Source organism: Sprattus sprattus, assembly GCF_963457725.1.
Source record: "Sprattus sprattus genome assembly, chromosome: 16".
NCBI classification, from domain to species: Eukaryota; Metazoa; Chordata; class Actinopteri; order Clupeiformes; family Clupeidae; genus Sprattus; species Sprattus sprattus.
In genome coordinates, this window is record NC_137914.1 from 12,947,951 (window position 1) to 13,090,275 (window position 142,325).

The following is a 142,325-nucleotide window of genomic DNA, read 5'->3' on the forward strand; positions in this document are numbered from 1 at the left end:
TACCCTAAATGACTAGAGTACCTAAATGTCCACTACCCTAAATTACTACATACATGTCCACTACCCTTCATGACTACATACATGTCCACTACCCTAAATGGCTACATAAAATGACTGCATTTTGAGTTCCAGCTTAAGGCAGATACAAAATTATTCACAAGTGGTATAGAGGTGCCAGTTATTTGACCATGACTGATCATAATAAGGTATAACATTTGAGAAGTTATTAAGAGATCTCCTTCTAAATTTAACAGAGAGGAACTGAAGGGACTGAAGAGACATTGACGACTAAAGAGACAAGTGACGACTGAAGTGCTTAAGTGAGGACAAGTCTCCCAAGTAAAAAGTGCTTTGATGTTTGATTGAGCACAACTTGACCCACAAGAAGAAAGTGGAAGTTGCATCATGCCACCCAAACCAAGCAACCAAGGCGGATATTAACTGGTGTGGGACTGAGGTCACCATAGTCCAGCCATCACCCTGAAAATTATTGTTTCAGAAGACACACATTAAAGCATGTATGGAGGTAACTTGGGAATTGAAGGGAGAATGAGCAGAAAAATTCTACACAATATCACAAGAAAACCTGTTGCAGTCTGTTGTAGAACTAAGGTCTTGGAGAGGAATCACCTTCCAGTAGGACAATTGCCCAAGGCACAAGGCTAAAACAACACTGGAGTGGCTCAAAATCAGGAAAGTGAATATTCTAGACTGGCTCAAAAACACTGAAAAATAATAAAAAATGGTTGGGAAAATATGCATCGTCTGTAAATCAGAAAATGGTAATGAAATTCAGGGGGGTTGAAAACTTTTGTAAGACACTGTACCTTGACGAGTGGTTTGGCATCAGATATCAAGGACTCAAAAGGTTAAAGGATTAAAAAGATACAAAATAAACAGCGTGTTGGGCCTTAGGGACTGTTCTTATGAAATTAGCATTTCTTCTAACACACATTCACTGCAGTGACGTCATTCACTGTATATTATTCAGAGCAGTCGAAGCTAGAGACGGGCAAGAACAATGTTTGCTCCCACTGCTGCATTTGCTAAGGCAATATTGGCATGTTGCATGATGTTTGCTACCACTATAGTGTTTGCAAACGCTATGACAGTTAGCGCTACAGTGTTTGCCAAGATGACCTTTACTAGCACCATTATCAGCATATCTTTCTCACACCCGTGCTGGCTTGAGCACAAAGGGTAAGGCCTTGTTCAGCTGGAAACTATAATTTAACATAATAGGTAAGATGATGTCATGCATAAGGAATGCTCAGTATTGTGCCCCATTTCTTTTGAGGCTCGGTGGTTGCCCCTGGCATGCTGTTGAGCTCCAAGGTTCATGTGCAGATTTGACACATCTCAAGGGCTAATGGTCACACAAGTATGAACAACCTTCAGAATCATGGGAGAAAAGGCTAGCAGCTTGACATTGTTTTATGTTGTTCATTAAAACTGCGGGAAAGGCTATATATTATGTAGCAAGCTTTTACCCTAAGAGTGTGAGGATTTGAAAGAGGTTCCCACACATAAATTCAAGCTATGGTATGTGCCTTTTTTTAGTGTTGGTTTTTGTTTGAATATCACAAATACCCTTGGTAGTATTAAGGATAGATTCCTGCTGCTTGCTTGTTTGAAATTCAGGGTAAAATTACGAGAGTTGTTGTTAGTAACAAATAAACTACAACGGCAGAGACCAGAAGGTTCATCAGCTAGAATCAGTTAAGGACATTTTTGTTAGCATTATACAGTTTGCTAAACTGATGATGTTTACCAGCACCATACAGTTTGTTTGACACTGCATAAATCAGGATTATGGTCTTAATTACCACGATGTTTCTAAAAGTACGCCAACTCTATGAATCAGCAGCTACAGGAGATGAAGAGGATTCAAGGAGAATAAAAAAAAAGAGGGCCTGTTACCTTACGCACATCGTCCTCCTCCTCCTGCCTCTTCTCATAGTGTGTGAAGTCATCAAAGATGGAAGTGGTGTGTTTGTACGTGGTGATGATCTTCAGCACCTGCTTGGCCTTCTCCAGGGGCACCTCCTGGGTGTCACGTGAGTTGGTGACGGGCTTGTTGTCGTTGTTCTCCAGCCGGATGTGGCGCAACTGGCTGTTGGGCACGTCCTTCACAAAGAGCCAGGCAACATCGAACTTGCCCTTCCACTTGTCCTGCGCCCAGACGCCTGCACTGGTGCTGTAGTCTACGGGTGAGCGCATCTCGGCCACGCCACAGAAGTGCCCGCTGCCGTTGACGCTGTAGAGCAGGTAGATGGGGCCCTTGCCGCCGACTGAGCGGAAGGCGCCGTCCAGTCGCTTGTTGCCGTGCTCCGTGCTGCACCATATGGAGTACTTGATGGAGCGGTGGATGTCGTCCTCGGAGTAGCTCTTGATGATGAACACGCGCCCATTGCGCAGGTTCCAATCAAAGTCCTTGGGGTTGTAGCTATGGGTGGAGCGTAGCTTCTCCAGCACAGGGTGAGGGTCTGGCCCGGCCATCCCAAAGGCGCCCGGCCCGCCGAGAACACCCAGCGGGAGAGTGCCGCCCTCCAACCCGGCCGCTCCACCCCCACAGCTCTGGCCGTAGCCTGGGTTACGGTTGCGCGGGGCAATCCAGCGTGTCTGGGGGGGAGGGGGCTGGGTGTGGTTCTGGTAAGGCTGAGGAGGGGGTTGCATGGAGGGCTGGTGTGCAGGTAGGGGCATGGCCAGGGGCATCTGGGGCTGGACCAGAGACTGGGGGTGCTGGAGGGGAGGCTGCTGGATAGGTGGCTGCAGGGGGAGGGAGTGGGAGGTGGGCAGTGGCTGCTGCTCTGGATGATGGTGTTGATGTTGATGCTGATGGTGTTGGTGTTGATGCTGAAGTTGGTTTTGGTGTTGATGTTGCAGTTGGTGTTGATGTTGAAGTTGGTGTTGATGTTGTTGGTGGTGTTGATGTTGTTGATGGTGTTGTTGTTGATGTTGGTGTTGATGCTGCTGATGTTGTTGGTGGTGTTGATGTTGTTGGTGATGTTGATGTTGTTGGTGGTGTTGATGCTGATGCTGATGCTGAAGCTGAAGCTGAAGATGGAGCTCCTGAGGAGGGGATGCCAGTTTGGTCACAGGCCCCTTGTTGTCCCAGGTGCCAATGTCCATGTTGTGTTTGATTGGTGGAGGGGGCAGTGAGCCCCCCAAGGTCGCAATACCCCCCTTACTCTTGGACTTGAGCTGCGGAGGCTTGGCTGGCTTGCTGGCAATGGCGGCCCAGGACGTAGGCTTGGCGAGGGACATGCTGAGGGGTGTGCCATTGTTACCTGTGGCAACTGAGGGCCCCCCACCAATCACAGAGCCCACAGCCTTGACTCCTGAACCTGAAGCATCACCTGTGCCAATCTTCAGCCCTACCATGCCTTGCTCCAGGCTGTTCATGCCTGGTGCTTTGCTAAGAGTGTCGCTGTGGAACCCGCTCTGCCCGTCAGGCACCAGGGTCCCCCCCAGGGAGCTGGGTGGGTAACTGTAACTGCCCCCGTAAGCAGAGCTCTGGGTCTGACCGCCCTGGGAGCCACTGGTGCCCCAGGCAGAGAAGGCTGGATTCTCTGGGAAGAAGTTGAAGCGATGGGGGTAAATGCTGCTTCCCAGCCCCCCTGGCTGTCCAAAGACTGTGTCGTGCATGAAATGGTGGTCGCCATTGCTCAAAGCTCCATAGGGGGTCATATAAGGGATTGGGGGGTCTCCGCCTGTGGACCAAGGGGCCTCGCTGAGGGGGTATGGGAACCCGATGGATGGGGCATAATAGCTGGGGAGGTATGGGTCGGTCATGGACTGGTAGCTGTTGTTCTGCAGAAGACAACCAGACACACACAAACAAATAAAATTACCACAAGCAGTGGCGGCAGCAGCAGCAGCATGTGTTTGTCCCAGTAGAACACACACAGCATTTTGCCATAGCTACTCACATGACACTGGCATGGCTTGATGAGGAGGAGGAGCAGCGGGGAGAAAAACGCCTCACAGAGGAAAACAGAACAGACAACTAAGATCTGTTACACAATTCACTAATGCCCCTCTGTTCCAAGTCAGTTTCTAAGCTTTGATATCTGTGCACGCTTTATGTAAATTCACAGTGGAATGATTTTGTGCACAGGTTCTCTAAACTCAAAAATCTCACATTTTTAACACCACCACAGAGAAAGCCACTGCATTCAAGGCTATGCTTGGAGTGGTTGGTATCAAAAGACAAAGGGTCACATGGGAGGAACCTCTGTGTGCCAATACCCCTAGTGTGAACTGTGAATGGTGTAAAACTACACTTACACTACACATCTGAAGGAGATGAGAGTTCACAACCTAGACACCTAGCTTATGCAGACAACCAACAGGCTAATATAACGCAGGATTTATGCTGGCTTAATGATGAACCCCCACTAGAAAATTGCAAAGAACAAGATCAATACATTTAGAGACTAAGCATCCAACCACCATGTGACAGAGGGGAAAAAAACAGATAGCATCAATCACATCACACAGAGACATCTACCCAAGCTATACCCAGACATTGTGATTCTGCTCTCCTAAATTGGAAATGGCCTTTGCCAAGACCCTGAATTTTCTTCTATTTTCCACACAATCACAGGCAGTCCTTCTAGCCAAAGAGGTCAAACGGTTTAAGGATAAAGTTCCCATCAACAAAGTGAGGTCAGGGGAGTGCTTTTTCCATTGAAATTAAATACAACATCCCACTTTGGCAGACTGTCAGGACAGGAAAAGCTGAGTTTATGATCATGTATGATGTTCATAACAAATAATCAGTACATTTTGTTAGGCAGCCTTTGTTTTAGGTACCCTTCCAAACAAACAGATTTACTTTACAAATTAACCTATTCTGGTACTAACCAGATATTGACAGATTTTCACACGCTAGCAAAAAACATCATAACTTGTCATTTTCTGATAGTTGGGCAGCTGATAGTTGGGAGGGATTTTCAAAATGACTTTATTATAATGTAGCAATAATGGTCATGTTCACCACTATCATAACATCCTCATTATCGTACCTGATCTAGGGTACTCACCTGATTGGACTGGCCGGGGAGGTAAGGTTCAAAGTCATTGTCATGAACAGTATCCTTCTGATGGAGAGAACCATTTTGTACTGCAACGACAAAGTACAGCAAAATTTCACCAAAAATGTCTGCCCAACCGCCCACGCATATAGATACACAAAACTCAAAGATAAATGCCAGGTTTCAGTAGTGTCTCAAAATGCATGTACTACCAATGCCAATCAAAGTGTATGCCACAACGCCATGTTTTATCACACTCAACTACCTTGGGTTTTAACATACAACACCATTTTATACATTTCTATAGGCTAATATGATAAACAACACTGGATAAAAAGCAGCTTTCAAAGTACACAGTAATTCATGGTAGCCCAGAGTCTGGTGCCAATCTGCAAAATGTTTATGGTGGTCAACGATACCATTACTGATGGGCACATTACTGACTGGTTATAGCCTAATGTAAGCATGGGTGGCAGAATACCTGACCTGGCGATCAGAAATACATCTCCAGTAATTTCCCCCCAAAACACAAAAAACTGTTCTGAACACTCCAGTAAGTTGAATATCTTCCCTCTGAAGTCCTGAAAGAAGAGATATTAATACACATATCGCCTGATTAAGGTCTTACCTTTAGATGCTTGTCCCTTTGGTCTCTGAATTTTGGGTGAAAACATAAAATACAGAAGCCCATTAGCAAACAATTGGAAATATGCATGTTTAGCTCCTCCTTGATTGATACTGACAATGCAACAAAACTATCAAAATGTTATTGCTATGTGTTATGCATCTGACTACATGTTCATGTACCCTCTAGCCAACACGCATAGCATGCAAGCTTGTTAGCAAAATATTGGCTAAGTTGCCAGCTAGCGGTTAATGGCTGCTACTGATGACAACCATTAGCCACATCCCCGTCAATCCATGATCGTACAGATAAACTCGAGAAACAAACATTAGAATCATGCACATGCGATTTTCTGGGCAATGTGTAATAGCAATCATAATGTTCATGCGGATCAGACGATTTGTCATCTGATCTGCTAACATTGACTAGCTAGCTAGCTAACTTTCACCGGTAGTGTCAAACAGGCTAGCCGGCTAACACACTAGCTCTCTATTACATGCACAAGATGGACAGCCTTATTTTCTCAAATAATTAAACTGTTGTTGTCATTACTTAGAATTACTTTGCACTCATATCGGTTGTCATATAGCTTGAATGACACCACTCGTCCCGCTTAGGACTGTTAGGTGTATCGCTAGCTAACGTTAGCAAAACGTCCATCAACTCTATCACGAACACCGGGGCTTCATGTGAATCAAGTTAATGTTCCTGTTGGAAGGAAGAAATTATATTTGCACACCAAACAACCTCCCTGCCTACCTGAGGGTCAATGCTTGTGGCAGACATTACGTTAATTCATAAGCAAGCCCCTTGACACGAACGGAGCCAGTAAAAGTCTTCCCAGCTCCGGGTTGCGTTCACTGTTTAGCGGCGAGCAAAGTGGGGTTTTTTTCACAGCTGCACGTAGCTTGTTGTAGCTAGCTGTAAGTTAAAGCACATCAACTTTCACAGTTCAAAAAGGCTACTGTTACTTCTCCGGACAGCAACTCAAATTCCAAAACAACACAACCGCAAACAAATTTCCAAATGTCCACAGTCCAGTGTTCCCGAAATGTTTGCAGAATCTTTTATCTGCAAAAGACCACTTTAGTTCTTTTTTCCTCTCTGTAACCCTCCTTAGTAATTGTACAGCCCAAATCACTACTTCCCCCAATGGCTGTTCCATCCGGGATCTGGGCAAGGAGAAACACGTCACAACCTCGGTTTCCCAAAGGCAAGCTCATGGGAAGAAGACAACTTACTTTGCAGGTTTAGCTTTCACCACGAGAGGGCAGCACTGCACCGCAAGGGCAGAAATAACCGTGTTGTATTTTAAAGCAACTATTTCCAAGCACTCATACATATCAACTACTCCAAAGGCCTTACCTTCAAGCCTAGCACAGAGAACATAAGTGGTTTGGCACTGACATGGGGGCAGTGGTCACACACTCACAGGCCCTCCTGGTAAACTGATTCTTAAAAGTCTTGCTTCTAAGTGTTTCATTGTCTTATGATGGCAAACATTAATTTTCCCAAATCTTAATGTTCAGTGTAAAACAGCATAGGCATAGATATGGTCTTGATGCTCTATTAGGCTGTTGCTGCTTGAATGCTTAAATACATGTTCTTTTACAAGTGTCACAAGTGAAATAGCCCACACAGTACACGCTAGACCTACTACCATTTAGTTACCGTAAATAAAGATCCTCTCAGTAATTTAAAGATCGGACAAAGATCCCCTTATGTAACTGTTCAAATGGTCTTATATTTGTCAGCGCTGTTAGTCTGCAACAATAGTTGTCACATTAGTATGTTTTTTGTCCAAGCACAGTCAAGCATTTACAGAGAATCTTTTGTGGTATAGCTTAGGGAAGGAAGTGATTGTATCTCCAGTGACCCTGCTCCTTGCTTCTGCAGGCCTTGGGCTGAAGCCAGAGGGCCATTCTCAGCTTGTTTTGCTGGAGTTGAACAGACTGTACAATTTAAAATTATGCATTTTGTCAAAGTAGAGTGATCTTTTTGTGCCACCTGTAGGCCTACAGTAGTTTCCTAGCCAGTAATACAAACACACACACCATCCCTTCATCGCTCTCTCTCTCTCTCTCTCTCTCTCTCTCTCTCTCTCTCTCTCTCTCTCTCTCTCTCTCTCTCTCTCTCTCTCTCTCTCTCGCACACACACACACACAAATACACACACACACACACAGAAAGAGAAAGAGAGAGATACGTTTAATTCCATGTACTATTTCACACCCTTTTTATCTTTTAAATGTATAAGTCCTTTTACTGTAATTTATAGAATACTGCAGAATTAGCTGAGCCATTTCCTGCGACTGTGGTATAAAATATAGAGGTTGCAAAAACACGCTCCTTTGTAAATCATTTTAATTTCAAACTTCCTGCATGCCAGTTTTGCTGACTGTGAAAGGAAATGGCAGAACCACTTCAGGTATCTGTGCTGTCCTGAGCTCTGCTTTGTGCACAGCTCAGGTCTGGCTCTGAATCAGCATCATGGTCATTGTGTATAGTGTATTTAGGCTACAACCTTCTTTTTCAATCAGAATTTTCTTATTCACTCAGTCAGGAAAAACGTCTTGTTTTTTGTGTGGAAAAAGAACAAGTACTCAGTGGATAAAGCATGATTCAAAAGGCAAAAGCACAGTGTATATGAAACATTGAGAAAAAACGTCTTCACAGCAGCCTTGGCTTACTTAGACAGCTCTACACTTATATCATGGTGATGCTTTGAAACATGAATCCTGATCCAATACAAATGCATGATTAATGCTACAGTTGTAAAACACTCAAATCATGCAAAAGATAAGTTTATCAGTCATTTTACGTGTGCAGTTTTATTAACACTGAATGTGTAACCAAGCTGATTAAAAGCTGAACATTCTCCCTTTGATTGCAAGTGGTCTATCATTTAATCAAACTTAATTTACATAATATAGCCTTCCTGCATGTTCTGGTTCAGTCATTATAATTTCAGCGCAGCATGGTATCAGCTTGTGTGTGAGAATGAGAGATTGAGTATGGCTGTGCATTTTGTGCTTTTGTTGTGCTTTTAATGTTCGGAGTGGTCTTCAGCTTTTTATTCAGGATAATTGTATCAGTTCTATTTCCCTGTAAGGCATGAAGATCCTGTTAAATGCTGGTGTAAATACATATTTAATTAAATGCTTTCTTCTTTTGTCTAGCTGATGGCTGTGAGTTTGTTACGTGTAAAGTATTGTATATAGAATAGAATAGAAAAGCCTTTATTGTCTTATATGATATGTTAGTGTTTTGTCCACTCTTTTACACTGAGAAATTAGAGCTTTCTCATGGTGTTTAACTCAAAAGGGCCATACTAGTGCTGGGCGCAGTGAATTGTTCTCTCTGAGGCGCTGGTTATCATTTCTAGTCAACCTTTCTTTCCTTATATTGACTAATGGTCAAGAGCACTAGTTATACACCTCAAATACATACCACATACAGCCTTTTGGTGAATCAGCTTAATTTGACACTGAAAGAAATTTGAAAAATCCAACCAATTGAAGCAAATTTGTTCTGAGGAACAAAAACTCAAGCACTCATTAACAAGTTTTGTTATTATTTGACATTATTTTTAACAAGATCACCACAATTATTGGAAGCCCCATGAATTCTTACAAACATAATGTAACTGAAGCATTACTTTCACTTATATTTTACTTTTTAAAGTTGATCAGTGTGTTTAAGAACTTTCAGGCAGTAATCCATGACTTTCTGTTTCACTGTGGTGACACATATGGCGAATTCCCTTTTTCATTCTTCAACATGGGGAAAACACACACAATAAGGGTCAGAGAATAGCTATAAAAAAACAGCTACCCACCTGAAAATGCCCATATCTACAAATAGGACAACAATGAGAAGGTTCAAATCAGCTGAAACCGTTACAAACCTGCTTGGAAGGGGACCTAAGTTTATAGGATGGTAAGAGAGGCAAACACAAAATTCCAAAGGTTTTCCATTGACCTGTTACAAAAGTCTCGAAACCTACCATCAGATGCCACCTCCATGTCAACAGATGATTTGGAAGACATGCCAGAAAAAAACCTTTTTGTCATGTCAACACAAATGTAAACGCCTGGAGATTACTAAACACTAAAAAGGACTTTGACTGTAGGTGTGTTCTATGATCAGATGAAAAGACAATTAACCTTTTTGGCAACAAACACTCAAGGCGGGTTTGGTGTAAAAGGTAGGATGACTATACTGCAAAGATCCTGATCCCCACTGTTAAGTATATTGTGGCAGGTCTGTGATGTTGTTGTTTTTTCCCTCCGAAGGCCATGGGAACCTCATTAGGGTACATGGCATCATGGCCTCCATCAAATCTGAATCTGGCTGCCTCTGCCAAGAAACTAAAACTGGGTCGTCATTGAGTCTCCCAGTATGACAATGATCCAAAACACATGTCCAGATCAACACAAAAATGTTTTGGTGAACACAGTATCAGGCTTCTGCCATGGCCATCTCAGTCCACTGACCATAAAAAGCCTTTGAGCTGACCTAAGGAGGAGAGTGCACAAGAGTCCAACCTTATTGTCACAACTGCCTGGCTCAAGGCAGCCCTGACATTAAATGGGTAGACCACACCACAGTGAATCAGTTATAAATAAAGGTTTATTTACATAAATAGAAACAATCAGTATCAATCAAAAGTGTAAAACGCAAGGAGGACGGAGGGAGCAGCCGGCTTGGAGTTTAGGCAGTTGGAAGGCTTTCCCCAGGCTCTCATCACTGGAGCAAACCACAGACTGTACGAAACGGAAACGCTAGAGTCAAGCGCAGAGAGAGGCCGTCCATGGCAAACCCCAGCTTTTTATAGTCCGGCCCATTATCCCCTAGGCACAGACAGGTAACAGACATAGCACAGAGTGGCGGAGCCCCAGGCCAGATCAGTAGAGTCGTAACATCATAAAGATGCTATTGAAGACTAAGTATTTTTGCTTAGTCTCACACCAATACATGTGGTACGTGCTTTTTGTAAAAAAAAAAAAAAAAATCAGAATTAATATACTTGATTTAAAGGGTGGCTCAGTGTGAGCCTAAACTAATTTACTTAGTCATGAATTCATGAATGAACATGAACACTCTTTACTCATCTTTACCAGGGGGGCCAACAATTGTGGAGGGGATTATTTAAGTATGCATAGAGTATGTGTGCGTGTTGACAAGAACATCGCTCCTCCTCACAAATTTGCATCCAACAGCTTCTGTATCACATGAGCTCTAGGCTGTGAGCACAGCTTCTGTGGTTGTGGTGCAAATGTGTGAACATGGGGTGTTGGGCAGGTTATGAGCTGTCAGTGTTAATGGCACATGGGGTGTTGGGCTGGCTATGAGCGGTCTGTGTTAATGGCACATGGGGTGTTGGGCAGGCTATGAGCAGTCTATGTTAATGGCACATGGGGTGTTGGGCTGGCTATGAGTGGTCTGTGTTAATGGCACATGGGGTGTTGGGCAGGTTATGAGCGGTCTGTGTTAATGGCACATGGGGTGTTGGGCTGGCTATGAGTGGTCTGTGTTCATGGCACATGGGGTGTTGGGCAGGCTATGAGCAGTCTATGTTAATGGCACATGGGGTGTTGGGCTGGTCAGTGATGTAGGCTAGAGGAAAGGGGAGAGAGGGTGATGATGGTGACGTCTTTCCAGCAGATTTTTCCACCCACTGGTGTTGCATAATCTATCACCGGGGTCGGATGGCAGCTGGTGGCCAGAGAAGCAGGCAGGGCCAGTGCGCCACAGGAGCCCTTCAGCCACTGAGGCGAGAGCAACAGGGCTGTCAGAGAGGCCAGGGCAGCAGTGTGGCCACAGCACATGCGTCACATCAGATCCATATCAATAATTCAAAGAATTGGTCAATTTTCCGTGGTGCTGTGTCTGTTACGGGAGCAGTTTTACCTGGGAAAAGAGCACCATGCACCGTATGGCAGACTGACTGAGCAGGTTTCGTGGAACAGTGACGTGTGGTGTGAATATATCTCATAGTTGTGGGTAGTAAAGATGTGGCTCCTCAGTTGTAATACATCTGAAAAGCTGTCTGTGGCAATAAGATTGCCTCGCTAAGCCTGTAATCCCTTTGCCAGTGTGAATACAAAAATGAGAAAGGCTTTTATTTTTGAAAATGATTAATAAAGCGCTCCCAAGGGGAAGGACTGGAATGAACGTGCCCACACGCTTGAAAGAGGGGCGGTTATGCAACACATTATTACGGAACAAACAGACTGCTATGTCCTAGCCTGGAGAGGAAAGGCATGTGGAAGAGGAGAGAGGCAATAGAGAGAAAGACAAAGACACATAAATAATAAGATGTAAGCATGTGATGAGAAAATCTTGGCTGACTAAATCAGCGTAAGGCATCAGTACCGAATGGACTTAAGACCTACATTACATTACATTTCTTTGGTTCATATTGTAGTGGGGCATTAAGGGGTTAATATTATGACCTTCTGACAAAAATGACCTTCTGAAAAAATGTATTGTGACACCAAGTGAGAACAGAAAATGTGGCAAGAGCAGGTTGGTCAGTCCATCCCAGAGGGTTAACACTTTCTCGCAACAAAAAACAAAACAATGTGAGGTGGAGAGGTATTCCCAGAATAATCTATTCGCTGTGAAGTTTGGCTAGCGGAGTTGCCACTATGTGGAACAGCTCGGCAGGAGAGGGTTGGACTGGCTGGTTAGCGACATGCTGTCCCTCTAATCCTGGGCATGCCACTTGAATGTGTCTGTGTTTCTGAATGAGACCTGACTGTTAGAGTTTCCTGTGTTACTCCAGGAGGACGCCACCATCTGCCATCAGTTTGGAGCTGGCAGTGAGTACCCAGTGGCCTCTCAAATGAAAGTGCTCACACATCTCACCTACACAGAGCTAACTCAGACCCCAGTGACATACCCTGTGCCAATAGACTAAGCCATCTCAGTTCACTACAATTTCTACAGCCTGATTTTATACGCATAGTTGTGTGCTCTTACTGCAGTGATGTTTGATCCTGCATACTTTGGAACGGCATTTTACACAAAACAACAATAGACAATGATCAGTTGTAACTTAATAGCTGAAGGATTAATACAACAAATGCCAAATCAGGGAAATCAATGTATTATTTAGGACAACTTCAAAGTTCAGTCTGAAGATCTGTTGACTAGCTTCTGTGTGAATGAATGCCACTTAATACAATCTGTAGTATCTCCCAATATTTGAGTGATCACAACTTGTACTATTCTCCTTGTACTTTTTTGTATTGGAAAAATGTTTAGAGCATTGTTGGATTTTGCACATCATGTGACGTTTGTTGGTTTATCCAATCAGATAAGTGTTTTGAAAGTCCAGTTGATACGGAAGTTAACATCGAACCTTCATATCATTTCAAGATATGCATGTCAATCCTAGAATGAATTCCCCCACATCGGATGCTTTCTCAAATCTTTGACTTTGACTTAGGAATTTCCTCACTGGAATTCTCTTCTATTCATAGGATAACTGTAGGAGAAACATTGTTCTGCCAGACTGAGACACATGTCCAGATACTGTAACCCACTCCAGGAATGAGAAAAGAAACCCTGGGACTGCCCTTTAAATATCTGTGTGATGGCTGGATCCTTCCACTCTCTAACCCCTATTGTGTAGTCCCTTATCACAATGATAACCCTATCTTTAGAGCAGGAAGTTTGGGGTGATTTTGACAAGGAGTCTGACTGAGGAATTTCCGCAACGACTGTAAAAACAAACTTTTTTAAAGTCATTGAATTTCCCTTACACATGAAGGAATCTCTGACAAACTTTTTTTTTTCTTCACTTTTACAGAACAATACTAATCCAAAATGCACCAGGTAAAGAATTTGAATGGTTCTGTGTAATTTAGAGCACATAACAAATTACCTTCACAAATTACCTTAACATTTGATTTTTTGCATTGTTTTTACATTGTCAAAACATCAACATTATCCTTCCTAATGCCAAATACGAGATTATTCACAATTGGTTGTGGCTACAAGTTGCATTTCACTATCTTTTGCATTTCTTTCTCAAGCACATCAAAAGACCACAGTGCGTCTGTAGAAGATATTGGTGAGTGCTCTTATCTTATGTGACGTCTCACTCTTCCAAAAATTAGAAGTAGGCCTAATATCATCAACTGTACCTTTTGATTTGTATGCAAATAGGGGAGGTCGTTTATCTGTTTATGTAAGAAACCTAAGCCGGTGGTGAAATCTGTTGCTTCACTGATTATGGGCTTGTATTACAGAGATAAGTGACTAACACAAAAAGTGAACGGTGGAGAGAACGAAGTGGGGAAACGGAGTAAGACAGTTAAATCATCGATGGATTTACAAAGGCTTTATGGAACAAAATAAAAAGAACATAGGCTACATCTGTTTTGAAATGCGCTGGCAGCAAACAAACCTGAAGAAACCTACGCCTGAACGTCGCCACCTGTCCCCTAGTTTTGTATGAGCTAATCTGTAGCCTATCAAAGCTTCATCGATATCTGTTCTTTTCTGCCCGATGGGTCGGAACCACGTGGAGCTACAGCAAGTGGAAATTCGGTTATACAACTCTGTGGCATTGATAAACCCAGTGTCGATTCCCTATTTTATAAAGCCCTAAATCCATCAGCCTATAGGCTGATCCACAGAGACAGGGGTGATGACTATTGGATGAACTACATAATTGTCCGTGTATTGTTAAGTTTACATTCCTGTTCTTGCCTTGATTCTCCTAGTTAGGCGGGCCATAGCGCTGGTGTTGGACCTGTTTGCGTTGACCCTGGAATTTTTACAGGCAGTGCGCGACTATCGCCACTACGCTCATTGGACAGCGCCGCTATATAAAATGCCGCAGTGCCGTATTTCACTGTAGACCACTGTCGGCTGGACAAGAGGGAACTCTGTTGCTGCCAAACAACGGATACCAAATGGTTTGAGCGCTCCAGCAGGATTGCTAAAGTGAATGTTCACGTTATCTGAGTTATTTGAATCGTATCTCAAATTGGACAGCATAATTCACAATGAAGGAGAGAAGAATCCCACAGCCTTTGGTGGTGAGGTGTAAGCTTGTTTTAGTGGGAGATGTTCAATGCGGAAAAACAGCAATGCTTCAAGTCCTTGCAAAGGATTGTTATCCAGAGGTATGCGCAGTTCTTATCATCACAATGTGGAGTTCAATGATTGAATGTAACTTTTAGTGCAACTAGTTATTTATTTTAACTAAGCTGAATTTTTAACCTGCATGCGATGCAATCTCATGAACTGTGTCAGTCTTTGCAGAACAAATGTTTTTCATTAAGTTCATGAATTGACGAAGGGTGAACATTTCTGTCAGTTGCCATCCATCAAATAATTGATTAAAAATATGAATGTTGTTTCCTTGTGAGATGGGCAGAGAAATACAGACTGGCGATGCACGTGTGCCTAGCTGAGGGCATGTACATTCCATGTTACCATGGGATTGTTAGATGCGTCCTGGCATGCGAATTTGCTTTGCTAAAACCAAGGACCAGCCTGTTGTTTTGGAGCTTAGTATCCCCAACATTCAGCGGAGTTTCACATTAGCAAGACAAAAGATGTTTTCCCAGCGCATGAGCTGGGTTCATTTTGGTCCTTTTTGTCAATGTTTACTATCTAAACATATAAGAATGCTGAACAGGGGGAAGGTGGGCTGGGAGTCCGTATTAGGCTAGGTAAGGAATGTTGGCTCAGTGATGCGCTCATATAATAAATGTGATATCTTTTGTCCAAACTAATTTCCACAGACATACGTCCCGACAGTATTTGAGAACTACACTGCTGGCTTGGAGCTGGAGGATCAGCGCGTTGAGCTCAGTCTTTGGGACACGTCGGGTGAGACATTTACAACCATGCTTCAGTAGACGAAAAATAGCGTAATTGTTTACACTCCATTACTAAATGTAATCGGATGACGCGTCAGTGCTTTTGGCATTCGCTCTGACTGGAGTAAACACAAACTATGATTAGACCTTCCCTCTTAGCGTAGGCTACCTTTAAGTAAATACATTACTTCCACCTTTTTAAGATCAAGAGATTGCCTACACACTATGTTTTATTTAGGTTCAGGTTCGGGTTACTTTGTTTTATACCCGTAGGTGGATTTGGTTTGCAGTAGACGAGTCATCATGGATTTTGACAAACATTTTACAAACAACACAGAGAATTGACACACATAATAATATATAATAAATACACACACACACACACCACACACAGACACACACACACACACACACACACACACACACACACACACACACACACACACACACACACACACACACACACACACACACACACACACACACACACACACACACACATAATGTATGCCAATTGTAGAATGTATCACCTGTATACATGGTAACTGTTGCTACTATTGGTAAGCCTCTAAGGATTGGTATATCAGCGATGTTTGGGGTAATTTGGATGACTGTATTCCACTGTTATACTAAAGGAATGTTGTCATGTTAGAGGTCAACATTCAAGAAATGCAAAACACTTAGACACCATCTAAGCTCTCAAAGCTTTGCAAGTGTTTGAAACACCCAAGGCAGAAGTGAATCACTAAATAAACATCTCATGGTTGTATTGGTTTCTTCTCTTAATGAATACTCTTTGTATGGGCTGTTTTTTGCATCTGTCTGCCATGTTGTTGTTTCTCCACCCATCTCAGGTGAAACACTATAGGCCCAGTATGTGGTCTGATATGATCTCCCATAGCTTCTCTGACCATCCACTCCACCATCACTACCACATTCTCTCGTGCCCCCCCCAGAGTATCAGAGTATGTAGAGTTTGACCCTTCTGGGTGGCCTCTGGCTCCCCTGCCAATGAGTCAAATCCTTTCATCTACCCAGGTGGGGAAAATATTGAAAACCCATGTCTTATTTTAAGCTGGGTAAAATGAATTAAACTGTTAAAAGTAATTTTATATTGTCGTATGTTTGTGTATCTGTGTAGTGCATACGGTCAAATGTGAATGACAGCGATACAGGGAGAGATAAAGTTGAAAGTGGGAGAGAGAAGAAGGGTTTAGAAGAGAGAGCTGGTTGTGTGATGACTGTGAGGGTCCTGGCATTCACCAGTTTGAGTGAAGGCCAAAAGAGCTTTTACATTCTTATGTCATTTTAGGCAGCTAAGGATTTAGGTGGCTTTTTTGCAGCTTGTGTGTTTTTGAGCGATTGTGTGAGTGAAAAAGAAAAGGTTAGGCTCTGCGCTGGACTTGATATTTGCCAATAATTTCAGACCTTTGTGTGGATCGTGGGCATTCTTGGGGTCAAGCTGTAGCCCTAGCTCTGCACAACCCATTGTGTAATGCCTTAGTTGGCTGCACCTGATGAAGCTGAATCTATGCTAATTGCCATGCTTGACTGCCACCGCCTGCTGCCGTGCTTGGAGTGGGCGGCATGAGAGTTTTCGGTAAGCCCCCCCCCCCCTCCCCTCATTGCTGAGATATGCTTGATCATCAATCGATGTGCTGGGGCCAGCTTGGTCACTGAGCCCCGTCCAGGAGCCAGCAGAGTGAGGAACCCAAATCGATGCGCCTCTGAAATTAAGATGCGGACTGGTGAGAGAAGGGTGTAGGAAGACTGATGAGGGAAGGTTGTAAGGAGACTGAGGGAAGGGTGTAAGAACACTGGTGAGAGAAGGGTGTAAGAACACTGGTGAGAGAAGGGTGTAAGAACACTGGTGAGAGAAGGGTGTAAGGAGACTGGTGAGAGAAGGGTGTAAGAACACTGGTGAGAGAAGGGTGTAAGAACACTGGTGAGGGAAGGGTGTAAGAACACTGGTGAGAGAAGGGTGTAAGAACACTGGTGAGAGAAGGGTGTAAGAACACTGGTGAGAGAAGGGTGTAAGGAGACTGGTGAGAGAAGGGTGTAAGGAGACTGAGGGAAGGGTGTAAGAAGAATGGTGAGGGAAGGGTGTAAGAAGAATGGTAAGGGAAGGGTGTAGGAGGGACAGGGGATGCCTCAGTGGAGGGCGGTCGCATTGAACTCCCATGTTCTGTTGCGTCACAGAGATGTTCCTTCAGATGCCAGCTAATGGTGTACAATTTGATTTATTGGAAAGAAGGATGAAATAATGAATAGTACACAGTATTTGTGAAGCAATTTGGCTTATAATTAATTTATCTTCCAAGTTTTATTGACCTGTAGTCTTTTTATTTGAATGTATAGATAGCTTTGATCCAGAAATGTATTTAAAGTAGAGAGGCAGAACTCCTTTATGAATTTTTTAACAGCATTTTTGTCTTTATTCCAATAATGGCCAATTACTCGGTGTGTATCAATATAGAATATACAGTATATACTACTATATACTATATAATACTATTACAACAGTAAAAAAACATATATGCTTCTCAATCCCTTCCTGCGACTCCATACTGTAGCTGTTCTGTTAGACCAAAAGACGGCTGAACTTCTGAAGTCAGTTAACCGCCCTGAAGTCTGATGCTCTGAATGAAGTGACTGTTCCTGATTCTCCTTGATTCTATTAGTAGTTTTTTTCAATCAAACCCTTGGCTGACTGTTACACGCTCAGCAGTGACCATTAATGTCTTTTAGAGGTCATTTTATGGTGCCGTTCAGATGTATTGCTTTTGTTTCTCGGCTCTTTGGCTGCTAATATTAGTAAAACATCAATTATCTTAAGATGCCAGCACAATACAGCAGCCCCAGAATAAGCAGACTGCTTTGGCCCCTTGTTAACACATTATGTTGTAGTTCCGACTGTGTCATAAATAATCATACCAAAGTATTGGTCAGTTTAAAGTAAGCAAACCTGTTCCTCCATGTGAAGACCAACGATTTGGCCTCAGAAGAAACTGTAGTGTGGCTACATAGGAGCTGCCTCAGAGTACAGTGTCACTTTGCTGAGCACTCAGGGATAGATATTAAGTAAGAACTAGAAAATCTGCACAACAATGCTTTTCATTTATTAAAGATGTCTCTTGCATTCATGTCCAGCAATATTTTTGCCACTGTCTCTCTCTCTTGCTCTCTCTCACTCTTTCTCTTTCTGACTTGCACTCCTCGTTTGTCAGCAAGAAGAAAAAGATAAAACATTCTGAAAGGTTGACTGTGCTGTTTGAGGCCTAAACAGCTCATGATTTGATGTGTTTTAAAGCTCTATCTGTTCTTGCAGCTCTAGTTTCCACCAGATGCATGCAATGGACTCTTTCGTCTTACAGTGTTGAATGAAAGTCATAGGCTTAACACCATAGAAACCACATTTAAGAATAGAAGCAGAGAGAGGCAGAGCAAACCAGGGAGACGATTCAGCTCACAGCAGACATCTACCCTCTCATCTAACCCCTTATTAAGTCAATTAGGCATACTTAATTACATGCTGTCTCATTAAGATGTGAGCGGGCAGAAGGAGTATGGGCAGGCTGGCAAAACCGCCACTCTCTGTTTGCACTCCCACCACCACCGCCACAGCATCTTCTAATCAAGACTGATTGAATCAGATGTTAATAGAATTTGGGAATCAATTGACTGCAAAAGCATCTCTCTCCCATCAGTCCTGCAACCTTCAAGTTATCCTTATTGACCTAAAGCTCACCTTGGGACAGAGGATGCATTAGACAAGTTTACTTAGGAATTTGTGCCAACTTGGATAATTTTTGTGGCCACTGTCCAACTAGTTTCAGACAGGTTAAATATCGAATATTGGTATCCATTATTATCCTGAAGAATAAAACAGATAATGTAAATCATTTTCTGTATATCTGTGTATTTGTGTTTGAGCTGTGAAACAACTTACACTTAGATTAAGTATCAGTTTGCTCTTTCCCCACTACAATACGTTATATGGATGTTTGTGGTGAAGGCATTTGTGGACACGCTGTTCCTTTATGAAGACACTGCCTTCCCTGGCTTGGGTGTCAGAGCTCCGTCTAGATGTAGGTGGGAGGCTTAAGGAAAGCCTGCGCCGCAGCGTGCATGTCTCGAGTGTGTGCCTTCCGAGGCCGTTGTCATAGTTACCGTGGGAAATGAGGTGTGGCGCGTGCTGGGGACAGGGTCTCTGCACCAGCACTTGCAGCCGTGCCGGAGAGAGATGGGGGGGGGGGGGAGCCAGAGCGCGTACCCCTTGCAAGACGCACCCCTACACCCAAACCTGACCACGTGCTCCGCCATGTTCCATCCCCTATGCGCTCATCCAGAAGGCCGCATTCTGAGGCAGCGCTGCTAGTGTGCTCTTCCAGTATCTGTCTGGCGCTGGCACCCCTGCCTGCCTGCCTGCCTGCCCAGTGTGTTTCGGGGGGGTGGCAGAGCCTTGGTTCTCAGTACAGTGGTGGTCACCATTAAAGCACTCTCTGAATTGCACTGAATTGAATTCTGTCTTCCACACCATGTCCTTGTGAGTCACCCTTTAACAATAAGTAGAAGTAGGAACTCTCTCATCACACCTTTCTTGTGTGGCAGCATGGCGATGATTTACAAGTTAGTATGTTAGAACATTGTGGCAGCATAGCGATGTTTTACTAGTTAGTACGTTAAAACATTGGTTCACAAAATGCGCTTCCTATGTATGTCTTGTTCAGGAAATGAAGTAGAACTACTATGAACTACTGATCCATACAGAGTTCATCTTCTAAGCATAGGACTTGTCTTTCTCTAGGGTCTCCATACTATGACAACGTCAGGCCTCTCTGCTACAGCGACTCTGACGCTGTCCTCCTGTGTTTTGATATCAGTCGCCCAGACACAGTGGACAGCGCACTAAAAAAGGTAACATGCTAATATTTCAGCATAATTTGTCAATTGTGTCAGGTGTTTATGACAACCTCAAAACAACTCCTGGATGTTCTCTTATAGTGGAAGACAGAGATCCTTGATTTCTGCCCCAACACGCGCATCCTCCTGGTAGGCTGCAAGACAGACCTCCGCACAGATGTGTGCACTCTAATGGAGCTGTCCAATCAGAAGCAGACACCCATCTCACATGAGCAAGTAAGCCAACTCACTTTTTGGTTGTCGTCTTTAAAATACTATCTTAGTTTTTATACTTTATAACTTATTTAACTGAGATCAATTACCTTAAATGTGTGACTGATTATTCTTGAAATGCCAAAGAAATTTGAGTTGTTTTTTTTTGTGTGAAAAAATATGCTAATCACTTCATCCGCATGGATCTATCTTCTACAACAAGATGCAAATGGAGAATGCAAACTGAATTTAGGATGAATATATATACGCAATTGTCTCATAGCTTTTCTTTGTCTTCTTTTCCCTCTTTCTTTTTCTCTCTCTCCTAGGGTTCGGCCCTGGCAAAACAGCTGGGTGCTGAGGCCTACCTGGAGTGCTCGGCCTTCACCTCGGAGAAGAGCATCCACAGCGTGTTCCGCACGGCGGCACTGGCCTGCCTCAACAAGCTGCAGCCTCCGGCCAAGCCCAGCCCCGCCCGCCGCCTGTCCAAGCGCCTGCTGCACCTGCCCAGCAGGTCGGAGCTGCTCACCTCCACCTTCGGCAAGGAGAAGGCCCGGAGCTGCTCCATCATGTGAACCCTCCTCCCTTCTCAATCCAAGCCCCCTCATCGAGCCAAAGAACAGCTCCCACGCGTTCATTTCAGAAGCACCCCTGGGAAAGGGGTGGGGTGGGGTGGGGTTCATCACAAGCCCCTCTTGCCTCACCGGGTCACACTCCGTTTTAGCTTTGCCCTCATCTCTCAAAAGAAAAACCAAACGAGCAGCTGCCATCTTGGATTTTAGGGTTTTATCAGTGCACATCAGTCTAGCTGTTGCTCTGTCTCTACACTGAGAGAGAAGTCAGGGCCATTTCTCCCTCACACCAGCGTAGCATCCTGCTGTTTCCATTTTATTGTAGACAAAGAAAACAAAACAAACAAAAAAAAATGGACAATGTGTTGTGGGTGCGGACTATGCTCATTTGTATATTGGGCGTATTTAACAATCATGCATTTACAGTTTTTGTGTATATGTTATACGGGAGGATGAGATGAAATCGTCCCTGTGCATTTAAAACAAAGCTCATTTCTCATGATGAACATGCACTTTAAGGTGTTTAAGGGGTCACTGGTTAGTGGCCAATGGGGCACCTGTAGCCTCCGCTCCTAGTAGCATCTGATTGGTCGGTAGTAAGGTTTGTTTGCTTGGGTGTTCGTGTAATTTTGGGGTCTCTGCCAATGAGATGAAAGAGGTAATGGTTTACAGAAAGAGAGTGAGAAAAGTATGTGTGTTTGGTCTGTGTCCAAGAGCACAGAAATGTATTTGTGTATGTACTGTATATATGTGAGTTACTGTGGGTCTGTCACGACCCTATCGCATGCAAATGGTTCAGTGAGGGCTTATCTCAGCTTCTTACAGTCATCAGCCTCTGATTCCAGATCAGTTTCTTGACAATTGTCCAGTTCGCCTGACCAGTGCCCACTGTTCAGGAATCAGTAAAGTGTGAAACAACCCCAAGCTGAGAGAGGACAGGGAAGGACAGGGAAAGGGGGGGATACAAGAGAAATCATTTCCCCCTTTAAGGAAATGGCTATAAATCTTAGAACAGACAAGGTATCCAATTACATTTGCTGGGTTGGAAGGCATGGAAAATGCTGACACACACACACTCTAGTCTATCTATCTCTCTCTCCTGCTCTCTCCTCTCGAGCAACTCTTTTATTCTTTCATCCATCTCCTGTCATTCAGGGACGACGGACTATAAATCCCAAAGCAACGAGGGAAGGACTGGCGTCTCTCAAAGACGAAGGGGGAACAGGTGTGGTGACCTCCTCCAGCTGTTGGGGAGGTTTTTAGGGAATTACATTTGAGAAAGAAGTTATGCGGGGTTAAAGATGGCCGTCGACATGGCTTCACAAAAGTACAGAGCAGATGGGCAAAAGTCTCTGTTTTTTTTCGTCCATCACTGATTAGGGTGTTCCGTGAGAGCAAGGGCCTGTAACGAATGTGCCTGATTTTCTTTTTCGGGTTTCGTTATTTATCCAAATCCATGTCCATCTCAGCTGTGTTGTCAACCCCGTTTTGGTCCCTGTTCGTTTTAATGTGGAGTTCCATGGATTTGCCTTGGATAATAGTACCACTATTGCACTGGCTTAGTGTTTTTTCCCCTACTGCTAAAATACCATCCTCTCTCACCCGGTTCTCCTCTCCCCTGATGTCTCCCTCTCCCGTCTGCCGTGCTCCAGAGGACTGCCATCTCTAAGCCTCATTTTGAGTAATCTCTGTTTTAAATCCCAGGTCCCTTGTGATTGCATAACACGCAAACAGAGAAAACAAATCTGTGACTTTTGAGTTTAGCCTCGCAGCCATGACTCGTGACGTCTGACTGTCTCTCTCTCTAAGCCTTTTAGGACCCGCATTTTAATTTGTGTTATTTTTTTTACTTTGGAAACTAAATCCCCAGGATGATTCTGATTTTGAATGTACATTAAAGTGTAGATAACAAAGAAAAAAGATCAATGAGTATTAATGTAGGGACTGGTGATTAGTTAGAAAATTTATTTTATTTTAGCACACAGAAGTGACAACAGCTGCATAATGGAATCCTACTTGGAGTCCTAATGAAGTGCTGCCAGTGACTCACTGATTTAGTTTAAAGCAAATTAAAAGAATCTGACCCTGGGAATCTGAACAAATTGTACTACAATTTACTGTGGCTTACACAGATTAATTGCACCAGCATTTTGGTGGCCTTGTGATAGACCGATGAAGTTCTCACTCTAACAATATGGTGAGAATGCAGCGGCACAAAGGGAGTTGTGGGTAGACATATGTGGCCCTTGAGGAAAAAACAGGGGCAAGGGCAAGGGACTATGAAGAGTCAAAAAGAACAGGCAGGTCCTGTCCAAAGAATCATATCTCGTCACTGTTTTTGTTTTCTTTAATCTTCTGAATCATTTGGTTCTCCTTTAGTATAAACAACTCATGAGCGTTTGGATAGCCACAGAAATATCAATACTTTGGATTTGGTTTGATGAGTGCTCCTTTTATTCCATAGACAGACAGAAGCTTCGAGATCCTTGGACATGTATGCAGAGCACTGGAATTCCGCTGTGTTGCCTAGCAACGGGCGGAAGAAGGGTGGGCTGGGCTGAGAGCCTCAAGGCCGCTAATATACCAGGCTGGTTTAACCGCCAGACAGAAGGAATGGGGTGCTTCTCTAAAGCATGCCTCACCTTTCTCTGTAGCATTGGACAGTTCCACTGCCAAAAAAAAAGGGGGGGGGGGGGGGCATATGAAAGATGGTCTGTGCCTGTGGACACTGAGATGTTCGTCTCATGAGTTGGGGTTGCTATGTAAAGATGGACGCTCTGATTGTCGCTCCTCTTTTTCTTTCAGTGCAGCCATCGTGTTTGAAGTAGTTGGTACTTCTCAGACTTCGTATGTGTCCCTAGATGAGATCCAGCAGAGTCTGATTGTACATATCTGTTTTATATGTTCTCTTTGTACAGCCTCATGAGCAAGTCGGAAGATGACAAATGAGCAAAACAAACAAAGCAAGCAAGGAACTGACAAACTTGTTAAGTGTGATGTAATATAGCTTAATCTTAATTTATTAATTGAAGAGGAATTCTCACTCTTTTTGGTTCCTTTTTTTTCATTTGCATTTGTACCTTTGGTTCAAATTCTATTTTTGATGGTTTTGAATCAATATGTTTTTTTTTTTTTTGTCTTTCTGTTGTTTTTCAATGTCACTTAATTTAAATAAATCATGCCTTTGTTCAACAAATTCAGTCTGCTCTTAAGTCTCCTTATTACTCAGTGGTGAGAGTTGTTGGAATGTATCGAGTATTTGTCAAGTTTGCAACATTAGAGTGATTTTGTCTGTCAGTCTGAGGTATATTTAGCCTTGAACTTTAACTCAACATTGCATATCTCATCTAGATGCCAGTGTGTGGTCCATCATCACCAGGGACTCTGGGACATGTCATGAGGAATGATTAAAAACCTTCACATATCAGCCGTGACCCACGTGCTGGATTGCACAGTTACGGTCCTGTCTCAAGGCTGTCTGGGAGAATGCTGGGTCAGCAGTGATGTTACTGCCTCAGTGTTTTGACCCTGCAGCTTGCAATCAACAAGAGTCAACAGTCTGTATCACCCTGAGTTCCTGTTTGTTTGAGGCTTGCGTGGGTTGATAGCATGTTCACCTCACCTCACCTCATACTAAGGCTTGACGATTCATGCTCTTGCTGCACTGATTTGAACTTTTCATCTTTGGCTGACAGAGATTTCAAAATGATTTTAAAGGCATGGTGACTACCTCTTTCACTTTATGAGTATTTGTTTCTTTTTGGATATTGTTGCTTGGTACTAGCAACAACAACGTTAAAACATATTTGAAAGTGCCTATTGTGTGGGTGTTTTTATCACCTCACTGTGTGTAGAATTTCAATGTTTCTGCCCAGGACTGCATTTCCCAAAAGCGTTGTTCAGAGACCGTGGAGAGAGTGTTCAAAATAATAATTTCTCTATCATTTAACTATGGTAGTTGATTAGCAAAGGCTTTTGGGAAATGCACCCCAGCAGACTCCAAAGTGCAGTTGAGAGTTATCTGTTCTCCGTGGCTTTAGCACCTAACATGTCTAAAAGAATTCCCCTGAAACATCAATATTCGGTGAAGCATGAGGTCAAACCCAGTTTGACCCCTCCACCCCACAGGCCTGACTGGAAGCTCCTAGCCTAAAGAAGAAACCTTTACAACTCAGCCCTTCTGGCTCGTCTGCCCTCACTACCAGCCAGTGGCACAGAGCTGCTAGGGGTTGTGCCAAAAAAAGGAGCCCTACTTTTCAATTGTTACAACTTCCAAGTATGAAGCTCTGAACCTTATTACCCTTTTTCCAAGCTGTTTCATAAGCAGTTCAATTAATGTTTTGTGATCTATGTTGCACATTGAATGGTCTATCTTTCGCTTTCCTCTTTTCTCTTGTGACATTTTATCCTGTGCTCAAAAGAAATATTGCCTTTTGTCATCTCTTGACGTATACCTGAGGATCATTTTAATATCCCCCCCCCCCCCCCCTCTTAACGCAAAGGTTACATCGCCATCTAATCTCCTGTACTCTCAGTACTGCTTGAAATCGCTTTTTGATATGTGCTGCTGTACATGGTAATGTATCCTCCGTATTATGCACACTCTCACACCCTCTCTCTCTCTCTCTTTCTCTCTCTCGCTTTCTCTATCTCTCTCCATCTCTCTCACACACACACAAACAAAAAGCTGCAAGAGTAAGAGCACATCTGTCTTGCGATACAGGCTGGCTGATTAGAATGCCCCAGGCAGTGCCGGGGAGAGACAAAGTGACAGTGGGAGACGCACAGAGGCAGGAAAAGACTCCTCTCCCTCTGATCTCCACAGCATCTCCTGCCTGCTCCTGACACCACTGACACACTTCCTCAAGTGCAGGACAGCTGTGTATGTGTGTGTCTGGATGTGTGTCTGTGTGTGTGTGTTTATGTGATGGGTGAAGTGTTTTTGTGGGTGAGTGAGTGTATGTGTGTGTGTGTGTGTATGCGTGCCGTGCCCATGTTGGGGTGACAAAAGACGCTCAGACATCCTGTTGCTTTGAAGTGTTTCATGTCATCTGTTCACCAAGGCAAAAGAAGGCAATCGTGTTTGGTTGCATACCAGGCTTGTAAAGGCATAGTCCTTATTCCGTTTAGACGTATAGGAATACACCAGTTAAGCCTGCCAGCATTAATACAATTACATGAACTGTTCATTCCTCTCAAATATAAAATACACTCATTACACTTGGGGTTAAACCAGTGGTCAGCATATGCAATTCGTCGGCACATCGGGCAAACATCTGGGCAGATGGCAGGAGTAATTTGAGCCACTCAGCCATGGCTTTGGCTGTGGGGCATAGCACTGATGTTGTGGCAGCCTGGCAAAAGCCCACTGGGGGAGCTGGCTACTACCCTGGCACAGCTGCAATTATCTGGGTGTAAAACATATTATTTGCTACTCTATTATTTCTTTGCACCATTGACATTTTTTATAAGATAGTGATTAGTAGGCATGTGTGTAATGCATGTAAAGTACGGTAAAGGTGGGCTTGGCTCTGTTCAGCTCAATTCTGCCTGATTGAAATATAGAATGTGTTGCTCTGACAGAAAGGAAACAGGTTGGGAATATACCAGAATTAGACCTAATGCTAAAAGAGGCCACAGATCCAGCTACTGTCAGTTGCACTCCTTGTCATTCTCAACACAGACATATCAAAAAGTAGAGATTGTGAGAGAGAGGAGGTTGGGGAGATATTTCCTTTTATGTGTAAATCATCTGACAGCGGCTTTTTGAACTGGCACTCTTAGGCAGTGAATGATGTGGGTTCAAAGCCATCCGAAAATCTGGCCTCTGTGACTAACACAAAGAATCGAGAAAATGAGAAAGACATGAAAAAAATTCAACATAAAGCGATAATTCTACAATGCCGCAAGTGCTATATGTTGATTCGTTTTTCCAAAACCCAACCCCTCAAAGGGGGTCTGTGCAGACTTGAGCAAAAAGATGAAACAGGAAGCTTACTGTAAGATTGCAAATAAATAATAAATATGGATACCCGCCATGTTGTTTTTTAATGTCTAGACAAAGGGTAATTCCCCATTTTGGGACCTTCACAAAAAGAGATGGGGTGGGAGGTGTGGTAACATGTAGGAGCTGCTGTCTACTGAAGAAGAGCGTTTTATTTCCTTTCTATCTCTATTTTGCTTTCATACTCTTACCAAGCTATGGGATGAATCTAAACCCACAGCAACGGCATCACAGAAAGCCAGGCTCATTACCAAATAAGCACATCCATCAGATGGAGGGAGAAGGAGAGAGGGAGAGAGGATAGGGAGGGGGTATGAGAGAAAGAGAGAGAGAGGGGTGAGGGATGGCTACAATGAAAGATGATTGGAAGAGAGAGTTATGCTCCCTGATTACTGATGAGTTACCTGCAGTCTCCCTTTGAGATTCGTTGAGAGACACACAGAGAATGAAAGTGAGTGTGATGCAGTGTGTGTGTGTGTGTGTGTGTGTGTGTGTGTGTGTATCATGTGAATGTGTGAAAGAGAAAGAGAGAAAGAAAGGGCAGCCATATCCTTCATCTAACCACTCTGAGTGTAGCCATAACAATGCCATAAATTTTGTCTCCCAGAAAAGAAATGCGAGGCCCTGACACACACTTGGCAAAGGGGAGGGGGGAACTGATGTGCGTAGGATATCAAAGTGTGTGTAATTTTATCAGTGTGTATTGTGCCGCTATCTTTATGTCTGTCTGCGTGTGTGCACGAGTTTGTGTGTATGTGGCTTTGTGTGTTTGAGAGATTAAAAGCATACGTGCCTGAGCAGAAACACGCCAATACATTAACAGCAACATCCTTGTAAAACAACATTTACATCTAATAAACCCCCAGCAATTTAATACAGCAGTCCATTTCCGTTGATGAGATGAAGTCAGGCAGCCCCATCGGCCTCAGTCTGAATCTTCCTGTCTGAGCGCTTAGGGCAGTTCAATGAAGCACAAACCCTTTCCCAGAATACTGTACAACATGATGTCAGCTCTGTATCCCCAGGAAAAGTGCATACACTATACCAAAGCTGTTTTGATAGTTAAATGCATTACTAATATGCTTCCAGTCAACCTAAAGCTATTCACCAAAGTGAAATCTTTTTTTTTAGGTAAATAAGCTAGCATTTAAGATAAAAAGGATAACCTATTCACTGGAATGTACTCATCTGCATAATTCTATAACTTTTGCAATAACTACCTGCCATCATGGTATATATCAGCTATCAGGCTTGAAACAAGACCTTCTTCACTGGTTCTGTCATAATCTTCTGATTCTGCACTCGGACAGATCTTTCCTTCTTGTACTGAGCTGTTATATCTCAGCTCTATCAACTCCCCAAGTTTCTCTGGAGACGCCTTAAACTCTAAAAAAACAAACGCAATGTGTAAAAACACATGTGCCAACTGTGGGTGACTGGAACCGCTGAGGTGTTATGTTAGTGAGGTGAGTGAACTTTTACTTACGCATGCCTGCATATGGCATCTGCTGGCAGCTTTGCCCTCCTTTGTGCCCGGGGTAGGTCCCCCATGGCATGGCCCCCTTCCCCCCGCTGCAGGCATCACCCCTCCATCCAGACCCCTCAATTTATCCTCAGCAAACCCCACTACCCAATCCCTCCCTCGTCACAAAACATACACCATCCCCCAATAACACAGAGAAAAACAGCCAACCCCCTCCCATATACCCCATCCCAACACACACACACACACCGTCGCTTGCCTGTCTTTGGTGAGCCCTGGGGGCATTTCTGTGATGGATGCCCCTATTTTGCGGTTTAATTAGCCAGCCATGGTTACATGCCATGAGGGTCCCCAGACATGGAGGCATTGGGAGTGGCACTGCGGGATGAGGATGGGGATGGGGATGGGGGTGGGGAGCGGGGTCAGGACCCTTTGGAGGCTCGGTGTGCTTCATTATGCGCTGATGTTAAGATTGATGAGGTTGTTTGGTGATTGTGTGTCAATGCTGTGGTGGTGCTTTGGTTGTGGCTGTGGAGTTATGAATGCCATGGTCCATGGTTGAGTAGGGATCCCATCAGGAAAAACATGTGGAGAAACGGTCTGTTCCTTTGTCAGGGAAAACATTACAATTCATACAAGCTTCCTGAACTGCCACACAAGAATCCCTGCATTAGACTATGTAATGGATGATGCAGTCAGTTCTGTTGTGTTACTGTATCACTTTAATGTAAAAATACTTAATTAATAGCCCTGAGCTTTTGAACACTGAACAAATGTGTTGAGATGCCATTATATTTTGGATCTTTTCAAATACAGAAGCATCAAATCCATCAATTCTCCCACAGCTACATAAAGAAACATTAGCAAACATGTCATGCATGCAATGCTCCATTTATTCACTCTTAAAAAAAAGCTTTTATTTATTTCCCTCTGACTGATTAAAGTGTCCTCCACAACACGCATACGGTTAATTTGCGCCAGACATGTACATGTCTGCGTATTTGCAAACAACAGTGTTTTGGGTTTCCCTAATGAGGCTTTTTAATCTACAAGCATTCAAACATAAGGAAGGCCAGCTGACCATGCAACAGCCATGATCCACACAGGATGGTACATGGCTAATTGGGTCAGGGTGTGGGGCCAACTCACTTGAAGTACTTCAGGGGTAAGGAACGAGGTGGCCCTTTATGCCATGAAAGAAATTCTGTACATTCTGTGTCTAGCAAATTGCAAAGTTCCTTTCTTTCTAAGAAACATTAACTGATGTATATGTATGGATTTATCATTTGACCATACGACTCTTTTTAATATTAATATGCTGCTCAGGTTGTTCTTTTGCAACACAACTCATGTTGTGCCTGTATGATGGAAAACGATTCAGACAAAGATAAGCACATTACACGTTAAAAACCTAGGTGTTTTCTCTCGCCCTCTTTGGTAGGACAATACTTTTTTGCAAGAGAAATGTAGTCATAGCAACAGCAGCCATATGTGTGTGTGTGTGTGTGTGTGTGTGTGTGTGTGTGTGTTCGTGTGTGTGTGAGCGTGTGTGTTTTTGTGCATGCATGTATGTGTGTGTGTGTGTGTGTGTGTGTGTGTTATGTTTTACAAACTTACAATATATATTGACATAACTGACCACTCAGTTTATGTGCTTTTGTAGCCTTGAAAAGGACATCAGTATGGTACCTTATTCTCCTCAAATGAAAAGAAAAAGCACTGATAATCCAACCATCACATCTCGCACATCACACGTCTCCAACTACCCAACAAAAACCCCTAGCACAGAAAGAGATGAGAGACATAATGCCCCATACCCTCATTTACCTTTATAACAACCAGTTTCTGTAGACCCCACAACACATTTGAGTTTTTTGGTGTATTCATCCCTTCGGCTTCCTTGCATGGTCCACTCTGATGACCCACTAAAACACATTTTCCTTTCATGGTTATTTTAACCTAACAAGAAAGTGCTGATAATCAAGGGGCTTTCTTTTCAACTAATGGAAAAACATCCTCTAAAAATGAACTCTGTTTATGTGGAAGCACTAGTTGAGCACAGGATATCAACACCAGTTCAACCCAATAGCACTGCCAGCTATACATCCTGTTTGAGGTCATACCCTCTCAAAATCCCCAAAGAAGTTTCTAAAAGGTGAAACTGAGTTTAGATCCTCTATCCCTTTTGCTAACTTGAGAAAAAAACACACCAAGGAAGGCTCAAGTATATTAGGGGCATGTTGCAACACCTGTTTTTCACGGAAAGGCTTTTTAAACATGGAAGAGCTCATAAAGAAAGGAATCGCTTTGAGATTTTCCAAAAAGGAAGGACATTTTTTCTTCCTTTCCACCCACATGAGGGGACGCCTCTGGAGGAGCAGGAAATTGGCTGAACAATGGGGACGCACAGCTCAGCGGAGTTACAGACTCAAGCTAGCGCCTTGTGCAAGGGGAGGAAAAGCCTGTCGCAATGCTCCAGTTATCTCAATAACTCCCAAAGGTCTTGCAAAACACCCTCTCTCCATCCTGCCTTTCGAGCCACAACTATTGGTATTAGCAAATATAGAGCTGGGTTATTTTTGGAGGGTCCATTTGGGTAAACAGGCTAGTGTGATGGTGCACCCTATAACCTCATCTTCCATTCATCAGCTCAGGGGATCATTAGAGAGTGTCAAGGGTATTTAACGAGGCCTCGTCGAAAACATCATCTTTGTTCCAAATGGGATGAACCTGTGTCACAGCATGAAACTAAAAATAACCTGTGATAACGAAAAAACTAAGTTTTCTCCTATATGTGTCAACTGGATGTGAGTATGCTGAGTGTTTACATGAACTACAAGCGCACATGTTTGTAGGCTACATGATATCAAGGACATGCTTCATTACACAAATGCTTCATGCTTGATATTTTTTTAGCCTTTACTGTTACCAGACAGAGAGAGCTAGCTCTCAAGCTGAGCGAATGAATGAAGCTGTGAATCGGCACACCAAGGTCAATCAAAGCTGATGAAAGTAGTGAGCCTATAATATGACTGTCTCCAAACATTATTCATAGAATGGCTGCTCTATCCACAGGTGCGCCTTAGATCCCTCATACAGCCCACTGCTTCCCATTCTGCCCGACTGCACACTAGGATGGAAGTTTTGGGAGTGAAAGGGCGGCGTAGATGTGCAAAGGGAAAGAGGAATGTGGGAAAACAGGAGGGTGCTGAGGCCAGAAGGGCTGGGATGCCTTGAGGAAGCAGCAGATGTCATGGGGTCCACCAGCATCGCACCCCATGTTCTCTCTGCTCATTCTCAAGCAGACAGTTTGATGAAGGGAACTTCGCTTCTGGCTCTCTTAGCTCTCTCTAAGGCCTGCTGCTCTGTCTATGCTCTTCCATTTCAGGGGGTGGCAACAGACACCTGAATCCCTTTGAACAAAAGCGAGTTACTCTTACACACCAGGTCCACCATATCGATTGTAATATGTATGTTTGTATCGTAATTGTAATATAATATCTAATGGAGGTTTAAAGTGGTCAAATTAAAATGTGTAAAATCACTATTGGATTTCACTGGTGAGTAAGAGTGGACAGTGGTGCAGAAGAGGTCTCTTTGATGAGGAGTGGACACGTGTACAATCTCTTTCAGAAGAGCCCCTTCAGTGAAGGAGAGCTCTCTGCTGGGTGAGGAGCTGATGGAGAGGGAGCAGCCATCTAGAACACTCAGCACTGCCCCAAACACTAAACCAACTCGGATGCCCCTCGTGCACTGCTAATGTACGGATTTAGGGAAGCTTAACTGACTTGGCGTAATACGTCTGCCTGTACAATCTTATTTCAATGCGCTGAGCTCTACAATGAGCTTTCGACAAGATATCCTTAGGAAGAAAGAACTCATTTAATACATGCTGAAGTCGTGACTCAACAAAAACAAATTGAGCTCAACATGTATTTGCTTCCCAAGGAAGACCTAGCACTACATGCATTTTCAAAATCTAAGTAATGTAGGCTGGAAACGAGGGCTTCTTGGCATGAATATGAGATGCAGATGCCGTTGGCACAGTTTCCGTATCCCTTTGGAGGCTCATGAGTCATGACTCATCCATAGTGCTGTGTGATAATACATCTCTCTTCTGACTGACTGCAGTGCAGGTGGGCATGGGCCGGGGGTGGCGGCAGAGGAGGGGGCTACACGCATGTGCTCAATGGTTTCATAAGGAATGGATGAAGATGCTGAGGTGGATCACATGCATTTGGTTTGAGAGAGGGTGACATCTGGTGGCAGTGAGAAACAGTGATGTAAAATAACTGAGAATTGACTACATTTCCCGTCTACCCATTCACCTGGAAATGTACGTCGTTTCCTATTGACATTCAGTTTCCCGCGCGCTTTTACTGAATGGCGATCTTCTTGACGTTGACAACTTAACGCATATAATCATCGTATTTATATACCGTTGCACATTTTTGTTCTGTTCTGCCGAAGACATGCCGGACGCAAATTATGATCCTGCCAGTTTACCAGACTTGTTACCTCTATATTATCGCCGACTATTCCCCTTTTCACAGTACTATCGGTGGCTAAATTATGGAGGGGGTGAGTAAGTTAGCAGTTTATCTTTCTCTTATATGAAACCCAGCTGTCTTGTCTGTTAACTTATGACAGATTAATATGGTAGGTTAACTTAAATTAAATGTCTCGGTGTTCATTCATTAACTGTTATTTTGTATGGCTAGCCGGCTAGCTATGGTAACGTAAGCTGGTTACGTTTTGCAAGTAATCTAATGTAACTAACAGCTGGATCTGTTAAGATCACCTTTGCAGGCTAGTCAGATAAAAGGTCTGGCTAAACTGCCAAGCAACCTCACTCAGTTGTTTGAAACTTTAGCCAGCAATTTGTCTTAGAAGTTTTTTGAAGAAACTAATATCACTGTCCTAACATTACGCACTTGCAAATTGGAACCATGATCTAATCATAGTAAATTGAATTGCGTTTGATGGATTGGCAACTGTTAGTGAAATATGTATTTGTCTGTTGCTTCTATGATGGTGATCTGTTTGAACTATGCTCACCTGACAGTGACAAAGGGCTACTTCCAGAACCGTGAGTTCTCTTTCACCCTCAAAGATGACATCTACGTCCGATACCAGTCTTTTAGCACGCAGAGTGAACTGGAGAAAGAGATGCAGAAGATGAACCCATATAAAATTGACGTTGGAGCTGTCTACAGCCACAGGGTAAAATTTGAACTTGCACTTACAATAACTGTCCACTAATTCTATTGTACTGCCTTCCTAATGAAGTTCACTTCCGAGGCAGTAGTTCTTACTTTTCTGATATGTTTGTGTATACTGCTCTGTCACTTCCTCAGCCCAATCAACACAACACGGTGAAGTCTGGAGCGTTCCAAGCCCTGGAGAAAGAGCTGGTCTTTGACATTGATATGACTGACTATGATGACGTCAGAACGTGCTGCAGGTATTGTGTGCTCCCTAAGATAAACTTGACTCCCCAACCCCACCGTCTAGCCCCCCTTTCATATACACATAATTTACTTTCCCATGATTTGATACCATATTGTGTTTTGCAGTGCTGCTGACATTTGCATGAAGTGCTGGACCTTGATGACCATTGCTATCAGAATTCTTGACCGGGCGCTGAGAGGTTAGCATCAGCCACATCAGGGTTGCTTTCAGAAGTCTAATACTCTGAAGAAAGCCTATGCCTCTTGAGGCTATTCTATTAATTTGGCAAACCTTTGATGTCCTTCACAAAGCTAGGGTTCTACCTGGATCATGCAGGCAGTAGTAACCTAATTATCCTTACTCATACATACCGTGTCTTTCCCCTCTATTCGACTGTGATTTCAGAGGACTTTGGCTTCCGGCACCTTCTTTGGGTGTACTCTGGCAGAAGAGGGGTTCATTGTTGGGTGTGTGATGAGGCAGCAAGGAAGCTGTCTGTGGCAGCACGTTCTGCGGTGGCAGAGTACCTCAGCCTAGTAAAGGTTTGAGCTGCACTTTACCACTTCGACATACTCATGATGTTTATCACTGTATGTAGTGCAAACCACCTAATTCAAATTCTCATTCCTCCCAGTGGCTGTCCAGGTGGGTTGGTTATAAATCTATATTCTTTGAAGTCAATTATTTAAATGTTTCTGGTTTACTAGGGAGGCGAGGACACGGTGAAAAAAGTTCAGCTGTCAGAACCTCTACATCCTTTTATTAGGTAGGGTGTTTTTGGCTGTGCCTGTTTTATTGGTCTCCAGATATCACTTAGAAAGGCCAAGTTTTAATATCAATATGGCGAAAACGCATTACTGAAGATTTGTACGATGTGCAAATAAAAATGTCTATAAAAGTGTTTAAAAGCATTTACAATTCTGCAATGTTATCCTTGCAGAGAATCTCTTGTTGTGGTGGAGAAATACTTCCCTCAGTATGCCATTTCTGGACAGGACATACTGGGCAACAGCAAGACTGTGGAGAAAGTGCTGGCTCTTGTGCCTGATGATATCCTTCACAAATTATATAAAATATATTTTTTCAAAAAATAAAGTGGTTGGTATACACTGATGTACGTGTGTCTACTGTACCCATGTTTAAGGAAGTGTGGTGTAGGGAATATCATAGCCTTGCCATTAGTTGGGATTAGTCGTGGAGGAGCAGTGCAAAGTGGTTTAGGTGGTGACAGAGGATGCACTTTCATTTGCAATGTGAGCAGGACAATATGTGACCACTCTTAAGGGGATGGAAAAGATGATGAATTGGAGTGTTTAGGATTGATTGAAAATTGAGCAGAGTTTACATAGGCTTTTTTTGAGCCAAAGAATGTTATTATTCCTCATCCCACTTTGTTTGAATTACCAACTAAAGATTAGCTAGCTTTTTTGTTATGATTTTGTGTTGGTAATTTGGAATGTATTTGCTTGGCCCCTGGCTTAATTTAAGTTCATTGGAAGAGTCTCAGACAACCAGAAAGGCAGGGGCTGTGTGTTTGGCAGAGCCAGGTAAGGGTACAGGTGGCATAGTTGGCTTTCCAGTTTTGTTGTGTTCAAATACAAAGTGTATTTAGAGTTTGATTTATTTGACAGGGCCATCTCTCTTAGGTTGTTTTGAGGCTTCGGGATTTCCAGTGAATGGACGTGTCTTAAGACAGGATCCTTGTATTCCCTAACATTGTTGATGACCTTCAAAGATGACCACATACCATACTGCCATTTCTAGACACTAGCTCAGAAAGAGGAGTGTACGTACTCAGCCAACACTGAGCTTTGAAGTTTTTGGTCCTTAACTTCGTGGCCTCACAGGTAAGAGAGGACCTTCAAACCTTCTTCCAGAGTGAGAAGAACCCCATGAAGCGGTGGAAGAGGCTTTGCGGCCTGGTGCAGCAGCAGCGGGTAAGTGAGCAACTGCTTCTGAAATGATTCCATTCAGAATTAGATGTATTCTGTGAAATGTATTCCTCGCTGTGGGCAAAACTCTCTAACAGCCCCTATAAATACAAGATTTGTTTTGTTTTGTTTCTGTCAAACTGAATCTAGTATTTGACTCATTTTAGTTGTCTACCTTTCGCACTCTTGTCCTCTGATGTACTTTTTCTTCCCGGTGATTGGGGTGCAGGTGAGTTCAAAGAAAGGATGCCAGAATATTGACAAAGAGATCATGCTCCAGTACTGCTATCCCAGACTGGATGTGAATGTCAGCAAAGGAGTGAACCATTTATTGAAGAGCCCTTTCAGTGTTCATCCCAAAACTGGTGAGCAATGATGTTGCTCATGGATTTGCTGTAGTGGTCGTTCAACTGAGATTATAGCGCTGGTTTTACTAATATTTTGTATTTATTTTTTTTAAACAGATTTTAACATCTGTAATAGATAATGTACTGGTGTTTTTATTTGCCATTTTTTGAATGTGACTGGATGGATTTTTAAAACCCAAAATGTGCTTACTCAAATCACATCATCCATTCTTTGAATTGCTTTGTAATGAAAAAAGACTACTAATACTACTACTACTACTAATAATAATAATACTAATATTTGGTCTGTTGCTGGTCATCTATACAGGGCGAATCTCTGTGCCAATTGACCTTGAAGAACTTGACTCATTTGATCCCTTTGAAGTTCCAACAATCAGGTGAGCCACCAAAATGAAAATACTCTTTTAAAGTATTCCACATTCTGTCCCGGAACAACCAGATTGATCAGGTCTTGAGTTGTATTTAATTAAAACATGGCATTATAAACATTGTCTTTTACTGTCATTAGCTTGACCTGTGAGGAACTGGACAAGCCCAGGGATGCGGATGAGGAAGACGAGGTGGAGAAGGAGAATGAAAATGAGATGGACGCAGCTGAGCGGCGTAAAATCAGAGGTGAGGGGTGTGCAAGATTAAAAAAAAAATTCTTCCACTAGCTGTGTACCACAAGGACCTAAATACACATTATTGACTTCAAGTTACCTATAAGTGTATTTTTGTTTTGTTTCCCTATCCAGACTACAAGAGAACAAGCCTGGCAAAGTATGTGAAGCTGTTTGACAGATTCCTGGATGGGATGGCTCGTTCCCGCAAAGGGGAGATGCTGAGGAAAAGTGGTAAGATCACTGTCAAAACAGCCGTCATACCAGCCTATAATCATCAATTTTGTGGAAATGGTGTAATCACTGCCTCTCTACTCAAGCTATTTCTCTGCCATTTTGTATTTGCCAGACCTTCAGAAGGACTTCTAAGCCAGAGCTGAGCACTTCAGCTGTTGAACCTCAACCAAAAGCTGACCAACTAACTTCCACTGGAGAATCACTCAGAAAAGCAAATGCAAACGTGACTTAACTTGATGTACATAGACATTTACTCAGCAGTGTAATGGTTTCATTAGAAACTCATTTTAACCGAATTGTAAACAAGATATGATAATTGTGCAGATAGTCTGAACTCTGTTTGTTTTTCTTTGTTTCCACTTTTGTAAAGAGACCTCTGGTGACCTTTTCACTTTCTAAATAAATACATTTAAAATTTAAATTTGCAATTTATTAGAAATCATAATTCTGGTTCTGTTACATTTAAGACAAACTGTGTAAAGATGGTACAAACTACATTGTGTTCTACCTCATTGTAAAGGAAACTAACAAACACAAAGCCTTATGGCACCGATGCAGTCCTGGGGGTTACTTGGCCATGTCAATGAGGCTCTGGAGGGAGGTAGGCACCCAGGTCCTCTCCCCCTGCACAAACACCACGCCCCGGTCTATGTACACTGTGATGCGGCCAAATGTGTACAGCTGCTTGCCCTCGTGCCGCCTGCCCACCAAGGGCATGAAGACTATGCCGTTCTCCACAGCCTTGGCCTGGACCAGGTCCTTGAAATTGGTGGGGGCGGCCATGACCCCGATGCCTCGCTGGGCTACACTCTCCGCCTCTTGCCTCTCCTGCGGGGCTCTGTACTGGAAGTCCCTCCTGCGCTCCGTGTGTGTGAGATAGGCAATGTTCTCCCGCGCCCCCGGCTGCATGTAGTCACCTGTGGGAGGAGGAGAGAGGAGACCATATAGATAAAGCAAAACTATAAAATCAGTTGATTTGTGTATGGTCGATAAAGGCAACCACTGAACCCAGGCGGGTAAGACTGGAGATGCTGACTGCACATACGCAAGACTGAATGCTAGAGTGCTAAGTGCTGTGCTAGATGACTGACCTATGCCAGACGAGACGGCTCGGTTCATGATGTCCAGAGCCTCGTTGAACTTCTCCTTCACCAGTGGCATTGCAAGCAGAGTGTCTGAGAACATGGACTTCCAGCCCAGATACCACTTAGTGATCTCCTCATAGTTAGGACTGTTACTGAGCCAGGAACACAGCACCTGCAACACACACACACAAGAACATGCCGTTGGCTAATATTAGAGTCCATCTCACACTAATGGAACTACAGAGTACTTTAAAAGATATTACTACTTGTGCCAGGAAAACCTAGGGTGCAGTAGAGAACATTTGAGACTTCTGTCTACATTGGTATTTTTAGCCACACAAACCTGGAGCCATTTGCGGAAGAAGTTCTTGTCCAGCAGGCCAACCATGCTGGAGGGAGAGAGCATACCCTCCCAGTCCATCACCCAGTGGAAGGGATCCATGTGCTGCTGGTGGGGGTTGACTACTAACTCTGACAGGCACAACTCTGAAGTAAAACAGTAAATATACACTCACATCAGACATATACTCCATGATGGTGAATAATGAATGATATATAGATCATCAATACATCTATATATTTATAAAAACAGATTAGACTGTTGTGAAAACAGCCTCTGTGATCATGAATCATTAACAAGTCAAGAAAATGAATACAGGTTGGTGAGCTTCCCCACAACAGAGCTTCAGTTTCACTGGCCTGACCTAGCTTGGGCACGATGTTCTTGACCATAAAGGCTTCCCATGCTCCTGGGGTGAACACGTCCTTCCAGGGCTGTAGGATTAGGCGGGCCGAGCCGTCACTTGGGTGCCAGCGCTGCAGAGCACTGGCCAGCTTGCTGCGGATAAGAGGGTACAGGGGCTCTAGCCTGTTCTGCAGGAGAGGCAACCAAGGGTGCAGCCAAGCATGGATTGGCACCGTGTCTACCAGCGGGTTCCAGTTCTCCACCTGGACAAACACAAGCCAGAAAGGTCTCAGAGAGCATAGAGAGGCAGTGCACCCATTTACATCTGTAGGCCTCCTTGACATTTCAAACTAGATATAATAAACCTTTGCCATGGTAATAAGGGTTTTACACAATAGTTCAGTACACTTGACTTCACTCACAGCTAATTGCTGAATTGCAGCAATTAAATGTATCAATTTGAGAATTGTGCAGATGTTATTGAATATGCACCTTCCTTCTGTGATATTTCCTTGACCCCATGATCCCCCCCCAAAAAATTAACTTTTAGCATTCGGCTACAACAATTGTAAGTGTGTTTGTGTTTGCATGTTACCTCTCTCTGTAATCTGGGGAAGATGAGCTGCTCCAAAAGATGATCTACGATCCAGAGTGGCAATATAGGAGCCCAGCACTCCATGCAGTCCACCATAGGGCCTACATTCCTTGGCTGCCACTGAGTGACAGAGGTCCTCATCACAGGGACCCACACCTCCCACAGTATTCTGCCATACACAAACATGCTTGTCACACACAATATACATTACTATGCAATGTCACACAGTTGAGCTGAGAATTTCCTATTTAGTAAATTACTACAATAGTTTCTGTTTAGAGAGGCTACTATCTCCCCTACTACACAATACTCCAGAGTGTAGTATATTTTTTTTATAGTATTTTGTTAAGATTATGAGGGGAATCATTCCCTGCATATTGCTCTCCTCTCGAAATGGTAACTTTCGGTGTCAGTCTCCATGCTTTGTTTCTGTGTAGACCTGATGAATAGGTTGCATTACCTGTGGTAGGGGTCCATATTCGAGGCGTCTGGCGTGCCGTGATGCATTTGCCCTGACTCAAGAATGGCCCTCCATTGACCCACATCCTCCAGCCCATAAGAGCAGTCCTGCAGGAGAGAGTGCAAACGACTTAAGTAACGGTTTACAAACAAAAGTGCCATTAAAAGGTCCACGGTTCAAATCCCATTCAGTGACTTACTCCTCACTGTCCTGTAGCTGATTTACTGACATTGAATATTATAATTAGGATATACTAATGTTTTGATGCCAGTACATCTTTAGAAACAATGATAGACAAAGGCAACAGTGCCATATGAAGCTCATCAGAAGTCACCTACAGGTGCTCAATTAGCCAATGCCAATGCTTTGCCATTAATCATGTGGATAGGGCAAACATTCCACAAGAAGTCAACCTCAGAGGGAAATAACATATAAAACAATCTATACAATTAGATTTTTTTTTTTATCTTTCTAGGACTGATGTATGCATGGATGTCATACCTTACAAAGGTAAATCTTTGATAGGGTTAGATCCGGGTATCTTATTTGAACTTACAATAAAGGCATTTTCCGTGCATGTGCTCCAGTGACTTTGCCAGTTTTGATGTAAAAGATGTCAAATAACATCTGTTCTTCTCCTCAGCACTCACTCACCTTCAGAGGGTTCCAAGTGTTAAGTTTACCCTTTAGCAAGGGATGGACCACAGACACAGCCAGGTCTGCCAACCCCAGGGTCTTGTACTCCTGGTAAAAGCCAGTCTGCAGCTTCTCAAAGACCTCTGCGCACTCCTGCAACGTGATAGTCGGGTCACCCTGGCCTTCGCCAGCCTCGAATCGCTCCACCATCTCCAGGACCTGCTCAAGCCGCTTCAGAGCCTCATCCTCCTCACTCAGCCGCGCCTGCAGGGTTGTACTCTCATGTGTGAGAGTCACCACAGTGTCACGCTCGTACTGCAGCTGCCGGGAACTCTGGAGGCAGGGAAGAAGAGACAGCGAAAGAAAGGAGAGAGAGATATGGTCGAGGAGAGGGGGAGAGACAGAGAGTGATAAGTTGACAGACATACAAGATAAAAGCTTAAGGATTTGTATTTGTTACAGACGTGTACATTTGCAGATCAAAATGTATGGCAATTATTTAAGGACATGTTCGAATCAATAGGATTCTACCTGTAGAATGTCCTGTTCTGTTAACTCGATAAGCAGCTTGAGGTTGTGTTCGAGTTCTGGCAGGGCGAAGCCTGAGGGCTTCTGCTCCCTCACAGCCTCACTCAGCGTGGGCTCCTCGGGCACACTGTGCTTCTGGGTCATCTGGCTGTAACTGTAGTAGACCCTCTGTTCTTTTCCCGTCATGTCGATCACCTGTGGACAGGGGAAAGGTAAAAGAGGGGGGGGAAAGTTGTTTTTGTTTTAGCAGTTACTTTGCACATTCCTTTTGGGTCTGGTATTAATGTGTGTGACTGTTTATCATTTTGTCTGTGTGTTATGCCATTTAATGGCGCTGTTGATGGTGCCTCCTGTTTCCCCCATTCGGTGTGTGTGAGTGAGTTCTCCTGTGTGTATGAGAAAGTATACGTGTGTTAGCAGTTGCTAATAAATGGTACTCCTGGGGCTGTGTGGTGTATTGGAGCACAGGAGCTAGCATGAAACCTGTTGTCTCTGTCTTGATGTGCCTCTTCCCATGCTACCTTACTACAATATAGTGGAGAGGTATGCTGTAACTACCTTATGTAAAAACAACCAAGGCCCCTTAACAATGCACTTCTCCAACTGTTTCAGAAGGTTTCAGAAGGGAGACAGCAAGGCAAATAATTCTTACTTTGACTTTAGCCAGCTCTCCAGCTGGGGTGACTGTGCCCCTGTCCGACAGTTTCCCATGAACTTTCAGCTCCTCCACGGTTCTGTATGAATACTTTGGCTTTTTCTTCCCAGTGCCTGGCTCTCTGCGCCACTGGCCCAGCTCTTTCTGGAACTCCTGAACACCAGAGGACGTGAAGATAGTTGAGACCAAAACTGAGGATAATGGAAGCAACTAATAGAGAACAAAAGTTGGTGGGTCATATTGTCTAACTGAAAAACTTGGTTACCTTTTCCTCCTCTCCTCAGAATCCACCACAGGGAAGTCCTGCAGGGACTGCTTGGTCCTCTCGTTACCATAGGCCCCCACAGCTCCTTTGCCTTTCCTGAGCTTTGCCTCAATTGGGTTAAGAATACCTACATATAAGGGGTTGCAGAACAGTTAACCACAGGCAGAAAACAACACTTCAGTTCATGAAAATCTTCCAAAACATAAAAAAAAAATGTTTACCCTGGGCATTCTTCCCCAGGCCTTTGCCTGGCACGTAACCCATCTTTTGCAGGAGCTTCTGGCCAATACCACGAGTGTGTTTCTCCCAGGTACCCAGGTCCTTTCCTTCCCTGATACCTGCAGCAAATGCCCTCTGGGAACTCTTGAAGTTGCCACCCTGGAGGTTTCAAACCCTTACATTTATATGCATATAGATGAGCACACCTGCACCACTTCGAATGCAGTTTAACTTGAAAGTTGATGGAAAATAAGACAGGTGCCCTATTTAAAAAATTAAAACAATATTTATCTTTTAACTCAATACAAACAATCACAGTAACTTGTGTACACCTAGTGTGTAAATGTGTATTACCAGAGTGTTGCTTTGTACCACTCAGATTATAAGAATAAATCAGAGTATGGAAAACGACCCTCACAGTTTGTAATTGTGCTTTCTTAGGTGCGGCAGCACGAGGAGGTGGAGGAGGTTGAGGAGGCTCTCCATCTGCATCCGAGTCATCTGAGCCCTGCTCCTGCTTCTCTTCTGCTGCGGTCTTCCGGAGCCCAGCACTCACAAAGTTGACAGGTGCCGTGTAATCCTTGGTTCTGTTTAAAAAAAGCAAAGCACCAAAAGGATAATATTCATGTTGGGTCTTGTCAAAAAAGAGTTTATGACATTGACAGCTGACAGCTTGATTCAACTACATCTGTGTGCCGTCAGGGTCAAACATATTTTGTTATTATCCTCATCACTACTTTGAATGCATGTCTGAGAAATCCTCCAAATACCTTTTACCCCCAAAACTTGGCCGCTCCTCGTCAGAGTCATGCTCTGCCCAGATGCCGTAAACAGCCTCATCTTTGGTCTGCCTGTGCCGGCGTCGTTCAGGGTTGAATTCATTGGCCAGGTCCCACTCAGTCACCTCGAACTTCTCAATTTCCACCCCATCCTCTTCCTCATCTCTACGCCCATATAGGTGGGACATAGACATGTTTCTGTGGGAAAGTCACTGATATCATCAGATTTTCAAGCACTGTCTATTTTTTTTTTAACTGTGCAGCTGCAAGGCTGTAGCAGGGTTTGACCAGCAACACATTTCTGAAATCCCTAAAATAAAAAAAGAGAGCAATAGGCGGGCAAAGCCAGGCTATCAGTACTATTCCCTCAGTTCATTTTGGTAATGCACGGAAGAAATGTCAAAGTCACTTCAAATGACTTACAAGATGATCAATAACAATAGCCTAAAAAGGCTGTCATTAACAAGAGCTTAAAAAGAATTACATTCAGCAACAGAGTTTTGTCTTCCTGACTTCCTCAACCACACCTCTTTTTCAAGCTTTTCCAAGTATCGTTACATTATATTTACTTTTCAAAACCAAGCTCAGTCCGTAGTGATAAGTGTCCGTCACAACCTCAACAAAGGCATATTTAGTCCAGTGTGTATCTTATGTTTGCGATCACTGTTCACAACCGTTTCCGTGTTATCCAAAAATGCATGTCAATGTATGTAATTGAAAATAAGTAATGAATTCATGTTTATTCTATTTAAAGCGCCAAATCCAGCGGGTATCTAAAGTTACTTGAAAAGGTGATGAAGTTGCATAGAAGTTAGCATACACTCTGTAGCATACACTCTGTAAACCAATACGCCACTTCAACAGGGAAGAATCATTACATTAACTTACTCCACAACGCTAGCTAGACGTCATGCGTGGCTTGCTTGTAATTGTTATAACTAGTTACCCAAAAGTCTTTATAGCACTAAATTATCTTATGCAATTAGCTTGGTAGCTTACGTTACCTGGAATATGGTTAGGTAGCAGACTAACTACAGCGGATAATGAGGCTCAATGAGGCGTATTAAACATGTTCAGCTCCCTATGGTATTGCCAGTAGATCTAGAAAACGACAAAAAAAATAAAAATTAAGTCGCAGCCTAAGAAAAATAACCAAACGGTAATATATCAATATACCTGGCTTGTTAGTTGGATGCTCCCAGGACGCTTCCTACCGCAGTCTCGACCCGGAACAAGAAATACCCATAGCTGTGATATCACTGCAAGCCTAGGGTCAGATTCTCTCTCTCACAGCCATCTTGGATCCCGAGTCCTGACCTAGTGAGTTGGTGCTGTCAATCTATTTGCATCTAACATTTAAATCGCATATAAAATGATCTAGTTTTCGACTCAGTTATAGCTAACTTATTAGTCAGTCGTTTGACATAAGTATTAATTTGGACAACGTTTTGAATGAAAAGATATCCAAACTGAACTGTTCGACTGACTGGACAAAATGGGGGAGAGGCACACATATTAGCTGGCTATCCTGTTCTGAGTTGGTGCAAACATGTTTCCTTTATGTTTTTTGTGTAACAGTTAATTTTATCGTTGTTGACGTTGTTTTTGTTTAACATGTGTAACCTGAATACAATATGTAAGCCAATAACTTGGTATTGTTGTGTTGTCGCTTTGTAGGTAGTTCGCTAACTAGCTAGCTAATCTTAAATGTCCCAGCGTCTCTCGAGTCTGAAAGAGGCAGATAGCTAGCCATGCTATCCGGTACGGGCAATTTGTCAGTGTTATGATAAGCCAAGTCTTTGTTTGCCGTATTGCCACATTTAGGTTGATATTGCCTAGGCCTATGCTACATTGTGGTGCGATTTGTTTACATCGCAAGACACCTGTGTTGTCATCCAGTACACCTTTTGGATAAGTCGTGAATTGGCTAGCTAACCTTTTTGGATTGTCTGAACCGACCCCAAACACACGTGAGAACGTGTAATACGGTTAAACGGGTATTCATTAGCCGAATTTGACCTACAACCTGGTATTTTTTGGCACACATCGTTGTTCGGCGTATCTTAAGCAGGCTGGCCGTTTGGTTGAAAGCTTACATTACCTCTAAAACGTTAGCATTATTAATAATGAACGCTATATTTGAACTGAAGTTACTTGCTAGCTAATACATGAAACGGGCATGTGCTACTAACTCCTTGTATAGACGTTCAGATTGATACAAGTTTTTAAAAGCAAGTGTTAGGAAATGCATTTGGATAATAACGCTAACTTTGGCTGGTGGATATGCTGTACATTTTATTGAGGGACATGACTAACCTTTTGGAAATGCCCATTGATTATGGAAGCTTATACCATGTTTCTACAACGTGTTTTACAGGCAAAAATGCCCGGTGAAGCCACAGAAACTGTCCCAGTGACAGAGCAGGAGATGCAGCAGCCCCAAGTGGAGACGGGTTCGTAATTCTCTTAAACATGCATGTATATACTAAACTTTGTGGCAGGTAATGGGGTCCTGGAACTCAGAATCTATTCAGTGCAGTTAGGCTACTGCTGATCTTTAAGCTGAAACACAAACCTGTCAGGGCAGGCATGGCCCGTTTTAAATTGCGCAACACCTGTCTTTGACACATTTTTTTTTTTACGCTTCTCTCTGTTGGCTGGTGCGACAGCTGAGTAGACAAACTAAGGTAGTGGTTGTAATTCGGGACAAGTAAGGGCTTATTCTTTGAGTAAAACTCCTTATATACAATGATAAGATGTGTGATCCAGGACCACCTTTCCCCTTTAAACACATTGCCTGCACTGAATGAAATTACACTTGCAAATGGGGTGGTAAGAACTACAGTATTTCTCTGTGCATGAGACATGATGCATATTGCTGCATGACTAGTGATGGAATGAAAGTTACTTAACATTTACTTTCACAAGACATTAATATTCTATCAGTCATTCTTTTAAACCACCATCTCCTTATGGATTTTTCCTTTAATTCATTACTCATGGGTCATCATATTTCATAAAAATAAAACGAGGTGAATAGTTGGACATTTTTATTTTGTTTTTGAGAAAGAACTTATTAAACTTTTGTGTTTTTACATTTGATAACATTATCATGAATAAATATATTTCTTCAAGCTAAATTCAAAGTTAAAACATTGTGTAAACATAAGGTTAATACATTTTGTGTTACTGGGTAAATTTCCATTTCCATCCAACCTTGGCCGTGCAAAACTTTTCAAGTGCAAGTAAAGCATCACATGAGCTTCCAAATGTTACATATAGACAGTGCTGAAGGGAAGATGCTTCTGCGGTAACCTTTGCTGGAGAATTTGCTTTCATACGGTGAAGATTCTTATTGAAGACTGCTGGAAGAATGGACTCTTGCAAGTCAACACGCAAACTAGGGATGTTCTGATTGTAGACACAACCGTACACATACTGTTAAGTCCGATGTTCTGGAACTTTGTTTAATGAGACAATGAAGAGTTCAACAACGAAGAATCAAGACGGCAAATAACCCATGGAAACCTTCATAATGACTGTTAAAGCTGGAAGAATTTGTCCACGTTATGGTTTACACAATACTTATTTGGAAGCTCATGGTATGATGTCGATAAGCCATTTTGATGGCATCTTGCAGTATTGCTTGTACTTAGGCTGGATGGAATTTCAGATTTAAAAATTGTAGGTTTAACCTTGACATCAACACGTCTTGTCCACTCGTTATCCTGACTCCGCCTCCACTCTCTATATTTCCCACTTCATTAGAGTAAGACTACTGGAGTCTTTAAACCACTTTACACTCTGCTAGGTGTCCATCTCAAACTGTTTGGGTATACTACTGGGGGTGTGAAGATTCTCACACACATATTCTGAATGTGAGCACTGCATGGAAATAATGGGAAAAGGGCACACACTGAAAGTTTTCGGTTGTCGAACACATAACACAATCTCAAAGCACTGTTATCCACAAGATCGTTCATATTCTTGAAATATTTCTGTTCAGTTGGTTTCCAAGCTGGTTGCTATTTTGTATCAAAGTGAGAAGGCGTTACAGTCCTTTAAATTCGTACACATGGGCGTATTGGTCTTCTATCTACATCCTGAGGGAACATTTCTCTAACACTTTCTGATCACATGGCACGAAATCTCCCCTTACAAATGTGTCAGCTGTTGCTGATGCTCTCGCTGTGACTACCCTTCCCCCTACTATTCCTGCTGTTCCTGCTCTTCCTCCTCTCCTTCCTCTCAGCTTCGGGGGTGTTGAGCTCCACCACCTCCCCTGAGGCAACTGTGCCTGAAATTACCAAGCCTGTGTCGATGGAAACCTCTGTTGTGGCTTCGGAAGCCACAGTGGTAGCAGACGAACCTGTGGTATGCGCCGAAGCTTCAGCTAAGGTTGAACAAGGTCAGGAAAATGGCGACGTTCTGGCTGAAGCGCAAGAAGAGGCTGAACAAGTGCCTGAAGCTTCCGTGACTGCTGAGGAACAGCCTGTGATGTCCTCCGATGTGAACATTGAAAAAACCACAGAAGAAACCACTGCTGTACCAGCTGCCATCACAGAAGAAGGTTCTGTTCCCAATGAAGTGCCTGCTGATCAAGATTCTGAAGCGGTCACCAAGGAAGAAGTGTCAGTCACAGAAGAGTTGATGGAGGCAGCAGTAGAACCCGCCACCCAAGTGCCTAAGGAACCTGCCCAAGACCAAGAATCTCTCAATGATCTCTCTGCCACTGAACCTGACACTGCACCCGTTGCTGAAGAACTTGCTGAAGTGGATGCACCTGCTGCCGCTGAAGTTGATGCACCTGCTGCCGCTGAAGTTGATGCACCGGCTGCCGCTGAAGTTGATGCACCGGCTGCCGCTGAAGTTGATGCACCGGCTGCCGCTGAAGTTGATGCACCGGCTGCCGCTGAAGTTGACGCACCTGCTGCCGCTGAAGTGGACGCACCTGCTGCCGCTGAAGTGGATGCACCTGCTGCCGCTGAAGTTGATGGACCTGCTCCCGCTGAAGTTGATGGACCTGCTCCCGAACCTGTGGACTGTGAAAGTTTGTCTGAGAACCTTAAAGCTGTGAGTCTAAATCCTGCTGCTGAAGTAGACCTGACAACAAAATTGGAACAGCCCCCAACGGTTACCATCGACATAGCAACTCAAAATGGAACTCCTTTGGAGAAGGCAGAACCGGTTGCCATCTTCCCTAAGGCTGTCCCGGCAAAGGTGGAGCCTAATTGCGCTGGCCCCTCCCTCACTTCGCGGCACCTGTCAGGTGGGTGATTTTGTGTGAAGTCTGAAGCTGCTGCTTAATTTCAAAAGCAGCTGCCTCTGTTTCTTTTGCGTGACCCCTCCAACATCCGTTAAACATTTTTACGACACCTCAAGTTTTCGTACACGTCACAGGAAGCGATACAGCTTTTGATTTATAACTGATGGAAATGGGTTACCAGCATTTAGATGCATAATTGTTTTTAAACAGATTGTCAGCTGCATCTTCAGGTCAAACCTCAAACATGACGAAGCAGGCCCGTTAGAAAGGCCCTACTATAACTTTAATGATCCTGTAGTGTATGTTGCTGTCTGTTACTCTTTATTCACCAGGCTTTGCAGTGTTGTAGTTTTGAATACTAGGCACTGTTATTGTACTAATTAATGGGTGTCTAACCGTGTGTGTTGGTGGACATAACCAAAGCTTGGCAGTTGAAGGTCCTAAATGCTTCTGACAAAGATGGTAATATAAAGTGTAGTACTCTGTGGTAAAAATATCAAGCTTGCTTAAGGGAAGTAGTCAGCTTCACGCACTTTTATTTTTAAATGTCACTTAACATTCACTCGTAGAATAACTTGGTGAAGTGGGTTTATTTGTTGCTTTATTTTAACTTACAACTAAGCAAAACAGGATATCAGCTTGGTTGTTCGCATGTGTTGTGTGTGTGTGTGTGTGTGTGTGTGTGTGTGTTCACTGATGGTTGAATTGGCTCCGCCCAAGCTATAGTCTGGTGCAAATGTAGTGCTTCTAACCGTTTTGGTGTTACCTCCCTATAATAACAAGATTCTATGAATGTTGTGAGGCATGGGTGCTACTTTGCATCTGATGCTTTTGAGCAAGCAGGTTTGTGACAAACAACATTTTGCACTTTTAACACGGTTGGATACGGTCACCCCATGACCCGGCCTAAACATGCATGGTTTGGGTTTAAATACCATGCAATTAAGAAAATATCCAAATATGTCCAACTTGAGTTTATTTATTTTCTTCAGCCACACCCTCTGCTCCTGCCGCAGCTGCTGCAGCTCCTGCAAAGCCCAAAAAGGGCAAGGATGGACATAAGCAGTCCTCCTCTCCAAGCACCACTGCCCCTAAAACTGTCCCTTCTGGCAGAAGAAAACGTTCCTCACTGTCTGCTTCCTCCTCTTCACCTACCTCTCCCAAATCTTCCTCTGGCCTCCGTGGTACCCCTACCCGTTCCCCCTTGGTTTCCCCTCCTGTGGGCTCTCCTGTTTCTGTTCAGGGAGAGATGGCTGCACCCAAAGTGGTCAAGGCTAAACAAGTCAAGCACAAGAAATATGAGGCCTTTATGTCAGAAGCCCCAGCTGTTGTGCCAGCTGTTTGTTTAGCTGCACCTCAGGACCCTCAGGTTTTGCCTGCTCCAGCTGAGTGCAAAGTAACTGAAGCTAAACTAGTTGAGGCAAAACCAGAAGAAGCTAAACCTTTAGTGTTTGTGGCTGATCCAGTTGAGGCTAAGCCAGTTGAAGTTAAACCTGTTCTGCCTGTGGCTGAGCCAACTGAGGTTAAACCCAAAGTGATTGAGGCTAAGCCAGTAGAAGCTAAACCTATAGTGTTTGTGCCTAAGCCAACTGTTGTTAAACCTGAAGTGGTTGAGGCTAAGCCAGTAGAAGCCAAACCTATAGTGTTTGTGGCTGAGCCAACTGTGGTTAAACCTGAAGTGGTTGAGGCTAAGCCAGTAGAAGCTAAACCTATAGTGTTTGTGGCTGAGCCAACTGAGGTTAAACCCAAAGTGCTTGAGGCTAAGCCAGTAGAACCTAAACCTGTCCTGCCTTTGGCTGAGCCAACTGAGGTTAAGCCCAAAGTGGCTGAGGCCAAGCCAGTCGAGGTTAAGGCAGTAGAAGTTAAACCTAAAGTGGATGAGGCCAAGCCAGTCGAGGTTAAGGCAGTAGAAGTTAAACCTAAAGTGGATGAGGCCAAGCCAGTCGAGGTTAAGGCAGTAGAAGTTAAACCTAAAGTGGATGAGGCCAAGCCAGTCGAGGTTAAGGCAGTAGAAGTTAAACCTAAAGTGGAGGAGGTTATGCCATTAGAAGTTAAACCTAAAGTGGATGAGTCCAAGCTAGTCGAGGTTAAGGCAGTAGAAGTTACACCTGAAGTGGAGGAGGCCAAGCCAGTCGAGGCTAAGGCAGTAGAAGTTAAACCTAAAGTGGAGGAGGTTATGCCATTAGAAGTTAAACCTAAAGTGGATGAGGCCAAGCTAGTCGAGGTTAAGGCAGTAGAAGTTACACCTGAAGTGGAGGAGGCCAAGCCAGTCGAGGTTAAGGCAGTAGAAGTTAAACCTAAAGTGGAGGAGGCCAAGCCAGTCGAGGCTAAGGCAGTAGAAGTTAAACCTAAAGTGGAGGAGGCCAAGCCAGTCGAGGCTAAGGCAGTAGAAGTTAAACCTAAAGTGGAGGAGGCCAAGCCAGTCGAGGTTAAGGTAGTAGAAGTTAAACCTAAAGTGGATGAGGCCAAGCCAGTCGAGGTTAAACCCATAGTGGATGAGGTTAAACCATTAATTCAAGAAGCTAAAGAAAAGCCATTGTTTCCTCTCCCTGATCAGCCATCCTCCCCCAAAATGGCAACTCCTGTGTCATTCACAATTACCTCTCAACCTGCTGCACCAGCTCCCAAGTCTTTTGCTGAAGCGGTAGCTTGTAGTCCACCTAAAATTCAGCCTGTGCCTGTTGTGGTTGCTCTGCCAACTGAGGCAAAGCCTAGTGAGAAGCCCTCAGTTGTTTCTCAAGCACTAGAGGAAGATGATGATCTTCCCCCACTCATTCCCCCAGAGAAGCCAGTCACTATGCCAGTTTTCCAGCCCCCTACAGCTGTGCAGGCTCCACCAAAGGCCACTCCTGTCATCGCCACGGTTGCGCCTCCAGCAGCCCCAGAGGCTGCCATTGCAGCTGCCCAGAAGCCTATAGCAGCACCTGCCCAAAAACCTGCCCTTACTCCAGAACCTGCACAAAAGCCTGCCCCTACACCTTTCGCTGCACAAAAAGCTGTCCCCGCCCCTGTCCCTACACCCACTAAATCCCCATCAAAACCTGCGCCTGTGATCAAGAACGACAAGGGTATTGCTCTTCTCTTTCTTTCTCTCTCGCGCTCTTTGTGTACTGTCTGACCACACTGCTCAGTAGCACGCCACAGTCATGTGCTTAGAATATAGATTGACAAGACTAAAATAGTTTTTTTGTCGGCTGTTTATATATATATATGTTATAGATTTTTCAATTGTGTATCTGTGTAGGTTTTTGTTTTATTTTTTCAAACTGGCCTGTTTCAGAAAGGGAAATCGGGGGGTGGTTAAGAGTGAAATTATTATTATTTTGATATAATTTTTTTATTAGAATTAGTTCATCTGAAGCCTATAGTGACACCTATTCCATCCACAATCCACATACATTACTTGCTTTGCACATCAGTCTCTGTCCCCAATATTGCAGAATTCCACATTTATTCTTATGTTCATGTAAAGTTTAGGCTATGGTCATGTTCTACTCAGTGGAATGCTTGAGTGCTACATGGTTGCTGCTGTTTGCCTGTACTAAAACTGTGTTCTCTGGGTGCTCAACAGGGTCTGGTACTGAATCAGACAGCGATGAGTCTGTGCCTGATCTGGAGGAACAGGATACACAGACACAGACACAGCAGGCACAGGTAAGAGCATCATAACTTCATTTCGTGTTTCAATTTCATGTTTTTACTCGTGCTGATGGTCAGTGTTTGCGGGCCTTTCTGGTTGGTCTATAAATGTTGCTGTTGTGACAAAACAAAAAAACTAATCTGAAGTGTTCATCTTTTGTGAATGGTCATATGAAAACATTATCTACCAATAGGTGTTTGAAGAAAACTTACATTGCGCTTTCTTCCCCTCCATAGCTTGCAGCTGCTGCTGAAATTGATGAGGAGCCAGTCAGCAAAGCTAAACAGAGCAGAAGTGAAAAGAAGGCCAGAAAGGTACTTGGTCTGTTTGTTGCAGTAGGCTAGTCATGCTATTAATGTGCAGCATTGTGTCTGTCTCTTGTCTGTCTGACTTATTTTACATCTCTGCACTGTGTGTTTTGTGATTGTGGAAAATTCATAGAACCTTTGGTGTCAGTCGTTATAGTCTTATTTTGAATCTTTAAGATTTGGACTGGATATCGGGGCACTGTTCAAACAAGACTAGTTTTTAGTGCCAAGGCAGGGTGAACTAGAAAAGTCGAAGCAAAATGCAGTCTCCAGTTTGTGGTGATGTGTAGCACAGGACTGTAAATGTTTTAGAGGTTGCTGCATTTTCCCATAATTTCTACCCTCCATTATGCTTAGGCTATGTCCAAGTTGGGTCTCCGCCAGGTGACTGGTGTTACCAGGGTAACCATCCGCAAATCCAAGAACATCTTGTTCGTCATCACCAAACCAGACGTGTACAAAAGTCCTGCTTCAGATACCTACATTGTATTTGGTGAGGCTAAGGTAAGACGAGTAATCCCAGTTACGACATGTTTGAGAAGTCGTGGAAGTTGTGTTATATTATTCCGTTCTGGTATTGCAGCTGCCCTCACTCGCAATATTGTTAGAATAAAACAAAGCATGAATAGATGTTTTGCCCTCTGTGATGATTGAACAGCATGACTTTCGTTCTTCTGAGTCTGATGAAGTCAAATTGATCTGTGCTGAGAGGGACTCCTGAGATTGAATGTGTTTTTGGAAGTGATCCCACCAACCAAAAGTGTGTCATGTAAGCATTTTGCTGCCCTTCTCTCATCTCCATCAGATTGAGGATCTATCACAGCAAGCCCAGTTGGCCGCTGCAGAGAAGTTCAAGGTCCAGGGAGAGGCCGTTTCAAACATCCAGGAGAACACACAGACGCCCACCGTACAGGAGGAGAGCGAAGAGGAAGAGGTTAGTCTCTGGTTGACTTGGGTTAGGGGAATAACATGTATGGACCTAAGCTGCACCTTACTTCCACTGTGTCTGGTTATCAAAATGCAAATTTTCTAAACTGCTAAGTCTAAACGTGTTCCTGCCTTTTTCAGTTGTACAGCAGATGAACCACGACCAACCTAACTAATTTCTGATTTTTAGGTTGACGAGACAGGGGTCGAGGTGAAGGACATTGAACTCGTTATGTCCCAAGCCAACGTATCGCGGGCAAAGGCCGTACGGGCCTTAAAGAACAACAACAACGACATCGTCAATGCCATCATGGTAAGCTTGTTCTCCAACTTTATTCATGCTATGGTCATTGAAAATTACTTTTAGATTACCTTTTCCATCAATGGAGGTATACTAGAAGATCCTACATGAGATATGAGTATCTGCATTTTTCCCAGTAATGTACAATTTGAGAGCTCTTCGGTGATGACTTAACAGTGACTTTCGTTCTTCTGAGTCTGCTGAAGCCATTCTTTCTGTCCTGAGAAGAGCTTTCTTTCTTTTTTACCAACTTGTCAGTTAGTCAAATAACCCCTGCCTTATTCATTTACATCTGTGTGTTTCTTTGCAGGAACTGACGATGTAGGAGGACGAAAGAATCGGGATTGAAATGAGATGTTGCTGATTTAATCTACTATTATTTGTACACTTTATACCCAAGCGAAATAAAGGTGTGGCTTGACAAAAAGTGAACACCCCCTCCACATGATTTATTTTGGCTGGTCCTCACAGAAAGTAATGTTTTTAAATTGATGGACTTGCGCATGCTTGACACAATACTTGATCCAAATTCATCTAATTTTTGCTCCTAAAGAACCACTGTTCTCTTCATGCAATAATGTGTGAGTGACCTGCTGAATGAATACTAGCTGTAATAGTGGTTATATTCGTGACAATGATTTCAAAGGGCTTTCCTTAAAATGTCAGTAAAATTGTCCTGTGCAAAGGCGTTAGGAGTGGTCAATACTTAATCATATGTCATGACATGACAAAATACGGAGGATGACGCTGTGTGCTTTGTTAGATGCAGTATGCAAATGGTGTGATCATATCAGTAGACAGTCTCATGTAGACCAAACATGATCCCCTGGCATCAGTTTTGAGTTTGGCATTTCTGCTGTTCTTAAAGGTGTGGCCAGTGGTCATTGTTTTTGTTTTTTTTATTATTAAAGCTATTTACTCCACCTTTTTAAGTCCTTCAATGGTAGTAAATTGTATAAATATAACAAGGGTTGTGAATTCTAGCCCTTGGGTAAATGCCATAAATTACTTTATGATTAAATCCATTACTTACGGTTTGATCACTAACATTTCAAAGGACTGAGGTGGTTTGGTGCTCATTTATACCAGGCATTGTCTTAAGCAGACTTAGGAGAAAATTGCATGCGGAAGAAAGCCTTTTAATCGGTAGGCCACAACCTCCCTACTAATTTATGTGGTAGGACTGCGTCTATTAATTGTATGTTATTTATAGATTATTATTAATTTACTTTACACTCATTTAGAGTCTCAGAGTATCTTGCAGTTCAACACCAGAGCAGCTGGACACAAGGAACTATTTACCGGAAAACCCTGTGATTTCTGAACGATTTGGGTAGCTTTTGTAAGTCAATAATGTGTCCAATATTTTCTTGCATCCGCCAACAAATGTTAGATTTGTCTACCTTGTCATTATGTTGTGTTGGTTATCACAATCTAAATCAATATAAAAGAAAATGTCAAATATACAGAAAGTTCATAAATATCAGGCTACATAAGGTTGAGGCTCAGGTTTAGGTTGTCAGGTAAATCAACTACTAAGCATGTCAAGGCACTTTCCATGCGTTTTCACCCATCCTTGTTTGTATGAGGAGACCAATATCTGACCAATCAAATCGGTTGATACATGTCCAGAAGCGTTGTGACAACAGTTTAAAGAAATGGGCAGTGGTTGGCTCTTGAATCTTAGCTACAGTGCCTCCCATAAGTATTCACCCCCTTGGATGTTTTACTCTTTTATTGCTTTTATAAATCAATCAGGGTCAATATAAGTGGGCTTTAATGTCAAAGTGAAATGAGATTTCTTCACAGTTATGTCAATTAAATGCAAATATGTAATGAAAAATAAGTGATTCCATAAGTATTCACCCCCTTTAAAGTGACTGACCAAATTCAACAGAGGTCCGGCCAATTGGTGCTAGAAGTCTCACAATTACTGAAATGGGGATCAGTGTGCATTAAATGTGTGTCAAGTGATTGTAGTATCACGACACCTGTGTCTGGAAGATCCATTCACTGGTCAGTATTCAGTAATCAGTATTCCTGGCTGCTGTTACACCATGAAGACCAAAGATCACTCCAAGCAACTCAGAGAAGGGGTTATTGAAAAGTATAAGTCAGGGGAAGGATACAAAAAAATGTCCAAGGCACTAAACATCCCCTGTAAGATCCATCAAGAAATGGAAGGAATATGGCACATGTATAAATCTGGCTAGAGCAGGCCGTCCTCACAAACTGAGTGACCGTGCAAGAAGGAGACTAGTGAGAGAGGCCACCAAGACACCTATGACTACTCTGAAGGAGTTAAAAGCTTCAGCAGCTGAGAAGGGAGAGACTGCATATAACAACTTTTGCCTGGGTTCTTCACCAATCAAAGCTTTATGGAAGAGCCACTGTTGAAAAAAACTCATATCAAATACAGACTAGAGTTCGCCAATAGGCATGTGGGAGACTCCATGGTCAAGTGGAAGAAGATTCTGTGGTCTGATGAGACCAAAGTGGAGCTTTTTTTCTCACTCTTCCTAGCTTTATATTGCCCAATTTGCCCACTAAACCTACTTATTTTGGAATCCTCAAATTTAATTAAGCAGCCTAAGGGACTCTGGTTTTTGTTCGAATGTAATATAAAATCTAAGTGCCAATAAATCAATATTCACAATGGTGCTTGATGTACGCCTATGCAGAGTGAAAAAACAATGTGCTATTTGCATTTGTCTTTTTGTAAGAAGGGAAACCAGCCTACAGTTATGGCTGCCCTTGTTCTCTAACATAATAGACCCGCATAGCATTTAACTCTTCGAAGATGACATAAGCCTACATGATTAAAGATAAACTATACATAGCCTACAAGCATGCCATTTGGGTAATGGATGTAATATTTTTCTAATGCTGGGGGGAAATTTGCTCTAATCTCTCTTTAAACCGTAATTGCACCAGGTTTGAGATAAAACGCACAAAAAGTAACCTGTTGTGGTGAGTTTTGACCTAAATAAATAAACCTAAATCTGAACTATAGGTTAAACTTCAGGTGCTTAAGACACAGTAACAGGACTTAAGAAGCCATGTGACTCCTTGAAACGCAACTAAGCAAAGTGACTGGATTAGCCTTTAACTGATCAGAATGGAATCATGCCACCACCCGGCACACTTGCACAGGATGGAATCATGCAGCTGGGGAACAGCAGGGACAAACCAAGCAGACTAAGGAGGAAACATGAAGTGGGTAGAAACCAAAGGTTAGATGGCCAGGGTCCTTTGAAGTCAAGGAATTGTATCAGTGTTGATTTAAAAGGAATTTTGAAAGGATTGATTGGGACAGCAGAGTATAAATTATATCGAAAAATTGTATATCTATTATGTTATAGCTACCTGGTTGCTTATTATTGTGTTGTAGCGACCGTCACATACAATTACATACAATTACAATTTACTTAGGTTACTGGGGGAGAAGTGCCTAAGTTGGTTGGTTATTTAGGAGGGGGTGGGGCAGGGTACAGAGGGAGGGAACAAGAGGAGAGGACTGACTGGTTCAGATAGACAGAGCTTTCCCCCCTTAGGTTGTTCATTTTGTTTTAGGCAAGTGCACTGCTGTCCATCAGTAAAAAAAAAACAGAGTGATAAGAATTGGACTACATCGTCACAGTATAGTATAGCATTATTAAAAAGAGATGTCAAAGGAAACAATTAATTCATAAAATAAACAAAACTATTTGTGTTCTCCAGACCAGTTAAGACAAAATCGACATTGTTGAAGAAACTTGAAGCTGAAATTTTAAATAATTTACACTTGATTAGCATAACAGGTACTCTTTAACCCTTAAAAGTCTAGATCCTACCACGGTCAACCTGATATCGTAAGGTAGCCTATTTGTTGTTCTGAACGCAACAAATTTAAAATGGACCCAAGACAAAGAATGGCATTATCCAATCAGCTTCAACAACCCCTTTTGTGTAATTTTAAGGTGATCAACATATTCCAAAAGACGGGAGGAATAACTGCCTACCTCACAGAACTCTATAGTCCTCACATACTTTCAAATAGTTATTTACCCAGCAAGCAGGCTTATCAGTACAAAAGTTAACATAACAACAGAGATGCCACCTCAGAGAATATCAGAATCACAATCAGAAGTTTGTTTTAATTGCTAAGTAAGTTTAAAATATATATACAAAACTAAAAAGTACAAAATATTAGAAGGGGGTGGGTCCTAGGCCTTATTGATGAGGCCAACTGCAGCCGGGAAGAAGCTGGTCTTGTGGTGTGAGCAGTGGTGTAGTCCAGGGTATACGCAGGTATACAGAGTATACCCACTTATTTTTCAGTCAGCATTGAGTATACCACTTCTCAAAACAGGGTGTTTAGCCTGTGCTGTTAGGGCTGCTAAAAAAAAAGTAAGAGTATACCCACTTCTCCAGGGACCACTACACCACTGGGTGTGAGGTTTTGGTCCTGATGGACCGCAGTCTCCTGCCCGAGGGAAGTACCTCAAAGGCACACTAGTTTCCCCATACTAGGATAGACACCCAGGCACAAATATTACGCCTACTAGTCAGCCACGGAAGTATACAGTTTTTATTAAAGATACAAGTGCATAAACATACAATTTATACAAATTTAAAAATAAGTTACAATTCTTGGGAATTAACATCTTTGCTTGAGTCATCCCTCATGGTCTTCTTGGGTAGCAGCTGAGCGTGAATGTTTGGAAGGACACCGCCCTCCGAGATAGTCACCCCACCAAGAAGGGTGTTGAGCTCCTCGTCGTTCCTAACAGCAAGCTGGATGTGACGTGGGCCGATACGCTTTTTTCGGTTATCCTTGCAGGCGTTTCCAGCCAACTCCAATATTTCCGCACACAGGTACTCGATGACAGCGGCCAGGTAGATTGACGCCCCACTTCCAATACGCGGTGCATAGTTGCCTTTACGCAGCAAGCGAGCGATTCGACCAACAGGGAATTGTAGACCAGCTCTGGAGGAGCGGGATATGGACGTCTTGGCCGTAACAGCAGCTACTTTCTTCCCACGACCGGACATTTCTGGGAAAGATGGTTGGTGGAAAGGTATACGTCACAAGTCATAACACATCAGAAAGACATTCAAACACTAAATTAGCCTACCTAAACTAGGCTATAGGCCTCGCTTTGATGCTCAGCGTTGAACAAAATATCTAGTTAGAGCATAACCCAAGTTGAGTGTGCCTTTGCCGTTCAAAACCAGATGATAGTTAATGGCAATGAAATTGGACCAGATTACTAGCCTACAGCCTTGTTTACAATCCAATTAAACTCAGGCAGAATAACTAGGCCCTACACAGAAGAAGACGTTGAATAGTAGACAACACTGATCAAATTTTGGCGCAAATTTTCACACATTAAAAAGTGCAAAGCATACTTACTTTCTCAACTCGGTTACTACGATAAGGACATTAGACAGGATGCATTATGCCTGGAACTTGCAAGCGTGTTTTGTAGCGTGCGCCCTACTGCTTGATTGAAGGTAATTGCCAGCACCTGGTTTTTAATCACTAGACGCCATTGCTCAACAGATTGACACGTTGATTCGGCTACAAACTGGGCTACCGACAGCGCATGTTTTACCGTGAAGGAGCGCTCTTTATGGTTCCCGGGTACAGCATATGGGGCATGTTGCAGGGGTCACCAGCCAGTTGGGCACTTGTGTATCCTGTCACCCTTGCTTTCCTAACTAAAATTTTGAAGGGACATTGCCCTGACCCGATAAAACACTCTAATACAGCAATTCAGCACTCAATCCCCTTACTAAGAACTGGTGTTTGTCTTATGATCTATAGACTTATATGAAAACAAGAGATTAGCCTGCCTTTTAATGATAGCAGAGAAAAACATGAGTTGAAGAGCATTCATTCTCCAACTCCCCACCTTCCCCCCCAGCTGCCTGAAAACGAATTGTTATTTTATGCGGTTATCCACAAAGGTTGAAGAGTGAATGGAGGCAATGTATTCAGTCGCAGCTTACATAGTATGGTAGGTCTTATCAGAAGTAATGTGGAATCAGGCAACTATGGCCAATCTCCAGGCAAAAAGAAATAAGATCTGATAGGCTTGTGCCATAACTGTGAATTCTCATTGGCCTGAAGATCAAGCTCTGACCTCAGAGTTCAGGGCTCACTGTATGATTTCAGATAGCTATATAAATTAGTTTAGTTTCAGAGTGCACTCACCAACTTATCAGCCTGGTCAGCAGTGCAGAGAAAGATTCTCTCATTTAGGCCCAGAAAGAAGGAGGTGGCCCTGGCATCCATCTTGAGCTGCTCCCTCACTGGGATGAGACATTTAAAGACTCAGTGACTAACAAAGCATTACAAGAGATCGGTCTGTTCAACACTACTACCAAATCGGTCTGTTCAACACTACTACCAAATACTTCCCATCCACTTAGGTTCAGTGTGTTGAATCGGTTTTACCGTTTTACCGCCATCATGACTATTGTCAATTTTACACATAAATATGGTCAATGAAGGTCTGTAAGAACCTTTTTCAAAAGGTGTCTTATAACTACATCAGATGGGATGTTGGGGCAGCCAAACTCATCCCACTAAAGATAAGTGTCAGGTCATACTTCATACCTCCAGAGGACTTCACTTTCACCAGGATGTGGTCTCCAGCTTGAATTTTCATGGCCGCCATCTCATACTCAACAGAGGCATTAAGGGGCATCTTTAGAAACACAAAGCTGTGGTCATGTCGGAAGACCTTTTGCAACACTACAAAGAAGAAGGTCTGAGATGGTTATCTGAGTCCATTTCATTCATTAACTGTATCATGTGATTAGAGCAACAGACTTCCATTGTGCAGTACAACTCATCTCTGATCACGTCTGTATACACGGTGGGTAGGTTCAGTATTTATGACTGTGCTTCATAATACTATCAAATAAATGCTAGGGCCACACCTTTGTCCTTCACCCTGATTGGCTGGCTCATTCGGACCCGGGACTGATCAAGTTGATGGCATACCTGGAAGAGATGATCAAATATGTATGTGGATGTCACTAAATATTTTATATAAAACTTTGCTCATAGAGTGAAAATGAAAACAGTTGCTGCAACATGAAAGTGTAATTGAAGACTCCATTCATGTGTTATCTCAAAAGTAGTTTGACAAACCAGAATATGGTGAATATTTCACTTACCCTAATTGAGGGCTGATGTCCATTGTCCAGCCTGGAAAACCATTGAAAACATGAATACTATTATGAGAATGTTACAGAACAAAATTACACCTCTGTCAGGAGCTAAGGTATCCAAGTGTGTGTGTGTGTGTGTGTCTGTGTATTACTCACAATATGTGACTCCTAGCTCCAATGTATCCCCTCAGCATGCGGAGATGTGCATGGCCCTTCACCTGTTTTGCCAGCTTCTGTTTTAAGAATGCACAGAAACACATGATACAAATGACAAGCATAGAAGTTGCAACTGTATATGCAACTTGTAGGGTATGTCATTTCTTGATTGTCAAACATCACCTCCAGGAAGCATACCACTGCAGGGTTATCCATCAGGAGCAGGCCATATAGCGCCACCCACTGGATAACGAGGTGTATTATTTTATCCTTGGTCTTCAGGGCGGAGGCTGATGGCTCAGCATGGAAAGTGAAATTATCGTTAAGGAAATGTGACCTCAGGTTAAACCTGACAGTGAAGGCAACAACATAGCATTTCTAAAAAAAAAAAACCATTGCCTAAATGTCACTATAAAAGATCCTCTATCAGTGGCAGTTGTCGTGGAAGGATATTGATTCAGCAGGGCAGAGCACAGCTCCTCAGATGGCATGAAGAGATGATGCGTGAGCAAGAAATTGTACACAAAAGGATCTGCGGGCAAAGATGACATAAAACTCTAACAATCACTCTAGAAGCACTGGCCTGTTTCACTTTCTCTTTACCACATGATAAACATCAGAGCCATTTTAGTAATTTACAGTGTAACTGGTATTTTTCCAAGTTTCAAACAAAAATCCATAAAAAAATGACTAGCTTCAGGAAGTGCCTTACCCATTCGATCATCAGTTGTGTTCAGATTGATTGAGCCAAGCAAGAACTGCAGAGTCTTGTCTGGTGTTCCCAACCTCACCAACAAGCTAGAGACATCAAGGCTCATGAGACACACACTCAATTAGCAGGAGTGGAGTCCACGAAATATGCACAAATCTCGCTGTAAGTTATGTTGGGCCCACGTCGTCATGTTATCCTCCCAGTCCTGCCTGACCCCCGCCCATCACAAGGCATACTGTGTCAGGGGGAGTGCCGTCATTACGGTTGAGTATGTGCTCTGTCTGCCATATCAACGAGCATGGCCTCTTTGCGGTCAGGGGGCAGGTTTGGTACCATGTAAACCCTCTAGGACCCCTTCCTCCCGTGCTCCTGAGGTAATATGTTGATTGGCTGGCATTGTTTGTGGCTCGGTCCGAGGCGCTGATTGTTTCCCACACCAGAGTTCATTTGAGGACACACACTGAACAGACAGCCAGAGGACCGTAAGAAGCAAGTTGCTGAATCTGCCAAAGGTGTACCTGTACCTTAAAGTTTATATATTCGTACGTGCAGTACCAGTCAAAAGTTTGTACACACCTTCTCATTCAATGGGTTTTCTTTATTTTTATTATTTTCTACATTGTAGATTAATACTGAAGACATCAAGACTATGAAAGAACATATATGGAATTATGTAGTAAACAAAAGGGTGTTAAACAAACCAGAATATGTTTTATATTTTAGAAATAGGTTGTGGCAAAATCCTTTACGTTTATGAAATTATGACACTGATGCCCCCTGTGGAAGACATTGAATATAACCTTAATTCTCTGCGCACTGTACCACATATTCAGTCTGAGCTGCTACAGATCCTCTGTTTACACCTTCTTTTGCACTTCTTTGGCTTCCTGATGGTTCCTGTGGCTCTCTTTCAACCGTGACCTCATCACATCGGTCCTTTTTCCCCTCCAATTTCTCTTTTGTTTTTCCCAAAGAGCTTAAAAAAAAAGTCGGTAATGACCCATCCATATTGTTTTCAATAATTTATTTAGAAAAAAATAAACCTTTGATACATTTGATATGAAATATTTTGCTCATACATTTAACTGTAAAAACTACAAAACTGATTGTGCTGTCTTCATAATTTCCATCCTATCCAAAATGACCACAAGTCCTTCGGTCTCAGACTGCGACCCTCAGACTGTATATATCGCCCACAGTGTTTTCCATGGCACCAGGGATCTTCATGGCTGAATGGTCCCAAAGCTAACCATAATATCCTGTTTTGCCATAACTTGCATTTTTCAGCCATGTACACAGGTTGCTGCTGTACTGTGCATCCTCTCATGTGCCTCTATCAAGGCACTAGGGGGCACTGTAGGCCAGGAAGAAATGTTCTCTGGCCGACTCAATTGTTACCAGCTAAACCAGTTCTGAGAAGGCTCATACACCTGTAGGTTATCCAGATAGTTCACACAAATGTGAAAACACTGCTATTGTTTGCCATTTGTACACACAATTATGTCAGTGAAACCCCACATCAACTTAGACAGCCAGCCAACAAACTGACAGATTCACTCTTTCCGTTATACAATGAAAGTGAATCTTTGCCAATGTGTTCTAAACTAACATGTCCATTCAATCAGATATCACATTTTGAACTGGACTGATTCTGGGTATAGCGGCAGAATTTTAGTTTTTGGGTGAACAATCCCTTTAAGTTCAAAGGCTGTATATACTGTAAAATATAGCTTGATGATTCAGTAATATAAGACACAGTGCAATGCTTGGCCTCTACATGATAATGATGGCACAGTCTGCCCTGTGCTTTTGATGCATGGAATGTCAGCGTTCGATGTCCCTGGACATCTGTGTTAGCTTCCTCTGGTTGTCGATGACTTTGAGGTTCTGGACGTAGTGACGGATGTTGCTGGTGCTGCGCAGAGTGAGCGAAAGGTCGGAATCTGGACAGGACAGAGGCAGTTACACAAGGGGAACAGGAGGTGAAACAGTTGTTTTGTGTATCATTCAGGTCTATCCATTGACATAAACTTACACGTGGATAGACGTATGGCAGGAGTCTCCAGGAACATTCGCTCCGTCATGCCCTTCTGTGGTGAGGAGGGCACTGCTGTAGGAAAGACCATCAGATAGGTTGTTTATGCAGTTCTCCAGCCAGTCTCGACTGTAGATTGTACGTTTTTAAATGCAGAATGCATCACTGTGTAATGTGCAGTTGATACTTACAGTAAGATTGATTCCTGCAACCCGTCACTATTTTCAATGTCCTGGCGATCATGCGCTGCAGAGATGAAGAAGGATATCGAAGAGTATAAGTGTGTGATACGACAGCTTTGTTTAAAGATGCTCACGATGACATATCTAATATGACCGACATTCACAACTTTGAAAGAAAAGTGAAAACTTAAGTCCATGTTATATCATTATTAAATAATGTTGTTAAGTGCTTTATTATTCTAGCACACTCACCATTTTCTCAAAGTTCACCAAAGTGTTGGTGTAGTTCTTATTTCCCTCATGGATGAATGTCATGTCTGTTGTTGAACACAAGCAAACACATACAAGTAAGGGTATTGACAAGGCAGCAGTCAATATTGCTTACCAAACGGACATCTGGCATATCTGTTAAACTACACTAGCTAAGCATAAGCTGTGTCAGTGTTACCTTTCAATATGAGAGGCATAAAGGGGATATAAGGAGGGCTGAGTTTGACCACCGCCAGCCGATATGCCCTGTGGTTCCTGGCAGGATCCTGAACATTACAAATATACATTTACATTACATTTGTCATTTTAAAACACCAAACAATAAACAATACACAAACCACAATTACATCTGAATTAAACCACACTGTCAATGGATATTTGTAATGAAAAAAATCCAGAGACACTGGACTAAGCTTACCAGTATTCTCTCATAGGTTGTGAAGATCCTCCGTGTCTTGTTAGGTACTCTCTAATAGTGCAAATTCAGAGACAACCACCAGTTTGAATTTTGTGGTTATTTGTAAATAAACCATCCCAAATGAAACCAAATAAACTTCTGCTATCCTTCTTACCTCCCAGGTTTTGTAGAGCCGGGTGACCGCACTGTTGGTCAGGCCAAACATCACAGCATAAAAGGAGTTGAGATTCTTCTGCTCCTTCAGCCTGAAATAAGAACAAATCGAGGTTACTCACCTAATGCAAAAAATGATCTACCCCATAGAAAAGATCAAAAGGAAGAAAAAGGTTAAGACTGATATATTTACCTTTCTCCGAAACTAGGCCAGACTATGACCACACTCTTACTACCCAGCTGAATATTACTCTAAGTATGTCTTCTCAATGTTTGCGATGGGATTTTATGAAAGGCTTGGTAAGTGTGTCTGTAACTATGCCTGAGTCACTGTGACGCATTCACACACACACACACACACACACACACACACACACACACACCCACATGTGTATTCACACACACCAGGGCAATCTGAATTAATTTGAGTAAGCTAATTTACCAGCTATGTGACTATTGACTCTGAATCTGATGACATTTATACCGGAAAACATGGCATTCCCCCCACAGCTTTAACAGGCTTGCATCTATGATGTGACGCTTGGATTCATCACAAAAGTGGAACAGAACTGTATTTTACATTTTTGGCAATTCTGCAGCCTTACACAAGCCATCATCAGTTTGAGAGCAATGTAGCCATGAGATTGTTGGGACAATAACGTTTTTTTTTCATACTCACACAATGGCCATCTTGATAAACTTCTTGAGCAGAGCTGCCCGCTTGGCCAGGTCTACACACAGACACAGCTCCGTCACCACCCAGTACTGCACCTCGTTGAAGCGGCGCATGAAGCGCTCCAGGTTGGCAGTCGTGGTGTTTGGGAATTTCTCCCTCCCGAAAACATAGTAGAGCAGCTCAGTCTGTGGAAGCATGGATGAGGTAGTTGGGGAAAAAAGAGAGGGAGAAGAGAAGAGAGGAGAGGAAAAATAAAGTTGAAACGACAGGCCTTAAACTGACAGGCCCAGTTCCATGATTATGCAAGACGCATGCTTTATCAGATTCTGCATGCCACACATGGATTGAGTCATTGACATACCACAGTGACATCTACGTGCCACTGCTCCTCTCCATACAATCCTCATATGCCACGCTTACCAACCTGCAGCCACTGTGAATACCTGTGTTAGGTCATACCTCAGATAGCACCTGTATAACCAATTTGCAGACAACAAGGGTGTCTTGTTCTGAAAACTAGTTACATACAGATAGTGAGATGTTCAAAAAGTACCAAGCCTGCTTTTATTCTTTCTAAATATTCTCTGTTATCATTTGTCATCAATGAGCTTGTCTTCCAATCTCATTCTTTTATTGTTATACCTGTTGTGGGTAATGCAGTTAGAACACATTACATTTAAGGCTAGATAAAATGTTAAATATTCTGACTGAAATGGAATATTTATTGTTTGCAAGGATGTCAGTTCTTTTGCCCTTTTTGAGAACATTAAGTGTCAAACATTAAGTGTTAAAAGTGATATAGGTACTGATATACATGGGGTTCTTTTGGTCAGCATGTACAGGCCAAAGGGGTCACACTGTTAGTCTGCTCATTGCAGATTGATGTGAAATTGGGAGTCATCTTACTGTTTCTGTTCTAAGCCAACAAGGATGTGCCTCAGCCTTCTCCAAAATGATGAAGTCATTCAGATGTTTCACATCCCCCAAAGCTGTAATCTTATTGATAGTTAAAGTTTGGCTAATAAATGTAATGAAATTTAATGTATATGCGATCCTCCACTTTCTGTAAGTCACGGTTGTGACCTGGTCAGAATCAAACAGAAAATTCAGGAAAAAGGCTGGTAGTGGAAAGTAAAAAGCCTTTTTTAGTTGTTTGTTTATTTTGTATTTCGATAGGACAAAGAAGAGAAACAGGAAATGAATGGGCGAGAGATGGTGAGTGGGATTTGGAAATGACTGTGGGTTGGGCAATTTGATCACACCTCATAAACAGATGGCAAATGTGTGCGTGCAAAATAGGACCCTTATCAAATCTGTCTTTTTATGCCAAGTGAAACCATCAAGTATTAGCCCTTCCAAAGTGGTACAGACAAACATCAGTAACATGAAAAACAAAACCAGCCCCATTTGTTTCCTCTCACATTGGATATTCTTCTTTCCCTTCAATTGACACATAAACCTACATATCCTTCCATGTTCCTACCTCATGCATGGCGGTGAACAGCTCCCAGTCATAGTTGGTGAGTTGGCTAGCAATGTCCTTGGAGCCCATCTGCTCAAGTGTGTCCATGGTGTTTACCTCAGGGCCCAGTTGCTCCTTTAGGGGTGCCTTGGAGGACCACACACGCACACGCACACGCACACACACGCACACACGCACACACGCACACACACACACACACACACACTCACAAACACACACACACACACACAAACACACACACACACATACCATGTCAGTTCTTTGACTGTAAGACTCCTGCTTAAGAAAAGTCTCAGTGCTTCATAATAATGACATAGGCTTAAAATGAATATGGAGGAAGTGTGTCACATTTGCCCTACAGATGGTCTTGTCTAAATCATCCATAGCTGGTTATAAAATCGAACCAAATCATACTCCCAAAACCAAGAGGGCACCAGTGAATCACCACATTCATGTCTTGGTAAGTGTCTCGGCTATGACTGTTCCGTTCCGTGAATAGCACTGCAGAGATAAACAGGACCCTTTTCTCTGAATACAGGCGATGTGTAGACGCACAAAAAAAAATCACTTTCAGAGTGTACTCACCAGTTTATCCACTTGGTTGGCTGAGCAGAGGAACAGTCTCTCATTCAGACCCAGAGACGTGGAGACAGCCCTGGATTCCAGCTTGAGCTCCTCCCTATCTGAGACAGGAGAGAGCACAGGCACTTCAACACCGGTATCTCACACAACATTAAAAGGGTAAAGTTTACTCAGCACTATTGACACCAATTACCCAATATTTCCTATAGGCTTAAGTACTCTGTAATGAATTTGACGTCATTGTGTGCTTGCACAGTTCAAACAGATGACACAACTGAAATACCCCTTAACTCTTTCCTGCTGAGGTTGAGCAACATCTCTTACCTCCTGAAGAGTTCATTTTGACAAGAACGTGATCTCTGCTTGTATTTGCCATGGCTTCCATGATGTCCTGCACAGATGAGTTCACTGGCAGCATCAGGCACACAAATGTGTGGTCAGGCCTGAAGATCTCATGCAGGACTGAAGAAAGACAAGATGTCAGACAATGGATAGGACATATACATTTTCAGGGTTTACAGTTGACCACTGTGTGCATTACAATTAATTTCTTGATTATTATTGATAAAATAACAAAACCACAATGAATAAGTTACTAATTTTTACAACAGTAGATCCTTTGATGCTATCACAGACTTCCTTAAGTACAACACAGATAGAGGTAATCGAATGTGGTGGTACTGACCTTTGTCATTAACCTTGATGGCCTGACACTTTCCAACTGGGATATCATAGCCCAGGAACCAATCAAGTTGATTATGTTGCTAAAATAAAAAATCAAACAAATGAATGTCAGTGCATATTTCCAGTAAATTCAATCAAATATTCAAAAAGTTGCCCAGCAAATTGTGATAACGACAGCCTCAGCAGTATAGCACTTAGCATTTTCCCAAGGAAACTTGGAGAAAGTACTGTTTACTTTTCCATTGTGTTTATCAGACCGTGTCATAAAAGGCTGAGTGAGACTGAAGCCTGTGCATGTTATCTCAGCAGTGCTCCCACAAGAGAGAGCACGATGCAGAAAGCACTCACCCTAATCCAGGGCTGGTGTCCATTGTCTAGCCTGCGAAAGTGTTTGGGAAAGAAGCAAATTATAAGGACATTTTTTATAGAACTCAGGTGCAGGTGCATTTGTTGCTCTTAAACTCACATTTTCTTCCTCCTCTCCTTGAGCTGTTCTCGAAGCATTGCAGAGAGGCGAGAGTCGACTGTCACCTCTTTATTCAGGCTCTGTTTCCAAAGAGCACAAAAAGCAAATTATGCTGATACCTGTTTAAGGCAAACCTCCAAAAGAACATTAATTGCCTCTCCAAATGCTTACGTTAAGCAGAAACATATTAAAAGACGACCATTATATGAAGAAATGGAGTTGCCTTTCCAAACTCACCCTTTTCCCAGTCTGTATCTTAAATTGGCCATTGTTATCATCATGACAAAAATTACCTCCAGGAAGTCAACCGCTGGAGGGTTCTCCTTCAGAAAAAGTCCATACAGCGAGACCCACTGGAGAACCAACTTCACAATCTTCTGCTTGGTGTTCAGGGCGTAGGCCGCCTTCTCCAGCTCAGAGCCCTCTGAGGGCTCAGCATGGTAAGTGATGCTGTCATTAAGGAAATGCGACTTCTGAATGAGTCAAGACCGACTGAGAAAATGAATAACACATCATCAGACCTTGTATTAATGAGGCTAGCCCGAACTGAAAAGAAAGATTGAATGATCATGATGTTAATCCCAGTTAAGAGTCTCCCCTCTAAAACCTCATAGCCTTGATATTACTGTAAGCACATATAGTCCCCAGGGAGTGGTGATTCTGGTGGAAGGATATTGATTCAGTAGGGCGGTGCACAGCTGTCCAGAGGGCATAAAGACCTGGTGGGTGAGCAGGAAGTCACTCACAGAAGGATCTGTGGGGAAAATGGCACAGTTTTTACAAAATACACTTAGAGCTGACCTAATTTTCCCAGGTCACATTGAGGGTGCATGGCATTCTTTAAATAACAGGCTTGTCCCCCTCTAGATGTTATGTCTCTTATTTGTGTGCCCACAGTGTTGTTCCCACAGGTGAACAATTTGAGAATAGATGACCAACTTCAGTATGAATAAACCTTTTCTCCCTTCATGAGTGACTATTATCATGCCTCAATGACCCCGTTCCACTAAGCCGAGAGCATTACAAAATAGCATTATTGCTCTGATTATTGAAATGGAGTACCGGTAAGTAGAGAACAGCTGCACTACCTATTTGGTCGCTCGCATTTGTGTCCAGCTTAATTGTGTCAAGTAAATGTTCCAGTATCTTCTCTGGTGTTCCTGACATCACAGTGTACCTGAGAGAGAGAGTTATGGTATGTTACTGAACTCTGTGGTTATTACCCTGTTCAGAAAGTTAAACATGCCAGGTGATTCCCAAAGCTCCTTTCACGCCATGACTTTGTTTGCTCTCTATTGTTTGTGCATCTTTATTGGGTTAGCAACCTGCTCAACTTCACAGTGCATTAGGCCAAACTTCGATAGGCTGCGTACTTGCTGCTGCCTCCTGCTCCGCCCTGATTGGTCAACTCCTGTCCGGAGCTCTTTTCAAGAACCAGGACAGCTTTCCCATGTTCTTCCAGACGCATAGTGTTGGCCTCTACATCCTACAACACACGGTGTCAAGACATGCCCAAGGCTAAGTGCACATATACCAAAAAACACGCACAAATGTTCTATAGAAGAATGTTGATCTACCTATACACTTGTTTAAATGTATAAGCACAAAACAACAAAAACTTTTTTTTTTTTTTAGATTTAACATACTGCACATTTGTGCTGCTCAATTTCTTCAAAGGAGGCCAAACAGACTGATTGAGATCATACTTCAAAGATGTTATGCCTGTACTATGTTCACATACAGTCTGTTCAGCAATAAGTCCTGGCCCTTAAAAAGTCCATCTTTGTCTGCTGAGGAATCTATAGCCTGTCCACTGCTCACTTTCAGGATCCGTATGAAGTCTTGTTTGTCCACTCTGAGAAAGTGGCAGTTGTCTTCACGCATGATGATCGTGGCAGATCGGGGAGCATCATTGACCAAGGCCAACTGCCCAAAGTCCTCCCCCTCATGCAGCGTAGTCACCAGACCCTGCAGGAGGCGAACATAAAAGAACACTTACACGCCACATTGTTTACTCCTTACTCCCAGCGAGTGCATTGTCAAAGGACCTATTTGTCATCCCTTTTCCAGGGCTATTTAAAACACTTGGCCTCAGGGGTCATCCTGCAAGTGGAAAATAGCTTTACCTTGCCGTGTGTGATGACATTAACAGACCCCTTCCAGATGATGTACCAGGAAGTCCCTTTGTCACCCTGACTGAACACTGAAAAACAAGGAGACAATTGGTTATCTCGTTCTCCTTGCCATCTCACCGACAATTTCCGTTTCACCTGATGGTATGTCTTAGCATAGCAAAGTTTATGATTACAATTAGACCACACTCCCTCTTAGAAGGTTATTAACATTCTAACCCAGTAAGATACTAGATTAATAGTAAGAATCCTTTTGCCATAGAAAGCACAAAATTATTCATTTTTATTGTGACATCATACAATCACTACATGGTCCATTTATGGAGCTGCATGCAAATGTATCACCTACTCAGGCTGTTTGACATGCAGGCAGCAAAAGCAGCCACTCTCGGTGTCATTAAAGGATGCTCCACCTGTGCACCGTTAACCTGGTTCTCTCACAGGCTGATATGTTGTGCTGCAAGCACCTCTCTCTCATCATCTATGTGGAGAGTTTTCTGAGTGTTTATGAATGTAATATGCTTTTGGCTACTTCCATATGCTTGTGTATGTGTGTGTGTGTGTGTGTTAGGCTGCCTGCCTACAGACGCTAAAACGTCAGTGCAATGTTCACACTCACAGACTGTGCCCCCTTTGGTGTGAGACTCGAACGCCAGCACAGCCGCCAACTCCTTCCGTACCTATGACGACAGACAGAACAGATCACACACATTTTTGGCAGTGCTAAAAAAGACCTGTGTTATTACATCACAACACATTCTTTCCCTCCCCACATGTTCGGCTACTTGTGAAGCGCACTCCACCAGCAGGCCTTGCCAAAGATTTTTCATGAGCTTATTCTTGTAGTTGCTTGTGGCCGCTGCTTTTGGATCACTCCTCAACCTTGATCCCTATGTGCGCTCTAACTGTCCATTTAGCTGGTGTTGCCACCACATCCCCTGTAAAAGCCTTGCTTTATCCAGAATACCAACATTTATTCATCATTGTCTTCCACCTCATCCTTGATGGCCCCCCAAGGCAGCACAAGTCCTCTGTGTAGAGATCTCTTAAAGTGTGGCATTGCTTTCACCTTGCCAAGAACCTTGCGGATCTGTCAAGAGTCTGTGAAATAATACTCTACGTGTTCCCATTTAATCAATTCCTTGACCTTATTACTTGTTACCTGACACTTACCACAGCAATAAATGGCTAAGGATTGCCTGTGCCTGACCTTAATAGCAGTTTTTGAATGAGCTGGATTTGAGCTGACCCAACACTTCAGTCCAGTCTCTCTGAACCTCATCCAAGAAATCCTCTTTACATCCAATGAATAGATTAAATGCTCTGACAACAAAAAGAAAATCTGCCTTTCAAATCATTTCATTCGTCCCGTCCCGCTTTTTCACCATCCATACACAAATAAGCGTTGATCCACACAAATGCCCTCTTCCCATCCAATCGATGCAATGGAGCAACCACTGGATGACAGGGTTGTTTCATTCAGGCCGTAGTGTAATGCTACAGCGAGCGTCAATAAACTCACCATGCGGCTGAAAAGGGTCATCTTGACAGAAGTCAACAAACTGAATATTTATCTACGGTTTGTAAAACTATGCAGATAATAGTGCCGCGCTTATTTTACTGTCTGACTCAAATATCTGTCTAACAGCTGGCTGCAGTAGGCCTAGGCGCTCACACTACTTCAGCTAGCAAGCTGTTAGATAGCTGAGCTAGACGGCTAAATAAGTCCAGAAGCCGAGCTTGACAGTTCAGTAAAAACACCCACCACAGAGACAGGAAGCAGGCATTTAGCATAACCATCTTTAACCCAGCAATTCAACCCAACACAGCCCCAGGAGACGAGGAGATAATGATTGTTGCAACCAAGTGAGTTGAAGGAACTGAAATGTGACACCATGGTGAGATAATAATCTGGTTTGTTTTTGGGGGAATTTGTTATTTTCCTGAACTGTCGCCAACGTAGTTTACACGTATCTTGTATGTAATCTATCTGTGTATATGTTTGCAGGTGTTTGCATTGTATTTTTGAGCAAGTGTTGTTTAAGGGTATTTAACTTATGTTAAGTCTATATTGTCTTTGAATGAGACATTTTACAAATGTGTTGATGCAGCTTATTTGTGTGTTTTTGTAGTTGTGAGAATGAAATATGAGTTAGCTCCTCTCCCCAAGGTTAGTCCTTATAAAGTCTCTGGCTGAAAACTGTCTCTCTCATCGACTCCTGCCCCAGTAGTAGGCTAGTCAGGCGTTGAACGTTCATGTGTTTTGCAGGAGTGACTTTGGAGGGGTCTGAGGCTAGGATTTTTTCCGTTGTATCAACTGTTGGCAAAATCTATCTTACTTGCTGGGGGAGGAGGAGGAGGGGGAGGAGGAGATGAGTCAGTATTTAGATCTGTGAGACTGTGGTGTGAATGTCCCTAAGGCCACAGGAGGAGCTCACTCACTGAGGTTGACAGGTGCGCTGCAGCCTTGATGTGCATCAGCTCCTCATAAATCACCTCCATATCTTCCGCACTCCTCTGATTCGGCCTGCAACAAACACACCGATGTTTAAATCAGTTAAGTCAGCTCCAGTGTTCACATATTATACCTCATAAGTCAGTTCTAATGTTCAAATATCATACCTCATAAGTCAGCTCTTGTGTTCAAATACCATACCTCATAAGTCAGTTCTAGTGTTCAAATATCATACCTCATAAGTCAGCTCTTGTGTTCAAATATCATACCTCATAAGTCAGCTCTTGTGTTCAAATACCATACCTCATAAGTCAGCTTTAGTGTGTCATCCTAGACTGGCTTGGTATTTTAAACCAAAATTGGTGAGGGAGAAATGATTCAGAAAATCCTGCTGTGTTCATTTATATGAGGCTTTCCAAAAATGACCCCTTTTCTGGTGTTGGTGAGACACCACATTTTCTTTGTTTTGCTTGCCAAAACCCTACCCATTGTCACCACTGAATTGGTAATTGTTATATATAGACATATTTACCCCTTAACATGTACTTACTGTTTGCGCAGAATCATTGTGAGAAGAGCATCAGGACCCATCTGGATGAGCAGTGACAAACTCTCTTGGAGCTCCTCCTCCTTTGAGTCCTTCTCATCCACTGAGAGGTCAAACTCTGTGTCAATGAAGCGGTAGAACTGTGTGTCTCTGTCCTGGAAGTTCAGCTCTTGTTTCACTACAACATTGGAAAGAAACATTTATGCCAGAGACGATTTAAGACAGCCTTCAACACAATCTACTATAAAAATCACATGTGGCCATTATTGTCGGGCCTATTTGTAGTTTTTCGTCTCAGAAAACCTTTATGTTCCTAGAATTTGCGGTTCATACAGAATTAGCTGTGGTGCATTTACCATGAATTAGGATGCCTTCGTCCACCAAGACCTGCCACATGCCAACAGCCTGGCTTCGTGATTGGGAGCAGTCATTTAACTTCATCAGCCAATCAACTAACTCCTTCCCACTACAGCACTGTCTATTTAGGAGACAAAGGGAAATGGACAGGACATAAATTTGTGATTTGGAAGCTCATTGTGACAAGGCAGGGATGTGTTTTTTTAATGAAAATGTATCATTCAGGCCTCTTAATTACAGAAACACAGAGAGATAATATATGCATACCTGTATGTTTTTAAATGGTGCTTTCGATCTCTGAACAGAACTGGATTGCGTTCAATTAATGCACTGGACACAGCTTTAGCAGCTTTCATGATCCTCTCTGATAGAAACTGAGAGACAAAGAGAGAGAAGAACAGAAAACACAAAGGCATTAGCACACAGGCACGTAATGGAGGGAAATGAAATAGGGCACATGGTTGGGGGAAATCAAATATTTGAAACAAGCCTTTCCATTTGTACCCTCTGTCAAGAAGTAATCAAATCAAACATGATAATAGACCCAATGAGGCACGAGTTTTCCTCGCAACGGGAGGACGTGTGGACCCCATCAGCTTATCTGATTAGTGAGTAAAAATTAAGGAAAGGGTTTACAGGGACGCTGTTATCAGAACGACAAAGCAGAGCCTTTCTGTCAGGTTGAACATGAACAGAACAACAGTTGAGACTTGTTTGAGAGGTGTTGGTGAATGTCTCTGTGTGTGTGTGTTTAACAGTGAGTGGGCAGATAGCAGGTGAGAGTGTCACATCCACACTGCAACATTCTTTTACACCTCCCCCAAACTAACACTGCAAACTACCACTCACATTCAAATATGGTCTATCTTCTCCCAATCTGTCTTCCACCCTTTCTTACTCTTTCTTAGTCCAACTCTCTTAATCTCCCTCTACTCTCTCTGTTTAGTTTTTGCTCTATTCACTTGATTACTCTCTTTCTCTATCTCTCTCTCTCTTCCTCTCTCTCTCCAAGCCCTCCTTCATCCCTTGAGGAGTCTGTCCCGCTCCGGCACCCAAACAGACTGTAAATACTGGCGAAGACCAACCGCTTTTCACTGATGGACGCAGTGGCTCACGGAGCTAGCGGAGCGTGCCATCTCTGTTGCTAAGCGGCTCCTTTCTTTCTCTTTTGCTTGTCTGAGCAATTTGGCTCTGCCGAGCTGCACACAGAGGGGCTACAGTATGGACCCCTAACTGGCACAAGCTCATCAGAACGTCGGACCCTTTGACTCTTTAACTCCTCTACACCCTGACCCCTCCTCTGTTTTCTTTCTCATGCGCCACATTTCCTGTCTTGTGTTGACATGTGTGCCTCACACAGTTGCATGTTTGTTTCAAAGTTTCCTCTGGGTCTGTGTTTGGCTGAATGTGGCAGTCTTGGGATATGAGCTGAGTACCGCAAAAAAAGAAAATCCTCCTTCTACATTACCCTATTTCTTGCCTCCTCTATTTCTTCCACACAGAAGGAACAGAAAACAAACAGATTTCCTGAAAGATTACATGTAAACTGTAAAATGCATCACATACACATACAGCCTTTGACTTGTGGTTCCCTATCCCTAAATCCTATAGCTTGTGATGCATAATGGAAATAAATTCCATCCCTCAATAGTTCAAAAGTAGGTTTTATTGAATCTTCTTATTGTAGACTTAGGGTTGTCATGCAACCACATTCAGCAGCCAACCATCTCTTTACAGGACAGACCAACACCGCCATCCTGGCAGAAGCTTAATCAAGGGTAAATACCTGTCAGCTGAATTACTAAAAGGTTGTTTTGAAAAGCTAAATGGACTTGCGAACACCCTTTCCTCACTTGCAACTACTCATTTTCTAATAGGGAAATAGGTTATCTACTATTATAGAACAGGAGTTAATTTTTCAATTATAGTGTGTCTGACATTTCAAAATATTCATCTACCTGCAGTCTAATACAAAGCAAAGACTTAAAAAGCCACTCAGCTATCCACCAACGTCCTGGTTTCTCATTCCCTCTGCCTACACACAGGGAATGACTTCTGGTCTTGGTGCATCAAAATCTCTGTGTTGACGTCCTAGCTCCCAGGACAGACAGGAACTGCCAACTGGAGGTCATGGCTATCCCACAACCCCCTCCCAGTGGGACCCACAGCCACTCTCTCTCTCTGTCCGGAGACCTCTGGCATCAGACGTGAGTTCTGATACTGCATGACGTACCTGAGTGCTCATAAATTGTCAAATGCGTATAATTTTCAATCGACGCCATATAGCCAGTCTACAGTACAGAATCTACGTCAGTCTTGTGGGCAAACCCACTGAGAAAATCCTTCCCCCCACCACTCTTGGTCACAAGTGTTTTGCTGCCCGAGAGGACTCTAGGGCTTCTAAGGAGTACTCTACGTATATGAGGTACGGTTTTTGCTTAATGCATGCAGTCTCACATGTCATGTGAGACTATTATCATGATAGAGACTGACTGACTGGCAATGTGCAAAAGGACATCTAGGCTGGATAAGCCCCGTCCCCATGGGGCATGGTATGACTGTAGTTGAGCCACTATACATTTTCATGCTACACGTAGAGCTGAGTTGTGACATATCATATCAGGTTTTTTTTCTTTTTTCTTTCTTTATTCCCACCATTTTATTTTATTACGTTTTGAGCACTTTCATTTTAGCTCTGTTCAGGAGAAAGTGTGTGGCTCAGCGAAGGCTGGGTTGGTCGTGTGGGCGACTCAACACAATCGGCCTCAGCCTGACCTTGGTGGGCTGTGTGGAACCTCCACTACAGAGAAATAGAACACAATGGAGGTGGGCTGAGCGAGCTGTGGGTAGCCAAGAGTCTCTTATGACTTTTTTCATGTATTCCCTTCTAGTGCTAACCACACAGTGGGCATGGTGACAGGCTATGTGGATGAGGTACAATATCATCAACAAAGGACACTGGCTATGACATGGAATGAAGATTGAGTATGACTTCACATCATTTGCAGGCCTCTATCCATGGGGTTGTCAATTCCTCAAACTTTTGACGTGAGACATGTGGCCTGTGATAAAGGCCAGAGAAGTGAAACGCTTGCTTCACTTTGTGGAAATAGTGCAACAGACTGAACTAGCAAGCTAGTTAGCAGACTTTCGGAGGCAGTGTCCGGCTGTCTAAGGCCCCCATGCTCTGATTCACTGATGGTAATGCATCACACACCAATACCTCAGACAGAGCACTCCATCTTGTGACAGCACAGCCTTGAAAGTTTACAGCCCTGTAGGATACCTGAAATACCTCAAATGTTTTTTGTTTTTTTCCCGGGCAGCACTTCATCGGAGTTGTTCCTGCCTTGTGCTCTTACGTCACCTTGGCAACCATACGAATTATGTCTCGGAGAGCACCAGCAGCTAGGCTCACAAAATCACAGGAAAGCGTGGTGCTGATAGTGTCTGTTCCAGAACGCACGGTGCTGATAGTGTCTGTTCGGACTTCCGGCAGACTCAGCCAAAGCTGCAGTTTCCCCCGTTTGCTAAGAACGCCTAAAATACCCCAGCTGGCCCCTGAAACAGCGGCACACAGCCCAGACACAAACAAAACAAAACACTTGAGGGGCTGGCCGTGCTTTGTGTTCATAGGGAAAAGGCATTTAAAGGCATTTAAAGGCAAAGGCAAGTAGACACGTCAACAAAAAAGTAACCAAACTCCAGTGCTGACGGGCATAGATGGCTACATGCTCGTGTTCATGCTGATGTTGTTGGGAATTATTACTACGTGCTTAGAATGATGTTTGTAGCAGCATTGTGCAGGAGAGCATTTGACTCAATGAAAACTTAATGTGTTTTTGTTAACTGTGAAGTTTGGTCTTCTAAGTTCTAGGTCGGAGTTCAGTTAAGGAGGTGAAAGGGTTTGTGATGGGCAGCCCTTTTCACAGAATGGAGATAAGCCACACAGCGAGAGGGTAGGGTGGGGTAGGGGTGTGTTTGGACAGGGCGGGGGGGCGAGCAGTTAGTTAGTCCTAATGGGCTGAGGAGTGCCCTTTAGACTCCTTGTGACTGTTCCTTCTGCCGACGAGGCTTGGTATGTGTGTTTTTTTGTCAGTGTGTGTATGTGTGTGTTTGTGTGCATGTGTTTAATACGTGTTTAAAAAAACTGCCCCCAACAGCCATGTAGGTTATTAACACAGTAAAAGAACAAGTTCAGCAGATACTGAGTGTGCAAGCGCTGCAACTCTGGCAAACAAGACAGGGAGGCACTCCGGGAAAAAATTCACTGCAAATTAAAGAAACTGATTTACTCTTTTATTGAGCAAGTAAATCACTCCTTAAATTGGAAACAGGAACTACTGAGAGAAGGAGAAAGTGAAGGACAAGAGAGAGCGGAGGAGAAATCATGTAATTAATGTAATTACATGTTAGAATTTCTTTGTATGATCATAAAGCAGTAACTTAGCTGAGTAAGACACTACGTTTAATGATGTACGTACAGTATGGCAGACATATGACATACAGTTTTCCTTCACTTTTTCTTCTACGAAACACCGTTTTTTTTGTCACATGGCCCTGCAGTGAAGAAATGCATCATATGATGAAGGAGCTGACACGATTCTGAATGTTTAACCCGCTGGGCCTCAAAAAATGAGAGATAACCACACTTTATGCTTCTGAGCATCTCCTCTCAGTAAATATGTTGATTGTCTTGAGACAGGATTGCATCAGAACGAGAAATGAAAGAGAGGTCACAAGGACGCTGCCGTGCATCACAGAGGCCATACTTTATAGCCTGTTGGTCAGTGGAGCTATGTTATTACGCTGGCGACGCTCGAGCCAAGCCGTTTAAATCTGACCAGAGGACCCACAGACACACACTACGTCAATACGAGGCCGTCACACACCACAGCTTCCCAGCTGTTCTGAGCAGCCTGGGCTGGCTGGTCTGAATGGCACTTATTGCCTAAGGCCATAAAGCATTAAGCACAAGCAAGTTTGTATGAGTTTGATATACGAGAAGTTAGATAATTACGCGTCAGGCCTTAAAAATGGAAACGCTGGGCGCCCGGGGATGAAATGCACTGAGCAGAGCAATGAACTGTATCAGATGCGATTCAGGACTGTATTCAGGCTGTGGCTTCATCGGCCCTTCTTCCTCTCGTGAAGCTAAGATGGCTTATAGAGTTATTTTTTGTAATTATCTCTGGTTTTAATAGTTTTTATTTATGTAGTATAGTATTATAGTACATGTAATACCATATGTATCATGACACTGGCTGTCCCCTATTTTCTCTGAAGACGAAGAGGAAGAAGATAAAACTTCTGCTTTCACACACCCCTACCTGTTTCATAGTGTTCTGCGTGTCCAGGGTGTCAGGCAAAGGAGTCTGAGGAGAGAGAGAGAGAGAGAGAGATGGATAAGTGCACAATCAAGTTCACATTCATTATGAGTTCTTCAAAGAGCACGCTACTGTTGAACTAATTTGAGGTCACGTATGTAAAAATGAGATGCAAAGAAGGACACTGTAAGTGTGATTGCTCAGGGAGACAGTTGTGAAGGATGAAGTGCCAGTCACCATCTTGAAATGTGAAAAACATTGGAAATCAATCTACTATATGAAAGTTACAATTTCTGAGGAAAATGAAATGGCACCATTTACTAATCAGGAGAATTCAATATGCTAAACCAATTTTCTCACTCTGATTCAGACAGCCTTCAACAGAAATGTAACATCCTTTCAGTTATGAAGCTTAAAAGAATTTCAGACACTCAAGAGATATATTTAGGGTCTTCTGATTGCAATGTCTAATTGGTGACAGGTGATGGAGGGGGTTCAGCATTTCAAAAATGATAACAGTACAAAAAAGGAACAGATAATGCAGCAGTCCTTTGGATAAATACCACACAGAATGGCATCTGAGGAATGGACTGTCCATAACCCCAGCACCTGCCATCAGCTCATTAGAGTCGCATTGTAGTTCAAAACACAATAACACACCTAGATTCATACAGGAATCTGAGAAGAATGCCTTCTACATACCATTGACCTATATGTGTTTTGAAATGTATGGAATGACAAAAGGGTAAAACTGCATTTAATAAGATGGACAAATTATTAATTAAAGGTAGCAGTGAGAGAAAACACATGAGTGATAGAGTAACTTTCTGGTACTTTTGCTTTAAGGCGTTCCAACACTACTGGCCTGACTAGTTGTAAGATAAAATCAAGAACAGAAATGAGCACACACATGTAAGAAGCCATTTTCATAGGTCTGACATAGATCTAGCTACATATCCTTATCATTTAAAGCAGTTCTGCCGAAATGCTTCCATGTATGGTAAAATCTTGCAATGTCTACTATAAATCTGATGGAAATGCAGATTACACTTGTAAAAACAGCATTTATTCAAAGCATGCATGCAATTCCAATGTGACTCCACTGAGAACATTTCTCTGGCCAGGCGCACGGCTACTTAAGCGCTGCAAAACAACACTGATGGGCTCAAACACTTCAGACGCTTGATTGGGCAAAGAAGTGTGAATGAGAACAGGGCTCTCGAAAGAGCAAATCTAATGTCCCCATGGCTGATGGGATGTTCAGTTTTAAACCCTTCTGTCATGCGGTGTGCACACTCTACAGATGCTGAAACCACTTGGGCAGAAACTCCCTGCCATTTCACTGGAGGACAGTCATGGTTTAAGTCTTTCGAGGAAAGTGGCATTACAGAAGTCTGGATGAAATGTTGGATATTCTCGCAAGACCAAAATGGAGGATGGCCGATGTCTGCTGAACCCGTGGACTTGCACATTAGTTACGCACATCTGTCTTTTTAGCAAACTTAACAGGCATAAATCGGCAAAAAAAGATGCATTAAGTCACTAAAGGAACAACGCACGGGCATGTCATAAATCATAAACTTTTAGGCAAAGTGCAGTTCATGTTCGGGTTTAAAAGTACACTTTAACATTTCAATGAAACGTTTCTTTAATACATGAACACTTACAGCAAAATGACTGTCCACATGAGCGTTCATTAATTGACTTGAAGACAGGTGTCTATGGTGGAAATAATTTCAAAACCTAATTTTTACTTCACACCATACACTGTATCCCGCACTCCTTATAGGTCAGTCCCTCATCTCAAACCCACTGACAATCAAAACTCCCCTGTCACAAGATCCCAGAGCTGATTTCCTCTTCCTCTTTTGTTCCTTTACTCTTATTGTAACTTATCTTTTATGGCTCCCTGTCAGCCTGCCTGCCTCTGTTCCCAAGCCAGCCACAACATGGCATTTGCTGGGCTCCTATGCCAAGCTACCCTGGGCAATAGACTCCAGAGAGGGACAACACAATAGTGCCTGCATGTGAGCCTCACTTCCAAACATAGCTTAATTAAAGCTCTAATTATTTACCGAGGTGTATTGTACAGGTTGTGTTAGAGAATACTGCAGAGGGAGTCCCTGCACTTTCCTTAGCAGCACTGACTGAGTATTTTCCTCCTGGCCAAAATTCAATGAACAATAATGCAGAGTACTGGCTGGAAACGCACACTGGTGTCAAAGACTCATGCGATCAGGACAATAGACAGGTTGACATTCGTGTATTGTTCTGTTTGTATGACGGGGCTATAGATGTCTCTGTGACACACTTTAGAATAACTTGAGAGCTCTCTCTTGGGGAGCCGAGATCATAAAGAGAGATGACATGATAGACCTGAGATGGATCTCTACATCTCTCTCTCTCTCTCTGTCTGTCACACACACACACACACACACACACACACACACACACACACACACACACACACACATGCCTTATTTTCACAGCCTCCTCCACAGTTTTTCCTCATGGGCATAATGAGTGTGAAGGAGAGATCTCTCCGCCCTCTTGTTCTGTTGACCGAGTACTGAGTAAACTGTACAGACTCGTTGCTGTAGCCAGCACGGTCACAGTCCTGAGGTACAATATATTACTTCTGATTGGTGAAAAAATGTCAGGCAGTGGTGCATTTGGCTGTTGCTGGTGACAAGTCAGCAAATAATTTGCTGCTAATTTCCAAACCTGACACACCTTGCAACATCCTCTGACCTCTACTACTCCGATCAAACAAGAGACGTCAAGCCTAAATAACAAAATTTTCCTGTGTCAACATAAAAATGGGCATTGGAAAAACAAAGCTGGACTGAGGAGTAGGCAGTGGCATGCTGGGGGACAATAGTGCCCCCTGAGCACCTATCTGTATGAGTGGAGGCCTCTATGAATGTGAGGTATTTCACTCTATTCCTGGTTTACCTCCAGATATCATCACCCACAGGGCTGGAATGCCGAGGCACTGACCCCGAGGTCCCCGTCTTAAGGTCTTAGCGACAGCCACCCAGGGGCCACCGCAGACCGGCTCAGCAAGGGGATCTATTCATTCCCAAAGTGTAATTAATGCCCAGTGTGAGGCTGGTTAAACTGGATCAGGTTTTTTTGTTCTGCACATCTTTGAAGTGGCTTAGATGAAAGCTACAAGGCGGTCCAGCAGGGTGGTTCATGTTTATTTTTTTTCCCCCCTCCAGGAGAGTTTTGTTCTGACGATCAAGAGAAATTACTTAGCACGCAATTAACACAGGAGCCTAACGAGGTGACAACTTAATTGTAATCAACATGAACAGGATTGTGATAATTTTTTGTAAAACACAGCTGGCTACATTCGGGTGTCAAAGTACTGAACAAAACGGTCTGTAGTGAGCAGAAAAATGCTTAGCCTTACAAATAAGTTTCTGTCATAACCTGCTCAACATCACATTCAATACCTCGCTTCACAGACTGGTAGATAACTTGACAAATCTCTTCTGGTAGCAACTGTCCTTGTTTACGTGTGTGTCTTTGTTTGTGTGTGAGGGGATTGTACATGCACGTGTGCGTTCAGGTCAACGCAGGATAAATTTAGTCCAGAATGAGAACTGCAGTGATCTGGATCTTCCTGTGACCGAGACCCCCTTTCTACGCATTTAGTTTACTCCAGCACAGAGAGGAATTAGGCCTTCAGGTGGACAATAAACAATATTCTATTATTAACCAGGCTCCTGACAAGAAGAAAAAAAACTCAGCAGTCTTCCGCTGCACCCACACCCACATGGAGACAATAGAGCGCTGTGAGAAACCCCTCGCTGTCCTGCTCGTGAGGAGTTGCACGTTGTACTGGTGTGTCAGTGTGTGTTGTGATAGCTGGGTCCCAGCCCACCGCCACACCAGTCGCCAACTGACATCTTGAGGCTACTGCAGCTCCCTTTATTTTTATCCATACAAAACATCCCACCCCTCCTCAAATTTTACACTGGTCTGGCACGGTCAGGAGAACAAAACATAACTATATACTCGCAGACGCTTGTGTGTGTGTGTGTGTGTGTGTGTGTGTGTGTGTGTGTGTGTGTGTGTGTGTGTGTGTGTGTGTGTGTGTGTGTTTGTGGGAGTACATGTAGGAAGCCATGGCCTTTCCATCAAATATTGACTCAAGTCATTTCATCGCTTCTAATACCTTTTACCTGTTCTACAGGTAAAACTGCAGTCTTGTGACTTCATTAATCCATCAGAGTTGTTTGGATATCAAGTTCATACATGTCTATAACTATTCATACATGTGCAATTAACTTTTTTAACCGATAACTCAGACTCCACGCTGGAATGTTCTCTCTCCATTAATACTTACAGCAGGGTGGTCATTTTTTTTAACATTAAGACCATGTGTCAATACTGATCGGGCACTTTCGTAAACGTTGGGTTTGAAGAGACTGCTGATTTGGATGATAACAGTACCATATAAACTGTAGCCTACTCCTCCTGTTTTTGTAGCCTTCCTTCACCTTTTACAAACTTGGAATAGACTGGTTCAAGAGTGACAGCTTACCCAGCTGATGCCTCGAATAGTCTGTGTGTCCATGGAATAGCGGTCAGGGTGGACCCGGTAGGTGTAGCTCCGGAAGAGATGCATGATTATTGCGCTGTCCTTGCTGATTTATTGTAGTTTATGTGTTTTCAGAACACTAGATGAAAACAGACCCTTCGCCTATTGAATGGGTGGTCAAAACGATACGAGACGAGAGAAAACAATTTCCCAAAACATGTTCCATCTTCTGTTAAAAACAACCGACATCGTGTCATCTCAGACCAATACATCGCATTCCGTCCAAGAACATCCCTTTACATGCCTTCGTTATTCCCGGTCGGCTACGAGCACCTGTGGACTGACTGCGTGTAGGCTACTGTCTGATTGTCTCCAACTACGCTCTACCCCAACTCAAGCAAGTCATTTAGCAAGACATAAAGCCTGCCTTCAACAACACTGACTCGTGCCCACTCACCCTCCCAGTTCTGTGGGCGCGCCTCGCTGTTTGCGTGGTCGCACTTGTTCCGTGGTAGAGCCGTTGCTTAGCAAGCACAGTAATCGGTGTAGGCTACTTTCACTGGGGAAAGATTTATTTAGCATTCGTAGGCTACTTATAGCATGCCGTGTTGATTTTTTTTCATATGAAATGAAGTGCCTATACTCAAAACTTTTATCAATGTTTCCCGAACGTCAATATTTAATGTCCAACATAAGTGCACCAATGCCACACATATAATTAGAATATTAACATTTCAGTTGGATACATGATTGAGCTACATGAAATGGTTTGCCTTCCTCGATTTTTTTTACCGCTAATTCTGCAATGTTTGCGCCACAGACAGACTCTAGGATAAGTTATCAGATGACTCTTGGGACAAATGTTGTTTTTAGACTCGCACAGGAGGTACACTGGCTCTTGTTGTTCTTTGGTCGTTGTACTACCAGGTATCAAAAGTTCGAAAAAAAAATCTCCTTGGGTTTAATTGGATGGTTATTGAGTTTAGTGAGTTATAATTGACAACTCACTATACAAATACACATACAGATATTCAAAGGTTTTTTTATTGGTGTTCTGTTCTGTTTATATCCCAAGTGAAATGTTCAACGTTTGGTAAGAGAACATAGCCACAGCCCCACACTTCTTTCAAGTTTTTACATTATTAAAAGAATGCACTAATGTGATTTTCTGATGTAATTAAGTGTTCACAGAGTGACAATAACACACTCATTTAATTACACACTTTCTTTTCTTTTGTGTGTGAGGGAGAGAGAAAGAGAGGGGCACAAGAGAAAGTATTTGTGCACAAATTTGTAAGTGCCTTAACCCTTATCTTTCTGTTGCAGCTGCCTGACAAACCTTGAGGAGACCTTTTCAGGGTCATGCCTTTTTTAACGACTTCACTTGGCAAAGAAAGTAGGTGAGGTGGGTTAAGGCGAAAGATAACATATATATTGCACCGATGCTGAACAAATGCGCTACTTCTGGGAGGAACTAAATTTGTTGAGATTTCCTTTAAACTATAGTGCTTTGGGTATGACCCACTTATTGCTTCAGAGTCTATATGAGACCCACTTCCTTCAACCTGAGGAGTAGAGGTCTAAAGGGGCTGACATGATAATGAAGCGCTCCATTGTCTATGAACTACATTACAACACTAATTGAACAATTCTGTTTTGCACTTTATGAAGGCAAGCACAAGATTGCTTTCAGTTAGAGGCGTGAATGGCGATTTGATAGAAGGATGCTGTTGCCTATGTGTGTGGAGAGAGAGAGAGAGAGAGAGAGAGAGAGAGAGAGAGAGAGAGAGAGAGAGAGAGAGAGCATAAGTACTTTTACTTACCAAACCTTCCTCTGGGGTCATCCTCCTAGGTCTCAGTAGGGCTGCATTAATAAAAGTGTCTGCTGAGCACATGGTTGGAGAAGAGACTGTCAAAAGGAGGGAGAGCAAAACAAAGAAGAAGAGTCACCATGAGAGAGAAAGAAGGTCAGAGAGAGATGTGAGACAGAGAGTGAGATCAAAAGAAAAGTATGCAGCCTTTTTTTCAGTTTCATGTCTACTTTTGACAACAGATTGCTCACCCCCCATCTTTGACAGGATATGGTTTCCCCAAGCATGGTGCTGCAGACATGAGGTTGCCACCAACACAGTCAGTCTTCAGGAGTTTGATTTATCATTGTACATGCTTACTTTATGTTTCACACGCTGTAATGTGTAGGTCAGCTTAACTGTAGATCAACCATCACCATTTCTCAGAGTTCATATTGGGTTCAGGGTAAGGAAACATCATTCTCTGGAATGTCTCACAGGATCCTCCCTCTCACTCTGCTGGGTAAGTTCTTGTCGTGGAGGGCCAGTGGGTTATGTAATTACTGTTGTGATCCTGACCATTGTTTCTGCAGTGAGGGCTGCCCTTCCTGAGCAAAGCATGAGGACAGAGTCAAGCACCCTCATTTCCTACATAGCTGAACCTCTGGTTACGTAACGCTAATGACAAGTTTGTTATAGGGCTTAGTAACGCTCTTTATTGCATATCATATCATTTATGACATTGTTATTAATTCTCATGTTGACTTCTTACTTTTTACTGAAGGTCTATAAAAACATCTCGCATAATTTCCAGTGATAATACATAAAGTGAAAACAGTTGTGTTACAGCTAACAGTGTTTATGAAAACATCTGACCAATACAGAGCCCAATTTAGACCACATTGTCTTGGTTTCCTCAAATGGTTCCATGCTTTCCAATGCACCACATCCAAACAATCCCCTCCTGGCAGTCTTATCGCCACCCAGACACCTGTTCTCCCCTCCACCTAGCGGCTGCTCTGCTCTGGATTCCTCACCTCTCTCTACCTCTCTCCCTCCACTGGCCTGCTCCCACAAGGGTGCACAGATTGTTTTTGGTTGCTCTGGTGAATCCCCCGGAAGGCATTTTCACTGGCAGGACTCCCACAGCAAACCCAGTATCCCGCCCAGAAAAACAAACAACCATCCCTAATATAGCATCCACTGAAGGGGAGGCTGACTGTGAGAAATGTCTCCCCTGAAAAACTGGCAAACCTTTTTAAAGGGGTTGGTTGAGAAAAACAGTAACGCATACACTGTTGGGCATGACATGCTTAATTTGCCACACATATTGCCACCCTCCTGAGTAAATACATATAGCTGAGACAGACACAAATACCGGTAAACAACATACATATACAACACTCACACACACTTACATAAACACATCTGTACACACTCACAAACACTTATATACACATCTGTGTACGCTTACACACACTTACATTTACACATAGAAGAACATTATCACTGAAACACCAATAAACATATAAAGACAAAATCATGTTAGTTCACTGTCACTTGCATACACAGATACACACAAGAACGCCAGTTTAGCCTCTTACCAACATCGGCCCTCCTGTGTACAAACAGGTATCGCTGTAGGAGGGAGTACATATCTGGGTCCTTTACAGTTGGCCCTCAGACAGAACAGAGCCACCACTCACAGCCACCAGGGCTTCTCCACTGGTCTTTGTCTCTGACTGCTCTAACTCTTCTCAGGTAAATCTGGTCCTGTGGCCCTGAAGAATCTAGTTTCCCCTGCTTTTCCAACCTCTTGCTTGTGAAAGTAAACATGGCAGGTTTCTGACTTTGATAAGGCATCAAAAGATGCGGGCTATGGCAGATAGGATCGTTGTGATCAGCTGGTGTTGTCGCCGTGTGCCCGTTTCAGGTGATTCACCGCAGACGGCACAAAACAAAACACTCTGGGATTTAACACTTATCTTTATTATTGGGTTGAACATAAATTGTCGGGTTGCTCACCCCTGTCAAACTACATTCCATTATTCTGACCTCATGTCCCTTTCAAACACAGTTTTTAGTACTGACACGTCTATAAACAGCTTAATTGAGCTAATTAAGCCAAGCATCTGACTTCAACTATACAAATGTCAAAAATAGCCCAGGCTTACTACAGAGATTGGTTTAAAATGTGTAAAGGAAGCTGAATCAGTCTACTTACATCTGCTTCTACTTGACTCAGCATGAACAAATCCACCTGGGACCCAAGCCCTTTTGAGATCAGAGTCTGCATCAGCCTTAAAAAAACTGATGTTGTCTACAAAAGGTGAAAGCCATTTCTGTCAAGGCAACCCTGGGGTGCTGATGGCCCTTTTTGACTCTATCATCCTTGAAATCTACCACTGATGTACTGGTGTACATGCTGTAGGTGCACCACTGCCATCTGGTGGCCACATATTTACATGCTGCCATGCACCGCCGCAAATTGTGTTGGGGAAAAAAACATCCCAAGCTCAGTCACAAGACCTCGTCCTGTCTGTCTCTTGTTTGATTCAATTAAGGGGGATTCTTCTTGTATTCACACAAACAAACTACTAAAAGACTAACCGTATATATATATAATATATTTACAGTATATATGGAATGTTGAATAATGAACTGTAAAAGTGTATAGAGAAATTGTATTGATTGTGTGTGTGTGTGTGTGTGTGTGTGTGTGTGTGTGTGTGTGTGTGTGTGTGTGTGTGTGTGTGTGTGTGTGTGTGTGTGTGTGTGTGTGTGTGTGTGTGTGTGTGTGTGTGTGTGTGTGTGTGTGTGTGTGTGTGTGTGCGTGTGGATGTGTTTGTGACACTGATTTTCCTCAGAGAGAGGGAGTGGGGTTTCCTGAAGAACATCCCCTCCCTTTTGGATCCTGCTGTCTGCCAGGCTCTGACTGCCCAATGTTTACGTCCAAACTCACACTCATCAGTGCCAATGTGTGTTTCACACACACACACACACACACACACACACACACACACACACACACACACACACACACACACACACACACACACACACACACACACACACACACACACACACACACACACACACAAGACAAGACTTGCTGACATTCAAACTGAATTTTCCAGTTGTTTTACTGACATAACCTCATTCTCTCTTCAGGTCTCTTCAGGTTATAATGGCTACAGCACGAGGCTATAAATCCTTCCCCTGTCTTTTACCTAGAGCAGTACCTCTTCCTTCCTATCTTGTCTTCATGCCAGTTTATAGCCAAGGTGAGGCTTTATGCATTTGACCCACTGGTCCTTTCCCCGGAAAGGCAGTGAGGCGCATAGGTGGATGTAAGACAAAGCAAGCCAGTGACTGGTTTAAGGAACACAAGGTACAGGCTCTTTATAGAACACTTTTCAGACCGATACAGAAAAAATACGGAAATATACCCACAGGCAAACACACTCGCTCACTCTCAGTCACTCACCTCCCCCGGGTCTATGTCAAACCCACACAAACCACACTTGACAGTCTTAGTTTTGCACTGATGCAACTCCAACGCATATAACCACATCCACACAAATGCATGCACGCACACACGCATGAAGTGTTATACAGGATGTAATGAACTATGATTGGGACATTTTTTGAGTGGTCTTCTTAAACAATCAGTTATCGTCTTAAACCATGTCTTTTCACTTTATGTTGAAATTATAAGTAAACACAGCACTGTCCTGTGTTTTTCTTTTCCTTAATAAAATCCTCTAAAAAAGTGTTTTTATTCTCTATTCACCATGAGGGTGATACACAAAACTTCTTGTGAACAAAATCGTTATGTTTAAAGACACTGTCACTGAACTAATAAGAACCATGGGAGACATATTCACTGAATCAAAATAAACAGTGCAATGAAAAAGAAAGATGTTGGGATGGTTTGTCTAACAATTGTACTTTGTAAGAATAACAGCATAATCATGTTTAGATGTATACAGTATACTCCTTCACCACCCACAGATACATTCTACTTACTCTGCACTCTTTTGAATAGCCTCCAGTTCACTCCTCTTGTCTGATGATGTCCCTCTTTGTCTGGAGTCTTTTTTATCCCTTTGGAGTTTGTTCAACATCTGACTTTCAGTCCCTCTGTGTGCTTGATTCGTAGTGAGTGTTTAAGTCCCATGCCAGCTTCCTGTGTCTATCTGATTGGCTATGGGAGATGTGCCCCGGAGTGCTGGGTGTGCTATTTTGTGTGTGTGTGTGTGTGTGTGTGTGTGTGTGTGTGTGTGTGTGTGTGTGTGTGTGTGTGTGTGTGTGTGTGTGTGTGTGTGTGTGTGTGTGTGTGTATGTGTGTGCGTGTGTGTGTGTGTGTGTGTGTATGTGTGTGTGTGTGTGTTGGGGAGGGGGGGGGGGGTGTTTACTGTGTTTGTTAGAGTGCCACAGAGCACAGTTTAAAGAAGGTCAGCTGAGTTTAACTGCTTTATAAATGCTCAGGGTGACACTGTAACTATTCTCTATCTTTTCACCATCTTTCATTTTCTCCCATTTTTTCTGGTTATTTTTGTTTCTGTTTTCCTCTACTGATATTTCGTCTGTTCTTCAATCTTTGATGTCAGTGTTCCTCTCTTTTCTGCTCTCTCTTTCTCTCTCACTCATTCACTTTCTCTCTTTTCATCTCTCTGTTCTGCACAGGGCTTTAACCTCAGCATGCAGTAAATGACCTTTAAACCATGCACCAACCACAAAATAAAAATATACTGTTTTCAAAATGTATTCTCTGGTAACAGCACATTATAACTGTAGTATGATGAAAATGGAAGTGGTGGTACTAATTTCACATGATTTCCACATGAAAAACATAAACTCATATCGTTTTAGTGTTTCAGTGTAGAACTGGGTTTTGAATGGCCTAGCACACTTACATTTACATTTCCTGATTCAAAGACATCTTGACAGTGTGTGTACAAAATCTGAAGCCAATAGACAAAAGTTTCTAAGTGTTACACATCAGTTTCCATTTGGTGTTTCCAAAACCACCAAATACTGAACCTGTCACTCTATATAAAGCATTCATATTTGGTATTACAGCAACCGGGTAAGATGAACGTAAAATTGTCTTTCCATTCCCTTTATAGGCTCTGTTTTGGACATCGTTCCAAGCCAATTCTTTGCTAACTTCTTCTATTGTTACATTGTAAGGAACTGTGTCAACCAGGGGCATAACTATAGTGGTGCAGCAGGTGCGGCTGCACCTGGGCCTGTGGGTCTTGGACGCCCGTAGCCACTGGCGTCAACCAACTATTTTAAAATGAAAAAGTAGGCTAAGATAGACTCCAAGTAGTAGCCTAGGTCTAATAAGATGGCTCAATGTTGAAAGAAGTCCATTATTGCTATTATTTACAATAGGCGAGGCTATATTGACAGAGGGGGCTTAGATAGAGTTCATAAAAAAAAATGAAAGTATACGAACAGACCACCAATGAGGTCATTCACATGGTTTATTATCATGAGTTATTTTTAGTTGACCTATCCATTCTCCATGCATGCCTAGTTGCGAGGTCAAGTGAGGGGCACCTATCGCAGCATCTAAATAGGCAGCAACCCAGACTCTGGCTTGTCACCTAGTGGCGAGGAAAAATACTGCCCCGCGGCCCAAGTTACTTGCCAACCCCCGGTCTATAGCCTTGCCAAAATATACCCAAAAACCTGTCCAAATCCATATAGAAGTACATTATCTTGTATGTTTTCATGGTTTTGCACTTAGACTGAGGTAGCCTGTCCCGATGTCCCCATTGAAGCCTCTGATGAATGGTACATAGTTATCTCTAACTCCTGTTACATATCCTGGCTCAAGCACATGAATATAGGGAGTTCCTCACCCAAGGTTATAATCAATTAAGAATATTTATTAAAGAAGAATAGAAAAAGTCAGTTTAATTGCAAGAAATGTAGTGCAAGCAGGTGTCTAGGGGTGTGTCCAAACAAAAGATAACAAACCGATGCGAAGGGGAGGGAGCCTGTCTGCACCCTGCGCCATGGCCTTCTTATAGTCGAGCTCATCAAGCCACCAGGGTGCACCACCTCTGCTACCTCTGCTACCTATCTGTGAGAATTTTAAGCTATAGGAGTCACAAAGCAACGCACAGATTGTACAAATGTTGTGTGGTGAAAAAAGGTGTTGTGCCTTGCGCCTGTTGAATGCGTTATGGCTAGCTGGGATTAAGCACGGCAAACAGAACTGTGGATGTCCAGTCTCGCATAAACCAATCACACCTCTAATTAGTGTGCTTGCCCGAAGGGAAGCACAGTATTGTTATCGTCAAGTTTTCTTTATTTATTTATTCTCCCCGTTTTTCTTGCAGCTAACTACCCCTCGCCCGTTTGAGATAGAGACGCCATTCAAACACCGAAATGTCCGGCTCGATCCGGTGCAAGCCGCTATGACTTTTTGTGGCGGTACTCTTTGCCACTCCTTTTTTATTCCTCTTTTTCATCCCCTTTTTTCTCCATAGACTTGCATGGCAGAACTCTGTGCATTATGACATCATAATAGGCTCATTAAACTGGCTTGCACCTGTGCTTCTCACTGACACCTCCGCCAAATCCAAGGAACCGCATTTTCTCTGTCCCTCTCAATTCAACTTTGAAAAAGAATAAGAGGAACCGTATTTCTCTGTCCCTCTCAATTCAACTTTGAGAAAGAATCAGAGTAACTACAGTTTCTAACCTAGCTACCGTATTTCCACTTCGTTAAGGTGAGTTGAATGGCAGCATTTTCAGTGTACTGACTGAAATTTTAATGGAAACTGATAGTGTTAGCCGTAGCAGCTAACGTCTCCCATCCATGGGAGTATCCACTGGCAGTTTCAGCTAGCCGTAACAGGGGATAATTTTCCTTAATTCAAGTTGTGAAGTAAACCTTTGAAGTAATTCATGAATTTAGTTGTGTGGATATAGTGGGTTAAGGCTTGTATTCCTACTACGGTAACGTTAGCTATCCTAGCTGTGTTAAGCAGCTGTAATATCTGAGTACGGGGCTAAACGTAAGCTACCTAGACCTATACGTTGTAAATATGCAAAAGTAGCTTATACTGAAAGAATGGTTAACTTGTTAGCTCACCAGTTTATTTTGTTGCTAATGTGGTTGGAGAGGACCGATAGCGTGAGTTAACATTAACCCGTGTCCTGGGAGTAATGATTCATGAGAGACCTTGAACCATTAGGTTACCTGAAAAACGTTTGAGGATACCTGGACACAGCGTAGCTATTGTAGTGTGCTCAGTTTTTGAAAACTAGACTTAAACTAAGAAGGATAACTATGACTAAATGTGACTAAAACTAATATGCATTTTTGTCTTAAGACTGAATCTAAAATAGCTGCCAAAATGAACACAGATAGGGGACCCCTTAATCTGCAATTCATGGTTGCTAGCTCTAATCAGATGTACTAACTAGGCTTATAAGAGAAGACTAACTTTTTATGCCAACGAACACACTAGACCCTTTCACAATAAACAAGCAAACATGAGAGAAAAACAGAGCAAGCACACTCTCGCAGTTCGTTCACGAAACGCATTCTAGTTTATTTAAAGCTTACTCAATGGCTTTGATAATTCAAGTATGTTTGTCATGGCCGCGAGGAGTTTGAGAAGATTGAGATGGCATGATATGGGAAATAGAGGCACATTTTCTACTGTGATGTGAGTACATAAACAAATCACAATAATATCCTCAGTTAAACTATCCAATCTTATAATTTAGTTGTCTAGATAGGAAATATTTTTTAAATTGTAGAAAACAAGACATTTTGGCAAAGATAGCATGTCTAAATGGGCGATTTGTTTGACAAGGCATCAAAACTATGCGCACAGCAAGGGGCTTATCCATTTTTTTGGTTTGTTTTCTAGTGAACTGTTGAACAGAGCTTGTGGCAGTATTAGTGCTTGTTAAGTTGGTATACTGATTATGGTTAAATGATTTTTATTATGTTGTTTTACATAAGAGTAACTTAGACATTATCAGCTCGGAATCAGCAACGATCTCGGTAGGGGGCGCTCAGCACTAACAGGCTACGTAGCTTTTTGTGCATGTTAACTATCTGCAGTTACAAAACCAAAAGTACATGCAAGAGAGAATAACTCTATCCCACAGATACCACATTATTATTTCCCCATTTAGCCCTTCCGCATACACTAAAATGGCATTTTCTGACACATATTTTTCAAAAATGCTGTCTGAAGTGCAGAAATCTGAAAATGACAGGTTCACGGTCTAATGTGGCCAGGAAAAACTGTACATTTCAGAAACAATGAATTACTTATTGGATTTCCAGCCCTTTTCCTTTGTTAGAAGATGAAGCAATCTGGTTACACTATCCTTATTGCCCACCTGGCTGACCGACACACTAGGCTCACCGGTAGGGGAAGCTTAAACACAGGAGCTCTACACAAAACAACACACAAATTTCCACAGTTGTATATTCAATATATTTACGTACTTGGTAGTAATACAATTTAATCTCTGAACTCTGCAGAAGATACACTCTTCATACACTGTGGCTTTGTGTACTCTGTGTCGGATTGTTTTTTTTTTTTTTTGAGGTGTCAATATGATTTTGCTGGTAGGCTGTGTAGGCTGTCTAAATAAGATGCATATCTGAGGCAATTCTTCTGGTAAAAAAGTTAAAGCAATAAGCTTACAGATTGATGTCAAATTTATGTTTGACCAAATGTTTGCCTATATTTCAAATACTTACAATAACATTTTGTCAATATGCTGTGTTGAAGTGGTGTTTTTTTATTATTATTATTAATAAACGTGTGTAAAAATGTGCCGACTGCCAGCATATGGTCTTTCTTAATTTTCCTTCAATTGTCCATGTGCTGCCAATTCTACTTTTTAATAATACACATACAATTATCAAACATAATCAAAAGCAGAAGGCAGTGGGCAGGCTGCAACACCAGGAGGTGGTGGGCAGAGTCCAGACAGGGCGTGCTGGCCTTGGGTGGGAAGACCCGCCCATTCTGTTGTCCAGAGCTAGCAGGAAGGAGAGGAAGGACCTTGTTATCTCTGAGGTGACAAAGATGGCAGAGGAAGAGTACCGGGTCAAGGCAGGGGCACGTGAGAGAGGGTTGCGGGTTGGCTGGTGAGCTGGTCAGACGTCTGAAGGGTGTAACATGCATGAGGAAACTGAGTCTGGCCTGTGGCAGTCTCCTCATCAGGACAACCTACGGCACTCTGCCCTCCCCCCGATACCTCCAACAGTGGCGGGGCACGGAGCAGGCCTGTGACCGGTGGTCCCCAGATGTTGATCCTCGGATGATGATCCCGCAGCTAGCCTTATAGGCACCGCTAGAGCCTAGCAGGTGTTACCACCTACCTGTTCAAACCAATATATTTTGAGGTATACAGACATTTGGGTAATCTCACATTTTCCCTGTTTAAGAAACTCTCCACATGCTTAATGACAATATGGGTGATTTCAAGTATTCAGCTTGTGTCTAAACCTCTAAACTGGCATCTTACAATTGTACTCTGCCACTGTTATAACTGTCTCCAACACAGGGACTGTTGTAACAAAGGCACTCACTGTATTTATGAAAATGAGAGAAAATGTGCGTGAATTTAGCCTTAATAAAGAGACATATGTTGCATATACAAGGTGCAATGTAAAAGTTCAGAGACTATGCCTATAAAAAGGCAAAAAACTAAATTATTCAAACTATGGTGAAGTTATGACGTGAATTATCCTTAGCCTAGGCCTACAAAGGCTACGCACCAATTCTTACCTAACCTAACATCTACCACATAACCTCTCCCACATATCAACCAACGCCTTAACTGTCAAATTCTGATAGTAGGCCTACTAATGCATTCATTCTTCTCTTTGGACTTAGGTATGCTAACCCGGTGTAACCAGACCAAAACTTACTTCATAAATAGATAGGGTCTGGCACTTCTTTGGGGATTGTTTCCAGTTGTTTCATCTTAATGGATTTAGATTTCGGGTTAATCTTCAAACCATTGTACCGGCCTTTAAGCATTGACCATTGGAATTGTTCTTCTTCCTACTAATGGTGCAAGGTGATATATTTGTGTTCCCCCACACTTTGTTGGAGGTAAATAAACAATGTATTTGCGCATGATAAATAGGCTACATTCGCACACTCTTCTTGCTCCGGCTTCAATTCTTGCTAATATTGCTACAACTGTATGGCATTGTCTAGCTGTAGCTCTGCCGCCATTGTTATATTTCAAACAAACGCTTAACTTCAACTTCATCGCACCTGGCCACCCAAACTGGTTGTTGATTGGAGGCCACTCCGAATGGCCCAGCTATCCATAGCCAACAGTGTTTCCAGGCTGTAACCACAGCGAAAACTGTGCTGTGAGCAATAGGCGGGCGGAGCCAGGCTAAACAGACTATAATCTACGGTGGTAGAAATGACTGTTGGTTTTGGTACTCGAGCTTTTACTTTTATTCCTTAGCTGTCTGATGATAGTGTCAAGATCTTCAATGTAGTGTCTGTTGTTAATTTACAGAATCCTGAAGTCGAAGACGAAAAACCGAGAGGCGTTTGTTTCCCTAGCGAGTTGAATATCTTTAAAGTCTCGATATTCGGAACCTTGAGACATTTTGTATTGGAATGATAGCTGGATTGATTCTTTTTTGGAGTGAATTTGCGGCAATGTGAAAAAAAGGAGATTGTTTGTCTGTTGGTTTAGCGTCTCTTAGGACCTGCGTCGGAGCGACTGCGTTGTTTACGAGTCAAGACTGCTTCTGCCAAGTCCATTACATAATTTCAAATGCCATAAGCTCTCAGTGGCTTACAAGCACGGTTAGTTTGTTGAATATTTATTTTCTCCGAACTGTGGTAAGCCTGATAGTAACATTATTAAAATTACGATATCGTTGGCTAAATGGCATTTAAAAGGACCTATATTAGTGTTAGCTATGCAATTTTCGGCATATTGGTCGGCTTGTCAGCATTTGTAGTGTGGAATGTCGTGTACAAACAACCATGGACGGCAGCGATGGGTGGTTTATCAGGTAAGCATAAGAACATTTTAATAAAACGGCTGGTGTCCAATGATTATCGGTTTTGTTTTATAAGACTGCAAGTCATTCCGTCACGAACGACTTCAGCCAATTCAAGAGGCCATTTTCATGCAGCTTCGCAACCTGTGATACAGAGATGTTTTGAAACTAAAATTGAGAAGTAGCCAAAATACCTTGTGGAATTTCCCTCACATTGTTCGGTTGGAGCTCAGAGTCCCAACCTGCGTTACCTGCGAAGCTGGTTTGGTTCGACTCAACCTCGCCAACATTATCCAAGATGACAGTCTAGCCTGTGTAGTCTATCTGTATATTTATGTTATGTGGTATGAGGCCTGCTGTATCAATACACAATAGACTACTTTGTTGTTGTCTGGGTTCAAACAAAACCATTGATGTCCGACTATAGCCTACTATCACATGCTCCTCTTCTGTAATAGTGTCCCGTGAGTTGCATGCGGTTTAGGAAACATAGGCATCAGGCCATGTAAATGTAATGTGTTTCAAAAACCAAAATGTTCTTTGCCGTTTAAATTGATGTATCCTAAATCTGCAGTAAGTTTTGTAGGCTTTAAATACAGTGTTTTCTTGCCCTACTGAAGGTTATAGTCTATATACTATTAGTAGTCTAATTAATAGGCCATACTAGTATACTATAAGTTATACATATATTATGTATATGTAGTTTGCATAGTCTATATAGCCTAAACATATTTGATATGAAGCGGGTCTGCTGTTTGTCCGCTTGAAGCCTTTTATTACACTGAAACAAAGAATCAAGATGAATAAAATGAATCGAACATTACCTTGCCTTTTTCACTGTTAATGAGGAGTTTAAACATTATAGGGGACTAAAAATAACATCGACATATTGGCTAAGGCATTTCATTGGATTTGTGTACTCTGCAAGAATTCGAATTTTAGTCTAATGTAATATTGTATTTTAAGAGTGGTTAGGTCTCAAATTACCGGATTACTAATTTGGAACATGTTATGTAGGATAATATGGGATGGTGTAAATGTCACTCACAGTTTTGTTTGTGTTGTTTAGAAAACAGAGTTAATTTACATCATCAGCCCATTAATGTAAACCTTTATGGACTACAGGTCATGGAAGCGTTTCAGATTGTGTGTGTGTGCATTTGTGTTCTTGTCACAGGTGTTATGGCACTGTGGTGCCTTGTTACACATGTCATGTACATCCAGGACTACTGGCGCACCTGGCTGAAGGGACTCAAGTTCTTCATCTTCGTCAGTGGACTCTTCTCCCTTCTTGCTGTGGTGGCTTTTGCTGTCTTTCTCAACCTTGCCATCACGCAAAAGCAAGGTGAGTACCACAGGCGGCACCCAAACTGTAGTATAATTTACACAGATTATCCTCTGAAAACTGTTCAAAATGTGTTCAGAAAGTATCAAGACTGTTTTTGGTCCCCTGGTTGTAAGTGGTTGTCAATCACCAACCTTTTCACAAATCTGTGCTGATTTGATAATCTGATTGGACCTGATTTCCCCTGTCGTACTTGTGGTTTTATAATAAAACATAATAATTCAAAATAATGAAGGACAAAGCAGATTAGAATTGTTTGGCAAATTAGAATGGAAATTATCATTAAGATTGCAGCCTGAAGAGATGATGTGATGGTCTATGCTTCTTATGTTCTTATGCTTCTGTGTTTCTGAGGGATTTTGCATTGAAGAAGAGTGACAATCAGTGGAAAGCCTTCAATAAGTATAGTGTAGACACGACAGAAGCTTCTTTCGTCCATTTATCGAGTAATTTACTTTCTGTTTCATGTTTGTTACCTAATTTTGTTTTGCTGGGAAAGGAAATGTCTGTGGTACTCTTCACGAAAATGCTCGGAAATAGTTGGAGAGGCTGGGAAGGGAGGGGAAACAGTATACAATCTTGTGTACACAATCCTGTACACAACAATGCTTCTTTTACAGTTTGATTCATCCAGTGGTCCGTTCTCATGCTTAGCACTGTTGAGATCAAAGAAAGCCATGTGGACGCACTTCCCTTTCCACTGATGCAGACTCTAGCAGATTTGCTAGTAGATTTCTTCATGTTTTGATCATATCAGATGCTTCCGTGCTTTAACTAGAAGATGGTTATTACACAGTTATTGCTTTTGCTTCTTGATAACTGGGAGATGTCAGATGCACATAACCATGAAAGTTGCCATGGACGCATAACTGAGTCTCAAGGAATCAAAGTGACAGCTACAAGCTCAGTTGGATAGTGATAGCAAAACATATGCAGGCAAAGCATCATTGAGGTTTACCGCTCTACCAGAGAAATAACATTAGTGTCTGTAGTTTTTGAACGGTTGCTTTGTTGCTTTATATAGCATCGCACATTACACAGTTAAAGCTCTTTATAAATCCCAAAACAGACCTTTTTGCTCTAGTTTCTATTTTCGGTTGTGGTCCATATCTAATGACTTTGTAAATACAATGGAACAGATGAATGTGCAGTTGCATATCAATCTCTTGTTGTCCGCAGCTCCAACTGACCCCACCAACTTCTACCTGTCCTGTGTGTGGAGTTTCATTACTTTGAAATGGGCATTCCTCCTCGGCCTCTACTCCCATCGATACCGCCAAGAATTCGCGGACATCAGCATCCTCAGTGACTTCTGATTGGACGCTTCCTTGAAGAGATGAGGAATCTGGAGAACTCACTGGTGATAACCAGATCAAGCAGAGTTTGTGAGAATGGAGTTGAAGATGACCAAACAGAGCTGGAGTTGGAGTGTTGCACCCTGCACTTAGCACATACCTATATGTATTGTTCTGGCCCAATCCTGTTTTTCCTCTGTCCTAGGGACCAGACTTAGCACTTTTTTCCAGTGAATGCATTCCAGTGTAGGCCATCTATTTTGCAGGCTCAAAAAGGAATGTTGTAAATGCACAAAAAAAGCCATAATCTGATATAGAAAAGTGCGAAAGTATGGGAGGTTGCAAATGCACTGAGATCTTGCAGTTTACTAGTAGTTACCCCTCCTCTGCCAGAATGCCACAAAAGCTATGGGAAACAAGTAATAAGGAAGTGAATGGCTTGCGAGGAGGAGAAAGAAGTTGGTGACTTATAGGACCAGTACGCTTAGTGTTAAGTGATGCAGAACAAAGGCAAGGACAGCCCCCTTAATTTTTTAGACACCCCTGCCCTTTGAGATTTATTTGTTTTTAGTTTGTGTGTGTTATGCTGTTACCACTGGTTGCTATTATGTCACTATACATTGTGAATCTTCAGCTGATATAAGAACATTTGACAACTGTTTCATGATAGTGACGCTAAGGAATTCCTCGGTGCATCAAAATATATGAAATCATGAGTATTTTGTTTGTCTGGACATCGTGATAATCGTCTCAGAAGTTTACAGAGTGAAATTCAAACAAAGCAGTGCCAATTTCATATTCTTATTTATTAAACTACACAACACTAAGTCTCCATAGCAACACAAATATTGCACTAGAAAGTCTACACATTATGAATTCAGTATATTGCTGCTTTTAATGATTTTAATTTCATCTGCTTCTTTTATCTAGAACAAGCAGTGTGTTGATGAAAATTACTAGCCAAAGTTTGACATAGGTGAATGACCAGTGGTGTCCAGGTTATATGCCTGGCTGTTCTTGTCTGTCAAACTTCATTGTCCAATTAGCATCAGTGGAAGTGTGTGTGCACCAGAAAGCGATATGTGTCTGAAGCAGTCCAGCAATTTGCAAAATGGTACCTGACTACATCCTGCTTTTCTTCTAAGTGCAAAACAGACAAGGACGTTTTCTTGACAGATGACCTTGATGCCAAATATCCAATGATATTTGAATTTTTTAGTTTTTGTTAAATTTACTATTAAGTTCACAATTTGTATGGCAGTACGTTCATATTTACATTACTTTATTGTGTGTTCTGTGTGACCAAATATGTTGGAATTTTGGAGGCCAGTTGAAAATATCAGCTTTACAAGTACTCTTTACAAATTGTGATAGGCAGTAATAGTATCACAGCTTTATTGTATGTCAATGTATTTATTGGTTTCGCAAGATGTAGTACTGAACAGAGTCTTTTGTGTCAATGTTGTCTTCATCTACTATCTCAAAGCAAATTATTAGCAAATGCAAAAAGACATGCAGTTTTAATATTGGTTGTAAGGAGTGTGTCTGAGGATGTGTGTATGTATGATGACTGAAGGATGGCATTAAAAGCTGGTTCTATTCCTTTTCAAAAGCTTCAGACATTCTTTCCTTTTTCATATTCAAACTGTTCCTTCATTTTCAAATTGAAAGGAATGACTTTATGCATCAAATGTCAATCACACTTTGTCATGTGGACCTTTTCATACTAGTAGGTGCTTTCCTTTCCAACTGAATAATGAGCCATTTTGTGATCGACGACGCCAGTTGAGCTTGTATTCCTCAATGGCAATGAAGCAAACAGCCCTCATAAGCTCCTCCCCTTGGTTGATAGTGGTTTTATAAAGAAAAAATCAATTCAGGTGGCCAGAAACAGTGAAAACCTGTCCAATAGAGCACACAAAGTACAGTTTAAAGGGAATCGATCCAGGTATGTGCATGTGAACTTCAAATTCACATATTCTGCTTTAGGTCATAATGTTGCAAGGTGAAAATGTGCATTATGTTGAAATACGTTTAAGATGTGTTTATGTATCATGTTTAGTATTTGGTGGTACACTGATGTACTTTTGCGGTCACTTTTAAATTCTCTGATGTCAATTCCTTTTTTTCTTCATGTAATTGTTGATAGATTTTGTTTTGATATTTCTTTATGCAAATTTATATTGCATTGTGCCAGTTTTAGATTTAGTGGTCCCTACATTCTGTTACACCCTTTATTTTATTTATTACAAAGACATTATTATTGTCTTTGACATTAGTATTTCTGTCTTTAAATGTAGTCCGAAAGTTATTGTGCTCACAGTCAAGGTGAGGCGTACTGATGTCCTGCATTGCCATGTGTGTCTAACTGTTCTAATCAGTTCCTCAGTGGAACAAGCCTACTAAACTCAAGGTTAGATAAGGAAACTGCTCACTTTCAATGTCAAAGCAAAGACACAGTGATGGACACAAGAACGAGTTTGACAAAAGTTTAATTGTTCCTAGGATAGTCCTTCACTACACTGTTTCAGTACTGTTTTATAAGGTGTAATGTATATATTTGTTACTTTGGAAGTAAGCAAACAATGGAAATGATAATGCAATCCCATTTCGCACCTCGCAATGCCTATTCATCTAAGTAATGGAAATCACCTTTCAACACAATAACATTCTTTGGGCTTCAGATGTGTGTGAGATCATGCACGAGGACCGCCCACGCTATGTGATTGACAGACCTGCATACTCCCAGGCAGACTTTGATGAAACATTTAATAGGAAATCAAGGACTTTTCCTTTTGGAGACAAGGTTAAGAAAGCCTTCAGGTAACAGACTATTTATGTAGATAGTCATAAGTGATTATTCTAAACATATCTTTTTATTTTCACTCAAATAGAAGATTATACATGTTAATGAAGAACAAAAATGTGTTTTCTTTGACAAGATATTTGTGACAACAGTGTTGTAAATATGTTAATATATGGTGAATAGTGGTGTAAACTGTAATTCTGTTTGTGTGTGTGTCTGTGTGTGTATGAGTCAGGTGCTCTGGGGGTCGTTTGAAGGCCCTGCTGTTCCGTCACCTGCCCGTGCTGCGATGGCTGCCCAAGTACAACATCAAACAGAACCTCTTGACTGACGTCATCAGTGGTGTTAGCGCTGGCACTATCCAGGTCCCACAGGGTCTGTCTGTCCACAACCTGATTCTGTTTGAGCACCGACTTTCTCTCAGAAGGCCAAGTCTGTGTTTCTTAACATTGCCTTTGTCTGTTGAAGTCTATGCGGACACATTCATTTCATTTTTTCACCAAATATGGTGCTTCAGGCAGTTTTCAATGGCACATACCATGTCTCCACATTTATGACTACTGAGTATATTCGCCAATATTCCAACAGGCTTAAGTGACCAGTCATTTGTTCCTACATTGCATGTATGTGGTGGTGTTGTATAATGCTTTGCTTGACTGCAAAAATACACTAACAAGAACTGCTTCATGCCTGTCTGTCTTCAAATGGAGTGGAAACGTACTCAACATCTGACTATCTCATAAAAAGCATCTGTTGTGTGGTTACATTGTGGACCTGTTACCTATTCTGTCTGTCCTCTCTCCAGGTATGGCATTTGCCCTGCTAGCCAGCCTGCCTCCGGTGAATGGCCTCTACTCCTCCTTCTTCCCACTCATTCCGTATTTCTTCATGGGCACAGCACATCAAATGGTACCGGGTATGTCAGGGAAAAGACGCACAGAGACTCTTACAAACTGTTGTCACAGTGAAAGCATATGAGAGTGTGGACGTGCATGGCAGGGTTGTGAGCACAGAGGGAAAGCACTTATCAGTTCAACAGAACTACCCTTTACAGTCATGGATATAAAAGTTCAGAATCCTCTCATCCTCCTTGTGGTTGGATCTCCTTGAATATTACAAAGTGTGCTATGTATGAAACCATTTCAGAGAGCTGAGATGGAGTGTTGACCTTAAAGGTTATCATCTCTGTTGCAAAGAAAATATGTGAGAGTGGAACTGAACCTTGTGCCACAGAAGTCCTCATATGAGGCAGGATCCCAAAAGGTTTCTGTCTTCTGGTGCTTCCATGTGGAGAGTTTCCCCATGTCTTCTACTTATGCAGTTTACCTCTGATAACGGCTTGTCTCCACCCAGGCACATTCGCTGTACTTAGCATCATGGTAGGTATGGTCTGCCTTAGACTGGCACCAGAGTCTGACTTCACCCACTTCAACGCCACCCTCAATGCCACAGTGGTGGATGAGGAGAAGATGAACCAGGTTCGGCTGGGCATCTCGGGGACCCTAGCATGTCTGACAGCCATCATACAGGTATGCTACCAAAGCTAGCAACTAGCAAAGCACACAAACACTGTGTGGCAGAATTAGGTGCTTACAGGAAGCTATGATTCAGAATTGCCACATAGCAAATCTTAGATTTTAGATTGGCATCTATGTGGTGGGAGGTAGCAGCAGTTTAGATCTAGTTGGTGTTGGTTTAAAAGTGAACAACTAATGAGTTGTCTAAAAATTAGCCTTCTCTCTGATACTTGAAACTGCTTTTACCTTAATAAAAATTTAGGAAAGCACAACTTTGATAATGGCATTAAGTAGAATGCACAGGTTATCTCAAAAGAACAATGTCAATATCCTAATGGTTTCATGTAATAGTTCCTGATGGACTTTTCACCAAAGTACCACAGTAAAATCATTATATTCCTCCTCTACTGACATGACAGATTGGACTGGGCCTGATGCAGTTTGGTTTTGTGGCCATCTACCTATCCGAGTCGTTCATTCGAGGCTTCATGACAGCAGCCGGCCTGCAGATCCTCATATCTGTTCTGAAGTACATCTTCGGTATCAAAGTGCCTCCCTACAGTGGGCCTTTAGCTGCTATATATGTGAGCCATCTTTAACCAATTACTTGGACTGAGTTTGAGAATTTTAAGAATGCCTTTCATTCATGTCTTTATTAATTGTATCCTAACAGTGTCTTCCATAATAACTTAATTCATTATGTATTAGTATTACTTTATTCTTGGAATTCTGTTAAGGCCAACTGCCAAAATCAAAGTATTCATTCTTAGTATTAAGAGTCTGCTCAGGTGTGGCTTTCCTTCCCTGAGACTGCCACACATTCCTGCATATTCAGCTTGTTTCACAGGGTGTAGTGGACAATGCTGATTTTGTTCTAGACCCTGGTGGACATTTGCCGTGGCCTGCCTCACACTAACATTGCCTCACTGGTCTTCGCTCTGGTCAGCAGTGCGGTGCTCATCATAGTCAAGGAGCTGGGGGCCCGATACCGCCACAAAATCCCCTTCCCCATCCCTATAGAAATCATCGTAGTAAGTAAAGGAGAATTTTCATCATTCATAAGACAGAACAGAAGCAAACCTATATTGTCACGTACGTCATATGGATATGCTGTCTAATGAGACTGTGAACTGATCAAATAATTAAAAAAACAATTAAAGAATGAATATAATTTACTGTATCAGATTATACTGAGCTGCAACACCAGGGCAACAGCGCCCCCTCGTGTTATATGTCCAGACATGAACTTTTGTTGACTTTCCTTTGTTCAGGTGGTAGTGGCCACAGCTATCTCTGGTCCCCTGGATCTACCAGAAATCTATCACATGGACATAGTGGGAGAGATTCCCCTAGGGTGAGGGATAATCTGGTTTGTAAAATGCACTGTAACAGCATTGGGCGGTTGGAAGGATACAATTTTAAGTTTATGCCAAAGGGTTGACCCGTACTTTTTGCAGCTGTGACAGAAAGATGATTGTAGATGGTAAATGATAAATCTCCAACTAATTTTATAGGTTCCCAAACCCCATCTTACCCCAGGTTTGGGAGTGGGATGAGATGCTGAGCACAGCTTTCTCTCTTGCCATCGTGGGTTATGTCATCAACCTGGCCATGGGTAGAACTCTGGGAGCTAAACATGGCTACGATGTGGACCCAAATCAGGTGCAAACAAAGCTCCTAGCAGAGACAAATGTGTTCTTGGTCCACAGTTTTTAAATATCTGTGCAGTGAAATGTTTGTATCCTTCAGATTCATCTTAAAGGGATTTACTACTCTGCCTGCTTCTCTCTGCAGGAGATGCTTGCTATCGGCTGCAGTAACTTCCTGGGCTCCTTTTTTAAGATCCATGTGATCTGCTGCGCTCTGTCTGTTACCTTGGCAGTGGACAATGCAGGGGGTTCCTCCCAGGTCAGTGAGCTTTAAAGCAGAAGCAGAGAAGTGACACATTTGGGCCAAAAAACATCAGCACAGAGCCATGCTAAATATCACATCCAAAACAAGGAAGCATCATATCAAATCCAAAACAATGATGTAATGTAATGATAGTGCTACTACAGTGCCAGTACTAAGGAGTTATACAGATTCAGTATTACATAATGATCTAAGTTGTGTCTTAACACCCAGTTTGCAAGCCTGTGTGTTATGCTGGTGGTCATGATTACCATGCTGGCTTTGGGTGCCTTCCTCAAGCCTCTGCCCAAAGTGAGTACCTGTATTGAGTCTGATCCTTGCCACTATTCAAATAGAAAAACAAACTCTATTTAAATCTGTGTTAGAATTTGGAATACATGTTTCATTATGCCTTGTTGTGAAAATTGATCATTGCTAAGAGTGTTTGTTTATTTTCTACACTCTTTCAGTCGGTTCTTGGAGCCCTAATTGCAGTCAATCTGAAGAACACACTGCTTCAACTGTCTGATCCTTTTTACCTGTGGAAGAAGAGCAAGCTAGAGTGTGTGAGTCACACAAAGTTCGCTTGATAACAGGCAAATTACTAACTGCTGGACTGTGTAAAGGAAACATTCTACTTTGGGCAGAAATGGATAGTTTGTGATGCCAGAATAGAAACCAAGTTGTGGTTAATTTTGCCCCTGTCTGAAAACCAGCATTTGCCTAGAAGAAGTTTATTCTGATTCGTGGTCTGTCATTAGATTAGAAGGTTATCTGCCAAGTTGTGTCCCCCAACCTACAGCTTCTCTTTTGTTTCATGAAGTAGGCTATTCATAAATCAGTTTTAGTTTAGCTACTAACAGCTGTCAAAGTAAACCAGGAAATATGTAACCAAATACACCTTCCTGTCTGTTTCTTGCAGTGTGTATGGATTGTGTCTTTCTTGGCAACATTCTTCCTGAGCTTACCATATGGCGTGGCCATTGGAGTTGGTTTCTCTATCCTGGTGGTGATCTTTCAGACTCAGTTGTAAGTGAGTTGAGAGGGAAGTCAGTATTCATTGGCACACAGATTTAGTTGCTCTTGGCTATATTTAACAAACACTTTCATGATTGTTATGCATGATTGTTTGCAGTGTAATGATATGGATTGAAAATAAATTGTTGTCAAAATGACAAACATACCTTCCTTTAACTTTAAAAAAAGTAGGTAAATGCTTACTTGCAAATTCTTTCGGGCGAGGGGTTTTATTATCTACGTCTGTGGGTCTTCTCAAATCCTTAAATGTCTAACACAATATGAGTTTTTGCAAGCCCAGCAGTTATTTCTCATGGCCTCATCAACTGATGTTATTTTTTATTCATTCCAGTCGGAATGGTTCAGAGGTGGCTCAAATAATGGATACAGACCTCTACAAAAACCCCAAAGTTTATAGTAAAGTAAGATGTCTTGGTTTGTCATGCGCTCCAAAGCCTTAAATGAAAACAGGTCTGGTTTGATCTTATTACTTATATCCCAGATTTCAGTCATGGTCATTATTGTTGTGTTTCTGCAGGTCAAGTCTCTGTCTGGAGTGAAAATAGTTAGCTACTGCTCTCCTCTTTATTTTGCCAATGCTGATATATTCCGTCGAAAGATCATCAAAAAGGTACTGCAACCAGGCACTAATTGTGTTTTATATGTGTTTGTCCAGGGTTCTTATTAACAAAGCACAACAAGTAAGGAAATTTGTGTTTGGTAGATTATTTCTTTGTTGTAACAATGCTTCTCTGCAATAAATCTTATACCGTTGGAAAGCCTGTTTAATTCCCTATTAAATGGTGCCACATTTGTAAGGAACATGCATTTGTGGGATGAGCAGCACAGCTGAGTATGTGGGTTGCGCCCATGAAAATGTGCCAAGGGAGCTAATCAGGCTTTTCAACGGTATAAGATTTATTGCCAAGAAGCATTGTTACAACAAAGAAATAATCTACCAAACACAAATGTCCTCATTTTTTGTACTATGTTTATATACCATATATAATATGTATAGTTATATTCTTTACATGTGTGTGCTGTGACTTTAGACCGGACTAGACCCAGGCAAGCTTCTCCTTGCCAGAAAGAAGTTCCTGAAGAAGCAGCAGAAAGAGATACAACTACAGGGTAACACCGCGCAGAGGAGAAAAACTGTGAGCTCCCTCATGTTCATGAAACCTCAGGTGAAGGACTTGGGTTCACAGTGTTTTTGCTATGCGTCTGATTTTTTTTTCTTGCATGTTATGGCCGTAATAACCTCTTAACCTCTAAACTGGTCGTATTGAAACATGAAATAAATCATGAAACCCTGATCTTCTCAATTTCATGTAGACTACATCACAGCTCCAGCTGCAACAAGACTTTCAGACAGATAATGCCGGCAACCAGCAGTCCATGCCCACCAGCTATGTAAACTTCCACTGTGATGACACCGACCAGGCTGACCAGCAGACCGACTCTCATCTCCCTTCTCCCTTCACCATGGAAACACATCCCGTGCCCTTCCATACACTCATCCTGGACCTGGCAGGTGTCTGCTTCATCGACCTGATGGGAATCAAAGTCCTTACCAAGGTGGAAGTTACTGTCATAGCCCTGATAGACTGAACCTGTTCAGCCTTTTAGTAATAACTCAAAACTAACTCTCCTGACCAAAGCAGTGAGGGATGATGCTATAGATGCTACTACAAACACACATCATGTATATTAATGTCACTCTGGAAGGCCAAGAATCAGACTCAAACTGCTGAAGTTGTCTAAACCATTGAGCGCAGCTAATGCAAGTTTTTTTGCAGATGAATAATAGTTATGAGATGTTGGGCATCAGCTTTTACCTGGCCAATGTACAAGGTAAGCCCTGTTTTTGTACAAATGTATACCCAAGATAATAGTTTAGCCAGTGGGAGATTTTGTAACATAAGAAAACGTACTCAATTTAAACTGTTTTGTAAAAGAACTTGTCCTAGTTTTGTCATGCTATATGTTTATGCACTTACAGTAAAAGCTAGTGTTTGGAGAAGAGATCTCCAATCTAATTGTGCTTGTGCAATCACCTCGCCATTCTAAATGCCTTTTGAAATGGTCTTATTTGAAGGTTCTATTTTTTTCTGAATCTATCAGCTTTATAGCAGGTAGCAGATCTGGAAAGTGTGTGTGTGTGTGTGTGTGTGTGTGTGTGTGTGTGTGTGTGTGTGTGTGTGTGTGTGTGTGTGTGTGTGTGTGTGTGTGTGTGTGTGTGTGTGTGTGTGTGTGTGTTTGTTCCTGTAGCTCAGGTGTATGAAGAGCTGGAGACTGGTGGAGTGTTTGAGGACGGCAGTATCAAACGCAGCCACCTCTTCCTCTCTGTGCATGATGCCATCCTCTGTGCACAGCAGAGGTTAACCACTCTAAGTGCCTCAGAGAAGGCAGGTCAACCTTTAAAGTCATATACCATTTTACAAGGATCTCACTTGGTATCATTAAACTATCTGTTGCCACAATCATTTTAACATATATAAATCGAAGGCATTCTGAATATATACCAAAATTCAGAAAGTCTGATAGAATGGCAGTATCATTTCAATGTGAAAAACTGCGAAGAAATTAAATGAAAAAGTAATTCCATGAATGTTATGTTACTTCTTATACCATAGTGGACTGATCGAGAGTCACACATTGGCAAGAACCGTGAGCAGGAACTACTGATGTGTTTGAATTGGTGAAATTCACAATGGCCTTCTCTCATTTAAAAAATAAATGCCAATACAGAAACGTCGGAGCATTTATCAAACCTTAGAAAATTCAGGCAGATGTGTGCATTCCATGAATCATACTATTATTTCCCACCCCAGTTAATAAATTTATGCACTCTGAAGACATCAATAGGTGTGAACATAATATCATTGACTATGTTGTTTTTTGGGGTTTTAGATGGAGAAAGTCAGGATAGAGCTGGCCTTTGACCTGGAAGAGGAGGCGAAAGACCTGGAACAGGTACTGTATCCCAAGTATAATAATCCACAATTGAATGTGATACACCACAACTTGAATAAAGGAGTTTTTGATAACCACTGAATCCGCCCTTTTTCACAGGAGCTGTTTTAACTGACTTACACACCTCTCCAAGAAATGAACCAGTAAAAGCCAACACATTTATGGCAACACAAATAAATTCAGGAGTCTAGGGAAACATTTTGCCTGCCATGCAGGGCATTGCGTGTAATGCCATTGCTAGAATCTTCTACACTATTTTAGCACTAGGCATAAGCATGGTATAACTCCCTTTCTGTTGTTTGTTCTGTACAGTAAAACACATGCCATTTTCATTGTTAACCCCAGAAGATGTCCCATTAAAAATAAAATAAACTCGGAAATGGGACAAAATGTACAAGAACCGACTCTGTGAAGATTATTGTTGTAAAATCGGTTATTTTTGAAAATGTTATGATACTAAATGAATGCCAATGTGCATGTGCTCAGAGAGTGTTCAACTTTATGACATTGGTGATGCTTGTATTAAAATCAACCAACTGACCAATGGATAAAATGTGCCTGTCATTAAATACATTACTTGTTTGTAGACAGATATATACAAGATATGTAGAAGAATGTTTACTTTTGTGCTCTTCCATATTCAGTTTCTAGTGACGCTCCCTATTTAGAAGTCTAGTGTCCTACTGGTCTACATACCAGAGTATCACCCTTACTGTGTCTACATAATTATAAAGGATATGTGTGATTGATGGACAAGGATGTGTCATAATGAAAGATTGAGCCAGTGACATGAACTAGCACTCACCTAAAATTATTGCTCAAGAATGATACATATCACAGTTATCTAAATAAACTTCTGGCCAAAAAGTGTTAGATGCTGGAACATCTATGTGCCTACCTAGCCTGGTCTTGTGCTCTTGGCTTCTAAATCTGAGAAGGCCTAATAAAGAACAACAGAAAATGTGTTACAATTGTGTCCAAACGTAGAAATATTATGATTACATAAACTAAACTTGGCAGCACAGGGGGAAATGTATTAATGCAGCAAGCTTTTCAGAAAATCTTCCCTTTAGAAGACAACCTTTTAGAAATGTGTGTGTCAACCTAGACCTAACCTTACCCTTCAAGAGCAAACGCAGCATCAGCAATGGAGCTGTCATCATCGTCTGCAACAACACTAAGACGATTATCACTGTAAATAAATTATTATTACATGGCACGGTCTTCTTTCTCAGCCTACATCAAAAATTGAGGAAGCCTGTAGCGTGACAGTCTTTTATTCGTGTCCTACCTCGATATCCGCAATTTCTGGACTTTTAATTCATGTAATACTGTGATTGGGTGAATGATTGGTCATGTGATCAAGAGATGCCTTGCCCCTAGTCGGTCACTGAGTGCAAGTCTGCGTTCAGCAGCAGTAGCGGTATCACACGGACACTACACCGTAAATCACTGTACCCCCACCGCTGGAAGACAGCTTTTCCACTATGGGCGACAAGAAAAGCCCAACCAGGTACCAAATCTTTTCGTATCGTTCAGTGCTGACCATCGTCGTTTGTGGTTTATATGTAACGATAAAGGCTGGTTGGTTCTAGACTGTTATACCTTTGCTTGTTTGGAGTTAATCTCAAACAGTAGGCTAGGCTTCAGCTATGGCGGACTCAGTAGGCTAACGTTACCTCAGCAGTAGAAGGGCTATTCGTTTTAGACAAAGGGAAATTCGCACGGTACGCCTGGTTCCCTTTAAATTCGTTTCGTAGGCTACTTTACTGAAAGTGTCATATCGTCTTCTACAATCCGACAGACAACGAACGCTAGAATAGCCTAGTTAGTACGCATGGCCACTAATCGATAGACCAATTATTGCTCCGGTCTTCAGCCAACAATTTAGGTTCTGGCTGCTTTTATGAATGGTTTGGGTTACTCTTGTGTTTTCTCCTGCGTTAGAATAATAGCCTGCCATTTAATTAATCAATTTGGTGTTCAAATGAACTGATGCCTATTGTGTCGAATTCCTCAGGCCAAAAAGACACGCCAAGCCCTCGGCTGACGACGGATTTTGGGACTGTAGCGTCTGCACCTTCAAAAATAGTGCCGAGGCGTTTAAGTGCAGTATGTGTGATGTACGTAAAGGCACATCCACAAGGTAAGAGAGAAGCCGGTGTCCTCTTTTAAATTGTTGCCAGACCTTGACATTTTACCGTACATTTTCAGCCGGTTGCTTGGTTACACCTATCAGCAACAGATTATTTGGTGTAATATTTTGACTTGTTGATGAGCCTGCATGGACAATAACCTGAATTCACAGCCTTGCGGAGTCCACATGTATGCCTTATGTGGAATTGTCATATTTCCGCATAATTTATAATAACTACAGTTAATCACCCAATCCATCATTTAATTGTAGCATAAGCATCCAACTAAATTGAAATAGTATACTAGCTACTAGGCCTAACTAAACTAGTAATCTGTTCCCAAAGTTCTTGGATAGGCCTAGATGTCTTCAGGTCTAAATGGCATCACAATTGGAATTCAAAACACATAGATGGAACTGGATTAGTACTTGTGTCCTGTGATGGCTGAAATTCCAGACTGTCTTGACATGGTACTTTAATTGGCTACATAAAAGTAGTACACATGAAAAGAATGATGATTAGCAAGAACATGCATTATACTCTATGATGGGCAAATTAAGTCCCATAATCTAATTTTAGAATTGATTGTATGTCATGTACATGAGTCTACTAAATATATTAATTACATTTAGTAGTCCAAGTGTGACAACACGGAGAACATTTTGGTTTCTCTGAAAGCATTTTGATCTGTGCATCAGTTTTGAGATTTAATCAAGTCTGTTCCATAAGACTGGCTTTGATTGTTATAAATCACTGCTCAGTATGTGGTCGTGAGCTTCACTGGTGGAAGTGGGAGGACTACAGTGATGAAATCCTGAGTCATGTTGAATTTTATGATCACAGTGCAATGTCATACAACCCAAAAAATAGCCTTTAAGCACGACTCGAGCCCTGAAATGAATGAATGAATGACTAAATGATAAGATGAATATAGTATTAACTCTTGCCAACACTGGAATACGTATGCTGCTGTTAGTGTAATATGTGTAGCTGTAGTAGGTGGCGTCCACACGAATATGGTGAAAACAGAGTTTTTTGCGAAAATGGAGAGGTTTTGGCTGTTTGTCCACACGACAACTGAGTTTTCGGGGCCTGAAAACGCATATTTTTGAAGGCAGGTTTCAGAGTGGAGACTTTTGAAAACACAAGTCTTGCGTGGCCGTGAGGACAGGTGAACTGAAGACACAGACCCAACTTTATCCAATCACCTTTCGTTCCCCTTGAAGGTTGAGCTGTGCCCTCCACCACGTCTTCAGTGTCTATGCATAGAAAAATCTATATTTTAATTGTCACACATCAGGGTTGTCAGCCAATTTGTTCTATTCCTACAAGGAGGATGGCAAAAGCCTTTTTCTGTGTTCGTTTCATATTAAGTGACGCTAAATACTAGCAACTTTAAACTGGGTAGGTTCAGTTCACTGGAGAAACTCTGTTCGCTCAAACCATGTTTTGCTGGTATTGAAAAATAAACAATGTATAGGTCTTGTAGAGGCCCTGCTTTAGGAATAATCTTGTTTAGTTGTGCGTGTTCACTCTGTTGTGTTTACGCATGGACGCGAATGAACTCTCAAAACGTCATGTGGATGCCAATCTTTTTGAAAACGCAAAGGAAAAACATTGTTTTCAAAACACTATCGTCGTGTGGACGACCTTTAAGATAAAACCAACATGTTTTTAACACTGTAATAGCCTACAGTTTTGTTGAAGTGCGCGCACGCGCTGAGACACTTGACATGCAAGCAGGAGATGTCTATTTGTCTGTTTGTTAGTGATGCAGAGTAAAGGAAATTAGCTCACAGTTTAAGGTCACAGCTGTAGTGCTTGTGTGAAAAAAAGGCCAATCAGAAACATTGCACCTTTGGATGGAAAAAAAAGAATAAAAGAATGTGGAGTGAAGAAAGGCTGTCTGTGTCGGAGATGTGGAGAGAAAATAGCGATTCAGCCCGTTTATGCTGGAATGCAATTAAAACGTTCCCAGAGAGAATGCGGTCACCTTTACAGTCTGGTAGATCAAGAATGTGAGATGGTGTCTTTTTTTACGGCTTCAACATAATAATGGTGAAGCCTCTGCACTAGTCAGTCAGCCTCCTAGTTTGGTTGCCCATGAAGTCTTTCTATTGTACCACATCAGTCAGAGGTGTTTTTAAATAAATTATCCAAATTAAAATTACACTGAAATTCTCTTAACTGACAGACACCCTGTGTCGGCTATAATTGGGTGATCCAGCTATCTCTTTGGCAATTTGTCATTATGTGGAGGGAGAAAGGGACAGTGTGAGCGTGTGTATCTCTGTGCGGTTGCTGTGGACAGCTGAAACTTGGGCCACCCCAGCAGTGACTGTAATGGATGTAGCCTAAATTTAACAGGAGCTCTCTAATTAGCTCACTTACCCTCAGTGACCTCTTCACCTTCGTGACCCTCAAGGTTAAAGGAACAAGGGGAAGTGGAGTCCTACTTCACACATGGGCAATTTAAATGAGCTAACAGATGACTTGCGTAATTGCAATGTGCATTTCTACTTCTATTGATTACAGGTGGCTTGTCTTTGTATTTACATTCAGGGGAGTAATAAAATGTATTGCGTAGCAGGAACTAAAGCCTCACTCCAGTTAGACTTAAAATGCTTACAACCTAATACTGTTTGGTCACCAAGGGACCATCCTCTTAGTAATAGCCTTTACACTTGGGTAGAGATTATCAATCACTATGTCAATATGTCTATTTTCCACTAGTTGCCGTGGTGGACTTTGATTGATGGGTAAATTTGCCGCTGTGATGCTGCGTAGTTGCTTCGACGGACTTTTATAGTTCTCCGTCGGTTGGTGGGTGTCGCAAAGCAATTAAAAAACAAAGATGGCGGACCAAACGGTCCAGATGGTTATATTTGTACATAAAAGGTGTTTGACTCATTTTTGCTTACATTTTTTTTAAGTTACTGAGAAATAGACACAACCCTGTTGTTGTGACTGAAAAATACGTCCGAGGGAATTTGTGAGGTGCCTGAGCCAGCTATCTAATGTTAGCATGCTACTACCCACAAGGTAAACAGCGATGGGTTTGGCGGCCAATCACAACCCTGCGGTCTGCGTGTTGCTTGCGTCGCCTCGTCGGATAGTTACAAAATTTGGGAGGTGCACACAAGCTGAGAGAGGCGGTTCGCAAGGAAGCAAGGGGCTCTTGCATGTCTGCGTAAAAAGGCCAACCATAAATTAGGCTTTAGTTGACGTGAGAAGCAACCGGTGCACCCCACACGTAAGCTGCAGGTGAGAGACAGTATGAAGTGCTGCAGTGTGTCCAGGCCAAAGCCTCACTCACCCGACAGGAGTGGGAGGGCCAGCTGCTGCTTAGATCAGCTATTAGATCTCTCGGGGTAACGCAGCTCTCAAATTATGTCTGTCTCCCTTTTTTTCTCTGCCCCTTTCCTCCCTTCTTTCTCTGATAATTTTTCCCCCCCATCCAAGACGCATTGTGGCCAACAATCAGGAAGTTAAATAGGCCGCGTATCATAAGTGGAAAGGGCGATTGTTAATGAGTTTAAGTCAGCACTGATTAGGTGCTGCCCATTGCATAGTTCCAGCCAGTGATTAATTTAGGAACGGACATGATTAATGACATTGGAGCATTTCTGAGACCTGCCAGTCTTACCCACCTCTCTTTGGGATATAAAACCCAGAGGAACTTTAAGCTGCTCTCAGAAGTGGGTTGCTGCCGGAGCAGTGGCCTACTACTCCCACTCCTAGTTCTGTTCTGCCTGGTGGTGCAGTGAGATTTGGAATAATTCAAATCGTTTTGAATGGCTGGAAATTAGGCCTTCTCTGCTCATTCTTTTTTTTTATTGTTAGAGGCATGTAAGGTATGGGAAAGGTTGTGCTCTCCTTCACTGGGTTAGAATTGGGAGAACTGAACAGGGATTTGTAAAGTGTGGCTCCAGTGAGTAATCTTCTGAAGGAGGTGTCAGACCTGGCTGGTGTCTGGTGTCTTTAACATTCGAAAATGACGATGTGTGGAGTTATTACGTCTGACACCTTCTTTCTTTCCCTCTTTCTGACTGTGGTTCCTCCAGGAAACCCAGGATAAATTCACAGCTCGTGGCCCAGCAGGTGGCTCAGCAATTTGCCACACCTCCGCCACCCAAAAAGGAGAGGAGGGAGCGGACAGACCGACACGATCTGGACCTGCATGACGACGAGCACCTAGACACGGACCACTCTGACTCGGACCGCCTCAGCAGCGTCCATCCGGACAGTGACACTGCTGAGCGTCCCCATCGCATGGAGGAGCTCGCGGACAGGGAGCGGAGGCTGGAGCACCTTGGGCTAGAGCGGGGTAGGGAGATGGGCAGGGGTCGTGCGGAGCATGACAGACAGCTGCCGGATCGGGACAGACAGATGATGGAGCGGGACAGACAGATGATGGAGCAGGACAGACAGCTGCCGGAGCGGGACAGACAGCTCCCGGAGCGGGACAGACAGCTCCCAGAGCGGGACAGACAGCTCCCGGAGCGGGACAGACAGCTCCCGGAGCGAGACAGACAGCTCCCGGAGCGGGACAGACAGCTGCCGGAGCGGGACAGACAGCTGCCGGAGCGGGACAGACAGCTGCCGGAGCGGGACAGACAGCTGCCGGAGCGGGACAGACAGCTGCCGGAGCGGGACAGACAGCTGCCGGAGCGAGACAGACAGCTGCCGGAGCGGGACAGACAGCTGCCGGTGCGGGACAGACAGCTGCCGGAGCGGGACAGACAGCTGCCGGAGCGAGCTTGGCCTGACAGGGAGAGCCCCATCCCGGTAGGACTGGAGAAGGTGCGGCCCAACAAGGCCCACACACTGCACCAGGAGCGGCGGAGCTCAGCCGGATCAGAGGTGCCAGAGCAGGAGCCTGAGAAAGCGTGTCTTGTCAGGGATCCGCTCAAGAAGGACAAGACCGAGAAGAACAAGGTGGAAAATGAGCCTGCCAAACACAGCGATGCCGTGAAGGGGGCCCCTGTGCTCATCAAAAAGCCTGCAGCCAAAAAAACAAAGTATGTGCTTATTAATCACTTCTTCAAAAGAAAAAGCAGAAAGCTTGTTTAAACTAGTACCAAACCATTCGAAAGAGAAGTATGCAGACTGATAAAGCTGTTAGCACTGCTATGAACAAATATAAATATTGACAGATAAACTCACTTTCCTTTCACTGACTATGTAAAAATAATAGCATAAAAAGGCATTGAAACTCTAGAGTTAGATCAATCAAATACTAACTGGCCAGGGGCCATAGAAAATATATTTTGAATGTGTTTGAATCTATATAATGGTTTTGCCTCAGGTGTTCTCATTTTAAAGTCTCTCTTTTGCCCAATTTGTATCTCCACATCTAGACCCAGGTTAAATAAGAAAGGCATACCAAGTGAGAAGAATAGTGTGAAATCGGGGAAGTCAGCTGCAAAGAAGAATAACAACCGTCTCCTCTCACGGTAGGTCCCCCATTAGTAATCATGTTGATTTATGTTACAATTTATTTGCTGTGGACCCTCATCCACCCAGCTCCTCCTGAGCATGGGTGTAATGACTGATGACATTCAAGCAGGGCTCTGCTTCACTGACATGACCTGTTTCCAGACATATCTCCAGCACATTTTCATTCACTTCAAAACCCAAAGTTTGGTTGGGAAATTTGTCACAGATTTTCCCAAACCTTCTTTAGATCAAAAAAACGAACAACCTGTTCACAAACGATGGGTGGTGATGCCAACATAAGGATGTATAACTGCTGTTCTTTTTGGTCCAATGGTGGTACCAATGTTTAGCATGTTTCCACAGCCTACTTCAGGTATGAATGGCCTTTTCTTTACTTGTCCTCTTGTTCTTCCCATGTGCATCAGACCCAAGCTGAAGAACATAGACAGAAGCAGTGCTCAGCAGTTGGCCATCACTGTCGGCAACGTGACGGTCATCATCACAGACTTTAAAGAGAAGACGCGCTCTTCTTCCACTTCCTCGTCCACAGTCACCTCCAGCGTAGGCTCGGACCTGCAGAACCACACATCCGGTTCCGAGAGCACTGACCGGAACTCATCCCGTGCCTCTACCCCCAGAGGAGAGCTTGCCACCAGGCACGAAGAAACGCACTGAGCGGGGGCTGGCCCCCATGCAGGTTCGACAGCCCTTAGCATGAGCCCCTGCGCACACGGCTGACTAAGGCACTCCCATGTGATGGAGCAGCAGGACCACGAGGAATGGAAGGGAGTGGGCGGCCGACTCTGTGATGACATTCAAGCTCTGTATCCTTGCCATGCCCCCCTTGCCGTGGAGTCGACTTTTCAACATTATCTTTTGTGGAAAAAACAAGGAGGATGACTGTACTTTTAAGCCTTATCCTTGCCAAATGTGTTTTATTACTTGCTGTGGCTTTAGGCACATTTGTTTTCCTGGGAAGACGGGAGAAACTGAAGGAGGGATTCTCTGCCAGTTTTATAGATATGTAAGCTGGTTAAGTAGTCGTTTGTGTGGCTCTGTGCAATCTCAACACATCTGCTATGTCCATCAGGGAAAGTGTGACCTCTTGTTCGTTTCATCATATAATTCATTTTATCGTGTAATAAAAAATGCCATCCGTGCAAACACATCAGACGGTTTGCATTGTTCTGGTCTACAGGAGACGAGCCAAAAGCTGGTCCCTCTAATTTAGCTCACTCTTATGTGATGTGTATTTGCTCAGAAATAAATGTATATTATTGCTATCTGTGCATCTTATTGTTATTTTTTAAAAACAAGGACAACTTCTTTTATTTTAGCGTCAATACAGTGTTGTCCTTGGTATGAAACACGATAGCATTTTCTCCTAAATATATTGAAATCATGACGTTCTGTGTATTTTACAGCTGTTATTTATTGAATGATCAAAGAAACCATATATATATACACTCACTAGTTGTCTTTTGAAATAACAATGAAAATTTTGAAATAAAGAATGCATTATGCTAAGTTACCTTGTGTGTTTGTGTTTCAGTTTGTGAATCTGCATTTTGAAGACACAATTTGATAAACCATTTTACAGCATACTATAGCAAATTTCATGTACTGTTTGGTCTTCTGATTTGGTGTGGTTTGTGACATGAAGATTACATGTCATTCTTAAGGAAGCTGAATGTTCATTTAACCATGAACTCAGAGATGTGCAGTATTTCCTATGAACAGCTTTGTTAATGTTTCATAATCTTCATCAGTTATGTTAATGTTATTGTGATCAGTATTTGATGTCAGTATTCAACACACAAGCCACTATGTTCTTCAGTTATGAGCAGTAACCTTAATTTACTGTGTGAAAATGGTTACTTTTTAAAATCTGTCTTAGACACAGCCAATAGTTGTAACTGTTGCTTGTCAAAATATGACAATAAAGCTTTTCTATTTAATATCACTGAAGGAAATAAACTAGATTGCTTAAAGTCATGCTTGGATTACATAGACTATTTTATAGTTGTAATGTGTACTGTTACAGTATGTGTATGCATTCTGCACACAACATTGACTGACTTTTCTTGGGTGGTCTTTGAAACATTTGCTTTGTTTGGCCTCTTTGGTAGAATTGGATTGAGACCAATTTATCTGATGTGTGTACACATCTTCGAGGCTATGTTATGGTATATTAACTATCAGTAATTAATAAAAATTCCAGCCAAAAACGCTCTTGTACAGTGCCCTCCACAATTATTGGCACCCTAAGTGAATGTGACCAAAACAGGCTATAAAAAAATATATCTTCGCTGTTTATCATCTTGGTCTTTCCCTCAAAATATTTACAAAAATTCTTGAAAGAATTCATTTTTTTGACATTACATAAAAAAAAATTCTCCAAAACATGGATGGGTGCCACAATTATTGGCACCCCTAGAAAATCCTATAATAAAAATCTAACTGAAGTATATTACCAGTCATGTTTTATATTTTTGAGTTCACCTGTTTCATTAGGAACTCTTAACCATGGCTTCCTGCTTCACAGAGGTATAAATATGGGGTGACACAAGCCAAATACCCCATCATTCATCAAGATGGGAAAGACAAAATAACTCAGTGTCAAAGTGCGACAAAAAGTTGTTGAGCTGCTGAAATCTGGATTTAGGGAAATAAGAAAGTATCTAAACAGTTGGAAATACCCACTTCCACAATCAGGGCAATAGTTAAGAAGCTAAAAGCGACAGGAGATGTAAGGAATCAGCCTTGAAGAAAGAGGACCTATTTGTAAATTGACCCCACGCACCATGAGGAGGATGGTTCGACTGGTAAAAGAATCTCCAAGGATCACAGCTGGATAATTGCAGAGGTTAGTTAAGTCCTGGGGTCAGAAAGTCTCCAGAACTACCATCAGACTGCACCTACATCACCACAAGTTGTTTTTGAGGGTTATCAGAAAAAAGCCTCTGCTGTCAATCAACAACAAACTAAAGTGCCTACAGTTTGCCAAATGTAAGTCAGACTTTTATATTAGAGTTATATGGTCAGATGAGACCAAAATAAGGCTTCTTGGCAACAAACATCAAAGGTGGGTTTGGCGTAGACAGAAAGATAGCCATACAGAAGAGCACCCCATACCCACTTTGAAGTATGGTGGCGGATCTCTGATGTTGTGGGGCTGTTTTTCTTCCAAAGGCCCTGGACATCTTGTTAGGATACATGGTATCATGTACTCCATCAAATACCAGCAGATATTAAATCAAAACCCAACAGCCCCCCTATAGGAAGCTTAAAATGGGCCGTGGTTGGACCTCCCAGCAGGACAATGATCCGAAGCACACCTCAAAATCAACACAAAAATGGTTCACCGCCAGCAGAATAAAGGTTTTGCCATGGCCATCAGTCCCCAGACCTAACCCCAATAGAAACTCTGTGGGAAGAGCTAAAGCCGAATCTGCAAATGTGTTGACCTCAGAATCTGAAGAATCTGCAGAGATACTGTACATAAGAATGGTCTCAGGTCTGTGCCATATGTTCACCAACCTCATCACGCATTATAGGAGAAGACTTGAAGCTGTTATCTTGGCAAAGGGAGGCTGCTCAAAACATTAAATTAAGGGGTGCCAATAATTGTGGCACACCTTTGAAAAAAAAATGTTTTCTTTCAATAATTTTATTTTAATGAAAAGGTAAGATTTTTGTGAATATTTTGAGTGAAAGACCAAGAGGATAAACAGGAAACAAATTTTTCATAGCCTGTTTTGGTCACATTCACTAAGGGTGCCAATAATTGCGGAGGGCACTGTAGTATGTGCAAAAAGGCCTATGGCACTGGAAATTAGTATAGAAGTACTTTTTTAACTACAGGAATTTCTCTTAAACCATTCTGTGGAATGCTCCCCAGATTCAAAAAATAATTTGTTATATATTAAAAGGGAATATAAACATGGCATAATGATTTAAGAGTCTGTAACCAGGTGCTTATAGTCTGTATACAGTACACAGGGTTGGGTTCGGTTTCTTTGAAATGTAATCAGTTATTGAATACAGAATAGATGGCAATTGTTGTATTTAGTAACGTAATCCGGATTACAAAAAAATAATTAATCTAAATACTTTTGAAATGACTTGAAAAACAAACATTGGAAATAAGTTGATAAGGAAAATAAAATGTATTTAGCAAATTCAGCATTTACAGTTGGTCAAATCATATACACCCTGGCTCAAACTGCAGGTGTACTTTGTGTATTCTACAAATTGTGGGATGCGGTTCCTTTCGTGTCAAATCTTTCTGGCTGCTAAATATATAAATATATTCTAATGTATTCTATTCTATCATTGATTCAACTGGTGGGGTGTGAAGAGGTTGTTGCATTGAGTGTTTTGTATCTAAACCCTTCCTGGTGTATCACCCAGTGAGCAGTTGAGGGCAATGGTGAGACCAGAGGTGGGACAAACAGCAGAGGGAGAAAGAATACAAGGCAAAAATTAGGTCAGGCTGCTTTGCAAGTGGTGGGGCTGGGGGGCTGGGAGGGATCATCAAGGTTTTAGTCCTTACATGGTTATTAGGGGGAGAGTAGGCTATGACAACTAAACAGAACTTTTTGTAAAACTCTATTATGTGACAAATTATGCTACAGAGATGAGCCATATGGATATATTTAATAAATAATAATAATTCATTTTATTTGTAGTGCACTCTTCATTCCAGCAGAATCTCAGAGTGCTATATTTATGTCAGTTGTTATGGGATAGCTAAATATTACAATATCTATAAGTGAATAATGGTGTTCATAAAATGGAAGAATTCACAAGAAATCAGTCCACAAACTCACAAACGTCATTTACCTTCCCGGAAAAGCATTTACCTAACTCACATCAAATCGCGCAAGAGAGTAGAGCCTCTGTAACGACAATAAAGCTTGTTGCAATGTCTCTTTTTTCCCACTCTCGTCCAATGAGTGTTCCAGAATTTTACATGGAATATTTTGAGGATTAGCCATGACTGAAATTTCCAGACGGTTTCCTACCATAAAACGAGAAGACATCATACGCAACTCGAAACGACCTCATTTCCTGCGTGCGCATCTCAACCAACAGAGACAGCAGCTGATATTTGTTGTTGTTGTGACGGTGACGCGGCAGACCGGCCAAGCGGCAAATGAGTCAGCAACGATAGCGGTCTTTTTCCTCGGACGTGGAAATTCAGGGCTCACAGAATTGTAACTATCTGTGATTACCACATCTTGGCGAAAATGGCGGTTCCTGCAACCCCTAACCTGCAGTTGAACGCAGCAAGACAAAGCAGTCCCGTCAACTCTTCAGAAAATAACATCCATTTCGACGAAAAAGATTTGGAAAACATACCGCATACCGAAGAAGACGGCACTTCTCTACCTTTGCATTCTCCCTGGACATTTTGGCTTGATAGGTATCGTTATGCATCATGAGCTTCTAAAACATTAACTAGCTAGAAACGTTACTGCATTCAATGCAAGTATTGGGTATAAACTAAAAGTTCATCAGTCCCTCTGTTTATACACATGTTTAACAATGGTACGCCAACATAGGCCTGAAGCTAGCTTACCTTAAGTAGCATGCTAGCAAACATTTCCCTTGTTCGCTATTATTAACGTTAGCTTTATAGTGCCTTGCTAGCGACATCTTGCTAGTTGACATCTTCATCTCTCTTTGTTGCAAGAAGACATGTCAACGTTATCTTACCATTATAAACATGTGGGTCATCGTACCTCTTGAGATATATGTAGGAATGTAGAGGTTGACGACATAACCACAAAGCTAACTACACAAGTGTGGTGTGCTATTTAGCCAATGTTAGCAAGCTAGGGGTAGTTATTTACCATTAGTAAGATAGCTATTACCGACGACAAGCTAAAGTTAGCAAGCTGCAGTCATAGGGTAGCAAGCCATGTAACTGATAATGCAAACGTTACAGAACATGTCTGAATAACTCGTCAAATTCTTGAGCGCAGATGTATAATTGTGTACAATATTTACTCACAAATTACATTAATGTAATAGCTATGGCGGTTTGGTAATGTCATGTAGCTAGATATAACACAACGTCATAGTTTTGCCTATTTGGTTAGTTAACGTTAGTTATTGAGCTGCCTAGCTAGTTTTTTCACGTCAGTAACGGTTACTATTAGTTGTCCGAACATTACTGAGGGGGTGTGTGGAGACACGACCCTGAATGGCTCAATCAGTTGTTTAGTAAATAACCTTCACTAGCTAAATTTAACTTTGCACTGTAGCTTTATCGCCGCGAGGTTCAATTCCCAAACTCCCAAAGGCTGCAGTAGACACCTTGCATTGTAAGAATTGGCGTTTTAAACCATAGCATTAAATTAACGTGATTATGTCTATTTGAATCTGAGCTGTACGTCTTGTCATATTGACAAGTTGTTGCAGATATTGAAACCCCAAACGCTTCAAGGTGAAACTTGAAATCTCTTTATCGCCTGGAGAGGAACGATCTCCATTTAACTGTTAGGTTACCAGGACTACCTTTATGTAGAATGTTTGGAGGCCTTAGTTTAGCTAATCTCATTCTACAACAGGTGGAATAACAGATGTGAAACTGAATTATCTGTCTATGAATATGGGAAAGTAAAGCCCTGAAAGATTTGTTTATTCTCATCTTGTTTGTATGTCAATTTTTTCTATGTTGTCAGTTTCCCAAACTAAACTGACTGTGCTGAAATTGTATATTGTAGCGGTTATCATTGTAACACCTTATTCTTGTCAAAGGTGCAGCCCATTGTAAGGGTACAGGCCTTGTGAGATGGACAAGAAAGTTGTGGTTTGCAATCCATTGTGAAAGGACAGAGACCTAATCTGCAGGTTTACCATAAGACTTGCTTGCGAGCCTTAACCAGAAATCAGGGACAGTTGTGCTGCTAAAATGAAGTAGTCTGGGTCCCTTTAGTTCAATTTAGAAAGTAACCTAAATCAAATGTATTGTTTCATTGTAGCTCTTGTATATTTTTGTATGTTAGATATGTTACGGTTAAGATATGTTGATCAGCATGAATTCTTTTTACATCTGTTTTTTTTCTGCAGTGTCATAATCACTGGCCCTGGCACACTGTAGTAACAGGCTATTGGCCAAAGGAGGGCCAAAGTCCAGGTTACTGGTTGGGCTTCGATCCAAAGCAAAAGCAGTAAATCATTGGTAGGGCTCATTATTAACCCTTAGAGGTCGGTATGCCAGTTGGCCCTTGTTGACCATATTTAAGCTATTGGCAGTTGTACAACCTGGCTGGCCCTTTTCTGACCTGTTTTGTGCAAGTAGGAAAACGTCTTAAACTCTATTGCAAATAGGTTTTTATGGCCTATGTTCCTATACCAGAATCACAGCTGCACTGATATTTATTTAGTGTGACAGCACTCTCTTCTGTGATAGGCCTGTTATTTAATGGATCCATAAAAACCCCTTCAGGTCCAGGCTAATACTTTTAAAGTTCACAATGTTCCCTGGTTAGACCTGTTCCAACATACTGAACAACTCTGACCAACACACTGAATGTATGTTTTTTGTTTTTTTTTGTTCTCTAGTTTTTTTTCCACTCATGTAAGGAAAGTAGTTATTTTTTTCTGTGTTTGTGTGTTCTCAGGTCATTACCAGGGACAACAGCAGCAGAATGTGAATCAAATCTGAAGAAAATCTACACTGTGCACACAGTTCAGGTCAGCAATACATTCAGTTGATGTGTAATAATAGATTGATTATGTGTGTTTCTGTCAAGAGTGGAGGAGGAATGAATGCTTCGTCTTCATCAGCAGCAGTTTTAGATATCATATGACCTCTTCCTATTTGGGCAGGACTAATTATGCAAATAGGGGGGGTTCTAGTTTTATGAAATCATTAAACTTTCACAGATTAAAGACAGTGTACTCATTCCATCTAAATGACAGTTTCCAAAAGCAATGGCCCTTATTCTTGACCTTTTATTTGAAAAGAGTTTCTGGAGCGTTTATAACAACATTCCCCCTGTGACGGGTCTGCCACTGAGGTGTAGCTACCACTTAATGAGGGGAGAGAGAAGACCACTGTGGTGAGTACCTTTCTGTCAGCGGTCAGTGGCTGCTGTTACTCTGTTTTAGACCTGTGTGTCTCTGAAAGTTGTATCATGGTGATGGGAATGTTTTCACTGATATCTGTAGTGGAATGTAAACGAAACACATTTATTTGAAAATGGGGATAGTCGCATTTAGGCTTGGGCGGTATCACAGTATTGGGGTATACCGGGGATGTTTCGAAGATATGATTTTCAATACTGTCAAAAGTACAGATGCTCCTCTGCCTGTTTAACTGGTATGGAGCCAACTTGGCCAACAGAGGAATTATTTGGATTAGAAAATAAATAATTTACCTTTGGTGTCCAGTCGCACACAGATTAACATTTTAATATAATACACAGTTATCTCGCCCATGTTCTTATGTGTTTACATTCATGAAACTGTTAGTAGATTGGTTAACTATGTTTCCCATGCACCTTTAAGGGCTGATTACGTGACAATGTATGTGACAACGAGAAAGTGAAGTGGTGTTTGGCGAATTAAACCTATTTTTACTGTCTGAAATAAAATGGGTGATATTTTTAACTTTTGAACAAGGAGTCGTCTCCACATTCCCCTTGCACTCAACTTCCATACTTGTGACTCTCAGTTTACTCTCAGACGATTCCGGAGTTTAGAGTGCATGATGGCCAATACTCTTTCAAATTAGGTCATTTCTGCTGTACAACAAGGAGTTTTGTTTAGAGAAGTACAGAGGACTACTTATTAGCTTGTTTTAAGAATGCCAGGGTAAAACAAAGTCACAAAAAGAAACATAATGCTAGGCTTGGCTAAGCAGCTAGTTGGTTAGCTTTTACTTTTTTTTTAAACAATTACCGTCATATCGTATACACTGATATAATGTCAGGAAGGTATGACAAAAAAAAAATAGAACCGCCCCAGCCACATCTAGTCTCTCTGACCTACTTTCCAAAGCTGACACTGGAAATTTGGAACCGTGTTTTATAATTACATTAACTTTGATTTGCACTGTTTACAAAATAAATTGCTGTAAAGTTTTACTTGAAATATATGTATTGATTGAAAATCACATATTTGGTGCTTCTGTGATGGATTGGTTGTTAGGCTTCCGTCAATCTCTGAAGACTGAACATTTTCTTCACAATAATGTTGTGGCCTTCACTTTTGTCTGTCTCACCCATCCCTGACAAGCATAAAATGCTTCTTTACCACGAAATGCTACTTTTTAAATGCTTCATCACAAAACAATGACCTGAGCACAGGTCAAGTTTGAGTGTTTCATTAGTAGAGTAAAAGGTGCAGTCTTCTGAAAAAAGATTGGTAATGTTTGAACTTCAATCAATTACTCCCTCCCTTCAGTGCTTCTGAAGTTACATCGTTGATAGGCTCTTATAGTAAATTGGTCCATTAAGCCACTATATTTCTTCCACGAGGGCCATTAGGCTTCTACATGGACATTGATACACCATCGCCACTTTCACACTCGTTACTTTACATACATTGATTGTCACTTTCAACTTACTGTTTGCACTATCAGTTATATCGTATCAGTAATATTGCACTACCTGTAACTCCCACACTTGAATTGTCTGTAGGTTAGAATAGGTTTACTAGGTTGGCATAGGTTATTAAATGTGTATTATATGTTATATGTACATGTTAGTATTATATGTATAGGTTATTATAGGCATACTGTATTGTATATTTATATTTATATTTATCTTTATATATATATATCTTTATATGTATCTTTTATATTTTGTAGGGTTAATAAATGTTATCATTATATGTATAGGTAATTATATGTTTAACATGTGTAAATTATTTTCAGAGTACTTGTACTGAGTGTATGTCATGATACGTTATACTATGTTATGTTATGGTAGGTTGTTGTGCGGTGCCTTGTCCTAAGAATTTCAGTGCCCAGTCTGACCCTGTGTCATTCTGTGCATCTGACAAAAAAAGACTTGTATGTTTTACTCCCATTTAGATAGCCAGGAGTGTGTGTGAGCTTTTTTTTAGCACACAATAAACAGACAGCTATAGTACTGTGAGAAGAAATGAGCTGAATTTGACCATAAATGTTTTGGATTGTAACTGAGGACTGCACCTTTGTTGGTGCAGTTTGGTTAATAAATCATGTTTAAATCACTGCAGTATCCTCTTACAGTAATATTCTACAGCGTCTTACTCGTTTGTGGATAGTGCCTAAAAAATGTATACAGCCACTCCTTCTGAGCTCATCCTTTTGCCTTGTGATACGATAGGAGTGTGTAATATATATATTATGTATGTACATATATATATATATATATATTTTAAAAGTGTGCTTTTTATGTTTCTTCAGGGAAGAAGAAAGCAATGCAAAGGGTGGTGTCTGGAAGATGAAAGTGCCTAAAGAAAGCACTGTATGTGTCTTTCAACAACATTTACTAATTTTTTTGGATACTTTGATTTATAATTTGATTCAAAGTTAAGTGCAATTTTCTCTATGTTTAGCCTGCAGTATGGAAGGAGTTGCTATTGGCTACCATTGGTGAACAGTTTACTGATTATTGTGCTTCAGGTATGTTTATCTTTACCTCTCTCAAAAAATATCAGTTTTGCTATATGTCTGTCACTATTGTGCCACCTGCTTTTCTGTAAAATGGAGTCTCAGTTTGGCTCTGGTGTTGTGGTACACATTGATCGTGTTTGTTGTGATGTGTCTCCGCAGAGGATGAGGTGGTTGGAGTCAGTGTTAGCATGCGCGACCGCGAGGACGTGGTTCAAGTTTGGAATGGAAACGCATCTTTTGCCACCGAAGCAAACATATTAGGAAGAATCTATGAACTTCTTCCACAAATATCTTTTAAAGCAGTATTTTATAAGCGTAAGTATTGTCTTTCATGTTTTCAGACACAACACCACCTCACAGACACATTGTTTTGTTCAGACTTGTGTATAGGTACATAACAGACTTGTGATAGAAACATAGAAAGTTCAGGAAATAAGATGTTTTCCTATGTTTGCTGAAACATAAGGAGACACCACTCATGTCTGTAGTCAATTTAAAGCTTTCCATTTTTAGCTGATCAATTTGAAGGGGGCACAGATGTGGCTTTAATGTAACTTAAGCAAATTGAGCTTCATGTACTTGTAACCTGGAGATATGTATGTGTGAGTATGTAATGGCTGCATGTAGTTTGTAGTGTGAGCCCGTAAGGGGTAGCTTGTATTCTATCCCAGACATGGAGAGAGATGGATTAATGTTTCTCTTCATCTGAATGTTAGTATCTTAGCTGGTGCATTAAGCCACGAAGGTAAACCAATTGTGCAATGTCATTATAATTTTAGGGTGCTCAGTTATGGGGCACAAAACTTAGTCAGGTGTGTGGGATATATTATAATACAAAGAACTTTTTTTTTTTAAATGCCAGACATTTCCAGTAGACCTTTAGATGTGAAAACATGGACACCCTAAGCTCAATATTCCACAAATGTCTGCGTGCCTTTGGACAAATCAGGTTCCTCCTGTTGATTCAGTGACCTCTACAACAGCTTGAATTAAATTGTCTTTACACTTGCTGTAATTATTGTCTTCCTGAGTGTTTTTCTGTAATGCTCAGATCTTTTCTTTCTTTGAGTTGCCTATACATTTGCCAGTACCATTTAGACAGCCAGTAGCATATAGACAGGTAGTCCTCGCTTGTTGTTAACTTATCACAAGTACTGTAGTAGTATAGCAGAAAATATAATGCCGCTGGTTACTGGTCCAGACTCTCATTATGTTTGAAATCCACAAGTCTAGACAGCTGAACTATTTGCCATTGGGATTGCAGCATTTTTCCCCTGACCTTTTGACTGCCAGAACAAACATGTATGAGTTCCTAGGGCCTGCTTTACCATTTTGGATCATTTTCAAATTATGCCCACAGTTGTGTTGTGTGAATGTTTAGCGTTCAAGTGGTGATTTGATTTAGCCTGTCCCAAATGTCATGCAGATCTTTCCACAAGTGACTCAATGCTCTATAAGAATGACTTCAATTCACTAATGGAAGCTTATGCTTATGCTTGTTCTCCTTACAGCACATATGGAGCACCACGCGTTTGAAGGAGGTCGCTCAAGGCATTAGCAGGCTTTGCACATTCAGCAATTATTATTTTTTTTTTGTATTTTTGTGGACGGTTTCAAGAAAGATGGACTGAATTCTCTCCTCTCAAGAACACTACTGTCTAGGCTCAGACGCTTTAGTTGTGCGATCACCACATCGGCCTGGGAAAACAGAAAATGTTGTGTTTTTTTTAGATCGTTATCATGGACTTTTTTTTTTTGTTTAATTTTATCAGCAATACCTAAAAGGAGAGCATTCAACAGTAGCACATGTACTATATTTTATTCCAGTTGGGGGAAGATTTCCCCAATTCACAGAAAGTTGTTGCTTCAGGATAGTTCACTCTGTAGATGCACTGCTGCTTCAAAAAGCACACTCAGCGTGTGCACAAAATCTGTTCCCTTTACCACAGTGATCATGCTCTGCATTCAAGAGAATTCTTCTGCAATTGTCCATTGTATTGAATTTCTTTCAGTGTACACTTTGCTTTGTTCATATGCAAAATATTGCACACATCTTCTCATAATATGACAGGAACTTAGACAGCAGACAAATTGACCCACAAAGAGAACTGTAATTGAGTAGTTTAGCTGCTGAAGGTCAGCAAAACTCTGACACGTGGCAGCTAAGGTGCTTTGAGTTTTGTCTGACTGCGCTTCATGACTTAAGCTCTGAAAGCTTGTATACAATACAGCCTCTACGCTCCCTGTTTCTTCCGAAAGGCTCACTCACACATATGTAGTCCTTAACATTTTTACCACTAATTTTATCAAATTTTCAAATGGCAAAAGTTTCAGTTGGGGAACTGTGTTTTAATCTTGAGCATTTTTTACTCACAAAATCAATTGTTTGGGGTCTTTGTAGTATCACACACTTCAAGACTTGGCTTTCATGCTGTATCTGCTTTACGGTTGCTTGTTTGTTTTACATTACAATAATGTAATGAACAGTGTGATGAGTGAATAGTTTTCATTGCACCCTTTCTAGTAGCGCTACGTTTTATACTTCAGTAATGATCGAAGACTTTAATCATTAAGAAATGGGTAATACTTTGACCCATTTGTGCATTGTTTTGAGTCGGGTTTGACAGAGAATGGGCAGAAACTTTTTTTTTTTTTTTTCCTGCTTTGACTTAGCCACTTGTCAAACCATATTGTGTCTTTTTTTTTTTTGTCCCAATGAGTTTATCCCATGCTTTGTGCTGTCTTACTGTGGTCTGAACATGGAAACAGTTTTTTGTGAGTTATGGGGACATGGGCATTTATCACTTTGCCAGTAGTATGGCTGGAAAGTGGGGCAAACATGAGCTGTAGTTTCTCTGTAACCAAAGACACTGTTCCTGGCCTTTCCTCCACTCACACCCAACTTCTGTTTTCCCTTGTGTCTCTTGTTTTATTTTTTAGGTGGGCATAAAACTGCACATGAGAAACAATGACTCGATCTATGCCCTGGCTATATTGAGAAGAAGAGGGAAAAGACACCTTTGTAGTTGTTTGCATTTACTTGCCTCTTGTGCTGAGTTTGAAAGGCTTTTATTTCAAGTGTTTAATCACCCCGTACAGTCAGTTAAGTGTTAATCTTTTTTTGGAACACTTGTCAGAGCAGAAATGGAAACTTCAGAAAGGCCTGTGTCGTGACTCAGGTCATATGTATGTGAAAATGCACTAAAAGCACAATTATGTCACAAGCTCCATCATGTTTGAGCAAGAAGGAAAGCACATATTTACATGCCGCTTGGCTTTCCTTAATGCAGCCTTTCCTATATGTGGTATCTTTTTACAAAAGTACTGAAATCAATATCTTTATTTTTCTGAGTACATGTGGTGTTAATCCAGGGCTCCCAGTCATGATCTGAGACCTCAAACCGATTGTTGATCTTCTGGAATGGTGCCTTGTGTTTTCCCAGGGTTTATGTCATAGAATGTTCAGTTTTATTTCAATGTATTTAATCAGTTATAAATTGAATATTTTTGCCTATAGGTTTTGATCTATTGATTTAAATAAAAAACAAACACAATTGTAACTGGTGCCATTACATGTCCTGTGATTTCAGCCCTCACCGAACCTTCTTACTGTGTGAAAATTACTTCTCACCCCACACAAGGTACAGAATAGTGAGGGTGTGTGTTCATAACGAATCACTAGGTGGTGCTGTATAGCCAAAAACATTGAAATGAATAGTTGCTGTCTATATTTGAGTGCTAATTGTTTTCGTCCATGGCGTGTATTCTGTACATTTTAAGGGCTGTACATGCGCATTTTCTAGATCCCAATGCATATTATGTACATTGTGTCCATATCTTCAAAATATATCTGCGCTTGTAACTCATGAACTTCTGCAATGTTGCAACCAGAATTGCAGAGAAATAGCTTGTTATCAAAAAAGCCATTTTCATGTATTCATCCGAGACTATTTGCTGTGGAACTACACAGCAGGTGGACCTGACGTAATTTTTTTTGTAAGATGGCCACAGAATCACATTTAAATCTCCTCTAATGGATAAAAGACTTGACTGCCCGAGACTTAAAAATCTAAATTTCTCTCCGCAAGACAACACAAAAGAGCGGCAGCGGTTAACAGATGTTCCCCATTGCAGTTAGTCCCTCAGGCGGATTAATACTTTGTTTACAGTGTGCGCTCTTCCACCCCTGGCATCCTCCTGCTTGTAGTAAGCTTGCTCGTCGGCGGTTGAATCACTTGCTATCTACTAGTGAAGCTTGCGGCGGTCCTTGGACTTTGTAGGATGGCTCACATCGCCTGATGTCACAAAGTTCCACTCACAACTCGGTGTGTGCTTGTCACATTCTGCCGCTTTATTCAAACTTTCTTTTGACTGGGTAAGTGTCTCTGCTGTGAAGCATCCTTTAATAGGTAACTTAATTTACGCAAGGTAATATTTCCTTTAATGTCATAGCCACTCGTGGTTTGTTCCTCTGTTAAAGAGACTTCAATATAGCTAATGTTAGCAAGCTGTAATAATAATAACTAAGATGTATTGTTTTACATAATTATATTAACAAAATCACATAAGTGTCTTACGTTTAATCTGATTTTTAAAGATGCTGACCTTTTGACGTTCTCATCTGTGCATTTGTATGGCATGACGAACAACGATAACGTTAAGGTTATGACGGCAAGTTGGCTAATGTTAGTTAACTCGGCTTGCTAACGTAGCTAGCAAGCTACTTCTGGCAATTGGCTTAATAAGTTACACCTAGAATTGCACTCAGGAAAAGTTGAATGATATAGGAAAGTCATCTTAGTTTAGAGTAACCTTGGCCATTTGGTTATTGCTAAGTTTCTAATTTCATTCTGGAAAATCATATTCATTGACGCTTGATTGTAACATGTTAGCCAACTATCAACCGTAATGTTAACGCTACTGTTCTTGCCCTCAGCTAGCTACCAAGGGCTACAAGTCCGTACTACAGCGTGCGTGCCATATAACATTAGCTTTACGTCTAGGGCGAGTTAAAAGTGGATCTCTTGTACCTAAAGTCGACTGTGTTGCTGTCTGTAGGTTGACATCTCTATGTATATATATATATATATAGGCAGTAAGCGTTGCCTTAAGTAAACACTTATAAAGTGGTAACGTTATTTTGTATTACCATAAGGAACAGTTTGAAGATTACTATCTCAGCACCCAATTTACAAGTTGAACTGAGGTGGTGTGTGCATAGGCTAAGAGGATGTGCATATTGTAGTGAAAGGAGTATACTATTCCAAAACCATACTCGTTTGTGTTGTCTTTTGTGTTATGCGTGGTAATGTTTTAGTCTCCAATATTCATCAGCTCCTGTTTCAATTACTAAGTTCATGTAGATAAAATGTAGGCTACTCTACGCAACGTTTGAGGTCGGATCTTTTTTGATGGCATCCGGTAAGCTATGTAGCTTGTAAAAATAAATGTTGCGGGTGTGGAGTTGAGAATAGACCTGTTCTGTAATTCAAACAGACTCGGGAAGGTGAGCACCAGGTGTCTCCCCTGGAGGGGTTGGATTTGCTGTTGGATCTCTGTTACAGACTTGCTGATTAAGCACTCTTTCCTCTGAGTATGCGAGTTCTACCTGGATACCAGAATATATTTGATATTTTCCAGTACAGTCTTTTTAAAAGACTGATGATCCTATTTAATCTTAAAAAACGAGCTGAGGTAGACCATGTAATATAAAGCCTGTTGAGACAGTGCTTGTGGTTAAGCCTTTCCATACCTGGGGAATTGTCAAGGATTTGTATCATGACAGCATTTCCAGTAAACAGTTTACAGGAATCAGGGTTGATGATTTCACCGTCCCAGTCAGAGTCTAGTGCGAGTCATGCCTCTACATTTCACTCCCACCATATCCAGTTGTTTATTCCTGTTCTGGATTCAGGAGTTGAAAAGCCTTTTTGTTGCCCATAAATCTGTCGATGTGTCAAAGGAAACTCGTTTGTAGTATGGTGGAGCAAAAGGACCTTGTGTAAATCCCATAGCATGAATCAGCTCTAGGCAGGCCAAGCCTTTAACTGGAAGTTCACTTTCATTGCTTGCCCATTGGTTTTGATGTAATTGTTGTGATGAACTGAAATGACTTGCGCAAAGTGGCATCCTTACCATAGGGAAAGGGTCGGTGTGGGTAATTTTTTTATGTGTTTTGTATGTATGCTGGTCAGTGATGGTCAGAAAGTGTCTGTTCATGTGATGAGACATACAGGGACGGTTGTAGTAGCTTCCGAGCAGCCTCCGGTAGCAGGCCCACATGGTGTGATTGGGGGAAGCGGGTGGAGAGGGGGGAGAGGGAACAGAGAGTGAGAGAAGGGGGGGGGCGTCTGTTTGAATTGGCAGGCATTTCCCTTTTCAGGGAACTTTTGCTGCCTAGTTGAGAAACGCACTGTGTCTGTCTCCGCCTGACCACAGTCCCACTGGTAGGAAGGGATTTTTCCTCCGTTTTAGGAAGCTCACATCCATCTTTTTATGCTGCTGTCAAAAAAAAGAGAAAAAAAAAGACTTGGAGGCCCACTTCCCAGCTTATTTTAGAAGAATTAAATATTTTAAGACCAGCCTTATCTGGTGTTTCTTTTGACTACTTTTGACTCCGTTGTCATAGACTATTTATAACATAACATTTTATTTATGGTGGTAGGTTGTAGAAGATTCATAGCAGTGTTGTCCAGAGTGCTGTCTTTGGACACTGCCACTCTGTTGTCGGTCAGGCACGTCTGGCTTAAAGTCAGCTCTTTCTCAGCTGCCACGATCCATCGTTTCCGAATGACAATAAAAAAAGCCAGATATCTCCCAGTCCTGCCTTAGCTATTCAAATGTTGAAAAGAAGACAATGGAACACTGTGTGGCTTATCTCTATTTGCATATCTTAATATTTGCTCTTGAGGGTGTGGAAGGGAGGCGATAGCCAGCATTGAGCAGGGGGCGTGAACTGCAGGCAAGAATAACCTTTATCTGTCCCCCAGCAGAGGGAATCCATTGGTGCAGGTGAAGTGGCCCTTTGTTCAGAGCTTATCTGTGCATTTGATATTGTTTCCTCTAGAATATTGCACACATAATTGTGGTGAAAAGACTTGAGATGTCTGATTACATGAAAATATCCTAATAGGCAGTCTTAACTGCTCATGTCTGTGTTTGAAAGAGAGATCCTACTAGCTGGCTGTCTTTAAGGCTGTTAGAAGAGCATTAACCAATCCTAATAGATCATATTCTCCATAACCATGAGTTTATGGGATGGAGTTTACGGGTTTTTCAGGGTTTTTCCATATGGACATGAAGACCTCCGATCAGCTGTGGACCTGACAAGCTGCATCAGGGCTCATGTTTTAATCCAGTCTGCGTAGTTCTCTGAATATTCATAATGAATAAAAGCTTCATTGCTTTCCCAGAATGACAGTCTGCAACCAAAACATATCTCTTCAGATCTCTTTTTGCTTCTGGGCCTGAAGAACTCCCCCATGTTTACCTCACTGAGTACAAAGCCTCTCTCGGTTGTTGTTGTTGTTGTTGTTGTTTTTCTGGTGCACATCAACAACAAGTCCCATCCCCCACTCTCCTTCCCTGAGTGACACATTTTACACCACAAAGAGGCTGGCCACCTTCCCCAGTCTTTTTTTAGCCGCCTGGCCAGCCCCTTTACCATCCTCAAAAGCCAACAGAAGAAAGGGCGCAGCACTGGTGTTGTTGATGCCCACTCCAACAACAAAAACAAGTCACGCCCTGCTCTCTGCTGGGTAAACAAGCCCTTGTTTGACGAGGCAGTGGGGGGATGGGAGCCATTTTTTTCTCAGCCTTTTTTTCTCCCCATAGTTTCTTTGTTGTCACTCCGTTTTCTATTTCGTTAAAAGCTAGAATATCTCCTGTGACTGATAGCTGTCAATTCTGTTTGTCCAGATTTACCCCAGTGTTCTTGCATTTGCCTGTTTGTGGCCTTGAAGAGGTAGAGTGATATAAAGTCATTCAACAGAGTTATGATTAAGGTGTAGATGATGATCTTTTGCATTGAGCCTACAAGAGAGCGCTAACATGAACTGGAATTCTGCTGTTTAGTCCATCATTTTTGCCAATGAGTTGAAGCACACCATGATCCACCATAGAGTGCAGAGAAAACTAGTAAGCAGCTTTTCCTTTGTGCTGCAGGCGTTAATGAGGGAATAAGAGATTGCCGTTAAAAATAGCCTGGTTTGATCCACTCATTGTGTGCTAGGGGGGTGGGAGGCATGGCTCCACAGCCCCTCTCCATCCGTAGTGTGTCGGTGAACCCAGCCAGCCCAAGCTGTCAGTCAGGATCAGTCCAGTTAGGGAAGCTCTGCGTTGAGAGATGAACCCCAGTACGTGTGAGCTCTCAGGGCTGCTATGTGATGCTGCCCTACACAAAGTCATGGATCTTCCATGTCACCAACACAAACCTCATTCAGTGCGGGCACATGATGGCAGCACTCCGGTCCCATCCAATTCTCTCCATGGGGTCTCCATGGGGGGTTAACTGCTCTATCTCAAAGCACATGGCAGTGACCAATCTAGCTCTTGGCCGCGTCAGTTCAAATCAAATGCGGAATGTTTACATCTGCTACCGTTGATTATACAGTAAATACGTTGTGAAATGAAACAAAAACACACCACAGTTTAAGTATTGATTGATTCACATCGATATGAATGGGTTACATGACTAACAACTAGGGATGGGTATCGTTTGGGTTTTTTCCGATACCGGTACATAACCGATACTTTTAAAACGATACCGGTGCCTAAACGGTGCCAGAACCGATACTTTTTTATTTTTTTTTATTTAAGACATTAGGCTTATTTATTGCCAAGGCAAATAGTTTTCTTTAAATTTAACAATATATTAACTGTTTGAGGTATACTATAAATAAAAATAAATACAAAACACTTGGCTTCAAACCTTTTAACTTCAAACTATGAACAATATATTAACTTATAACAACTGTTTACAGTATACTTAAATAAATATAAATAAATACATAACAAACTCTGTACACACACTTCACACTTCAGTAATACTTTTGCAGAAATATGAGCATGTTTGCCTTCAGAGTAAAACAAATATTAATTAGTTTGCATTTATTTAAACCCACTGGTTTCGTGAATGTGTACTGCCCCTTTAAAAGTTTAGCTTCAGGGCCTCTTGAGTTCTCTCCCCCATTTTCACGCAATTTTGTTGTTGCATATGCTGCACGTCGCGTTGTTTGAATCTTTTTGTGCGAAATACAGCCACACTTTTGATCGTTTACCTTTCGACATTTTCTCCGTTATATTGATGGCTAGCTCTGTTTGTGCTTGCTCTGTGCAAGGCTGCCTGCTCTTCGCCGTCAGACTGTTGCAATGTTATTGTAGCGTCCAAGTTAGTGCTCTCTTAAGAACTCACATTGAGAAGGAATATCTTTGGATGAGACGGTAGCTCTCCGTTTAATAAAGCGTATCCAACTTCTGCTTAGAACAACCACACTTATCTTGAAACCGAAACCACACGCAAGTCAACCCATTACCATGGCAACTCCTCAACACAAATCCCGTTTCCACTAGTCCCATACGGAATGCAGCGTGAGCGACACAGGCGAGAGTCTATATTGGGAGATGGAGCAGTTTTATATGTGCCCCACGAAATCTGTTATCAACACAAAAAAGTATACAGATCGTACTCAGAAAGATCTACGCCACTAACGTTACTTCTCGTTAGCTATCACTAGTTTTGTTAAATTATAAATTTTTTAATTAAAAAAAAAAAAAAAAAAAAAAATTATCTGCTCAGGCACCGAAAGGAAGCACCGAAATCTGCGTTGCATTTCGGTCCGGGTAGGTATCGGTTGTATGGAACCGGTGCCGTATTGGTACCGGTGCTCGGTACCCAACCCTACTAACAACTGGTGGAAAGTAATATGAAAATATTTGTTCACTGAATTAGCGTTCTGTCCCAAACAGTTGCGTTCCAGTTTCAAAGTTTCACTTTCGCTTTCAGTATTTCAACGTGAATGAGAGGGAGCACAAGAACTGAGCGTCTAGCAGCGTTTATCATATCATATACATTATATATGATGCATGTATATGTCTGTGGGCACGATCTCAAGCACGTGCAAAAGTTGTTGTCCAATTTGAATCAGATACGAGAGACACATGCGCGCCCAGTCCAATTACCAGCGGAATCGAATCGTGTGTCCAGGGGTTTACATCGGAGTCCAGTCGGACTCAAGTCGGACACAATGAATCTAGTTCTGGGGAGACACATGTGTCCAATATCCAATTTAAATTGGACTGAAATCGGAAATTGGACACATGTGTCCACACTGATTGTTTTGCCAAGCCTAGCTGATGTTTTCAAATGGCTACTATTTGTAGTAGCCTATTCTACTCTACCCTACTCTTGCTCAACCCATAGATAACGTTGCATGTGTTTAGCCACGTTGAAAAGGTTTGTTTATTAATATGGGTGTGTGTCATTATGATGCATCATTATGAAGTAAGGCTGAACTTTGCTGTCTGTCGTAACTGCACAGATGGCCGAAAGTCTAAATGAGCTGCTGCAGCTGTATTGAGCTGAAATGTGGAAGTGAGGATCAATAAAGTATAATAAGGTGATTCCTCGCCAAGTATCATGTCACATATCAAGTAGAAATGGGATCTTCTCCTCTTTCATTATTAAATAAAAAAAGCTAAAAAAAAGTCTACTGTTCCACTGGGAGGTTGCAAGAATGCGGATTAATCACAGAACATGAAGATGTTTCTTAGCGGGTAGTATTGCAAATCCAGTTAAGAATTGCAAAATAATTGTATTGCAGAAGAATTGTCATTGATATGGTGGAAATGGCTGTTTTATATGACACGGGCTGTTGATTAAGGATGTTGATCTTATGAATTCGATTTTGAGGTAGTCATTCTTTCTTTTTTTTAAATACTATATTATTGAAAACAGACACTGGAGTATTGTAACATATGCCATGAAAAAGGGAGGCTTAGTACTGTGTACTTTATCACAGTTTCTGCAGGTGATCTGGTGACCAATCAGGTGATTTCTGGGGGGAAAATGGTTCTTTTTTTCATTGAAATCTTCAGAGAAACAAGAAAGTCAACTTCATAACTCTAGTTGATTTGCAGCAGAGGTATTAGACCTACCACTCAATGTTTTATACAGTACAAACAACTTTGTAACATTTTGTTTAGGTTATAGCTCTGTAGAAGGTGAAAAGTTTTCACATGAATTTGATCAACATCAGCTTTAACATGGAGTTCCCATGTGGTGTTGGTCTGGGACTGTTCTGTCTTTCAGTTGACAGACAATTTGTCTGTTTGAATGCCCACACAGTTCGCAAGAAAGGAGTGCCTATAACTACAAACACATTCAGGCTATCATTTGTGTGTGTCTCTGTGTGTCTCTGTGTGTCTCTGTGTGTGTCTGTGTGTGTCTGTGTGTGTGTCGGTGTGTCTGTGTAAACACAGTGTATATATATATATATATGTATACACACTCTTAACTGTCCACAAGAACCTATTAGGAACCTAAGAGCCTATTTATTACAAGTGTTATAAATGGGAATAAGAATTAAAATAACATTTAAGTCTGCATTGTGTTTGATTTGATTATGATATGCTCGTTGTTCTGTGCTATTCCGGTCTTGAACAAATTAGCTTTATTCTCTGCTGTGTGAGATGTTGCCTCCATCTCCATCATTAGGAAAAACTGAGCTGCGATTGTATGAGAGAGCTTGAAACTGTGAAAGGAGACTTTCTGCCAAAAGTATATAAGTTGGCAATCCTGATTCAGTTTTTGATGGGAGTCGATGGTTAGTGTTTGTGACGGATTAGTTATCATTATTGAAACAGGTGAAAAGGTGAATTGAAGGGGATACCAGTGGACTAGACTTCAGTCTGGTGGAACCCATTGCTATGGCCTCATTATCAGTGCTGACTTCATTAATACGTTTCATGCCAATTGTTTCCAGAACCAATGCTTTATGTTCACTGGGTGAACGCTAGTCAATATTACTGAAGAAGAACATCAAACCTCACCACCACCAGTCGCTCTTATATGGGGGAAGCATTGGAAGGGTTGGGTTAATGAATTCCTCCAACTTCCTTACAAGTTTTACTTCACACTTCCCTACCTCCTTCTCTCTTTCTTTTCCTTTTCCTTTTCCTTTACCTTCTCCTTCTCCCTGCCTCGCTCGCTCTCTCCCCTTTTCCCCCTCCCCTCTGTGGTGACGACCAACCGCAGGCCACCTGCTGTAAACACATATAGTTATTACCCACAGGCCTGTCCACACTGGTGAATGAGCACTTGTGTGTGTGTGTGTGTGTGTGTGTGTGGTTGGAACTCTCATCTAGACATGTTTCTTCCAGGCCCTCTCTGTCTCTCCATCTGTGCTGTGCTGCACAACGCTCATAAACGCTGCACTTAACGAGCGGCTGCGGTAATCGTCCAATTGCAACCTGTTATCACCTCCATCTGCAGGGGAGCCTGATTGTGCCCTGCTGGACCAGCAGCTGGAAGCTTCAGAGGAGCCACTGCCCCTTTAAAAAGGGGACAGGTAGGCGGCCGTGCTTTTCACATACCACAGGGTTGCCCTCCTCATCCTGTATGGAGTAGGAAAGGGGGCTTTGGTACACAGTGGCATGTACTGGTTTAGGACATTGTCCTATTGATGCCCCATTATTTTTCTCTCAATTGATTAATGTCTATGTGAAGCAATTTAATATTATACGCAAGTGGTTACTTTTAATCCAACACTGTCCTTTATTGGTGAGCAGAGTTTCATTTGCATAAAAGGATAGCTAGTTATCTGGCTGACGTTAGTTTCCCAAAGTTAACTTATTTATAAAAGGAAAAGGTAAAAAACCCTCAGGGTGTCTATGCAGCTCCTCTGCTTGGCCCCCAAGTACACAAGTTGAACTTAAAAGCTAATTAGTCCCTTATTACACACCCTAGCAGCTGCCAACTGTACCAAAGATGGTTCCCTAAGCTAGAGATGGCTAAGATAGTTCATAGCTAGGGCATACTAACTGGCATGAGACCTTGCATGTTTCAGGTTCGCGCTCTGCAGCATTCCCTTAAAAACAGTTAGTTGGGAACACACATCACCGTTCGAGTGAAAATGTGTTATCTATCCTGTTGATTTTCCTTAATGCATTAATGGGTTTCATATGTGAAGGGGTTTTTCTGTGTGTCTTTCCGTCTACCAACAATATTATGGTTGCTTTATTTCGTTTCTTCTTACCTATCGCCTTAGCCAAAGTCAACCCCGTGTCTGATTACCAGAGCTTGATTGCTGCTCAAGCAGTGACGAGCACTAAATGTCATTCGTTTTTTTTTTTTGGATGAGTGTTGTTTTTAGCTCAGAGCAACCCGGCACTCACCCCCCACCCCCCCTCTCTCTCTCTCTCTGAGAATTTGCTTTTGCACCATTAAGTATTTGCTGTCATAGCAACAGTGCATTCAGGCCTTGGGGCGGAAAGATAAAGGCTTGTTTGTTGTTTGTGTTGTTGTTTTTCTCTCTTTCTCCCTCTGTTGTTTTCCTCCCATCCAGTGTTCTCTCATTCCTTTCGTTGGTTGTTATGGGTGCTATTGTTAGTTTGGCTGGGTGCTGTGCTATTCCCCCCACAGAAGGCTCCTAGCTCACTCTGCAGGTAGCACACCTCCCCCGTGTCTGAGCCAACACATTTGGGCTTTAGTTCCCTGATCTTTTCATGCTACGGTGCACATGGCCATTGTCCAGGCCTAATGCCATGCAGTTTAAATGAGAACTGAGCGAGAGTTTTAACAGGCTTGATGTTTATGGTCCATGAAATGGCTTGTTATTGCGTGCAAGTTTTTTTTAACATTCTTTATTTTTTTTATTCTATATTGCTTTGTTCTTTTTGTGTTGTTGTGCATCAGTACTTATGGGTGTTTTTTTTTTTATGGTTCTTGTTCTTTATAGAGGATTTTCTGGAATCCGTTCTCATTTCAGGGTTGCCAGAGGTATAATTTATGATGTTGTTGTTGTTGTTGTTGTTGTTGTTTTGTAAGTAACATCAGGGCTGCCAGAGACACATTCATCATCGCCTGCTCAGATTTCTCACAACAAATTCCAAAGTATACAGTGATCAGTCACAGGACAACACTATCGTTCCTTGGTTACGTTGCCCTCCCTAAAGCTTTCCTTTTTTTCCAGACTGACAGCCTGATCGAAGCAATAAGCTCTATCACTGTTGTTGTGTGTTCGGCAACATGTTGGCCTCTCTCTTGTGTTTCTCCTTGTCTCCCTGCCGCACTTGTATCTCCAGAGGCCGGGATCAAAGGCATTCCCGGGGCTCGGCGTGTGTTTTCTCCCCTGACAGCCCCCAATATGCCGCGGCTGCACCTCCATCCCAAAATCCCCATGTTTGTGTTGCCTGTCTGGCCCCAGCACGGATCCATGGGAAAGCTGGACAGGAGGAATGCTCAGGCCTTTGCCCAGGGAACCAAAACAC

General features: G+C 42.2%; 12 protein-coding genes across 14 annotated transcripts in view; 8 read left to right on the plus strand and 4 right to left on the minus strand.

Annotated features, from left to right (window-relative positions):
* Window positions 1-6,801, minus strand: part of LOC308377810 (YTH domain-containing family protein 1-like) — a 9,413-nt gene extending 2,612 nt beyond the window's left edge. The window contains exons 1-4 of one of the 2 annotated variants that reach the window (XM_080854552.1): window positions 6,424-6,801; window positions 5,668-5,692; window positions 5,049-5,128; window positions 1,921-3,813 (exon numbers count right to left, since the gene is read on the minus strand). In XM_080854552.1, the coding sequence (XP_080710678.1) occupies window positions 1,921-3,813; window positions 5,049-5,128; window positions 5,668-5,692; window positions 6,424-6,450 (2,025 nt within the window). In that variant the 5' untranslated portion in view covers window positions 6,451-6,801. Of the gene's footprint in view, window positions 1-1,920; window positions 3,814-3,932; window positions 3,980-5,048; window positions 5,129-5,667; window positions 5,693-6,423 lie in introns of those variants that run through there. The other variant, XM_080854553.1, reaches the window with a different exon arrangement.
* A 7,886-nt stretch (window positions 6,802-14,687) lies between these two features.
* On the plus strand, window positions 14,688-21,199 carry LOC308377818 (rho-related GTP-binding protein Rho6-like; the record flags this gene model as incomplete). The annotated part of the gene is made up of 5 exons (XM_080854566.1): window positions 14,688-14,807; window positions 15,432-15,519; window positions 20,317-20,426; window positions 20,514-20,648; window positions 20,954-21,199. The coding sequence occupies 5 exons, from the start codon at window positions 14,688-14,690 to the stop codon at window positions 21,197-21,199; spliced, it is 699 nt and encodes a 232-aa protein (XP_080710692.1).
* An 11,956-nt stretch (window positions 21,200-33,155) lies between these two features.
* On the plus strand, window positions 33,156-37,464 carry prim1 (DNA primase subunit 1; the record flags this gene model as incomplete). Its single annotated transcript, XM_080854564.1, has 13 exons — window positions 33,156-33,264; window positions 33,749-33,906; window positions 34,041-34,147; window positions 34,260-34,333; window positions 34,540-34,676; window positions 34,842-34,900; window positions 35,075-35,186; window positions 35,982-36,071; window positions 36,295-36,430; window positions 36,741-36,810; window positions 36,942-37,048; window positions 37,171-37,269; window positions 37,385-37,464. 13 exons carry the CDS (start codon window positions 33,156-33,158, stop codon window positions 37,402-37,404), a joined length of 1,278 nt encoding a protein of 425 aa, XP_080710690.1. The 3' UTR covers window positions 37,405-37,464.
* Window positions 37,465-37,513: 49 nt separating this feature from the next.
* Window positions 37,514-44,397, minus strand: tfip11 (tuftelin interacting protein 11). Its single transcript, XM_080854570.1, is given in 15 exon segments — window positions 37,514-38,189; window positions 38,364-38,529; window positions 38,701-38,843; window positions 39,062-39,305; window positions 39,638-39,806; window positions 40,098-40,204; window positions 40,752-41,066; window positions 41,265-41,456; window positions 41,914-42,069; window positions 42,182-42,195; window positions 42,198-42,308; window positions 42,403-42,559; window positions 42,819-42,987; window positions 43,171-43,377; window positions 44,356-44,397. Coding segments are annotated over 14 exon segments (2,496 nt in total). The 5' UTR covers window positions 43,374-43,377; window positions 44,356-44,397; the 3' UTR covers window positions 37,514-37,839.
* A 42-nt stretch (window positions 44,398-44,439) lies between these two features.
* Window positions 44,440-54,544, plus strand: naca (nascent polypeptide associated complex subunit alpha). Of its 2 annotated transcripts, XM_080854550.1 has the most exons (9): window positions 44,440-44,499; window positions 45,557-45,632; window positions 49,438-51,513; window positions 52,017-52,099; window positions 52,322-52,399; window positions 52,751-52,897; window positions 53,199-53,327; window positions 53,511-53,633; window positions 53,932-54,544. In XM_080854550.1, the coding sequence occupies exons 2-9, from the start codon at window positions 45,563-45,565 to the stop codon at window positions 53,944-53,946; spliced, it is 2,721 nt and encodes a 906-aa protein (XP_080710676.1). In that variant the 5' UTR covers window positions 44,440-44,499; window positions 45,557-45,562; the 3' UTR covers window positions 53,947-54,544. The 2 variants fall into 2 exon arrangements, with proteins under 2 accessions (XP_080710676.1, XP_080710677.1); XM_080854551.1 differs by lacking the exon at window positions 49,438-51,513 and having other exon boundaries at window positions 44,483-44,499.
* Window positions 54,545-58,244: 3,700 nt separating this feature from the next.
* LOC308377207 (histone H2A-like) lies at window positions 58,245-58,655 on the minus strand (the record flags this gene model as incomplete). The annotated part of the gene is made up of 1 exon (XM_080853791.1): window positions 58,245-58,655. The coding sequence occupies one exon, from the start codon at window positions 58,653-58,655 to the stop codon at window positions 58,245-58,247; it is 411 nt and encodes a 136-aa protein (XP_080709917.1).
* A 4,117-nt stretch (window positions 58,656-62,772) lies between these two features.
* On the minus strand, window positions 62,773-84,288 carry rapgef3 (Rap guanine nucleotide exchange factor (GEF) 3). Its single transcript, XM_080854569.1, has 27 exons — window positions 83,976-84,288; window positions 79,424-79,468; window positions 74,361-74,467; window positions 74,093-74,214; window positions 73,740-73,914; window positions 73,177-73,261; window positions 71,354-71,414; window positions 70,729-70,805; window positions 70,424-70,570; window positions 69,976-70,088; window positions 69,691-69,779; window positions 69,278-69,356; window positions 68,896-69,052; window positions 68,603-68,682; window positions 68,485-68,515; window positions 68,138-68,216; window positions 67,777-67,914; window positions 67,456-67,553; window positions 66,871-66,996; window positions 65,391-65,572; window positions 64,713-64,803; window positions 64,559-64,609; window positions 64,319-64,406; window positions 64,123-64,187; window positions 63,880-63,934; window positions 63,689-63,763; window positions 62,773-63,596 (listed from the first exon to the last, which is right to left on the minus strand). Exons 1-27 carry the CDS (start codon window positions 84,057-84,059, stop codon window positions 63,478-63,480), a joined length of 2,619 nt encoding a protein of 872 aa, XP_080710695.1. The 5' UTR covers window positions 84,060-84,288; the 3' UTR covers window positions 62,773-63,477.
* Window positions 84,289-96,236: 11,948 nt separating this feature from the next.
* slc48a1a (solute carrier family 48 member 1a) lies at window positions 96,237-101,016 on the plus strand. The gene is made up of 3 exons (XM_080854567.1): window positions 96,237-96,812; window positions 97,978-98,145; window positions 99,325-101,016. Exons 1-3 carry the CDS (start codon window positions 96,683-96,685, stop codon window positions 99,459-99,461), a joined length of 435 nt encoding a protein of 144 aa, XP_080710693.1. The 5' UTR covers window positions 96,237-96,682; the 3' UTR covers window positions 99,462-101,016.
* A 1,122-nt stretch (window positions 101,017-102,138) lies between these two features.
* On the plus strand, window positions 102,139-109,757 carry LOC308377208 (solute carrier family 26 member 9-like; the record flags this gene model as incomplete). The annotated part of the gene is made up of 20 exons (XM_080853792.1): window positions 102,139-102,263; window positions 102,482-102,621; window positions 103,052-103,162; window positions 103,600-103,775; window positions 104,183-104,347; window positions 104,642-104,794; window positions 105,035-105,117; window positions 105,278-105,425; window positions 105,558-105,671; window positions 105,888-105,965; window positions 106,124-106,219; window positions 106,576-106,682; window positions 107,023-107,092; window positions 107,209-107,301; window positions 107,723-107,857; window positions 108,006-108,248; window positions 108,470-108,524; window positions 108,942-109,078; window positions 109,584-109,646; window positions 109,746-109,757. The coding sequence occupies 20 exons, from the start codon at window positions 102,139-102,141 to the stop codon at window positions 109,755-109,757; spliced, it is 2,304 nt and encodes a 767-aa protein (XP_080709918.1).
* A 1,318-nt stretch (window positions 109,758-111,075) lies between these two features.
* On the plus strand, window positions 111,076-118,688 carry LOC308377814 (RING1 and YY1-binding protein A-like). Its single transcript, XM_080854562.1, has 5 exons — window positions 111,076-111,159; window positions 111,667-111,792; window positions 115,846-116,802; window positions 117,142-117,237; window positions 117,646-118,688. Exons 1-5 carry the CDS (start codon window positions 111,134-111,136, stop codon window positions 117,893-117,895), a joined length of 1,455 nt encoding a protein of 484 aa, XP_080710688.1. The 5' UTR covers window positions 111,076-111,133; the 3' UTR covers window positions 117,896-118,688.
* Window positions 118,689-122,377: 3,689 nt separating this feature from the next.
* On the plus strand, window positions 122,378-131,378 carry eif4e3 (eukaryotic translation initiation factor 4E family member 3). Its single transcript, XM_080854565.1, has 7 exons — window positions 122,378-122,648; window positions 124,855-124,927; window positions 125,201-125,295; window positions 127,629-127,689; window positions 127,781-127,847; window positions 127,998-128,153; window positions 129,350-131,378. The coding sequence occupies exons 1-7, from the start codon at window positions 122,473-122,475 to the stop codon at window positions 129,394-129,396; spliced, it is 675 nt and encodes a 224-aa protein (XP_080710691.1). The 5' UTR covers window positions 122,378-122,472; the 3' UTR covers window positions 129,397-131,378.
* A 724-nt stretch (window positions 131,379-132,102) lies between these two features.
* Window positions 132,103-142,325, plus strand: part of foxp1a (forkhead box P1a) — a 33,839-nt gene continuing 23,616 nt past the window's right edge. Inside the window, exon 1 of the mRNA XM_080854554.1 lies at window positions 132,103-132,213. The gene's annotated coding sequence lies outside the window, so the exon portion shown is untranslated. The remainder of the gene's footprint in view (window positions 132,214-142,325) is intronic.

What these genes read in the sequence shown, in the direction of transcription:
- naca (XM_080854550.1), top strand. Translation starts at nt 45,563, where the DNA reads ATGCCCGGTGAAGCCACAGAAACTGTCCCAGTGACAGAGCAGGAGATG. An exon ending in GCAGCCCCAAGTGGAGACGG is followed by an intron (nt 45,633 to 49,437) that starts GTTCGTAATTCT and finishes TATTTTCTTCAG; the next exon opens with CCACACCCTCTGCTCCTGCC. An exon ending in CACAGACACAGCAGGCACAG is followed by an intron (nt 52,100 to 52,321) that starts GTAAGAGCATCA and finishes TCCCCTCCATAG; the next exon opens with CTTGCAGCTGCTGCTGAAAT.
- rapgef3 (XM_080854569.1), bottom strand. Translation starts at nt 84,059, where the DNA reads ATGCATCTCTTCCGGAGCTACACCTACCGGGTCCACCCTGACCGCTAT. An exon ending in CACCATTTAAAAACATACAG is followed by an intron (nt 74,215 to 74,360) that starts GTATGCATATAT and finishes TCTCCTAAATAG; the next exon opens with ACAGTGCTGTAGTGGGAAGG. An exon ending in TATGCCTCTCATATTGAAAG is followed by an intron (nt 64,188 to 64,318) that starts GTAACACTGACA and finishes GTTCAACAACAG; the next exon opens with ACATGACATTCATCCATGAG.
- slc48a1a (XM_080854567.1), top strand. Translation starts at nt 96,683, where the DNA reads ATGGCATTTAAAAGGACCTATATTAGTGTTAGCTATGCAATTTTCGGC. An exon ending in AGCGATGGGTGGTTTATCAG is followed by an intron (nt 96,813 to 97,977) that starts GTAAGCATAAGA and finishes TTCTTGTCACAG; the next exon opens with GTGTTATGGCACTGTGGTGC. An exon ending in TGCCATCACGCAAAAGCAAG is followed by an intron (nt 98,146 to 99,324) that starts GTGAGTACCACA and finishes TGTTGTCCGCAG; the next exon opens with CTCCAACTGACCCCACCAAC.
- LOC308377814 (XM_080854562.1), top strand. Translation starts at nt 111,134, where the DNA reads ATGGGCGACAAGAAAAGCCCAACCAG. An exon ending in CCTGCAGCCAAAAAAACAAA is followed by an intron (nt 116,803 to 117,141) that starts GTATGTGCTTAT and finishes CTCCACATCTAG; the next exon opens with ACCCAGGTTAAATAAGAAAG. An exon ending in AACAACCGTCTCCTCTCACG is followed by an intron (nt 117,238 to 117,645) that starts GTAGGTCCCCCA and finishes CATGTGCATCAG; the next exon opens with ACCCAAGCTGAAGAACATAG.
- eif4e3 (XM_080854565.1), top strand. Translation starts at nt 122,473, where the DNA reads ATGGCGGTTCCTGCAACCCCTAACCTGCAGTTGAACGCAGCAAGACAA. An exon ending in GGAGAGAGAAGACCACTGTG is followed by an intron (nt 125,296 to 127,628) that starts GTGAGTACCTTT and finishes ATGTTTCTTCAG; the next exon opens with GGAAGAAGAAAGCAATGCAA. An exon ending in TACTGATTATTGTGCTTCAG is followed by an intron (nt 127,848 to 127,997) that starts GTATGTTTATCT and finishes GTGTCTCCGCAG; the next exon opens with AGGATGAGGTGGTTGGAGTC.